This window comes from Artibeus jamaicensis, unplaced genomic scaffold (genome assembly GCF_021234435.1).
Source record: "Artibeus jamaicensis isolate MK-2021 breed Jamaican fruit bat unplaced genomic scaffold, CSHL_Jam_final scaffold_916, whole genome shotgun sequence".
In the NCBI taxonomy this organism is placed as follows: domain Eukaryota; kingdom Metazoa; phylum Chordata; class Mammalia; order Chiroptera; family Phyllostomidae; genus Artibeus; species Artibeus jamaicensis.
In genome coordinates, this window is record NW_026522059.1 from 63,966,227 (window position 1) to 64,110,405 (window position 144,179).

Consider the following 144,179-nt stretch of genomic DNA (forward strand, 5'->3'; position numbering starts at 1 on the left):
AAAAAACAGTTTATATCAAATTGTATGTTCATTAAAAATTGAAAAGTAAAAGTAAAAAAATGAATAGAAGTTATTTTGGTAAAAAAATAACATGATCAAAAATACGCGATCAAAATATTCATTTTGATGAATAGAGATTGAGGATTCGGGCTCTGCAGATCAACTTCCTAGCTTTATCGGGGATGTCTGCATATGTGCTTAATGTGAAAATAGTTTACATTTCTTAAGTTACACATAACCATTCAAGAGGTGGTTATGATCAGGAAAAATGTCAAGACAATAAAAATTTTGTGCATATGTATATTATTGTATTTGACTTTTAAAATATTTTTATTTATTTATTTTTATAGATAGGGGAGAGGAGAGAGAAACATCGATGTGTGAGAAATACCACTTGCATGCCCTGATACTTGGCTTTTAATATTTAGTTAATTTGGTGGAAAAAATAATATTAATGGTGGTGATATTCCTACTAGGTGGCATATTCATTCATAGACAAACGTTAGTTTCCAGCTCTGCTCCTGTCTAATTACATAAACTTGATGAAATTACCACACAGGTAAGCTTCAGTTGCCTTACCTACAAAATGAAGATGTAAATGTAAATGTGGAACAAAACATAAAGTATTAGGTATTTGAAAAGACACTCATATATATTCTTATTAATAACATCATTTTATTTGATTGCAATAATTGATTAATAGCAGTATATATTACTTGATATGTAATGTGTGTTATTAGATATCACAGAGAAGGCACACCTGTTCTTATCAACTATTTGAGAAAGATAGTTAAAACTAATATCAGAGAAAAGAAAAATAATTATATTATTTGGATGGAATTGTATTTACACAATTTTGTGCTTGGTTGAAGTGGCGAGCACACATGTCAACCTATGGAAAGTGGTAGAGCTTTATCTAATTGGTGAATGCCTTACTAATTTAAAATGGTTCATTAGAAAAACTTTTGTAAATTATTTGCAAGAATAACAGGATTGCTAAGGCATAAACTTAATAAACTAACAAAAACAACTTGATAAGAATATTAACGAGATGCTCATTCGAGAATTCTCTAGTGACTTGTCTATGGGAGTTTTAGAAGACTTAAGTGAGTTTCCTCACATTGTTGTTTTGTCTTTACCTGTCAGGAGGCACATGCAGGATATTAAGAAAACATGATAGCATGAGTAATTTTTATTTTAGTTCACATTAAAACTAAATTATTCAAAAAGCATGATAAAAACCTGTACCAATTAGGAAGACCATTTCTGTATTCAGACTAGAATTATTTCAACCATGTTTGACTTGGCTTGGCTGATGTAATTTTTTTGAATATTAGCACATGATTTCAAAACACTTGTAAACCTGGCAATGAATTTGCCAAAGTGAATGCCATTGCATTAAAATTTTATTATATATATATATATATATATATATATATATATATATATATATCAATCTCAAACCTGTACTCTCTTTCTGTAACTTTGCTAAACCTTCCAATGCATCAATGAATTGGATGCATTATCTTCTTCCTTATCAAGTAGAGAAGAAAAATGAAGAATCAAAAATTATAATATGAATGCTTCAACATCCTAGGAGACAGTGTGTGCATTGTCTAACAATTTGTCTATTAAAAGCAATTTCCCTGTTAAGAACTTTAGGAAAAAGAACTGGATAAAACCTGAGATATCATTCACCATAAGCCATTGAACCTTACACCTGCTTTACTGCTGCAAAACACTAAGTCATCTGGACACTCTTCTTAAGTCTAGATTTCACCCTTACAATTTTTGGGGATGTAACAGTACAGATGTCACAACCAATTCACTGGAATGTACATGGCATGTGAAATGGTTCTGCTGTTATGGGCTGAGTTTTTGTTAATAGGATAAACTAAGATGGTGCAGTTCATTAGTGTCCACATTTTAAAAAATAAACTTAATTTGAAATATAGCATACTTACAGAAGAGTGCATGAATAATACAGAGAGCTAGGTGTATCATTATCAAGCAAACTCCAATTTAACCATCTCCCTGGCCAACGTAGACTATCATCATGTCAGAAACTACTACCATAACCTTTTGTGGTCATTACTTTCATTTATCTTCTTAGAGGTGACAATATTCTTCTAAAACTACCTGCTTTTTTTTGTTCAATATCAGGTTTGTGAGATTTATTATTATTGTTGTGTATAGCAGTACATTAGTTGCATTTTCCAAATTAATTTCCATTGCTATTGAATAATTCATTGTATTAATATATTACAAAATATTATTCATTCTCCTGTTGTTATTTGATGTGTCCAGTTTTGGCTTATTATGAAAAACAGCCATCTGAATATTATTGTATATGAAATTTAAAGGATACACACATGCATTTTTTCTTGGATATATGTTCAAACATGGAATTTCCCTTTGTAGAATTTATTCATGTCCATGTAGGCAATAACATTATATTTGGCTTGTGTTCCACAGTTTACATGTTGCTTTTTGATAAACACAAGGTCTATCTCTTTAAATTAAATATTTTGCTAAATTAATAGACAATTTTTTCAATATTTTATTTATTTACTTTTAGAGGGGGGGAAGGGAGGGATAAAGACAGGATAGGAATATCAATGTGTAGTTGCCTCTTGCGCACCCCCTACTGGGGATCTGGCCTGCAACCCAGGCATGTTCTCTGACCATGAATCGAGCCAGTGACCCTTTGGTTCACAGGCCAGCACTCAGCCCACTGAGCCACACAAGCCAGGGCAAGTCTTTCATTATTTATCTTATTCTGGAAATGGAATCTAAATATTTGTCAAAATATTTGCCAATTCTTATGTGCTTTCTTAAAGCAATGTGCTTTCTTGATTTTAACCTTTGAAGCATAGTAGGCTTCATGGTACAGAGAAAGGAAAATAATTTAAAAATGGTTAAAATGGTCAATTTTGCTATATTTTACCATAATAAAAAAAGCCCCTGAAGTAACAGAAAAAAATCTTTGTAAAGCTGAATTGGATTCTTCCTTAGTATTTGTTACAGCATATTTGTAGTTCAGGCTGAGTTAGAATAACATACATGCCATTTTAGAAATGAAAGAATTGTTCCTTCATAGGTTTAAGAATATATAAGGAAATATGGCAGTGGCACTTCATAAAGGGTAACCACACTGGACATCTTTATCTAGTGTGACATTCTTTAGTTCAGTGTCAATGCATCTTCTTTTCTGGAACACTTCCATTTCATGGGTCTTTTGTTTTCATTTGAAAAAGACTAGGTAGACTTACTAGTTAGAGCAATCCTGAAAGAAGTTTAAAATTTGTTTTGCATTTGTTGTATTCCATTCTTGTTCTTTTAGGGGTCTTTTGCACACAGATACTTTTTCCATTTTTTTCCTACTTCTTAGAAATCCAAGGGTTCTTTGTGTGTAGCATAGCTTGCTCCAGAAACACTGGTACCCACTTCCTGGTTTTCTGGCTGTGGATCTGCACAATGCTTCAACCCCCAGTAACACATTTCTCCATTGTACATCATAGCCAGCAAAGGATGTCACTGAATATTTCTTCACTCAATAACTTAGCTTTGTCTAGGTCTTAGAAAGAAACTCCTTCATTTAACTGGGTAGGACACCAATAATTTAGCATCTGTAGCAAATAACTGATTACATTAACAAGGTACTCTAAGCAAACGAGATTTTCTCATGAGCACTCTCTCCTTTTGGTCAGAGGATGATAATAAATATAAAACAGGGCTCTTCTTCACCAAGAGAGATATTCCAGGAACTCATCCCCAAGCAAATCACAGCATTTGGGGTTCATATTATTTACTTTAACTAAAATTTCTGGCTCTGAAAGAAAAGTGATCAGCTCTTTTACTTTCTGCAAAGAGTCTTCAGTGAAATCTTCATCTACCAGGCTTGTTCCCCTCAAAGTATGTCATGTCCAAAATAGCCTGTTTGTAAAGTTTGAGAAAGTTTGATGGATTTGAGCAATCTTTGTCTTCTCCACACAAGAGTTTCAATTTTTCTAGAGTTGCAAAGGCCCGAATTAAAAAGTGGTCATAAACCAAAAAATAAGTCAGCTTCCGGGCATTCTGTGGGTCTTGAAGAACGTGCTCCATCTTTGCTGGCTGCCTTGCTGAGCTGCTGTATGTAGGCCTGGGCCAGGTCTCCAAGTTTCTCTGCTCATCTCACCACACTGGAGCCTGCAGCCTCTGTGGCCACAACAGGAGGGCATGCCCCTAAGAGACAATTTTTTTAAAGAGCATGTTCAGCTTTATAGAAAATTTAAGTGGAAAGCGCACAGAGTTCCCATTCGTGATCTAATTTAATATTATCCAACTTAGCAACTTTCTTTCATATTTAATATTTTAATACAATGTACAGTGATGTATTATAGAATTATATACCTGAGAGCTATATAATTTTAATAACAAATGTCATCCCAATAATTTTTTAAAATTATATTATTGTTGTTCAATTACAGTTATCTGTATTTGCTCCTCCACCCAAGCCCACCTCTCTCCCTTGCTTCTACCCTCCCCCATGGTTTTGTCCATATGTCCTTTATAGTAGAAAACCCTTCTTCTCATTGTCCTTTCACGCCTCCCCTCTGACTACTGTTAGATTGTTCTTTATTTCAACGACTCTGGTTACATTTCATTTGCTTTTTTCTTTTGTTGATTATGTCCCAGTTAAAAGTGAGATTATATGGCACTTGTCCCTCACTGCCTGGCTTATTTCACTTAGAATAGTGCTCTCCAGTAAATTTTTTTAAATGTTGCTTACTTCCAAATCAAGAAATATTTGTCTCTAATTTAGAATATGTTCACATATTTTAACTGGAGCACTTTTGTTTTAAATCTAGATAAAAAATCCACATATAATATTTAGAGCTATATATTTCATATTCATCTGTAAGGTGACTATTACCATCAGGCAAGTATCTATATAACAAAAATATGTATATATATATGTATATATATATATATAACATACCAAATACATACCGTATGTATGTAATTATTGAAAGTAAAATATTTTTTGAGTGATAATGTATCAAAGTACTTTAGAAATTATTCAAAAACAGGGAGGATGAACTAGATTGTAACACATTTCAACTGTATTTATAATGTTTTATATGTTAAGCTTGATGGTACCTGCACCAGTGACTTTTTATTTGTCTTTATATTTTTTAACATCCTAAGCATTTACTAATAATTCAAGCACATCGGGATAAATGTGTCATAAAAGCACATTAAATTCTGAATTGATTTGGTCTATTTTCTAGAGTCATATATTACATTCTGTCTGAGATGCAGAGCACATCTGGTCAATCAATCTTTTCGGTAGCTAAGCAAATTTTATTATGCCCCAGAACTTGGAGAGTGAAGGGTTCTATATCACTAATTTGGGGGTACTTATGCTATCAATTTTGTTTAATTTATGTTACATCTTTCATTGTCACATAAATAAATTCCTACCAACAATTCTGATCATTTAAGGTCAAGACAGAAGGCTTTAAGGTCAGTAAATTTAACAGAAATAGTCTATGTAACACTTTTGCTATGTAATCTCAGACACGCTACAGAACAAACAATGGGCGAGAGTCTCTGGCTGTCCCATGTGGATAAAGGCTAATACATGCACTACCCAAGAATACAAGAGTATGTTACCTAGAATGGTTGTTTATAAACATCAGTGTCCCTATCAATTTCAACTTCAAATATTTCACATTATATTGATTTAAACAGTTAAGAAAATAAATGTGTTATTCAGTAAAATGTATAACATTTTATTTTATTATTATAAACATCTCTAGGAGAAAATCAGAATAAGCACTTTTATAGGTTAGCTTAGCTCATCTTTTTAGCACTGCTACAAAATAGATGTTTTTATTTACTTTTTATAGCAGAGGAAACTAATTTTCAAAGAACACTTTAATAAATTGAGTTTACATAGACTGTAAATGCAGAGGTATTAATAGAACTGTTTATTTTTCCTTATAAAATTATAACATACAGAACACAGTACAGAAATCCCAAAACTATGAGTGTGGATATCAATGTTTCACAAATTTAACTTAAAGTCTACTTTAATAAAAATGAAAATAAAAATAAATATAAATTTTTTTTCACATTTTTTTATTGTTCAAATACAGTTGTCTCCACCCCCCCCCACAACTTCTCACCATTCCAGCATCCCCACTTCCCACCCTTGATCCTACCCCATTTGGTTTTGTCCATGTGTCCTCCATATATGTTCCTGAAAACCCTTCGCATTCTCCCCGTTATCCCCTCCAACCTCCCCTATGTCAATTTGTTCTTAATTTCATTGTCTCTGGTTATATGTCACTTTCTTGTTTGATTTGTTGATTAGGTTCCACTTATATGTGAGATCATATGGCAAAAAAAGAAAAAAAGAAAGAAGTAGATTTTGCTTAAAATGCATAAATATTTTTAAATATATTTTATTGATTAAGCTATTACAGTTGTCCCATTTCCCCCCCTTCATTCCCCTCCACCCTGCACAACCTCTCGCATCCACATTCCCTCCCTTTAGTTCATGTCAATGTGTCATAAATTCTTTAGCTTCTACAGTTCCCATACTATTCTTGCCTTTCTCCAGTCTATTTTCTACCTACCATCTATGCTACTTATTCTCTGTACCTTTCCCCCCTCTCTCCTCCTCTCACTCCCCTGTTGATAATCCTCCATGTGATCTCCAGTTCTGTGGTTCTCTTCCTGTTCTAGTTGTTTGCTTAGTTTGTTTCTGTTTTTGTTTTAGGTGTGGTTGTTAATAATTGTGAGTTTGCTGTCATTTTACTATACATATTTTTTTCTTCTTTTTCTTAGGTAAGTCCCTTTAACATTTCATGTAATAAGGGCTTGGTGATGCTGAACTCCTTTAATTTGTCCTTATCTGAGAAGCACTTTATCTGCCCTTCCATTCTAAATGAAAGCTTTGCTGGGTAGAACAATCTTGGATGTAGGTCCTTGCCTTTCATGACTTGGAATACTTCTTTCCAGACCCTTCTTGCCTGTAAGGTCTCTTTTGAGAAATCAGCTGACAGTCTGATGGGAGCTCCTTTGTTGGTGACTGTCTCCTTATCCTTTGCTGCTTCTAGGATTCTCTCCTTCATTTTAATCTTGGGTAATGTCATTATGATGTGCCTTGGTGTGCTCCTCCTTGGGTTCAACTTCTTTGGGACTCTCTGAGCTTCCTGGACTTCCTGGAAGTCTATTTCCTTTTCCAGATTGGGGAAGTTCTTCTTTATTATTTGTTCAAATAACTTTTCCACTCGTTGTTCTTCTTCTCCTTCTGGTACCCCTATAATTCAGATGTTGGGACATTGAAAGATGTCCTGGAGGTTCCTAAGCCTCCCCCCATTTTCTTGAATTCTTGTTTCTTCATTGTTTTCTGTTTGGCTGTTTCTTTATTCTTTCTAGTTCATTGCGTTGATTTGAGTCCCATCTTTTTTTCCCACCCCTATTTGGTTTCCTGTACATTTTCCTTTATTTCACTTAGCATAGGCTTTATATTTTCATCTAATCTGTGACCAAATGCAACCAATTCTGTGAGCATCCTGATTACCACTAGTGCTTTGAACTGTGCTTCTGAACAGTTGGCTATCTCTTCATTGCTTAGTGGTATTTGCTCTGGAGCTTTGATCTGTTCTTCTGTTTGGGCCTTTTTTTTTTTTGGTCTTGTCCCACCTGCTATGTATGAGGGGCAGAGCCTTAGGTGTTCACCAGTGCAGGGCAACCCAGTTTCTGGGTTGTGATGCTATGTGGGGGAGGGGGGTCCAAGAGGAAACAATGATGCTTGCTCTGCTCTCTGTCAGATTTCAGTCTCTTCTGCCACTTTCCCCAAGCAAACTGGGCCTTTCTGGTGCTGATTCCTGGGTGGGTGGGCTTGTGTAGATTCTAGGACCCTGTGGGTCTCTCCAAGGAACTCTCCTATGAGGCTGAAAGTCTCTCAGCATCTCAACCCCCACAGGTGTTTTCAATTGGTGTTTTGAGGCTTTATTTTCCTGCCCTGGGACCCTGGGTTGCATGGTCTGTCTTACTCCTTATTTTCCCTGGTTTATCTGTGGGCAAATGTGGGACTGCCCAGTCAGCCAGCCACCTAGCGAGTCATGCCCTGCTTCACAATTGCCACCTCACTGGGTCTGTCCATTGCCACCCTGAGCCTGGGGTCTGCCAGCCATGGCCTGCGCACCCAGGGTTGGCCCGCTGTGGTGTTGTGTGCCTGGGGTTTGTCAGCTGCTGCCTTGCACACCAGGTGTCACTGCTTTTTTTTTTGCTGCGACCCCTCTCGCCTGGCCACCAACTCTACTCCTCCTACCAGTCTGGATGAATGTGTCTATTTTAACTGTGGTTGTTGGACTTCCATACAGTTTAATTTTCTGTCAGTTCTGGTTGTTATTTAGTTTCTAAATTGTTGTTGTCTTTCTTTTGGTTGTGCAAGTAGGCACAGTGTGTCTACCTATGCCTCCATCTTGGCTGGAAGTCCTCTAGGATCTAAATCTTTTTTGTGAACTGTCAAAAGGGTATACTCTTCACCTACTGCTAAGTGTATACGCTAGTGATTTCTATTATTTTGGAATTAATGACTTTTGTATTATTGATATTTATATAAATAGAATCATGCAATCCACATTATTTAGTGCCTTTTTGTTCAGAAAAATGTCTATGGTATTCATTCATGTGGTATGTATCAGCAGCCTAATAATTTTTGTTGCTCTGTTTAGTTTTATGGATAAGATGAAAGTTCTATTTTTTGATAGGCATTTCTATTGAATACATTTTGGTTTTATGAATAATGCTATAATAAGCATTTTGTAAATGTTTCTGGTAATTGTAAGTATGAACATCTTGGGGACATTCAATGAGGAGGGGAAATTTTTGTGTCATGGGGTATACTATGATCAGTTTGTGTAAATAATAAAAATAAGTTCCAAAATGATTGTTTTTATTTATTATTCCTCCAGCCATTATAAAATTTGCTTCACAACCTTGTTTAGTTTACAAGATTGTTTAGTTAAAACAGTCTGGTGAACTTTGACATTCTTTTTTGTTTTAGTCTTTTTGGTGATATTTCTTTATGTTTTCATTTTGAATTTTATTAATAACTAAAGAAATTGAGAACATTTTTGAATGTTTTATTGTTAACTGACAGTTTGAGTTTTGCTTTTGTTTCTGTTTTTATTAGTGTTTCAGACTTTCTGTTTAATTTGTAGTCCTTTATATCTTGGATATTAGGGCTTAAATAAGTGCAGTAGGAATTAGACACATACACACATATATATATATATTGGGGATTTATATGTTATATAATATGTATTGTAAATATGTTATGCATATATAATATATAAAACCACATATTATAAAACATATTATTAAATTATAATAAATGTAGAATTATATAAATAACTTTATATATATTATATATTCTCTTCTCCCGAGCTATGGCTTACTTTATCACTGTCTTAATATTGTCCTCTTGTTACCGAACAAGAGGTCTTGGGGGGGCAATATTTGGCCCACCTAGGGATGCCAAAAACTGCCAGAGAACAGGGGCCCCTCCCCAGGACATAATACTAAAATCTACTGGGCTCTTCTGTCCACTGCCAATTGGAAAGACATCTCTCAATGTCAGAGATTTGTGAAAAGGAAACAAAATGTTTATTTAATGCTATTCAGGCCTAATGCCACCACTAAAATATCAAAGTCCTTTAGGGTATACACCTACACCCACACAGTTCCCACTTCTCCCACTGTCCCAACGCCGGGTACTGTAAATCAGGAAAAGAGCACACGTCCCTTTTTCAGGCCGCTGGCGTCATCAGCTGTGTCACCATGCAGGATCTCTAGTTAATCCAAAGTTATGTGGCACCTTCTCATGGTCCACTGGCAAGAGTTCTTTGTACCCAGTTCCAGTCAAAGTCTCTCTCGCTTTCCAGGCCACGCAGCCAAAGGGAGCATCCCAAAGCCAAGTGGGCCTCTTCTACCAAAGCTGCAGGAGTTTGCACTCCACCAAAAGCATGTGGCTTTCTTCTTCACCTGGCTGCAGGGATCTCCATTCTGGCAAAGCTGCATGGTTTTCCCTTTCACCTGGGAAAGAGGGGGTCCGCACTCTGCCAAAACCACGTGGCTCCCTCTTTCACTTCACCAAGAGGGGAGTCCTCACTCTGCTGAAACTGCGTGGCTCTCCCCTCACGTGGGCAGTTATCCCCTCATGTCCCAGAGCCAGTCTTTTTCCAAGCTCTCACATAGGCGCTCTCCCTAGTTACATCCTGGGTAGAAGCCACTCCCTTCTCCCTGGCTCAAAACTTGGCCACAGCTATTTAACATATCTATGAAACCAGTTAAAGGTTATAGATATGTTAAATAATCATTCCAGAGGTTAGCTGCAAAACTGTTGCTATGCAAAAACAGCTCTCAATGGCCCTGGCTCTATTTGTCTCTTCCCCCTGGGGGGGGGGGGCAGAGTGAGGACATCTTATATGTCTCTCCAATATTCCTATACACTTTGAATTCTGGACACCATTCCAAATCTTTTTGGGGGGCTCCCCTCTTGGCTGCACCCTGTATCACTCTGATGAAAAAAAATTAATTCTAAAAATGTCCAATTTATTGGTCATTTCTTTTATGATTAGTCCAAGTTATAACTTGTTTAAGAATGTTTTGCTTATACTAAGATCACAAAACTATTTTTCTGAATTTATTGTAAACATTGTTTTTATATGTTTTGAATTGCATCATTTAGGATTTGCCAGTAGAATTTAGGGCCAGATTGCTAGTGTACTCTCAGACAGGAGAGCTTGACTTTACTAAGCAAAGTCCATTTCTTCAAGAGTTTAGCTCCTTCCAGCTGGTTGCCTAATTATATAGTCACAACAATGTAGATAACAAAGAAAAAGAATTTGGGAAAGACTACAAAATGAGCACAAAGGACAAGAATATGAGGAGACAAGACCTGGGGCTGGTAATATACATAATTTACTTATTAACCCTAATTATTTCCTTTTTCCCCCCAAATATAATATGAAAGAAATTTAAAAATTTATTATCTTCTAAGATATTCAAAAAACCATTCAATCACAGTATCAGTCTCAAAGATCTGACTCCCATATCATGGGTCCCTTTGAAAGTTACTTTTCTTAATCTGGATACCTATAAAGTTAAAAGATAAATTATCTGTTTTCCACACAACTAATGTGCAGTGGTTTTATGATTTAACTCCTCAAGACACTACCATTCACAAAGGTCAAGGATTGCAAGTGTATAGCATTATTCTGCAGCAGTTCTGAAAGTCAGCTGTCTTAAATTTTCCAGGTACCATTACTGTGGGGTTGGGATATTTCTTTATTTAAGCTTTATTCCTGCCCTTGAGAGGGCCACCCAGCCCATTGCTCTTCATGGTCTTTGAGTGGGCTCTCTGAGAATCATTCCTGTTCTGTCACAAAGAACTGACTGTTTCAAGGGTGTATTCATAGTCAAAACTTATCAAATTGTATATAAAAGTATGTCCAGTACATTGTATATCCATTATATGTCAATAAAGGTAATCACTAAGGGGTTGGAAAAAAAATAAGTGAACTATCACAATACGTAATTGAAGCGGACATCGGCCCACAGTGTCCAAGTCATTATGGATGAAATGAGACATTCACACAGACTACTGAGTCCAGCGGAGGAAAAGGGCAGGCATGGCTTTTCTCTCAAAGGGAGCAAAAGCTGAGGACCCCTGCCCTGACCAGCCTTTATTGTTTTTCTTGGCACATTACATGATGGTCCTCATTTACTATGCACAAGTTGCTTTCGGTGGTTATCTTTAACAGAAAACAAAGAAGCCAAAGCTGCTAATCACATCAAAGAAAAGGGATATTTGCAAATGAAAAGGGCAAAAGTGGTGAGGTGAAAGAGGGAGCCATGTGGTTTTGGCAGGGTGCGGACCCCCTCTTTCCCAGGTGAAAGGGAAAAAACCCACGCAGCTTTGCCAGAATGGAGATCCCTGCAGCCAGGTGAAGAAGACAGCCACATGCTTTTGGTGGAGTGCAGACTCCTGCAGCTTTGGTAGAAGAGGCCCACGCGGCTTTGGGGTGCCCCCTTTGGCCGCGGGGCCTGAAAAGCAACAGAGACTTTGACTGGAACTGGGTACAAAGGACTCTTGCCAGTGGACCATGAGAGGGTACCACAGTACTTTGGATTAACTCGAGATCCTGCACAGTGACACAGCTGACGGTGCCAGCAGCCTGCAATACAGACGTGTGCTCTTTTCCTGATTTACGGTACCCGGAGTTGGGACAGTGGGAGAAGGGAGCGCTGTGTGGGTGTAGGTGTATACCCTAAAGGACTTTGATATTTTAGTGGTGGCATTAGGCCTGAATAGCATTAAATAAACATTTTGTTTCCTTTTCACAAATCTCTGGCATTAAGAGTCTTTGGCCAATTACACTGGTCCTAGGAAGTTTTAACATAGATTTTAGGAAGTTACTTTACAGTAAATGTTTGCCACTAGGGGCTGGGTCCATGCTATGCAGAATAGTCTTTTACACATAATAACATGTATGAATCATGGAAACATAATGAAGTCTGTAAAGATGGAAATCCACATATCTCTGGGCCCTTTGTATATTCTCCTTGGAGAAGTGTCTGTTCAAGTCATTTGCCGATTTTTCAATCAGCATCTACCAATGGGTTGTTCACCTACCCAGAGTGTAGTTATGTGAGGTCTTTATGTATTTTGGAGATCAAACCCTTGTCTTAGGTATCATTGGCAAATATGTTTTCCCATACGGTTGGTTCTCTTTTCATTTTAATCCTGTTTTCTTTAGCCATGCAGAAGTTTTTATTTTAATGAAGTCACATTTGTTTATACTTTCCTTTACGTTCCTTGCTCTAGGGGACATTTCAGTGAAAATATAGCTGCATGGAATATGTGAGATTTTTCTGCCTATCTTCTCCTCTAGGACTTTTATAGTGTCACAACTTACAATTAAAACTTTTATCTATCTTGAATTTATTTTTGTGCATGGTGTAAGTTAGCGATTGAGTTTTATTTTTTGCATGTAGCTGTCCAGATCTCCCAAAACTATTTGTTGAAGAGGCTATTTTTCCTCCATTTTATGCTTCTGCCCCTTTTTCTACTGCTGGGAATATACCCTAAGAACCCTGAAATACCAATTCAAAAGAACCTGTGCACCCCAATGTTTATAGCAGCACAATTTATAATAGCCAAGTGCTGAAGGCAACCTAAGTGCCCATCAGTAAATGAATCAACAAACTATGGTACATTTACATGATGAAATACTATGCAGCAGGAAAAAAAAAAGAGGGAGCTCCTACCCTTTGCAAAAACATGGAAGGATCTGGATAGCATTATGCTAAGTGAAATAATCCAGGCAGTGAAAAATATATACCATTTGATCCCACTTACAAATGAAACCTAATTAACAAAACAAATAAGCAAGCAAAATATAACCAGAGACAGTGAAATTAAGAGCAAACTGAAAGTAACCAGAGGGGAGGTGGGATGGAATAATGGGGGAAGGAGGAAACATTTTTAAGGACATCTATAAAGGACACATGGACAAAACCAAAGGGGGAGTAGGATTAAGGGTGGAAAGTGGGGCTGGCTGGGGTGGTGGGAATTGTGGGGAAAAATGGATTCAATTGTACTTGAAGAACAGTAAAAAAATAAAATAAAAAGATGGAAGTCCCCAAACTTTACCTATAGCATACACAATTATAGTAAAGTTCAAAAAAAGCAAGAAAACTAAGTGTATTCAAATATCATTCAAAAGATAATACATGAAAATAAAATTTACATGTAAATTAGTGATATAGAACAGATTGTAATAATTACTATTCAGCAACAGGTTGTTCTTAGACTTTAAGAAGGTAAGAGGAGGATGCTGGGAAGATGGCGACAGAGTAGGATGGAGCGGATTCTAGCTCCTGTACTCGTGGGGTGAAAATCCTGGCAGATCTATAGAGAAACAGCACAATAAACCATCAGTTAGCCAGCATTTATGAAATTAAAAGACCGGAGATTGTGACGGACGCTGAAACACCAGACAGCGGCATAGTCAGCTACAGGAGCTGGGACTTTCTCAGCTCCTGTGCCACCGCCATAGGCCATAGAGACGGGGTTGGGGGCCGGGGAGTCAGCTATGGGAGTCGGGACATTCTCGGCCCCTGTGACGGACCTGGGCGCCAGAGGAGTCAGCTACGGAGCTGGGACATTCTTGGCCCTGTGATGCTGCCATAGTGATGGGACTGGGCGCCAGGAAGTCAGCTACAGGAGCCGGGACACTGGAGGCCCCTGTGCGGCCGCCATAGAGATGGGCCTGGGCGCTGGGGAGTCAGCTACGGAAGCCAGACACTCCAAGCTCCTGGGACGGACTTGGGCGCCAGAGTAGTCAGATACAGGAGCCAGGACATTCTTGGCCCCTGTGCCACTTCCATGACAAAGGGACTGGACGCCGGGGAGTCAGGTACAGGAGCCGGACACTCAGCAGTGGTGGGCGACCAGCGCAGGGACCAGAGGGAGGACCAGTGTGAGAGGAAGTGGAGTAGAAGAACATCAAGTTACCTGAAGGAGTCTGTACCACTGAAACTCACAGGTATCATATCACAGAAGTTCACACCATATACCCAGGGAGTCAGAACAGATCAATTTTAGAAGCAGAGACTAACAAGAAGAGTCTCAAACAATGGGAAGACAAAGAAACAATCCCCAAATGAAAGAAAAAACAGAAAAATTCAGAAAGAATGTTAGATGAAATAGAGGCTAATCAACTATCAGATAGGGAATTCAAAGCACTGGTTATTACAAAGTTTAAAGAGCTCACAATGAGCTATCAGAAACTACAGGGGAGCTACAATGAAATCACTGCAAACTACATCAACATGAAAAAGGAAATGGAAACTATCAGCAAGGGACAAGAGGAAATGAAGAATACAATTTCCGAATTGAAGAACATGTTAGAAAGTTTCAAAAGTAGGATAGATGAGGTGGTGGATTAGATTAGTGAGTTGGAGGACAAAGTACAAAGCATCTCACAGAAAGAGCAAGAAAATGAAAAGAGGATCAGAAAGAATGAAAAGGGACTAAGAGAAATGCAAGACAATATGAAATGTAATAATATCCGAATAATAGGAATTACCAGAAGGAGAAGAACAAGAACAAGGGATAGAAAACCTATTTGAAAGAGTAATGAGAGAAAATGTTTCTAATTTGATGAGAGAAAAAGTCACACGAATCTAGGAATCACAGAGAGTCCCAATCAACAGGAACCCAAGGAGGCCCACTTCAAGATACATCATCATCAAAATGGCAAAATTCCAAGACAAAGAGAGAATCTTAAAGGCAGCAAGGGAGAAAAAAGAAGTAACATACAAGGGAGCCCCAATAAGGTTAGCTACTGACTTCTCAATGGAAACACTCCAAGCAAGAAGAGAATGGCAAGAAATAGTCCAAGAACCAGAACCCTACATAAGGGTTCAGAACCCTTAATAAGAACCAGAGGCCTACAACCAAGGCTACTTTACCCAGCAAGGCTCTCAATCAAGATAGAAGGCCAAATAAAGAGCTTCCAAGACAAAAGAAGTCTAAAAGAATACACCTCCACCAAACCAGCTCTACAAGAAATACTAAAAGGACTGCTTTAAGGGAAGGAAGGATAAGAGACAGACAGAGAGGAACACAGGTACAAAAATGGCAATGAATAAGTACCTATCAATAATAACCTTAAATGTAAATGGATTAAATGCTCCAATCAAAAGACACAGAATAGCTGAATGGAAAAGAAAGCATGACCCACATATATGCTGCCTACAATAGACCTACCTGAGGACAAAACACCATCACAGACTAAAAGTGAAAGGCTTGAAATAAATTTTCCAAGCAAATGGACAAGAAAAAAAAGCTGGGGTAGCAATTCTCATATCAGACAAAATAGACTTCAAAAAGAGGGCCATAAAGAGAGACCCAGAAGGTCACTTCATTATACTCAAGGGAAGAATCCACCAAGAAGACATTAACATTGTAAACATATATGCACCAAACATAGGGGCACCAAAATATATCAAGAAAATTTTAGAGGACTTCAAGAAAGATATTCACAGCAACACAATTATAGTAGGGGATTTTAACACCCCACTATAAAAAATGGACAGATCTTCCAAACAAAATATCAACAAAGATATTGTGGCATTAAACAACACCCTTGATGAAATGGACTTAACTGATATATAGAGAGCCCTTCATCCCAAAGAAGCTAAATACACATTCTTTTCAAATGCACATGGAACATTCCCAAAGATAGACCACATGATAGGACACAAAATGAGCCTCAAAAAATTCCAGAAAATTGAAATCATACCAAACATCTTCTCTGACCACAAGGGACTGAAATTGGAAAACAATCCCAAAGAAAAAAACCCAAAGCACCCAAAATCATGGAGACTGAATGGTATGCTATTAAACAACGAATGGGCCAAGAATGAAATTAGGGAAGAAATCAAAAAGTTTCTGGAAACAAATGAAAATGATCTCACAACAACGCAAAACTTATGGGACACAGCGAAGGCAGTCCTGAGACAAAAGTTTATAGCAATACAGGCCTACCTAAAGAAGCTAGAAACATTTCAAACAAACAACCTAACCCTATGCCTGCAAGAACTCGAGGAACAACAACAAAGGCAACCCAGAGCAAGCAGAAGGAAGGAAATAACCAAGATTAGAGCAGAATTAAATGACATAGAAACTAGAAGCACAATTCTAAGGATCAATGAATCCAGGAGTTGGTTCTTTGAAAAGATAAACAAAATAGACAAGCCTTTAAGTAGGCTCATCAAGAAAAGAGGGGAGAGGACACAAATAAACACAATCAGAAACAAAATAGGAGAGATTACAACTGACACGACAGAAATAGAAAGGATTGTAAGGAATTACTATGAAGAACTGTACGCCGAGAAATTTAAAAACCTAGGGGAAATGGACACATTTCTAGAAAAATACAATTTTCCAAAACTCAATGAAAAAAAGCAGAAAATCTAAACATACCGATAACAGCAAAAGAAATTGAAGCAGTAATCAAAAAACTCCCATCACACAAAAGCCCTGAGCCAGATGGTTTCACAGGAGAATTCTACAAAGCATTTAAGGAAGAGCTAACCCCTATTCTCCACAGACTATTTCAAAAAAATTCAGAAGAATGGAAAACTCCCAAATTCTTTTTATGAAGCCAGGATCATCCTAAATCCAAAACCAGATAGAGACACAACAAGGAAAGAAAATTTCAGGCCAATATCACTGATGAACATAGATGCTAAAAACCTCACCAAAATATGGTCAAATCGCATCCAACAATATATCGAAAAGATCATGCACCATGACCAAGTGGGATTCATCCCGGGAATGCAAGGATGGTTCAACATTCACTAATCAGTAAATGTAATACATCACATAAACAAAAGCAAAGACAAAAACCACATGATCATATCAATAGACATGGAAAAAGGTTTTTAATAAGGTACAGCACCCATTTATGATAAAAAACACTCAGCAAAGTGGGAATAGAGGGAGCATTCCTCAATGCAATAAAGGCCATATATGAGAGACCTGCAGCCATCATCATACTCAATGGGCAAAATCTAAAAGCTTTTCCACTACAATCAGGAACAAGACAAGTATGTCCACTTTCACCAGTTCTATTCAATGTAGTACTGGAAGTTTTGGTCACAGCGATCAGGCAGAAAAAGGAAATAAAAGGCATCCAAATAGGAAAGGAGGAAGCAAAACTGTCACTGTTTGCAGATGACATGATAGTGTACATGGAAAATCCTATAGACTCTACCCAAAAACTGCTCGAACTAATTAATGAATTTGGCAAAGCAGCTGGTTACAAAGTCAATATCTAGAAATCAAAGGCATTTTTGTATACCAACAATGAATCAGCAGAAGCAGAAATCAAGGAAAAAATCCCATTCGATATAGCAAAAAGAAAAATAAAATATCTGGGAATAAACCTAACTAAGGAGGTAAAAGGCCTGTATGCAGAAAACTACACAGCCCTGAAGAAAGAAATCAAGGAAGACATAAACAAATGGAAACATATACCATGTTCATGGATTGGAAGAATTAACATCATCAAAATGTCCATACTACCCAAAGCAATATACAGATTCAATGCAATACCTATTAAAATACCAATGGCATATTTCACAGACATAGAACAAACACTTCAAAAATTTATATGGAACCATAAACGACCCAGAATAGCAGCTGCTCTTTTGAGAAAGAAGAACAAAGTATGAGGGATCACAATACCTGATATCAAACTGTATTACAAGGCCACTGTAATCCAAACAGCCTGGTACTGGCATAAAAACAGGCACATAGATCAATGGATCAGAACAGAGAGCCTAGAAATAAACCCAACTCTCTACAGTCAATTAATATTTGACAAAGGGGGCAGTAACATAAAATGGAGTAAAGATAGCCTCTTCAACAAATAGTGTTGAGAGAACTGGACAGCTATGTGCAAAAAAATGAAACTTGAGCACCAACTTACACCATACACCAAAATAAATGCAAGGTGGATAAAAGACTTAAATGTAAGCTGTGGCACCATTAAAGTCCTAGAGGAGAACATTGGCAAGAAAATCTCAGATATTTCACGCAGCAACATTTTTACTGATATATCCCCTAGAGCAAGGAATATAAAGGAAAGAATAAACAAATGGGATCTCATCAAATTAAAAATGTTCTGCATGGCTACAGAAAACAGTACTAAATTAGAAAGACAACCAACTGTATGAGAAAACATATTTGCCAATGATACCTCAGACAAAGGTTTAATCTCTAAAATATACAAAGAACTTACATGACTCCACTCTAAGAAGACAATCAACCCAATTAAAAAATGGGAAAAGGACTTGAACAGACACTTTTTCAAGACGGACATTCAGAACATCCAGAGACACATGAAGAGATGCTCAATGTCGCTAGCTATCAGAGAGATGGAAATTAAAACCACAATGAGATACACTTTACACCGGTCATGATGGTTATCATAAACAACGCAACAAACAACAAATGTTGGAGAGGGTGTGGGGAAAAGGGCATTCTAGTTCACTGTTGGTGGGAATGCAGACTGGTACAACCATTATGGAAAACAGTATGGAATTTTCTCAGAAAAATAAAAATTGACCTGCCTTTTGACCCAGCAATTCCACTGCTAAGATTATATCCTAAGAATCCTAAAACATCAATATCAAAGAACCTATGCACCACAATGTTCATAGCAGCACAATTTACAATAGCCAAGAGTTGGAAGCAACCTAGGTGCCCATCAGTAAATGAATGGATCTAAAGATTGTGGTACATATACACAATGGAATTCTATGCAGCAGAGAGAAAGAAGGAGCTACTACCTTTTGCAACAACATGGATGGAATTGGAAAGCATTATGCTGAGTGAAATAAGCCTGATGTTGAAAGACAAATACCATATGATCTCACCTTTAACAGGAAGCTAAACAGCAAAGCAAACAAGCAAGCAGAAAAAAAACCAATGACACTGAAATGGAGAACAAGGGGACAGTGACCAGAGGGGATAGGGAAGGGAATTTAAGGGGGAAAAAGGGGAGGGATTTGGAGGAACAAGTATGAGGGACACAGGGATGAGGACTAGGGGGGGAGGAAATGGGAGGGAGGCGGGGACCTCGGGGCAGGGGAGGGTGGGGATGGGAGAAATAGACAAAAAACTGTACTTGAAAAATAACTAAATAAAATTTAAAGAAATTAAAAAAAATTAAGAGACGTGCCTCAAATCACTAATAATGATGGTGATAGTGGTATACCATGATGGATAAAGCAAATTCCTGAGAGGTGGAATATTATTGAAAGTTGGATTTCAACATAGCTTACCAAATGCAATTTTATTTGTTTATCTATATTGAGGATATATAGATCTTAAACATATCACCTTTTAAACTTTAAAAGTTCTTGTTGATTTGAAGTCATTAAATTTGCTTTCAGGCAAATATCTATAATCTACATATTTTTTATTGTTAGTGTTCCTTGTGCTATCTCACTGAAACACCTTGGATATAATGTATATTAAAGATATCATAAGAATAGATCATTAAGAACTATTAATAATCTTTTCATCACTTAGTAGTGCAAAACAGTGAATTAATCTGTTTAGATTAATATAAAATGCTACCATTATGACAATGTTTTCTTTATTTTTAACATGAAGATAGAATCACTCTGCTAAATATTTTAACTTCAGTTTTAGGTATTTGAATAAGAAACACTTTTATATGGTATACATCAGGATAGAAATATCTGGTGTTTATGCATTTTGTGCTAAATCACATGACTACTTACTTTCCATGGGTCAGGGAAAAAACTGATTAATCACCCATTTTTGTTAGCTTACTGTTCAGCTAAGGGATGTTCTTTTGAGTTTTTTTTTTTTAATTTATTTATCTTTAGAGGGGAAGGGAAGGAGAGAGGGAGAGAAACAACGGTTCTTTTGAGTTTTAACTCAGTCTTTTTGTATATTTTTATGGCCTTTGTAGTCTTAACTGAAAGGATATTTATTTCCACTTTTAAAAAAACTTCCTCAGATATTCTTACTTTTAGGTGCTTCTAGAATTTTGGCTTCAAGACAAATTTAAAAATATCACTGGATAGGCCCATAAAATTTTTTCTAGTGTTTTTGATGGTTTAGATATGGACGAATTTGAAGAGATATACTTCTATTGCTCCACTGCTGTTTCCCCATATTCTAAAAATATCTTTAACATGCTTATAGGCTGTAGCTTGGGTGAATAATATAGGTATTTGACCAGTTCAACTAAAATTTTCTGTCATTTTAGTAAAAGAAAATAATGCAGAGCAATAGGTTAATTAAATTAACAATTACCACCAGCTGAGGGAATTAAGTCTGAACTTTTGATATTTAAATTACTTTCAGGCTCTTTCAATTGTTTGCTTTTTGAGTATAATATTTTTAAAAATTGAAGATGCCTTTATAACAATCACTTCCTAATGTCCCAGAGGAATTAATATACTTTATAAATGGTGATATGTATTATCTGTGAAGAAAAGAAATTCATACCTACTTTATACATCTGTGTTTTTACAGAATACAGTATAGTGATTAAACAATATTTCATGATCTGGTAATTTTCATCCATATTTATAAGTAAGCTTATGGCACTGTAAATTATCTATGACTATGTTTGACACATGAGAATAAAACATCATCTCACCAGTTCTCTAAAGACATTGTATACTATACTTATATATCTGTGAATCATTCTGTGAATGCAGAATAATGGTCTGTTATGTTTAATATTTTTTGTTAAAATTATTTTTTCATAGTTCAAGAAATGCGTTTTGACCCATGCATTCTATGTACTGATTTATCCACTCCATATCTAATGAATCTGCAATGGTTTTAAGTGGGTTCTGATGATGGCAGTGGACATCTGAAAGTATCTTGTAATACCTATATTTTTAAAAAATCCCCAGTACAGAAGAGTTTAAATTGTCCAAACCAGAAAGGAATTATTTTTCTAACAAGTGGACTTATGTTCTGTCCGTTATTTCCTCCAGTATTTTATAGACTCTTTGGAGTAATCAGATCAATTCTGCCCAATCCCAGGCAATTAACTTTTCAGCTCCAGTTCACCTGGCTATCTTGATATCCCATCTTCTTTTTAGATGCTGGAACTTGAATTTCATCCAGCCTAGGTGGGTCTTTGAACTCAGTGTGGTATTGTTATGTGAACTGGATTTTTATCTCATTTAAAATTGCTCACTGACACAAACAATGGAGCAAGGCAAAGGGTTCCTCAGCAGGAAGTCCAGTATTTACTGTAGAGTAAATGATCACTTTTTAAAGTCACTCAGTCACTCTTTGTTTTCTAAGAAAATAATTTGTATTGTTTAATCCAAGGATTTTTCTTTAAAATATGCTATCTTTCTTACTAAAACATTTCAAAGGACTAAATGTTTGTGTTCTTCAAAATAAAGAAATTAAATCTGAACTCTCCATATAATGGTATTTGAAGGTGGAACCTATAGGGGGTTATTAGGTCTTGGGGGTGAAGCTTTCATGAATGGGTTTAGTGACTTCATAAAGGGACTTGGAGAGCTCCATAGCCCCTTTTATCATGTTAAGGGCTTCCATAGCCCCTCACAATAAAAAAATGGTCCTTTATGAAACTGGAGGATTTTACCAGACACCAAGTCTCCAGTGCCTTGCTTTAGAACTTTGCAGCTTCTAGAACTATGAGAAATAATTTTCTTCTGTTTATAAAGCTAATCAAACTGTGGTATTTTGTTATAGCAGCTGAAGTAATCTAAGACAAATAGATTATTGACAGGCTTAGAAAATTAAAACTAATATTCCTCAAGAATATTGTGTAATTGCTTTATGGCCCTTGTACAATTTAATGATATCTCTCTTTTTATAATATGACACAGAGAAGTAGAAAGAGGGTAAAATCAGTGTTCATCATCTGTTTCTCTGCATGCAGATTGAAACTGCTCCCCACAGTTATTCTGTTATCATTTTTCTCAGAGACAATAAGCTCCTGAGTGAGGGGGTTGCGGGGAGGCTATTCCAAGAGAAAATCTATCTTCTAGAGATAAGTACATTGAGAGCTCCAGCTGTTGATATTTTACCATAAACTCAGAAGTACAGTTATTATTCCCATCTTTGCTAAAAGGCAAACACTAAGAGAAGGCCATACAGTAAATAATGTATAGATTATGTAATGACTGCTTGTGTCTCCCATTAATATGGGATATTAGTAAGTAGTAATATTGAAAGGGACATGTTTACATATGAAGTAATGGTGAATAAAATGAAACTAGATTTAAATACACTGGTGTTTTATGTTTGTAAAAAATTCATGGTTTCTAATATGCATATTAAAAATAATCTTCATTAAATTTTTAAAACCAGCTTCTTAGTGCTTTTAGTATGCTTAAATTCTCTAGGTAAGGGCATTAACATTGTCAATAGAAATCAATATTGGAAGTGCTTTTAGATCATCTATTGAAAAAGAGCTAAAAAGTTAGTCATATAAATTAAAAAAAATTCTGATGTATATACACAGCATTTAAATACACATACTCCTTGCATACAATTTAATCAGATTCATGTATTTATAATTTTGTTCATCAAGATTTCAGCTTAGCAACAAGCCAACATTATAATTTAATATATACTAAACATGCAATATATAGTCCATAAAACGCTACGAATCTCTATAATATGATCTCAGAATGCATATATTTAAATTAATATGTTATATGTTAATTTGAATTTATTAAAATAGAAAAATCCTATCAAGACAGCATTTTATGAATATTTAATTCCATTCTAATTTTGGACTCCTGAATTTTACAAGAATCTTCATCTCAGGAAATCAAATGCAATTATCTACATTGTCAGAAGTATACACTGGTTGAGTCAGTGTTACCATTAGAGTCATCTTACTTCAAACTTATTATTTTTTCTCATGCACCAGTAGGTCAGTTTTATTTCTGGCAAGTGAGAGAAAATATCAATTGAATGGGGAAATTACCTAAAAATAATAGATTTTATATCTTTATTTCATAATGGTTTTTGCTCTTTATCAATACATTTTTTTCTTTTAACAATATGTTCAGTGCCTTTACTGTGCAAAGCATGTGTGTTCAGTAGTGGGCCAAGCAAAGATAATTGAGTGAGGTGCTTCCCACAAGGGATTTTTCAATCTCAGAAGAGCGGCCCATGCTATTGAGCAGCTGCCATTACTGGTCTCCCATAGCCACTGTGAAAAGGAAGTAGGAATCCATTGTGAGTGATGCCAGAGAAAAATGACTGATGATAAGTCAAGATGTGAACTGAAAGTGTAATTAATATCCTGGTAATTTTCAATCAATGTCTATTTTTATCAGTAAAATTTAAGCATGCATTTACCCAGTCCAGATACCTGTAATCTGTATAATAAAATATAAGCAGCACCCAGGGAATTTTCACTATACTAAGTGGTGATCAGTTTTTCTGACCTGCACTGGAGGTGTATTTTCTCAAGTTTTATAGTAGCTGCTTCTTTAATATAATATTAGGTTCAATGATTATTATTGTGCTTATGATTTATTTTCAGACATAATTTAACCCCACATTATCTTATTTTTCCCATCTCTCTGCTACTTTGTCATTAGAATTCAATTTGTCATCAGTTCTTTTAAAATAAAACAGCATTACTTATACAATTGTCCATAACTCTCATATCTTCTATACAGTTTTAAGATGATTACCTCAAGAAATCTCTCAAATATTCATTTTACCATTTCTTTGATTATGATTTTAAATCTGTCAAATATACTCTGAAATTAGCTCTCAAATTTTAATTAAACTGAGATTAAACTCATACAAACTTAAAAACCCCTATGATGGAGGAAATTGTTTTTTCTTTCTTTTTATTTTAACTTAGAAGCAATAATCAACATATGCAAATTATTGTTTGTTTAATAGAGTTCAATTATTGCTCAAAGTATAACATCACTTGTAGAACATATATTCCACAGGTATTTCTACATGCTTTTCAAGAAGAAAATTCATTTATTTTGTAAATGATGTAAATATTGTAAAAACAATATTGTAAAAACAATATTGTTTATAAATATGCTGGCAGAGTATAGTGTATCTTATTAAATTACTAAATATAGTTATGGATGATATAATTACATTGAAGCTATAAGCACAAATTTTAATTAGATACCGTTTCATTTAGAGAGAGAATATATAGTTATGGTGAGGTACAAAATGTTTTTTTATTATTTTGTTGCTAAACAAATTAATAAGACTTTTCTGAAAGTAAGGCTAGGTATTTATCTTTTTGATATCTTTATTTCTTCAGCTATCTTTATACATAATTAAAATATATTAAGTTTCAAAGACTTGTAATTAGTATGTTTATTGGTCAGGGTACCAGCTGAAAACAGACAACAAGTTACAATTAGGATAATTGAAGGGGGGTTTAAAGAAAGAACTAAATATAAAATAGGCAAGATGTAAGGGACCTGCATGGGACAGCCAGGACCATCAGGCTAGTAGGAGTGATTATCAGCCCTACCCCTCTTTCATGAGCTGGAGAGGGAGCACTTCTGAGACCTCCAAAGGAAATTTCCTGAACAGAAGTCTGTCTTGCACAGAGAAGACCCATCCTTGTGCACTCTTGGTGGAACTGTAAACTAATATAGCCTCTAAAGAAAAATAGTATGAAGTTTCCTCAAAAAAATTAAAAATAGTACTGCCTTATAAACCAGCAAGTCCATTTAAGGGTATTTTTCTGAAGAAAACAAAAAAACTAATTTGACAAGATATATGCACCCTTATGTTCTTGGCAGCATTATTTATAATAGTTAAAATATGGAAGTAACCTAGATGTTTATCAATACATGAATGGATAAAGAAGATGTACAGCTGTACAATGGGATAGTACTCAGCCATAAAGAAAAGAATGAAATCTTGCCATTTGCAACTATGTAGATAGACCTAGAGCAGGGGTGTCAAACTCATTTTCTCCAGGGGACACATCAGCCTTATGGTTGCCTTCGAAGAGCCGAATGTAGTTTTAGGCCTGTATAAATGTAACTACTCCTTAACAGTTAAATGGGAGCTCGAAGCTGCTGCCAGGTAGAAACCAGGTGCTGGGCTGGATAAAACAAGGAGGAGGGCCGGATTCAGCCCACAAGCCTTGTGTTTGCTACCTGAGACCTAGAGGGTATTACGTTCAGTGAAGTAAGTCAGACAGAGAAAGACAAATGTCATATGATGTCACTTATAAATGGATTCTAAAATACAAAATAAATGAAAAAATAAAATTAAACAGATCAACCTCATATTTACAGAGAACAAACTGATGGTTGACAGAAGGGAGGTGGTTGGAGGGCTGAGTAAAAAAGGGGAAGAGGATTAATAAGTAAAACTTCCAGCTACAAAATAAGTCATGACAGAGGAGATGGTGGCGAAGTAGGTGGGAGCTGAGCCCATTTGCTCATGCTCCAACTGGGACACTTAGCTGATCTTCTGAAAAACAAAGGGAACAGTCAACAGAATGTTAGCCAATATGAAGTTTGCAAGCCATTGTGCAGAGAACACTTCAAAATGGGTTGTAAGGAGGATTTATAGATGCATGGGGAAAGGCCCCAGGTATGGCACCAGAAACTGTGGCTGTTGCAGGAACATCAGAGGAGAGTCCGGGTTAGGGATAGTAGCCGAGTGGCTCCCTCCCCTACTAGGGTGGGAAATCCACAGACCTGTGCCAGGAGAAATAGGATTTAAAGATACACAGAGCTGGTGGCATACCCTAGCTGGGGCAGTGTGGTCTGTGGCTGAGACAGTGCCGGAAAGGAAAATAAGATTCTGCCTGCACATGGAGCTGGGGAAAGAGGAGGGCCAGACTGGCTGGAACAGACTTGGACTCTTGACTTGCTAGAGAGTTGGGGTGTGTGGAAAGCCAGGCAGTGACTCAGGGCTGCAGCACAAGCACCCAGGGACAATTTTTTCAAAAGGGCAGGACCCTGTGCATACCTAACTGCCTGGCCAACAAGGAGGGAGGTTATGGGGCATGATCGGCACCCAACAAGTACACCAGGGCAATTTGATTAAAGGGGTGCAAAGTGATTTGGTTTCTTGGCACCAGCCCTACCCAGCATTGCAGAGTGTAGAGTGCAGGCCACAGTGTGCTGAGAGAGCAGTGAGCAGGGAATTGTGGACCTGAGATTAAGTGAGGCCAGACTGTGCCCCCTATATTGGCAGAACCTCTAAGAAAGGAAGTTTGAACCCAGGCACCCAACACATGCAGGAGCAGGGGAGATCTGAAAAACTGTCTGGGCAGGCTTAACAACATGCACAGGGCTGTTTTGCAATAGTAAGACTAACACCTAAAAGGGCCCATTTTGAACTCCCCACAAAGTACACCGAGTCCTAGGGCCCTGTTTCACTGAGACCATCAAAAAAGGAAGTTAAGAAAGGGTACAAAAAGGGGGATTCAGGATGCTGCCCAGACTAGGTTCACATACAAAGATGCCGACAACAACTAGCAGGAGAGAACTGAGCCTCTTACACAGATTGCTCCCAAACCCCATGAAACAGACAAACATTTAAGCAGAAACTATGCATTACTGGAAATAAAATGGGACAGAATAAGACAGGAGGTGCAGGAGTGGGAGAACACACCCAAAATTTCCCCCAAAGACTGAACAGTACCTCCCAAGGGAGACACAGAGACCTCCCCGTCTAAATCATGACAGAATCTCCCTTTAGAGGCAGGGGAATGAGATACAGGAGGTTTGGCTAGAAGTTGGATGACTCACCCGGAGACCTCGAGATGATAAAAAGCCAGAGAAGGATCCGGGAATAAGTCAGAGGTGAACACAAACAGCTGAGATGAATTTCACCTTGCTCTTCATCAAAACTTGTATATTTTTCTCTTTCTTTGATTTTTGCTTCCTTTCATACAGCATTTTAATATTTCTTCTTTCATTTCAGTTGTATTCCAACTAACTCACAATGCTTGATCTTTTTTTTTCAGATTATATATTATTTTCATATTATTGTTATACCATATCTCACACAGCACCCTTTCCTGGTCTTACTCCATTTGCCATCTTCCTGACTTTTCTAACTGTTGTTGTAAACTTTATTTTCTCTCATACCACACCATGTCTCTATTCCTTACTATTACTATTTCTCCTCCATCTAACCTCACATAAGTGCTCTTCTTTCTTAAGTCAACTCATATTTCCCCCTGTAATAGTCCTATTTCCATTCCACCTATAAATTGTAGCAATTTGCATGAAATACAACAATTATTGCTGTACTTTTCCAACAGAACTCCAATTTGTTCACTATTTGTACTTTAAATCCCACAGGATACTCTCTCCCTGTCTTACTCCATTTTACTTTCTCCTGGCCCATCATCAGTTGAGTGAGGAATTTTATTTTATTTTTATTTTTATTGTTGTTCAAGTATAGTTGTCTCCACTTTGCCCCACCACTCTCTTCCACCCCACCGCCCCCCATCTTCCACCCTCGATCCTGCCCATCTTTGGCTTTGTCCAAGGGTGCTTTATCCATGTTCATTGATGACCCATTCCCTTCTTTCCCCTTTTGTCCCCCTCCCTGTTCCCCTCTGGTTACTGTCAGTTTGTCCTTTATTTTCATGTCCCTGATTCTAGTTTGCTCACTTGTTAGTTTTGTTGTTTAGGTTCCTGTTAATGGTGAGATCATATGATATTTGTCTTTCACTGTCTGGATTATTTCACTTAGCATAATGCTCTCCAGTTCCATCCATACTGCCATGAAGACTAGGAGCTCCTTCTTTCTTTCGCTGCATAGAATTCTATTATGTAGATGTACCACAATTTTTTGATTCACTCATCTACTGATGGGCATTAGGCTGTTTCCAAATATTTGCTATTGCAAATGATACTTCTATGAACTTAGGGGTGCATAAATTATTTGAATTTGTGTTTTGGAATTCTTGGAGTATATTACCAGGAGTGGAATCACTGGGTCAAAAGACAGTTTTATTTATTTTTTTTTCAGGAAATTCCATATTGTTTTTCACAGTGGTTGGTTGCACCAGTCTGCATTCCCACTAATGGGACACTAGGTTTCCCTTTTATCCACATTCTTACCAGCACTTATTGTCTGTTGATTTATCAATGACAGCCATTCTGTCAGGTGTAAGGTGATACATCCTTGTGGTTTTAATTTGTGCCTCTATGAACATCTTTCCATATGTATTTAGGCAATCTGAATGTCCTACTTGAAGGGATGTCTATTCAGGTCCTTGCCTGCTTTTAGTAGTATTATTTTTCTTCATGGTTGAGTTGTTTAAGTTCTTTATATATTTTGGAGATTAAACTTTTGTCCAATGTACCATTGGCAAATATGTTCTGCCATACAGTCAGCTCCTTTTATATTCTGATGATCATTTCTTTAGCTGTACAGAAACTTTTTAGTGGAAGCATATACTGTGTTCATGGATTGGGAGAATTAACATCACTAAAATGTAAATACTATCTAAAGCAATCTATAGATTTAACACAATTCCTATTAAAATATCAGTGGCATATTTCAGAGATCTAGAGAAATATTCTAATAGCTTATATGGACCCTGATTACCTTCAGCAATCTTGAGAAAGAAGAACAAATTTGGAGTGATCACAATACCTGATATTAAACTATGCTACAAGGCCACTGTACCAAAACAGTCTGATACTTTCATAAAAACAAACACATACATCACTGGAAAAAATAGACCAGAAATAAACCCATATCTTTATGGTCAATTAATATTTGACAAAGGAGATACGAGCATATAATAGAGTACAGACAGTCTCTTCAATAAATGGTGCTGGGAGAACTGGGCTGGTACATGCAAAAAAAAAAAATGAAACTAGAACACCAATTTACACCATATACCAGAATAATCTCAAAACAGAATACTTAAATTATGAGTCATGATACGATAAAATTTCTAGAGGAGAACATAAGCAGTAAAATTTCAGATATTTTGCATAGCAATATTTTTGCCAATTTATCTTCTAGGGTAAGGGAAATGAAGGAAAAAATAAACAAATGAGACTGCAAATTAAACTACACAATACTTTTTGGGCTGATGCTATAAATTTCAATTATTACTTCATAGTCATGTTAAAATGGTAACTTGGATATGCTTTTTGAGATAAAATTAAACTTAAATCAAGAATAATCAATGTTTCCTAGTGGATATAATCTATTCTTTAAACCTATATTCACAAAGAGTAAGCATTTTGTCAATGTTACAAGCAAATGAAGCTTTTAAAATTAATTTAATCTGAAACACAATTTAAATAATCCTAATAATTAATAATTAATTATTTTATTTGGGGATGTAAAAATTATTAAAAATAATTGCACCAGATATTATGAGTTAATAATCAGAACTGCATATTGGCAGAAAAGTGTCAAGAGTAAATATACTTAAAAAAATCCCTGGAAGTCAGTGAGATTTATCTTAAATCTGATTTTGGTTTGTGGTCTGGAGAAGAACACATCCTGTATAAACTCCTTGATAAAAAATTTTTTTCACCTTCAATATCATCATAATATCAATACAGCATCTTCCACACGAGGTAAAACAGGAAATGAGAGCACTCCTAAATTATTTTGAATGCTTAAAGGGAAGGTATTTTATTAACTTGAGAGCTTTCCTTCAGGCTTGCACATGCAACTCATAATGTGAAAATGGTTTATTTTCAGATTTATTACATCTCTTTTAAAATGTTATATTCTTAAAATAAAACATAAGAACAAAGTGTCTTCTTAAAAAAGTATAACTACCAATATGTATAGTATAATAGCAGGACAGAAATTCTTCCAGCATAACATTTATGACTGATAATAATACCAAGCAATTCCAAAGTAAACAAAGAACACAGTATTACAATAAATGTAGCACCATGTAAATTATTTGTTAACATAATAATTCATCTTATATGTAAGTGACTTTCTTTAATTTCAGTGAGGTCATTGAATATAAAATTTCTTTTAGGTTTGAAGATACCATGGTCAGTGATGATTAATGAATGATTAGCTATAATAACTCTGTTTCAGAATTGAGGCAAAAGAATAGTAATCTGCACATAATTATGCGTTTCTTTTTTATTTTCAGTTTTCAACTCATTCACATAAACTTGCAAGAACATTTAGACTTCTGAAATTTACCTAATATTATCATTGCTGACCACCCACATTGCTCCTTTTACTTACTAAAGGAGAACTTGAACTGTACCTTTATTTTTTAAACATATATGGACACTTCTAAATGTCAGTGAGAGAGTTAACTGAAAAAGAATAATTTCAGCTATTTTATATGAAACTCAAAGCTTTAAATTACTTTAATTTTAATAATGCAAGATCTTGAGAAATGACCTATTTCAATGACAGTCAAAAAGTATGTTTCATTACATGCATACATTTTTAGTTTTAAAAAATGCTGCAAAGGTGATAATAGAATTAACAATGACCGAATATGTGTGCGATTTCTGTATAACTTTTACCATCACTCACATATAGCTTTTATATCTTCCATGTATATATATATGTAATCTTTCATAAATATTCTCCTTGAACATCTGAATATAGCAATTTTATGCAGTACAAATGCTCAATTATTTTAAATCTCTAACTTCTTACATATACATAAAAAGTTTTAATGCTTTTTCCAGTTTTATTTTAGTAATGCTTAAAATTATGTGATGAGATGTCTTTATGACAAAGCAATATGAATAGCAACAACTGCAAAAGTATTACCACAATTTTTCTTTTAAAAAATTTTAATTGTTCAAGTACAGTTTTCTGTCTTTTACTCCCATCCCAGCCCACCCCCTCAGTGCTCCCCACCTCCTTCCCATTTCCACCCTCCCTTAGTTGTTGTCCATGTGTCCTTTATACTACTTCTTGTAAATCCTTCCCCTTTTCCCCTAAAATTCCCTCCCCTCTCCCCTCTGGTTGCTGTCCCCTTGTTCTCTATTTCAGTGTCTTTGGTTATATTTTGCTTGCTTGTTTGCTTGCTTGTTTCACTTCCTGTTAAAGGTGAGATCCTATGGTATTTGTCTTTCAACACCTGGCTTATCTCACTCAGCATAATGCTTTCCAGTTCCATCCATGATGTTGCAAAGGGTAGGAGCTTCTTCTTTCTTTCTGCTGCATAGAATTTCATTGTGTATATGTACACAATATATATGTGTACATATATGTGTTTTTGATCCATTCATTTACTGATGGGCACCTAGGTTGCTTCCAACTCTTGGCTGCTATGAACATTGGGGTGTACAGATTCTTTTGGATTGGTGTTTTAGGGTTCTTAGGATATAATCCTAGCAGTGGAATTGTTAGGTCAAACAAAAGGCAGGTCCATTTTTATTTTTCTGAGAAATTCTATACTGTTTTCCATAGTGGTTGTACCAGTCTGCAATCCCACCACATTTTTTCATTGCATATAACTCATGGTTCTTTTTGATTTATTGATTTAGGGAGAGAAAATAAGGGAGGGAGAAAAAGGTGAAAAGAGGAAAGAGAAAGAAAAACATCAATTTGTTGTTCCACTTATTTTGCATTCATTGTTTAATTCTTATATGTGCCCTTACCAGAGATTGAACCCACAACCTTGGCATAGCAGGACAACACACTAACCAACTGAGCTACCCACTCTGGATTATTTTGAAGGAAAACATAATTTTAAATATATTTTTTAAAAAGATTCCAAGGTATGTGCTAAGTGAATTACTATCCAAAAATCTTTATTGTTTGACATTGTAGATAACTTGAAAACATTTCATATATTTTGCAATTCAATTACTAAAAGGCTTTGGAAATTAAATGAAGACATTGAAATACATGCATTAATTTCACAATAATTTATAATTTTTTATGCTATGGTATATATTTGTTCAACTACAATATGGAATCAATTTAAGTACTGATAATTAATTAATATTTTACATTTTTTCCAGTATGTCAAATGTTTAACTGTTGGAATATTATGGTGGAAATTCCCTACATCACAATAAAGGATTAGGAATCAGATTGTCTCACAGCTAAATCTGGGTAACAAATAACTGATTAAGGAATGATAATACCTTTGAAGCTGGGTTGATGTAAAGATCCAGTAAAATACTATATATGTAATTTTCTAAAATGATAGTGCACATGTGTGTATTATATTTATGCTGAATATTTTAAAATGTTAATTTTTATTTTCTGAAGTTTTGATGCTTCATAACTATTAATTTTCTAATGGTGTAGAAAATAAGAGTTACTTTCTCATAGCCATTTCTTTTTCTTTTGCAGTGACATCCCTGAAATTTACCTGACCCCAAAAATGTCCAGAATAATAAATAAATTACTCTCTTTAAGCAAGTTGTGACTATATGACTACATGTGGTCAATGAGATGTAAACAGAATTGGCACAATTGCTGGGTGTATAAGTGGGAGGAGTTGTCTTCTCACTACCTTTTTCTGCCTGGTTGGAATGTAGTTGTAATGGCCAGAACTACTGCAGTCAAATTGAAAACTATTGTTGAAATCATATTGTAATGAATACAAAGCAATAAAGCAAGGTTTTTCTTCAAAGTAATGTTAAAAATATCTGGTGAAACTGACTGCTTATGGTAATATAGATACTATCAAAGTAAAGCTTTATCCTCTTCCGGTGGCATTTTGGGCACTCGTGGTTAGCTATGGCCAGCTTTCCACCAGTCTATTGCTGTAAAGAGAAAGTGTCTGTCAATAAGCTTTATTTAGGTACATATATCATCTAGGTAGATTTGTTTTCATTCACTCTCAAACATATGTGGTGTTTCAGTCAATTTTGGCTGTTAAACAGGATTCCATACTGGGTGATTTGAACAGCATGCATTTATATCTCACAGACCTAATAGCTGAGAAATCTAAGTTCAAAGATCCAGAAGAGTCAGTGTCTGGTGAGGCATGCTTTTTGATTTTGAGATTATTGTCTTATTGTACTCTCTTGTGGCAGAGAACAGAACAAGAAATCAAACTCTCCTTTTATAAGAACACTAATCCCTTCATGACCACTTCACCCAAATCATTGCAATCCTGAAGTCAAAAGTACTTTAAGGCAGACCTAACATCAGAAACTATATTTCCCTAGAATATTTCTGAAAACATTGCTTAAGGATGTATCTAAGCAAAATTAGCTTGAAAATAAGAGTGACATAAACATCAACTATTTCTCAATTCAAAATTTCATGTCATCTGAAATTCTGTTTGCTATATGAATTATGCTACTAATTATTAGATTATTAATTATTAGATTTGTTCCAAGGGAAGTAGTAGTAGTAGACATTTTTCAAGTACCTGATCGTATGTGTGATTGTATCAGTACAAGAATAGCATATATTTTACACAGAAAACACATTTGAATGTTAGAAATTGTTCTTGCATCAATTTGGGTTTGGTTAAGAAAGTAGAACCACTATGAATAGTATGAAATTGGTATTTATTAGAGAGTTTAGAATTCTGAATTGATTAAAAAGTGCTATGGAAGACTTTTGATGTTGTACCTGGTTAAAGGCCTGAAGTTGCTGTGGAAAGGTAAGCTAGTAATCATGAGGAAAAACCTGATTGAAGCAGGAGATCTAGAGGCAGAGTGGGATTTATGACAGTAAAGTGGAAGCTGTGTATTTCACTCACCACATCCAACATCAGTGGATGCCTGCAGAAGAAGACTTATTTTTCCTCCACTACATACCAACCTATCCCAAGATATCACTGAATGAAGCAATCCAATACAATCTGGAGGAATTTGACCTGGCTGTTTCTCATTGTCCCAAGATAAGATCAGAGTCAACAGGGTGAACTTCAATAGTCTCTGGTGCCCTTCATTGACTTGCAGAGTAAAATGGCTGTAACATCACTCTAACTTTTAATTTTCATATGACATGAGACCATACAGGAAAAGAGATTTGCAGGACAGTAAAACTTATCTAAGTTGAAGCAGCACACAAAACAAAGCTTTAGACTCTTAAAAGACATGGCATGAAGCTCAATGAATTTCAACAAATTTAGACCAATGGAGGAAATGAAGCAGGTATTATAACAGTTGTAATATAAAATAGATTGTAATACACCACAACTTATCAGAATCTTCTATCCTTAGTGTCTTATGGCCTTAAAGATAATCTGCTTTTTGAGTTCTGAGATGAGAATGATTGTTTTTACAGACTGAATTTCTTTATATCCCGTGTTTTCACTATAGCCCTGTGGACATCTCTTCACCAAGACCCTCACCTTTGTGTGCCCAAGGGAACAGCCACAACTAAATCTGGAGAAGGGTAGGTTCTAATCTCTGACTGATATTTGACTGGGACAATGCTGTTGAGAAATTTGCTTTAATATATGTGCATCACTCTCTGATTCCTAGAAGTAACTACAAGCTCATCCATATAGGATAAGGCCAAGGACAAAGACTTCACAGTGAACCTTCATGGTAGGAAATTCCTGCTGATTGAAAGGAGTATAAAAAGCTTTTGTGCCCTGGCTGGTGTAGCTCAGTGGATTGAGCGCGGACCTGCGAACCAGACAATCGCGGTTCGATTCCCAGCCAGGACACATGCCTGGGTTGCAGACCAGTTCCCTGCAGGCCAGTTCCCAGCAGAGGACGCACAAAAAGGCAACCATACATTGATGTTTCTCTCTCTCTCTCTCTCCTTCCCTTCCCCTCTAAAGATAAATAAATAAAATATTTTTTAAAAAAAAGCTTTTGTTTTTTCTGAAGTTGCTTCCAGTCAAGTCCATTGTGTCTCAGCCTTGAAATCAAGAAGTGTGGGAGTCAAATTTCTTATTGCCAACAATCAAATGATTTTGGAAATTTAGAAGATTAACTACCAAAAATGAACTATTCTTAATAGCATTTAAGCAACTTTTCACTCCTGTAAAACCATTATAAATTTGTTTATCTATAACCTGAAGTTTAAAATTGTTCTTTTCCTAGGCAGATACAAATGGCATTTGGTAACTGGTTTATTGAACAGTTTGGACTCAGTAGAGCACTAACATGAAAAATCAGTTAGCATATTCTAAGTGGCTATTAAGTGTCAACCTGCATAGGAGACAACATGAGTTCTATGAAAATGAATCAGGCATGACCTCAGCCCCAAAGAACTTAGGTTAGTAGAGGAAATATGGCATGAGTTGAAGCAATTCTAATATAATGTAGATCATGATATGTCACAAGACTACTAGAATTGCTCATCTAGGCTATCATATGGCTTTAAACTTTGTCAGCTTCATTCAGAGTTCTGAAGAGAGGAGTGTTGTTAAAGATGGGACTTATTAAACTCTTTCAAATGTGAATTTGTGGATAATTCTATCACATAAATAACACACACACATTTTTTAAAAGTAGACTACTTTCGGGTGGCAACACTAACAGTGATATTGTGCCTTAACCAGTGTAGTTCAGTTGGTTGGACATCCTTACACAAAATGAAAGATGGCTGGTTCAATTCCTGGTCAGGGTATATGCCTAGATTGCAGGTTTAGTCCCTGATGATGGTGCCTACAAGAGACAAGAGATCAATGTTTCTCTCTCACATTGATATTTCTTTCTTACTCCTTCCCTTCCTCTCTCTTTAAAAATAAATAAATAAAAGGAGTGACATCATAAAAGTTGTGGTAGGAATGTGGGCAAATACTAGTTTTTATAGCTAAGTAAAATAACAGTTCAATTATTGATAGTATTTGTTGGCAAAATTATCTGAATAGACAATTTAATTTGATTTTTTGTCAAATAAATTCAAGCATATTACATTGAACATCCAATTAATAATGGTATTGTATATTGTCAGTGTCTCTAATCATTGTCCAGTGATTTGGACAATGATATTTAATGGGTGAAATGTTCAAAAGAGAGGCTTTTTATGAGCCCTGGCCTTCCCTGTTTTTCCAGGGTGCTCCACCAAGGGAGGGGGTATTTGGTTTGGAGATAGTTCAGGGAACTAATATATTGGCTCTATTTAAACCTCATAGGGACCTCATTTTTATTTTAGGCCTACATAAGGTACAACGAAGACTGTAATCTCTTTGACAAATCATCACACCAACAGGTGTATATACATACCACTGAGACTCGCACAATTACAGAGGTATTATGGAGAGAATGAAAGGTATAGTTTGTTGCCTGGCTATTCAAAGTGTTTTGACTGTTTGTGATTTAGAAGCAACCAAGTTGGCACCAAGCATTTAGAATAATGTTTTGACCAACCAATTTTAGCCTGCTCATTGGCTATATAATTGGAAGAACAGCTATCAATTCTGTGTCTGGCATTTAAAACATAGATGCGTATTATGTTTTCTACTTACCCAAATGTACATAGCAAAAAAATACACCCCAAAATAAGATATTGTTACATAGATTACCTACTCCCTGCTTGACATATTTTAATATTTATTGAAGAATAAGAGAAAATATCTTTAACAACTATTTCATTAAGAGGAAGAAAGAAACAGCTATTCTATGAAACAGAAATTATTTGAAGCAGAAACTAGAGACATAATAGCATTAATAAACAGAAATGAAGCATCAGAAAAACATGCTATTGTTATCATTTTTATTAGAAAAATAAAAAAATTAAAGATTCATGTAGGCCATTAAAGACTAATCTCTCTTATCTCTTCTCACAATTGCTGTTTTCTGTGTGAAAAGACTAAAAAAATAAATGCAAAAGAGCAGTTTGCTAGGTGGAAAAAATTAAATTGATACATTCTAAGAACTTAAGAGACAGATGAATGTATTGCATTATTTAAATCTTTTGACTAATTTGTTCTGAACTCAATGTTTCTTTGTTACCATCTACAGTTTTCCCAGCATTTTCCCCTGGGAGAATGTTGTTTTATTAATGAAATGTAATTTCCATATAAACTCAGACACTGAACATATCTTCAATAATGGCCTTATACAAAGCAGTCACTGAAAACTCCTCTGGTGAAAATATTGCTTCATGGAATATCTGAGATTTTCCTGCCTATGTTCACCTCTAGGACTTTTATGGTGTCACAATTTATATTTAAGTCTTTTATCTACCTTAAGTTTGCTTTTGTGTACTGTACAAGTTGGTGGTAATTTTTTTTTTTTTTGCATGTAGCTGTCCGGATCTTGAACACCATTTGTTGAAGAGGCTATTTTTACTCCAATTTATGCTTCTTCTCACTTCGTTGAATATTAATTGACCACTGAGACTTGGAATTACTTCTGGGCTCTCTAATCTGTTCCATTGATTTATGTGTCTGTTCTTATGCAGGTACCAGGCTGTCTTGATTACAGTGGCCTTGCAATACAGTTTGATATCAGGTACTGTGATCCCATCTACTTTGCTCTTCTTTTTTCAAAATTGCTGCAGCTAATCGAGGTCATTTATGGTCCCATATAAATTTTTGAAACGTTTGTTCTATATCTGTGAAACATATCATTGGTACTTTAATAGGGATGACATTGAGTCTATAAATTGCTTTGGGTAATATGGACATTGTGATAATGTTAATTATTCCAAATCATGAACATGACACATGCTTCCATTAGTTTGTGTCTTCCTTAATTTCTTTCTTCAGTGTTGTGTAGTCTCAGTATAGGTCTTTTATTTCCTTGGTTAGGATTATTCCCAGGTACTTTATTTTTCTTGTTGCTATATAAAATGGGATTTCCCCCCCGATTTCTGTTTCTGATATTTCATTGTTGTATAGAAATGCCTTTGATTTCTGAATATTAATTTTGTATCCTGCTGTTCTGCCAAATTCATTGATTAGGTTGAGTGGTTTTTTTGGTGGAGTCTACAGGATTTTCTATGCAAACTATCATATCATCTGCAAACAGTGACAGTTTTACTTTCTCCTTCCCAATTTGGATGCCTTTTATTTCTTTTTCTTGTCTGGTTGCTGTGGCTAGGACTTTCAACACTATATTAAAGAGGAGTGGTGAAAATGGGCATCCTTGTCTTGTTCCTGATCTTAGTGGGAAAGCTTTTAGTTTTTGTCCATTGAGTATGATATTGGCTGTAGGTGTCTCACATATGACCTTTATTATGTAGAGGAACGCTCCCTCTCTTCCCATTTTGCTGAGTGTTTTTTATCATAAACAGGTGTTTTACTTTACCTAATGCTTTTTCTGCATCTATTGATATAATCATGTGATTTTTGTCTTTCCTTTTGTTTATGTGATGTATTATGTTTATTAATTAGTGAATATTTTGCCATCCTTGCATCTTTTGGATGAATCCCACTTGATGATGGTGTATGATCTTTTTAATGTATTCCTTGATGTGGCTTGCCAATATTTTGTTGAGGATTTTAGCATCTATATTCATCAGCAATATTGGCTTGTAGTTTTCTTTCTTTGTTGTGTCTTTATATGGTTTTGGGATTAGAATGATGCTGGGTTCATAAAAAGAGTTTGGATTCTGTACAACTGCAAGCACCCTTGTAGGTGCTAGGTGAGATGCCATCTGATTCATAAATTACTTAATAAAGCCAATTAGATTTTCAAATATACTAGGTTGAACTTTGTATTTCTAGTAGTATAAAATTAACACTCCTTGCCTTCTCATCATCAGTTATGCCAAACCTACAGTATTATTTACATTTTAAAACAAGAGCTTAGAAGATGGCAATGAGATAGGTGAGAGCAGGGCCCACTTCCCCCTGCACATGGGTGAAATACCTAGCCAATTTTCTGAGGAGCAGAGTGAACAGCCAACAGTACCCCAGTATATATGAAGATTGGAGACCAAAAATTGTAGAAGGCATTGAAAAATCAGACAGTAAGAAGAACGCTTTGGAACAATACATTTCTGGGTCCAGTGTGGGGACCAGGGTAGCTGTAACCCCAGGTCCAGCACCTGCGGGGTCTGCCACAGGGCTCTTGGGAAAGAGCCAGGTCAATGGCTCCCTCCCCTGCTAAATAGGATTTGAGCAGCACTGAGAGAGATCAGGTTGCTTGATGTGGCAAGGAGGGAAATAAGGACAAACTGGTAAACACACAGGGGATGGGTGCACCCACAGAGACAGTGGATGCTAGCTGGGGAGACTTGGGTGATGACAGACCCTGACCCAGTCAGTCCCTGGTCTGGTTGGAGAGGTGGGCTGTGAGAGAGTCCAGGCCCTTGTATGGAGCAGAGGGCTTGGGCAGGAGAAATTTTTCAAAAAGAAAAAGTGAAAAAAGAGATTCTCAGAGGATGTTTGGGGAATTCTTCTGCAGAAACAACTCTGGTCTCTGTGCTCTTAAGACTGCTCAACTGTGTAGCACTCCCCTGGTGATACAGAAGACCCTGTACTCACACCTAAAATCCCGGAGAGAGTGTGTACGCAAACCTTTGGGACCAGTGGCCACCAGACAGTGCATAAATTCCCACAGGCCCAAGACAGAGCAATGCTTCTGACCCCAGTGCCCAGAGGCACCCCACACTCAACCCCTGTGCCCGGGGGGAAGTGGCAGAGGAGGCACACACTTGCATCCACAGTGTCAGCCACAGTGACACCCCTGCCCTGCAGGGTGGACTGGCTCTCTAAGAGGAAGGCAGATGTGCCCCCACAGAGGAAAACTGCAGGTCTCAGACAGTCAGCAATTGACAGAAAGACTTAACTCAGTGAGGAGGCTGAACTAACCTAAAGGGGTGCTGAGAGTCCATAGCATCTAGGAGAGCAAAGAGCAAGAGGGTGGTGTGTGAGTTGCCCCTAATTGGTGCACCTGAAGGACAGTGCAACTGGTGGACTGAAGGCCTAGGCTGGGTGCAGAAGGAAACTGGGGGGCCTAGCAGTGAAATGGGGACTGGGTTGGAGGCTGGGTGAGTGCCACTCAGAAAGGGAGAGAAGCGAAACCAATTTCCCTCAGACTGCTGCAGCCAAGCTGGCTTGGCTGGTTTGAAGACAGCAGGAGGCTTTTTTTTTAAGTAATTTTTTTCTTTTAACTTCTTCTTTCTTTCTTTCCTTTTTTATCTCTTCTTTCTTCCTTCTTCTTATTTTTTTCCACCACAAGCGAGACAATAAAATCTGAAACTGTGAAAAGACTAGAGTTGGCCCCAAAGAGAGGTCATCCCAACAGCTGAGACAATGAGACAAATTCATTTTGCTATTCCAGAGAAATTGCAAGTTATTGTTTATTTGTATTATTATTTTTTCATTATTCTTACCTCTTTCATTTTATTAGTATTTTTGTATTTCTCTTTTTTTTTCTGTTTAGCCTTCCTTGCTTGGCTGGTTAAATTGCAATATTTGACTGGTTTCCCTTGTTCTCCCTTTCATGGTGTATTTTTAATTTACCATCTTTCACTTCACCTATGTTCTATTAGCAAACTACTCTAGGTCCTATACTTCCTATTCTTGTTATCCAGATCACATACATTATGCCATATGATTGTTGCTCCATTATTAGTATCAATAATTGCTATTATATATAATTGTAAATACTACAAGCACCCCTCCCAGATCTTAGTCCACTTCACTGTTTACTGAACAGGAAACAGTGAAGCACCTGTGGTTTGTTGCTGTGGTTAGCTTTATTGTCTTACACACTACATATATTTTTTATTTTTTATTATCACTCTACCTCATAATCTGACCTCCCACAACCTCACTATTTTCTAGATCCAACTCACAATCCTCTCCACCTGCAACAAGAGCCTTATCTACTTTCCACCCTTTCTAAAAAATGGCTGTTTGGATGAAATATCATGGTTAACACTGTACATATCCAAAGGATCTTCTATCTCTTCTCTATGGGTTGGTACTTTAAATATCATAGAATGCACTCCTGCTGTCTTAAACCATTTTGCCTCCCCTCTCCAACTGGTAACAAATGAAGAGTAGATGGAAGCTGTTAACATCAGGATACCTGGTAGAAGAAGAAACCCACCAACAAAGGAACTGCCAACAGATAAGAACAGAAGAAGGTGAAGGAGGGAGTGGGAGCCACACTAACTCAACTCAGGACCTATCAGGAAATACAACTAAATGTTGGAGAAATTACTCAGAACAAACAACTGAACAAGAGCAAGAGAGAAGCCTCAACCACGTACACATTGAAGAATCACCTTCAACATGAGCTGCCCACACCTGCACAACAGAACGCAAGAGATGCTGGGCAAAGGGACCATCAGTAAACCAGCTGGAGGGAAGAACCCACCAAAGAAAGACCCAACAACAATAAAAATCATTATGCTGAGTGAAATAGGCCAGGTGTTGAAAGACAAATACCATATGATATCACCTTTAACAGGAAGCTAAACAACAAAACAAACAAGCAAGCAGCATAAAAACAAAGACACTGAAATAGGGAACAGGGGGACAGTGACCAGAGGGGAGAGGGAAGGGAATTTAAGGGAAAAAAGGGGAGGAATTTGGAGGAACAAACAGGAAGTACACAGGGACGAGAATTAAGGGAAGTGGAAATGGGAGGGAGGTGGGGAGCACAGGGCGGGGGAGGGCTGGGATGGGAGAAATAAAGAAAAAACTGTACTTGAAAAATAACTAAATAAATTTTTAAAAATAAAAATAAAACCCCAAAGACATACAGAGATCCAACATAAACAGAAGCCCAAGACCAGTGAGCTGGGGAGCTCAAGATTGCACCACTGAATCTCACAGCACTTATAACATAGAAGTTCACACTATAAACCTAGGGAGCTAGAACAAATAAATTTAAGAAGGAGAGTCTAACGAGAAGAGTCTTATAGACAATGGAAAGACAAAGGAACATCCCCAAATGAAAGAAAAGGAGGAAGCCTCAAAAAGAATGCTAAATGAAATAGAGGCAACTCACCTATCAGATATTGAGTTCAAAGCAGTGGTTATAAGGAAGCTTAATGAACCCACAGAGAATTACCAGAAACTATAGGGAAACTATAATCAACTCACTGCAAACTACATCACAATTAAAAAGGAAATGGAAACTATCAACAAGGGTCAAGAGGAAGTGAAGAATACAATTTGTAAACTAAAGAACACAGTAGAAGGAATCAAAAGCAGGATCAAGGAAGCAGAAGATCGGATCAGTGAGTTGGAGGACAAAGTAGAAAAGAACACCCAGAAAGAACAAGAAAAGGAAAAGAGGCTCAGAAAGAATGGAGAGGGGTTAAGGAAAATACAGGGCAACCTGAATCATAATAATATCCAAATAATAGGGATACAAGAAGAAGAAGAAGAAGAAGAAGAAGAAGAAGAAGAAGAAGAAGAAGAAGAAGAGCAAGTGATAGAAAACCTATTTGAAAAAGTAATGATGAAAAACTTCTCTAATTTGATGAGAGTCAAACAAATCCAGGAAACACAGAGAGTCCCAATCAAGAGGAACCCAAAGAGGCCCATTTCAAGACATATCATCATTAAAATGGCAAAATTCCCAGACAGAGAGAATATTAAAGGCAGCATGGGAAAAAATAGGAAATAACATAAAAGGGAGCTGCAGTAAGACTAGCAGCTGACTCCTCAATGGAAATGCTCCAAACCAGAAGAGAATGACAAGAAATATTCCAAGTAATGAGAACCAGAGGGCTGAAACCAAGGCTACTTTATCCAGCAACATTCTCAATTAAAATGGAAGGCCAAACAATAAGCTTCCTGGACAAAAGAAGCCTCAAAGAATATACCTCCTCTAAACCAGCTCTGGAAAAGATGCTAAAGGGTCTGCTTTAAGAACAAGAAGAAAAATAGTGAAAGAGAGAGGAACACAGGTATGAATAAAAGGCAACAAAAACTACTTATCAATAATAACCTTAAATATAAATGAATTAAATGCCCCAATCAAAAGACACAGAATAGCGAAGAGGATAAGAAAACATGACCCACATATATGCTGCCTGAAAGAGACCCACCTCAGAACAAAACACCTATATAGACTGAAAGTGAAGGGTTCAAAAAATATTCCAAGCAAATGGACAAGAAAAAAAAAGCCAGGGTAACAATACTCATAAAAAGAGATCCATGAGATCACTTCATAATACTCAAGGAAGGAATGCATCAAGAAGACGTACACATTGTAAATATACATGCTTCCAACATAGAAGCACCCAAATACATACAGAATATTTTGGAGTACTTCAAGAAAGATATTGACAGCCACACAATTATAGCAGGAGCTTTTAAAACCCCACTGTCCAAAATGGAATGATCTTTCAAACAAAATATCCGCAAAGATATTGTGGCATTGAACATTGACCTAGATCAAATGGACTTAACAAAATATTGGTAAACTGCATCCAGCAATATGTTAAAAAGATCATACACCATGATCAAGTGGGATTCATTGCAGGGATGCAAGGATGGTAAAATATTCACAAATCAATAAACATAATACTCCACATAAACAAAACAAAAGATAATAATCACATGATAATATCAATAGGTGCAGAAAAAGCATTTGATAACATACAGCACCCATTTATGATAAAAAACACTTAGCAAAGTGGGAATAGAGGGAGCATTTTTCAACATAACAAAGTCCGTATATAAGAGACATACAGCCAACATCACCATCAACAACATGTCTTGCCATGCCCAAGACATGGGCAAAAGCTTGGAGGTTTCCCACTAAGATACCTTGTCTCAATACCGAGACAAGGATGCCAGCTTTCACCACTCCTATTCAACATAGTACTGGAGGTCCTAGCCACAGCAATCACACAAGAAAAAGAAATAAAAGGCATCCAAACAGGAAAGGAGGAAATAAAATTGTCATTGTTTGCAGCTGACATGAGTGTACATAGAAAAATCTTATTGACTCCACCCCAAAACTGCTCAAACTAATAGATGAATTTGGGAAAACAGCAGAATACAAAATCAATATTCAGAAATCAAAGGCATTTTTGTACACCAACAGTGAAATATCAGAAACAGAAATCAGGGGGGATCCCATTTCATATAGCACCAAGAAAAATAAAGTACCTAGAAATAATCCTAATTAAGGAAGTAAAAGACCTATGCTGAGAAAACTACACAACACTGAAGAAAGAAATTAAGGAAGACACAAACTAATGGAAGCATGTACCATGTTCATGGATTGGAAGAATTAACATCATCAATATGGCCATACTACCCAAAGCAATTTAGATTCAATGTATTCCCTACTAAAGTACCAATGACATATTTCACAGATATAGAACAAACATTTCAGAAACTTTTATGAAGCCATAAACAACCCTGAAAAGCCGCAGCAATTTTGAGAAAGAACAAAGCAGGAGGGATCACAATACGTGATATCAAACTGTATTACAGGGCCATTGTAATCAAAACAGCCTGGTACTTGCATAAAAACAGGCATATAGACCAATGGAACAAAACAGATAGCCCAGAAATAAACCCACGTTTCTATGGTCAATTAATATTTGACAAAGTGGGAAGAAGCATAAAATGGAGTAAAAATAGCTTCTTCAACAAATGGTTTTGGGAGATCTGGACAGCTACATTAAAAAAAAAAGAAACTTGACCACCAACTTACACCATACTAAAAAATAAATTCAAGGTGCATAAAAAGCTTAAATATAAGTTATGACACCATAATACTCCCAGAAGAAAATATAGGCAGGAAAGTCTTAGACATTCCAAGCAGTAACATCTTTATTGACATGTCCTCTGAAGCCAGGGACATAAAGGAAAAAATAAACAAATGGTACCTCATCAAATAAAAAAAACCTTCTGCATGGCTAAAGAAAACAGCATTAAAATGAAAAGAGAATCAACTATATAGAAAAACCTATTTGCCAATGATATCTGGGACAAAGGTTTGACCTCCAAAGTATATAAAGAACTCACACGACTCCACTCTAAGAAGACAAGCAATCCAATGAAAAAATGGGCAAAGGACTTGAACAGATACACCTCCAAGGAGGACATATAGAGGGTCTAGAGACATATGAAAAGATACTCAACATCACCAGTAATCAGACAGGTGCAAATTAAAACCACAAAGAGATACCACTTCACACCAGTCAGAATGGCCATTATAAGCAAATCAACAAACAAGTGCTGGCTAAGATGTACAGAAAAAGGAACCCTAGTACATTCTTGGTGGGAATGCAGACTGGTGCAGCCACTGTGAAAAACAATATGGAATTTCCTCAGAAAACTAAAAAGGAAACTGCCTTTTGACCCAGCAATTCCACTGCTGGGATTATACCCTTATAACCGATCCAAAAGAACCTATGAACCCCAATGTTCATAGCAGCACAATTTGCAATAGCCAAGTGCTGGAAGCACCCTAGGTACCCATCAGTAAATGAATGTATCAAAAAACTATGGTACATTTACACAATGGAATTCTACACAGGAGAGAGAAAGAAGGAGCTCCTACTGTTTGTGACAGCATGGACGGAACTGGAGAGCATTATACTAAGTGAAATATGCCAGGTGGTGAGGAACAAATACCATATGATCTCACGTTTAACTAGAACATAATTAGCAAAAGAAAAAAAGCAAAGAAAATATAACCAGAGTCATTGAAATTAAGAACAATATAACAACAGTCAGAGGAGAAGGGGGCACAGATTGGAGAAGGATTTACAGGTACACATGGACAAAACCAAAGCCGAGGGTGGAAGCAATGGAGGTAGGTGGGTTTGGCTGGGGTATGGGAGTAGTAGTGGGGAGAAAATGCAGACAACTATAATTGAACAACTGTAATGAAAAGAGTTTGGGAGTCTTCTATCTTCTTGAATTTTTTGGAATTATCTGTGAAGGACAAGGGACATAAAGGAAAGAATAAAGAAATGGAATCTCATCAAAATAGCTTCTGCACAGCTAAATAAAACAACATTAGAAAGAAAAAGAGAACCAATAGTATGGAAAAATATATTTGCAAATGATACCTGAGAGAAGGGTTTGATCTCCAAAATATATAAAGAACTCACAAGACTCCATCCCAGGAAAACAAAACAACCTAATTTAAAAAATGGGCAAAGGACTTGAACAGACACTTCTCCAAGAAAGATATACAGAAGGCTCAGAGACACATGAAAAGATGCTCAGCATCACTAGCTATCAGAGAGATGCAGATTAAAACCTTGGTGGGATACTCCTTCACATCATTGAGAATGGCCATCATAAGCAAATCAACAAACAAGTGTTGGAGAGGTTGTGTTGAAAAGAGAACCTTAGTGTACTTTTGGTGGGAATGGACACTGGTGCAGCCACTGTGGAGAATAGTATGGAATTTCCTCAGGAAACTAAAAAGGGAACTGCCTTTTGACCCAGCAATTCTGCTGCTGGGATTAACCCTTATAATCCTGAAACACCAATCCAAAAGAATCTGTGCACTCCAATGTTCATAGCAGCACAATATACAATAGCCACAGGCTGGAAGCAACCTTAATGCCCATCAGTAAATGAATGGATAAAAAAAGTAAGGTATGTTTACACAATTGAATACTACATAGCTGAGAGAAAGAAGGAGCTTTTACACTTTGCAACAGCATGGATGGAACCAAGGAGTGTTATGTGAAGTAAAATAAGTCGGGTGGTGAAAGAAATATTATATGATCTCATGTATAAGTTGAACCTAATCGACAAAGCAAACAAGCAAGCCAAAGATAACCAGAGACATTGAACTAAGGAACACACTGTCAGCAACTAGCAGGGAGGTAGGAGTGTACAATGGGGGAAAAAAGAGGAAGGGTGTTCAGGAACATCTATAAAGGATAAATGGACAAAATGAAAGGGAGTAAGTTCAAATGTGGGAAGTGAGGATCGTTGGTGTGGTGGAGAGTTTTGGAGGTAAAATTGAGACAACTGTACTTGAGCAACAATTAAAAAAAAGAAAAAAGAAAACTCCTCTGGAACGGCAGAACCCTGAATGATAGCACAAACATACTTCTCACTCTGGAATCAGCCACCCACATGTATGAACCTTTCACATCATATTTTTTTCCTCAATGGGTGCACCTATTCATTGAATAATAAAGGCCCATAAAGATATTTGGATAGAGAGAAAAATTTCTGAGAGTGAATAGCAGAGAGGGAAAATGATTTATTAAATCAGAGTGTGATGCGAGTTTGACTAAAACAGGGTCAGCACACCCTTGGTCACCAGCCAGATCCAGTCTGTTGTCTGTTTCTGTATGAATTGAAAGATGTGGGTTTTATATTTCCAAAAAAATATTGAAAAAAAGCAGTGTTTTATGACATATGAAAAATATAAGAAATTCAAATTTCACTCTTTTTTATGTTGAATCTTCTAATTCATGAACATCAAATTTTACTCTTAATAAATGCATTTTTATTTTTTATAGCCACAGTTATTTCTACTTGGATTGTTTAAGTCTGTTCTTACACTATGACATTGAGTTGAGTGGTCACAGTATACAGTCCACATGGACAGAAAAGCCTGAAATATGTACAGTGGCCTTTTACCAAAAAACTTTTGCTGACCCTTGGACTAGACCAACATAAAAGAGCATAGAATTAATTTAGTGTGGTGAAATGAGCAGAGTGCATAAAAATTACTTCTAACCCAATATCACCTGAATATTTTTCAAGGGACACCAGGAAAACTGACCTGGGCATTCTAAATTCTATGGCCCTCAATTTTAGATGGTCTGCATTGATAACCATAGGTAGACATTGTATTACATTGCACCTGGCCCTGAACTCCTTACAAACTGCTGTTTTTTGCCTGTAACCCAGAAATACAAGTGCAAGCTGTCAACTAGGGTTGCAAAATGAAAAATTTCCCACCTTTCCAATAAAAAACACAATTTTGGTAGAGTAAATGTCCTTGCAAAGTCCCAACACACTTTCCCACCATATTTCTTAAGAAAACCTCTCTGTACATAATAGATAAACAGTAAAACAGGACTGTGATGAAGATACCTTCACTAATGGTTCTTTAGGTGAAGCAAAAATTAAAATACAACAAAAATTCCCCCAAACATTGTCTTTGCCATCTTTATCCCTTCTTCCATCTCATATGTTTAAATTAACAATAAAGTAAAAAATGCTACAAAAATATTTGTTTTTTTAAAGATTTTATTTATTTTTTTAGAGAGAGGGGAAGGGAGGGAGAAAGAGAGAGAGGGAAACATCAGTGTGTGGTTGCCTCTCACGTGGCCCCCACTGGGGACCTGGCCTGCAACCTAGGCATGTGCCTTGACTGGGAATCCAACTGGTGATACTTTGGTTCACAGCCTGACCTCAATCTACTGAGCTATACCAGCCAGGGCAAAAGATTTCAGTTTTGAATATTAATTAAAAATACCCCTGTATGAACACAACACTATGTTCATTACCTCACAAATTCTGAAGGCCTATTCTTTTCAAAAATAAAATATTATCTTTGATTTAGTCACTACCCTTACAAGTTTTTTTTTCTCTGCTAATTTTTGAGGGCTAATTACCATTCTGTAAACAGAGAATTTGCATACTATCTATATGAGACAATATATTTTTCTGAGATATAATATTCTAAATATAATTATTATATAAGCTTAAATTTTTTTCTATTATACACATAGGAATATATACCTAAACACAGCAGCATCAAGTCATGAAATAGGGAGATGAAGTGAGCTCCAGGTGTCCATAACAGAGGCTGAGTTTGATTTGTCTGATCATATCAGCAAACAGAACAAGAAGCACTGTGCAGTGTGGAGGGTACCAGTGGGCCAGGATAGCATTTCTGCTGTCTAGAAGCACACACAGCTTAGTGGGGAGAAGACAAATTAAGCAAATACAGAATGTTTTCTGGGAAACAAGTTTTTCTAACATTTCTGTTGTTCATTTTCCATTTAATAAGATGAAGAAGACACCTCAGTGTCTTTGTTTTTATTTTGCTTGCTTATTTGTTTTGTTGTTTAGCTTCCTGTTAAAGGTGAGATAATATGGTATTTGTCTTTCAACACCTGGCTGATTTCACTCAGCATAATGCTTTCCAGTTCCATCCATGCTGTTGCAAAGAGTAGGAGCTCCTTCTTTCTTTCTGCTGCATAGAATTCCATTGTGTAAATGTACCATAGTTTTTTGATTCATTCATTTACTGACGGGCACCTGGGTTGCTTCCAGCTCTTGACTATGATAATTGTGCTGCTATGAACATTGGGGTGCCTAGGTTCTTTTGGATTGGTGTTTTAGGGTTCTTAGGATATAATCCCAGCAGTGGAACTGCTGAATGCCTTTTATTTCTTTTTCTTGTCTGACTGCTGTGGCTAGAACTTCCAGTACTAGAATAGTAGTGGTGAAAGTGAGCATCCTTGTCTTGGTCCTGATTTTAGTGGGAAACCTCCAAGTTTTTGCCCATTGGGGATGATGTTGGCTGTGTGTCTCTCATAAATGACTTTTATTATGTTAAGGAATGCTCCCTTTATTCCCATTTTGCTGAATGTTTTTTATCATAAATGGGTGCTGTACCTCATCAAACGCTTTTTCTGCATCTATTGATATTATCATGTGATTTTTTCTTTTATTTTGTTTATGTGGAGTATTATGTTTATTGTTTTATGAATATTGTACCTTTCTTGCATCTCTGGGATGAATCCCACTTGGTCATGGTGTATAATGTTTTTAACATATTGCTGGATGTGGTTTGCCAATTATTTTGTTGAGGATTTTAGCATCTATGTTCATCAGCGATATTGGCCTGAAGTTTTCTTTCTTTGTTATGTCTTCATGTGGTTTTTGGATCAGGATGATGCTGCATTCATAAAAAGAGTTTGGGAGTCTTCTATTCTTTTGGATTTTTTGGAATAGTCTGTGAAGAATAGGGTCCTTAAATGCTTTGTAGAATTCTTCTGTGAAACCATCTGGTCCAGGGCTTTTGTGCGTTGGAAGCTTTTGATTAGTGTTTCAATTTTGTCAGCTGTTATTGGTCTGTTCAGACTTTCAACTCCTTCTTCATTGAGTCTTGGGACATTATATTTTTCTAGAAATTTGTTCGCCTAGGTTTTCAAATTTCTTGGCATATAGTTTTTCATAATAATTTTTTTTACAAACCTTTGTATTTCTATAGTATCAGTTTTAATCTCCTCTTTAATTTCTGATTGTGTTTATTTGGGTTTTCTCTTTTTTTTCTTGATGAGTCTGATTAAAGGCTTGTTGATTTTGTTTATCTTTTCAAAGAACCAGCTCCTGAATTCATTGATTCTTAGAATTGTGCTTTTAATCTCTATTTCATTTAATTCTGCTTCGATCTTGGTTATTTCTTTTCCTCTACTTGCTCTGGGCTGTCTTTGCGCTGTTCCTCAAGTTCTTGCAGGCGTAGCGTTAGGTTGTTTATTTGCTTCTATCTTTTTTAGGTAGGCCTGTATTGCTATGAACTTCCCTCTCAGGACTGCCTTTGCTGTGTTTCATAAGTTTTGGGTTGTCATGAGTTCATTTTTATTTGTTTCCAGAAACTTTTTAATTTTTTTTCTAATTTCATAATTGACACATTAATTGTTTAATAGCATGCTATTCAATCTCCATGATTTTGAGTGTTTTGGGTTTTTTTTTCCCTTGTAGTTGGTTTCCAGTTTCAGTCCCTTGTGGTCAGAGAAAATGCTTGGTATGATTTCAATATTCTTGAATTTGTTGAGGCGTGTTTTGTGTCCTATCATGTTGTCTATCTTCAAAAATGGTCCATGTGCATTTGAAAAGAATGTGTATTTAGCTTCTTTGGGATGAAGGGCTCTCTATATATCAGTTAAGTCCATTTCATCAAGGGTGTTGTTTAATGCCGCAATATCTTTGTTGATATTTTGTTTGGAAGATGTGTTCATTTTTGATAGTGGGGTGTTAAAATCCCCTACTATAATTGTGTTGCTGTCAATATCTTTCTTGCAGTCCTCTAAGATTTTCTTCTTATATTTGGGTGCTCCTATATTGGGCGCATATATATTTACAATGTTAATGTCTTCTTGGTGGATTCTTCCCTTGAGTATAATGAAGTGACCTTCTGGGTCTCTCTTTATGGCCCTTTTTTTGAAGTCTACTTTGTCTGATATGAGTATTGCTAATCTTGCCTTTTTCTCCTGTCCATTTGCTTGGAAAATTTGTTTCGATCCCTTCACTTTCAGTCTGTTTAGGTCTTTTGTCTTGAGGTGGGTCTCTAGTAGGCAGCATATGTGTTGGTCATGATTTCTTATCTATTCAGGTTTTCTATGTATTTTTATTAGAGCGTTTAATCTGTTTATGTTTAAGGTTATTATTGATAAGTACTTATTCATTGCCATTTTTCATACCTGTGTTTCACTGTTTGTCTTTTTTCTCTCTTTCTTTAAAGCAGTCCCTTTAGCATTTCTTGCAGAGCTGGTTTGGTGGAAGAATTCTTTTAGACTTCTTTTGTCATGAAAGCTCTTTATTTGTTCTTCTCTCTTGAGAGCATTGCTGTGTACAGTAGCCTTGGTTGAGGGCCTCTGGTTCTCATTACTTGGAATATTTCTTTCCATTCTCTTCTGGCTTGGAGCGTTTCCATTGAGAAGTCAGTTGCTAAACTTATTGGGGCTCCCATATATCTTACTTCTCGTTCCTCCCTTGCTGCTTTTAAGATTCTCTTTTTTGTCCTGGAATTTTGCCATTTTAATTATAATTTGTCTTGAAGTGGGCCTTTTTGGGTATTGATTGGGACTTTCTGTGTTTCTTGGATTTGTGTGACTTTTTAATCTCATCAAATTAGGGATGCTTTTCATCATATGTTTCAAATAGGTTTTCTATCCCTTGCTCTTCTTCTTCTCCTTCTGGTATCCCTATTATATGGATATTATTACATTTCATATTTTCCTGCATTTCCTTTAATTCCTCTTCATTCTTTTGGAGCCTCTTTTCATTTTCTTGTTCTTTCTGGGCATTTTTTTCTACCTTGTCCTCCAGCTCACTGATCCAATCTTCTGCTTCACTGAGCCTGCTTTTGATTCCTTTCACTGGGTTCTTCAGTTCATAAATTGTATTCTTCATTACCTCTTGGCCTGTGTTGATATTTTTTATTTCCTTTTTATATTCATATAATTTTCAGTGAGTTCATTGTAGTTTTCCTGTAGTTTCTGGTAATTCTCTGTGGGATCATTGAGCTTCCTGATATCCATTTCTTTGAACTCAATATTTGATAGTTGACTTCCCTCTATTTTATTTAGCATTGTTTCTGAGGCGTCCTTCTTTTCTTTTATTTGGGGATTGTTTCTTTGTCTTCCCATTGTTTGTTAGAATCTTCTTGCTAGCCTCTGCTTCTTAAATTTATTTGTTCTTACTCCCTGGGTTTATGGTGTGATCTTCCATGGAAAAGACCTGTGAGATTCATTGGTGTAGACTTCTTAATCTCCCAAGCTCTCTGTTTTTAGGCTTTTGTTTATGTTGGCTCTCTGTATGTCTTTGGGTTTTGATTGCTCTTGGGTGTTTCTTTGGTGGGTCCTTCCCTCCAGCTGGTTACCTGACAATCACTCCATCCACCAGGTCTTGTATTCTGTTGTGCAGGTGTTGTACAGTTGTTTTGAAGCTGATTCTTCTGTGTATACAAGGTTTTGAGGCTTCTCTCTCATTCTTATTCAGTTTTTTATTCTGGGTAGTTACTACCCTATTTAGTTGTATTTCCAGATCAGTCCTGGATTGAGGTTAGGGTGGCTTCCACTCCCTTCTTCACCTTCTTCTGTTGTCATCTGTCGATGGTTCCTTTTCTGGTGTGTTTTCTCTTCCAGCAGGTATACTTTTATTTACCAGCTTGCAAGTTCTCTCGAATAGAACTTGAAAATTGTAATTTGTGTTACTGTCTCTGTTGTTGGGATGGCCCCTGTTTGAGTCTAACTCTGGTCTTTTCTCCACTCCAGGAATTATTGTCTCACTTTATCTCCAGGACTGCTGAAGAATGTAGAAAGCCAAAGCCAATATCTCCAAGTCATAAAAGCAGAATAGCAATGACTGCTTCCAGTTGCACCTGTGGCCGGCTGAGCCTCCACATAGACCACAGCCAGCCCACCGCCCATCTGCTCCCTTCTCAATGGCAAATATTTTTGAAGGTTTTTTTTTTCTCTCTCTCTCTAGCACACACACCAACACACACAAAGGCACAAAGAGAGAACTAGGAAAATTGTAACACTCAAAACTTTGCATAATTAATAAGCCATTTGTTCAAATTTAGTGAAGTAAAAATTTTATACATTTACTGGCACTATATATTTCTTCATTTTTTATTTGTTCACATATAAGCATGGCTAATTTTGGTTACATGTGTTTAAAAATTTTTGAAACCCATGTAAATCTAGAAAAACTGGTAGTCTTAAAATCTTTGTGATAAATTATATATTTTATAATGCTCTATTTTGTTAATATTACAACTCCTATAATTCCTTTAATAACCTTCACACCTTGTTTACTTTAGAATATTTTTTTACTTCCAATACATAATAGTACTGTATAACTAAAACAAAGGGGCTATTTCCTAAGAATGTGATTTGACAGTATTTCTATTTTTAGTAAAGATTATCCATATACTAGCAAAGTGAAATATTTAATTAAGGTCTTTTTAGGATAACTTTATTAAATCCTTAAAAAAAAAAGCTTCATGAATTTAAATTTACATGCCTTAATCTAACATTCTATAAAGGTTTTATTTTGTTATGTGCACAATAAAAATATATTTTACTAACATATCAGAGAACTTGGTGACTTATTACCAACTTTTATGTCAGTAATTTCTACTATGCAATTATAGTTAAAAATAGACATCTCTATATAGAAATAATAATTTATCTATAATTTTATTGGAGACACAGCAATTCTACATAGTCATATGCTGCTTCACAACAGGGATACATTCTGAGAAATGTGTCATGTGATTTTTCAGTCATGTGAGCATCAGAGAGCGTAGTTATATACAAACCTAGATACTATAGCCTACTATGCACCTAGGCTGTGGTGTATGCCACTGGATAGGCAGTCTGTTGACTGAAACATCATTATGAGTCATTCCTGTAATTGTCAAAACTATTGTCTTTCTTTGTGCAATATGAATATATAAACATAAATAATATAATGTAAAGGTATCAAACATGTAATTGGGCCTTAAAAATAAAACATCACAAAGGCAGTGAGCATTTTGTTGGTTTATTCTGTTTTATTCTTATCAATCAGTTTCCTTTATCACTCTGATGTAATAAGAAGAAAATTCCAGATAGAAAATTGACTGTAAAAATTCTGTTTTACGTTTCATGATTAGTATTTCTCATTTGGTAATTTTTTATAATTTACAGTAGATATGTGAAAGAGGTATAACCATTATGTTTTGTAACCCTTCTCTAAGTACTGTTTTGCTTTATTAAGTTTAGGCAAAATGTTCTAATTTTGAAATCTTTTTAAAAGTGTGTTACTCTATGGGAAAATACCATTAAAATATCAAATAAAATCTATACAGGTCATTACCTGAGAAGAGGAAAGTCTACATTTGTGAAGGATTTCAAAAAAGTAATTGTAGAACTTATGTATTAGTTCTAATTTTCTTTAGGATTGAGCTCTGAAGCCTTGACCCAAAACAGACAGGTCATTAATACCAAGGAGGTTTTTTTTTCTGAGGAGGGTCACCTTGATGCCCTGACTCAATGATCTTAGAAGATGAGAGAATGGCAAAACCAGGAAGAGAGAGATAAGTGAGGCAAGACTGAAAGTCATTTAAAGGTCAAACAAAGAAGATAAATTTAGTTACATTATCTTTTGAAAAGTGTCTTCTCATGCATAAATGCCAACACTTGAAAGTCATTACCAGGAACAATGGACGGGAAAAACTTTTTTCTAACCCTCTATGAGTGAGAAGTTTCTGTGATATAGAGTGAATTGAAATGCTAAAACTCAAGAGTGTGCAGCTGGGGAATTATTTGTTTCAACGTTCCTAAGTAATGCTTGATTAATTATCATATTTGAGAAATATGCATTTTTGGTAGCTATAGGTACATTTGGGTAGGAAATAATATCTTAACCACTTTTAGCTTCCATGAGCCTTATATTCACACATGAGAAAATCAATAGCCATTAGGTGCTGCCTCCTACTTCTCTAAGAGTCTTTTAGATCAGAGGTGGGACCATTATTGGAAAAGGAGGTAAAAAGAGTCTTTTTTTTATGGACTTACCAAAGTGGCTATAGTTTAGGAGTAGGCAATGATAATCCAGAGACCTTATCCCAGCCCTCAGCCATCATGAGTGAGAATCATCCACAGTTAAGCAGGATGTCAGCATAATTCTCATATGCTGATCTTGTGATCTGGGTGAATTAATGAAGGGAACAGTGGCAGCCATTTGCTGTGGTGGTAGTGTGTGTGTGGCAGGGGCAGGGTGTAGTGCAGGGTTGGAGAACACATTGATGAGGAGAAATAAGGACCAGCTTCATACAGATTTGAAGTGTCCTGTATAGATTCCACAGCTAGCTCTGGTTTTTGAAAGGTAACTAATAAAAATAGATTTCTCTGTGGTTAATTTAAATGGGATATTGAATTTTCCAAAACCTTAAATTCAGAAGTCTCATAAATCAATATCTTCTTGATGGTCTAATTAGCAAAGTGTTTTGTCAACTCAGGTTAAAATTAAGAATGGAATGTATTTATTGACTTTTCCTCTTTTATATAGAAATAATACCTTATTCAGACCACTCATTTTCTCTTCACTCTTAAAGAGATTTTTACCTAACTTGTGTTAATTTTTTCAATATTTTTTTCCAATTTTTATTTAAAATGTATAATAATTTTAGACTTACAAAAATGTGCCCACTCCCAAAATTTATCAGAATTAGAAAATTGCCATTGATTTAATATTGTTAACTAAACTACAGACTTACTCAAATTTCATCGATATTTCCACTTGTTCATTTTCTCTTCCAGGATTCTATCAATGATCTTATATTGCATTATGTCATTTAGTCTCCTTAGTCTCCTTGAACATGAACCAGCTGTTCAGTCTTTCTTTGCTTTTTATGACTCTGGTACATTAAACATGCATTGATTGAAGAGTCTGATCAGTTGGTTGACTGATTCAGAGCAGCCTTGGGCATGAGTGTAAAGTTCAATTCATCCTGCTGTTGGTTCAAAGGAAACCTTTCTAATACATGTTAAAGCAGTCCTAAGCAAGAGTTCTGCTTTTCAGAGCTTTGTGGACAACCAGGATTATAATAACATGGTAAGCAATTATCCATCAATAATATAATGAAATAGCATCAGAAAATTGGCTGATCAATTTTGCTTTGCTCATTTCTGTGGTGAATAGTCTTATAATCTATCTTCTAACAGAGGTAGGTAAATTGGGCTCTAAGACCAGGTTACATTACTATTCATAATGGAAATATTCTGTACTGAGCAAGTATTGCCAGATGCCTTTCTACTCCCTTGAGATAGTATTAAATCATATTTTGGTGCCTAAACAGGGATTTCACATTTGCTCTAGGAATTTTTTTCCTGTACATGTATATTTGAGAGCATTCTTCCACAAAAAGATCCCATATTAATTGTATCTATGTGGGTGGTTTCCTCCAAAACAAGAGATAGACTTGTATGTGCAGGTACATTTAAATACTGCTAAACTCTTCTGTAGAGTTTTCAGAAACCATAATAAGGAAACCAATAAACTTTGTCTTTCAATTATTACACAACTACCTAGATAATTGTGCTATTAGTTTGATGCTCTCTTGCATGGCTGTATATCTTTAGATAATGAGATAAAAGTGGTGTTTATATTAGTTAATGTAATAGAAGTATCTTTTTACATTTAATAAATATAAATGGGAACTCCAAGTGCCAACAACATGATTATTATAACCTGACAGGAGTCAAGAAGTTGCAAAAATAGTTCTCCTAGCTCTCAGAATATGTTAGGATGTCATTCTGGGAAATGCCCAGCCCCGATGACTAAATTTCTTCTATTTCTCACTAAGCAAATTTCTGGGTGAAAACCTTAACTGCTTCTAGCTGTTTTCATTTTATTTCATACTCACAGGTTGAATGAAAGATTGAAATCAAACTATACTACAAGGCCATAGTAATCAAGACATCATAGTACTAGCATTAAAATAGACACAGAGATCAACGGAACAAAATAGCTCAGAAATAAACACACACAATTATGGTCAGTTGATATTTGGCAAAGGAGGCAAGATATAAAATGGGCCTAAGATAATCTATTCAATAAGTGGTGTTTAGAAAATTGGACAGATGTGCTAAAAATGAAACTTGACCTCCTTACACATACACAACAATAAAATCAAAATAAATTAAAGCCTTAAGTGTTAGATTCAAAACCATAAAAATCCTAGAGGAAAACATAAGCAGTAAAATCTCAGGTACTTCTACTAGCAATATTTTATTCTGATATATCTTCTTGGGCAAGGAAACAAAAGAAAAATTAAATAGAACTACATGAAATTAAAATATTTTGCACTCACAGACACTATGAACAAAATGAAAAGACAAGCCATTGAATGGCAGGACATATTCACCAATGATACATCTGATAAAAGGCTATTATCCAAAATTTATAAAGAAGTTATAAAACTCAACACCAAAAAACAAAACAAAACAAAACCCAAAGAATCCAATTAAGAATGGTCAAAGGATCTGAACAGAAACATCTCTAAAGAAGACATACAGTTGGCCAATAGGCATATGAAAAAATGCTCAAAGTCACTAATCATGGGAGAAATACAAATTCAAACCACAATAAGATATCATCTGACACCCGTCAGAATGGCTATCATCACTAGCAAGAATGTGGAGAAAAGAGAACCATCATGTACTGTTGGTAGAAATGTGGATTGGTACAGCCACTGTGAAAAGCAGTATGGAGTTACTTCAAAAAAGATTAAAATTAAAACTGACTTCAACCCAATGATTCCACTTCTGGGAATATATCCAAAGAAACCCCGAACACTAATTCTAAAGAATACATGCATCTTATTATCATCATAGCATTATTTACAATAGCCTAGATCTGGAAACAGCCCAAGTGTTCACTAGTAGATTAGAGGATAAAAAAAGCTGTGGAATATTTACACAATAGAATACTGCTCAGCTGTTAAAAAAGGAAGGAAATCTATATTTTATTGACAGCATAGACGAACCTGGAAAGTATGCTAAGTTAAAATAAGACAGAGAAAGACAAATACAATATGATTTCACTTTTATGTGGAATATAATGAACAAAATAAACTAAAAAAAAATGAAAACAGACTCATAGATACAAAGAACAGACTGAAATCTAATTGAAAACTGAATCCCAACATTCCAAATTTGTCTCAGCTGTGCCCCTAGGTTAATCATAAAAAATAGTGGGAACTTGGGCCCTAGAGACTCTTGTGATACAAAAATTTGCATTCTTTTCCAAATCAGAAATAACACTTATGCCAAGAGGTTATTAATGTTTTCCTTTATTGAATACATAAATGAAGTCTCATAACAAAAAAGGAAATGAAAAAAGATTATTATTGTAAGAAAGAGTGCTTCAATGAACAGATGTGAAAAATTAAAACCACAGAATATATGTCTTCTGTTTCAGAATGTAAACAGAAATATATCTTTATAGTTCAACAGAAAAAATAATTTAAATAGTAAGATAGTCATTTATATCACACAAGAGCATAACTAAATATGCCTTAAATTTTAAGCTTCCCACAGTGCCCTAATAGAAATCCACAGTTGCTAAGGTGTAATCTGTAACAGTCACTGACCAACTGATCTTATAATGGTAAGCTATCAGAATTCAATTTGGCTCTTGTAAAGCCTGTAATTTAAACAGAACACTGCTGGGATTTTCATAAATTGAAGTTACACAGTGCCAGATGAATCTACTGTTATTATTTATACATTCAGTTTTGGATTATTCTAATTTTTAAAACAACTTTTTTATTAGATTTGTTTCTATCACCCTACAGTCAGAAACATTTTTAGTGGAACTTTGTAAAGATAACCTGTTTAATAAAAAAGCCACATATTAAAGTTCTCTAATATCAGAACAGATTGCTAAAGGAATTCATTGGTGGTATTTGAATATCTTGATTTCCATTTATGGAGAAATTTACATGCCAAATTGTTCCTAAAATCAAAGATTTGCTCTTATATAAAATCTTTTACATTTATACTTATTCTACTTAGTTAAAAATACATTTTTAGAAACCTAAAAGTTTATAGTAAAATGGGTAGAGTTATAAATAGATAATAATTGGCAGAAGAAATGTTAATGAACAGGTGAAAACAGTCAAATTTATAGCAACTAGTAACATAAAACAAATGCAAATTATAATGTAGTATCATTATTGTGTGTCAACTCACTAAATATTTAATAGCATATCATTCAGTATTAATAAAGTTAGGCAAGTATTTTTACCCATACCAGAAACCATGACTGTAAGCTCATTATATTTGCACTGGTTTTACCTATTATATCTGTGTCTAACCCTAATGAAATTGTCAGAAACATACATACAAATATTTTTCCAAAATGTTATAAAGACTTGAGCAATAACAACAATGCTAGGTAAAATTTAATGAACAGTTGTTGAATATCAAGTCCTTTTCTTAAAGCTTTTTATATATTAACTCACTAATTATCACTATGATTCTATAAAAATGTATACTAGCATTATAGTTTACTTATGAGAAAACTGAGGACCAGAAGCTCTAAGTAATCTGCCCAGAGTTTCACAGTTCTTCAGTCATGTCTCCAGACAACATAGCATCCAGGCAGCTCTTGTTCCAGAGATATATGTGGTGTTACCTCCACATTATTTTGAGGTATAGTAATAAGAAATGGCCAGAATGCTTCATAATCATTGAGTTCTCTGTATAAATAAGACTATGTACATGTGGAAAAATGATATGTATCAATTAAAACTTCTTAAAATTTCAAGAGAGCTACTATTTTATGAAACAATAGAAGTCTACAAAACATCTAAATGTTTCCAATTATTTACAAACATATGCATATATGGTACAGCAAGAAATTTACCTTACCTTCAGCAATTATAATTTATACTTAAGAAGGAACACTCTTTGTTCGGGATGGTACCTTGATGATTTCGCTAAGTGTAGATTTTGGTAAACTGATGTTATTAAACAGCAAGAGATGAAGAAGGTGATAGGTAGAATGTTCTATATAGAGCATTACACATCTTTTTCATTAAAATAAATCTATGTATCTGGGTAGTCATAGACAGGGTAGTGGAAGAGTGATATCAAGGGAAGGGAAAAAAGACAAGAGAAGAAAAAAAGGAGTAGGATGCTTGAAAAAGGAGAAATAGAAAGAGGAACAAAAGGCAAGGGCTGATTAACACCTCAAGAGGTTACAATATTATTAACCATTTTCAAGAAAAAATAATCTAATTTTTTATTTTCATTTTTTTGTATTGTTGCTGTAGTTACTCTCTTCTATTTCTTGTGAAACTCAAGTAAAAATCTAAATACATTTAACTCCTGGAGTTTTGGGTTTTTTAACAAAAAATAAAATTGTTGAATATTTCCTTCACACAAAATGAAGTGTAAAGTTTATTCATTATGATGAGTCAAGGCATTCATATATAAAATAATTAAGCAAGACCAGTAATAAATAATGTATTGAGCAACTGTGTAAGACTATAAAAATAGGACTAGTCTCTGTCCATATATCACATTAAACAAAATAGATAAAAGTATTTAAACCAGATTGCTGGAAGATATGTTAATAATCTTATATTTTAGAACATAAACTCTGTGATATAGAGTATATTCACCTCAGAAAGACTTTGGTACACCTAACAGTGAAATGCCATCATACTTCTTATCACCTCAAAGTACATGGAGTAGCTATGTAATTACAGACCTGAGATGGGTTCTTTTCCTCATTAAACTTTGTTTTAATGGGTCTCAAAATTCTGTAATAGATTTGGTCAAGTTCTTTCCATGAAAAAGTACTGATTTTAAAAACTAATAACTTAAAAAAAACTGCCATATGTACAAAAATAACCCAAATGGTCCACAATCCATTTCCTTCTGAATGTTTTACAACTCATTGTAATTATTACCCAGTCCTTAACTATTAAACTTCAATGACCAATGAGACAGATATTTTTTGTACAAGTTACATTATTTTTCTATTTTTTTAAAGATTTTATTTATTTACTTTCAGAGAGTGGGGAAAGGGGATAAAGAGAGGGAGGGAAACATCAATGTGTGGTTGCCTCTTGCACACCCCATACTTGGAGCCTGGCCTGCAACCCAGGCATGTGCCCTAAGTTGGAATTGAACTGGCGACCCTTTGGTTCTCAGCCTGTGCTCAATCCACTGAGCTACACCAGCCAGGGGTCTATTTTTAAAAAATTACTTTATTGTTCAATTACAGTTGTCTGCATTTTCTCCCCACCACTCCCCCCCCGCCCGGCCCCAGCCAAACCTACCTCCCTCCCTTGCTTCCATCCTCCTCCTTGGTTTTGTCCATGTGTCCTTTATAAAGGTTCCTAAAAACCCTTCTCCCCACTGTCACCTTCCTCCTCCCCTCTGGCTATTGTTAGATTGTTATTCATTTCAATGTCTCTGGCTATATGTTTTTTGCTTTTTTCTCTTGTTTGTGTTCCAGTTAAAGGTGAGATCATATGGTATTTGTCCCTCACTTCCTGGCTTATTTCACTGAGCATAATGCTCTCCAGTTCCATCCATGCTGTCACAAAAGGTAGGAGCTCCTCCTTTCCCTCCCCTGTGTATAATTCCATTGTGTAAATGTACCAGTTTTTTGATCCATTCATTTGCTGATGGGCATTTAGGTTGCTTTAAGCACTTGGCTATTGAAGTTGTGCTGCTATGATCATTAGGGTGCATAGATTCTTCTGAGTTTGTGTTTCAGGTCTCTTAGGGTATAATTCCATCAGTGGAATCACTGGTTCAAAAGGCAGTTCCATTTTTAGTTTTCTGAGGAAATTACACAATTTTCCACAGTGGAGGCACCAGTCTATATTCCCACTAACAGTGCACTACGGTTCCTTTTTCTCCACACCCTCTCCAACACTTGTTTGTTGATTTGTTTCTGATGGCCATTCTCCCCAGTGTGAGGTCATTTTATTTATTTAGTTAGTTTTACTTTTTTATTGTTTTACAAGTACAGTTTTCTGCCATTTCCCACTCACCCCTTCCTCCACCCAAGCCCTTTGTGCCTCCCTCCCTCATACCCAACCCCACTTGTTGTTGTCCTTATGTCCTTTATAATTGTTCCTATAAACCTTTCATCCTTTTCCCCCTTTATCCTCTCACCTCCCCCATCTGATCATTATCAGCCTGTTCTCAATTTTAGTGTCTTTGGCTGTACTTTGCTTGCTTGTCCATTTTGTTGATTAAGTTCTTGTAAATGGTGAGATCATATGGTATTTGTCTTTCATCATCTCTCTGATGGCTAGTGATGCTGAGCATCTTGTCATATGCCTCTTGGCCCTCTGTATGTCGTCCTTGGAGAAGTGTCTGTTCAAGTCTTTTGCCCATTTTTTAATTGGATTTTTTGTCTTCCCGGAGTGGAGTCATGTGAGTTCTTTATATATTTTGGAGATCAAACCCTTGTCTAAAATATCATTGGCAAATACATTTTCCAATGTAGTTGATTCTCTTTCCATTTTAATGCTGTTTTCTTTAGCCACACAGAAGCTTTTTAATTTGATGAGGTACCATTTGTTTATTCTTTCCTTTATGTCCTCTGCTTTAGGGGACATACCAGTGAAGATGTTGCTGAGTGGAATGTCTGAGATTTTTCTGCTGATGTTTTCCTCTAGGAGTTTTGTGGTGTTACAACTTATATTTAAGTGTTTTATACACCTTGAATTTATTTTTGTGCATGGTAAAAGTTGATCGAGTTTCCTTTTTTTACATGTAGCTGTCCAGCTCTCCCAACACCATTTGCTGAAGAGGATATTTTTGCTCCAGTTTATGCTTTGTCCCCCTTTGTCAAATATTAATTGACCATATGTTGGGAACCACCCTGCCTGGTTTCAAGAGCTGAAACCCGCCATGCCTAAGGCTGAGTAAGCGACCTTCAGACCATAAGCCACTAAGGAGACAAAGCTTATCTCCCTGGTAGGAGCACCACTTCTGCTCCTTTTTCCATAACTGGCCTCTAATGCTTGATCAGTTAGCCAATGATGGGAAAGATTTCCCCAAGTGGGGAATTACCTAAGATAGGCATGATCACGTGGAGGCCCCAGGGAAGGACTTGGGGGGCTATGGAATAAGGGGGTGATGGCCCCTCACCCCCTGGCTTTGACAAAGCCTGAGTCCTCAGTCTGTCTGTGAGAAGTCTCTGAGAATTCCTTGGTTATCTGCCTCCTCTGCCTGACTTAAGCCTGAAAGCAATGACAGAGTGTGGTGCAGCCTTGTGCTGTGAATGGCAGGCTCCCTGGGTAATTAGGCCTGAGAAAGAATATGTGAAATCCTGTGAAACCTGTTTTGCTAAGAATGCTTTTAGTTAAATGATAAAAGCCCAAGCAGAAAAAGAGTTTATGTTCCCAAAGTTCTGTAGCCTTTTAGCTGACAGACCCTGATTTAGAAGAAGTCTTAATGGTTCACTATCTACTGTTTACTGCCTGACAATGATTAATAAGTTGTACCTGAACTCCTGTGCAAAAGAAAAACCAATAAAAGCCTGTCTAGGCAAGGGTCAGTGTGCTCTTCCCTTGAGAGAGTTGCTGAGGCTGCTCTGAGCCTCTCTTTCCTTGAGAGGGTGGCCAGGCTAGTCTGAGGCTCTCCTCCTTGAGGGAGTAGCCATGCTGTCCCTTTTCCTCCATAGGACTTGGTAGTCCATATGAATTTGTCTCATGTCTCATCCACTATGCCATGGGCACTGCTAGTCAGTGCATACGTCAACCATAGAAACTTGGGTTTATTTCTGGTCTCTCTCTCTCTGTTCTGTTCCATTGGTCTATGTGCCTATTTTTATGCAAGTACCAGGCTGTTTTGATTACAATGGCCCTGCAATACAGTTTGATATCAGGTATTATGATCCCTCCTGCTTTGTTCATTCTCAGAATTGCTGCAGCTTTTCAGGGTTGTTTATGGCTCCATAAATATTTCTGAAATGTTTGTTCTATATCTGTGAAATATGTCATTGGTACTTTAATAGGAATTGCATTGAATGTATAAATTGCTTTGGGTAGTACAACTATTTTGATGATGTTAATTCTTCCAATCCATGAACATGGTACAAGTTTCCAGTTGTTTGTGTCTTCCTTAATTTCTTTCTTCTGTGTTGTATAGCTTTTTGAGTACAGGTTTTTTACATCCTTGGTAAGTTATATTCCTAGGTACTTTATTTTTCTTGTTGCTATAGCAAATGGGATTTTTTCCTGATTTCTGCTTCTGATGTTTCATATTTGGTATACAAAAATTCCTTTGATTTCTTAATATTGACTTTGTATCCCCACCGTTTTGCCAAATTTATTTATTAGGTTGAGCAGTTTTTTTGCAGAGTCAATGAGATTTTCTATGTACACTATCATGTCAGCTGCAAACAATGACAGTTTTACTTCCTCCTTTCCAATTTGGATGCCTTTTATTTCTTTTTCTTGTGTGATTGCTGTGGCTAGGACTTCCAGTACTATGTTGAATAGGAGTGGTGAAAGCCGGCATCCTAGTCTCAGTACTGATCTTAGTGGGAAACCTCCAAGCTTTTCCCCATTGAGGATGATGCTGGCTGTATGTCTCTCATAGATCGCCTTTATTATGTTAAGGAATGCTCCCTTTATTCCCCATTGTTGAGTGATTTTATCATAAATGGGTGCTGTGCCTTATCAAATGCTTTTTCTGCATCTATTGATATTATCATGTGATTTTTTTCTTTTGCTTTGTTTATGTGGTGTATTATGTTTATTGATTTGTAAATATTGCACCTTCCTTGCATCCCCAGGATGAATCCCACTTGATCATAGTGTATGATGTTTTTAACATATTGCTGGATGTGGTTTGCCAATTATTTTGTTGAGGATTTTAGCATCTATGTTCATCATCAATACTGGCCTGAATTTTTCTTTCTTTGTTATGTTTTTATGTGGTTTTGGAATTAGGATGATAGTGGCTTCATAAAAAGAGTTTGGTAGTCTTCCTCTTCTGGAATTTTTTGGAATAATCTGTGGAGGATGAGTATTAGCTCTCCCTTAAATGCTTTGTAAAGTGCTCCTGTGAAACCATCTGGCCCAGGGCTTTTGTGTGTTGGAAGCTTTTGATTACTGTTTCAATTTTGTCAGCTGTTTTTGGTCTGTTCAGGCTTTTGGCTCCTTCTTCATTGAATTTGAGACATTATATTTTTCTAGAAACTGTCCATTTCACCTAGGTTTTAAAATTTCTTGGCATATAGTTCTTCATAGTAATTTTTTACAATCCTTTGTATTTCTATAGTATTAGTTGTAATCTCTCCTCTTTGATTTCTGATTGTGTTTATTTCGGTCCTCTCTCTTTTTTTTTTTTTCTTAATGAGTCTGATTAAAGGCTTGTTGATTTCATTTATCTTTTCAAATAACCAGCTCCTGGATTCATTGATTTTTAGAATTGTGCTTTTAATTTCTATGTCATTTAATTCTGCTCTGATCATTATTTCCTTCTTTCTACTTGCTCTTGGTTTTCTTTGCTGTTGTTCCTCAAGTTCTTGTAGGCATAGGGTTAGGTTGTTTGTTTGAAATGTTTCTTTCTTTTTTAGGTAGCTCTGTATCACTATGAACTTTCCTCTTAGGACTGCCTTCACTGTGTCCCATAAGTTTTGGGTTGTTATGAGCTCATTTTCATTTGTTTCCAGAAACTTTTTGATTTCTTCCCTAATCTCATTCTTGACCAATTTATTATTTAATAGCATGCTTTTCAATCTCCATTATTTTGAGTGTTTTGAGGTTTTTTCCTTGTGATGGTTTTTAGTTTCAGTCCCTTGTGGTCAGAGAAAATACCTGACATGATTTCAATTTTGTTGAATTTGTTGAGGTTTGTTTTGTGTCCTGTCATGTGATCTATCTTTGAAAATGTTCCAAAAGAATATTTTGCTCTTTGTGATGAAAGCCCCTCTCTCTATATATCTATCCATATCTATATCATCTATCTATATCTATATCTATATCTATATCTATATCTATATCTATATCTATATCTATATCATCATCTCTCTCTCTCTCTCTCTCTCTCTCTCTCTCTCTCTATATATATATATATATATATATATATATATATATATATAATCAGTTAAGTCCATTTCATCTGGGGCATTGTTCATTGCCTCATTATCTTTTTTGATATTTTGTTTGGAAGATCTGTCCATTTTTGACAGTCTAGTGTTAACATCCCCTGGTATAATTTGTGTTGCTGTCAATATCTTTCTTGAAGTCCTCCAAGATTTTCTTTATGTATTTGGGTGTTCCTATTTTTGGTGCATTTGTGTTATAATATTTATATATTTTTTATGGATTCTTCCCTTGAGTATTATGAAGTGACCTTTGGGGTCTTTTGTATGGCCCTCTTTTTGAAGTCTATTTCATTTGATATTAGTAGAGACAAATATTTCTGAGACTGTTCTTCCACCACTGATTAAATTTGGGGTGGCAGGTGTTGGGGATAATATTTGTTTCACCTTTCAAGTTTTCTGGGTGGAGTTGGGGATTTTGCCAGCTCCATCTACCTTTCTTATATACTGCTTTTATGACACCAACAACAATTGTCTGTTTCCTGTCATGAGCAGCAAACTGGCCTAGAGGAGGATAGTCAGAGTTGTTGCAGCACACATGGGCTTCCCAGGAACCATATCAACAATGGCAATATCAACAGATTTCAGAAACTTTATGCCATCTTCCAGCATTTTCCTAGAATAACAATCAGTCTCCTCAACTCAGCAAATCTGCAAGCTATATGAGCTGTGTGACAATCGACAAAGGGTGCATATCCAGCACCGATTTGGCCTGAAAGGTTTAGGATAATCACCTGAGCTGTAGAAACAGCTGCTTCCATTAGTGGGTCATTTTTGCTGTCACCAACCACATTGTCACAGTGAAAATCCCTGACAGACATGTTCTTGACATTGAAGCCCACATTGTCACCAGGAGGAGCTTCACTCAAAGCTTCATGGTGTATCAACAGATGTTACTTTAGTTGACTAGAGCAATAGTGATTATCATGCCTGGACTGAGAATGCCAGTTTCCACTTGACCCACAGGGACAGTACCAATACCACCTATTTTGTAGACATCCTGAAGAGGCAGATGCAGGTGCTTGTCAGTTGGATAAGTTGGTGTCAGGATGAATCCAAAGTTTCAAACAGCAAGGTTCAACTGGCATTTCCATCTTTACAAGTGACTTTCTATCCCTTGAACCAAGGCGTGTTAGTACTTGGTTCCAACATGTTGCCATTCTAATGACTTGGCACTGAGATCTGTTTCATCTACCTGGGGAGAGAAAATTCACTTTTGTTTCAAAAAAGGAGCTCCAAACCAAATCATGAGGATTCACTAGGAATCGCAGGTGTCCATTTTTTCCTGAGGTCCTTTCCATGTGGGTGACTCTATAAAGAGTTCTGCACTTTGCAAAGCAATAGTGGTTGCTTAGCTGTCATTCTGAGTTACATGAGTAGGCATAGATGCACAGATAGCAATGAATAACATCTTGATGTTCAAGGAAGACTTGGGTTGGGGGATATAGGATTGTAACTATACAAAAAGAATATGAATAGATGTAGAAAAAAAGAAGGGCCTCTGAAGTATGTCTGATTGTGCTAGATTTTGGATTGGAATTTACAATGAATCTATCCTTGGAAAGTTATTTGACTTTCATCTTTAGTGTCATTATTTGAAAAGCAGAAATAATTTTCTTTTCTTTTTTTAAAAAGAAATAGTTCAAGTATAGTTGTGTCCATTTTCACACCAGCACACCACTCCACCATATCTATCCCACCTCCCGCCCTTGAATCTACCTACTTTAGCTTTGCCCATATATTCATTATACATGTTCCTCGATGACCCTTCCCCTATAATTCCCTATTATCCTACTTCCCCATCCTCTCTGGTTACTTTCGGTTTGTTCCTATGTAAGTGTCTCTGGTTATATTCGGTTTGCTTCTTTGTTTTGTTGACTAAGTTCTCCTTATAGGTGAGATCATTCACTTATCATAATGCTTTCCAGTTCCACTCATGCTGTTGCAAAGGCTAGAAGCTTCTTCTTCATTTATGTTGTGTAGTGTATTCCACTTTAAAAATGTACCACAGTTTTTTTATCCACACATTTATTGATGGGCAGTTAGATTGTTCCAGCACTTGGCTATTGTAAATTGTGCTGCTATGATCATTGGGGTGCATAGATTGTTTTGAATTGGTGTTTCAAGATCCTTAGGGCATAATCCCAGCAATGGGATTGCTGGATCAAAAGGCAGTTCCACTTTTAGTTTTCTGAGGAAATTTCAAACAGTTTTCCACAATGGCTGTACTAGTCTGCATTCCCACCAACAGTGCACTAGGGTCCCCTTTTTTCTACAACCTCCCCAATTGTTTGCTGATTTGTTTATGGTGGCCATTCCCACCAGTTTGAAGTGGTATCTCATTGTGGTTTTAATTTGCATCTCCCTGATGGATGTTGATGATGAGCATCCTCTCATACATCTCTGGGCCTTTGTATTTCCTCCTCGAAGAAGTGTCTGTTCCAGTCTTTTGTCCCTGTTTTAATTCGATTGTTTGTCTTCCTGGAGTGGAGTCATGTGAGTTCTTGATATATTTTGGAGATCAAACCCTTATCTGAGACATTACTGACAAATATATTTTCCCATAGAATTAGTTCCCTTTCCCTTTTGCTGATGTTTTCTTTAGCTGTGCAGAAGCTTTTGATTTTGATGAAGTCCTGTTTGTTTATTCTTTCTTTTATGTACTTTGCTCTATGGGACATATCAGTAAAAATATTGCTGCATGGGATACCTGCCATTTTCCTGCCTATGTTCACCTCTAAGAGTTTTATGGTGTCACTTATATTTAAGCCTTTTATCCACCTTAATATTTTGTATGAGTATGGTATATGTTGATGGTAGTTTCATTATTTTGCATGTAGCTGTCCGGATCTCCCAACAGCATTTGTTAGAGGCCATTTTTATTCCATTTTATTCTTCTTCCCCCTTTATCAAATATTAATTGACCATAGAGAGTTGGATTTGTTTCTGAGCTCTGTATTCTGTTTCGCTGGTGTATGTGTCTGTTCTTATGCCAGTACCATAGCGTTTTAATTATAGTGGCCTTATAAGGTAGTTTGATATCAGATATTGCTATCCCTCCTACTTTGTTCTTCTTTCTCAAAGTTGCCGGGGCTATTTGGGGTTATTTATGGTTCCATATAAATTTTTGAAATGTTTGTTTTATACCTGTAAAATGAGTCATTGGTATTTTAATAGGGATTGTGTTGAATCTGTAAATTGCTTTTTCGTAGTATGGACATTTTGATGATGTTGATTCTTCCAATCTATGAATATGGTATACCCTTCCATTACATTGTGTCTTCCTCAATTTCTTTCTTCAGTGTTTTCTAGTTTTCTGAGTATAGGTCTTTTACGTCCTTGGTAAGTTATATTCCTAGGTACTTTATTTTTCTTGTTGCTATATCAAACGGAATTTTTTTCTGATTTCTGCTTCTGATGTTTCATTGTTGGTGTACAAAAATGCCTTTGATTTCTGAGTATTGACTTTGTATCCCACTTTTTCCCAAATTCATTTATCAGGTTGACTAGTTTCTGGGGGAGTCTATAAGGTTTTGTATGTATACTAGCATATCATCTGCAAAGAGCAACCATTTTACTTCCTCCTTTCTAATTTGGTTGCCTTTTTTTCTTTCTTGCCTAATCATTGTGGCTATATTGAATAGAAATAAAAGGCATCCAAATAGGAAAGGAGGAAGCAAAACTGTCACTGTTTGCAGATGACATAATAGTGTACATGGAAAATCCTATAGACTCTACCCAAAAACTGCTCAAACTAATTAATGAGTTTGGCAAAACAGCTGGTTACAAAGTCAATATCCAGAAATCAAAGGCATTTTTGTATACCAACAATGAAACAGCAGAAGCAGAAATCAAGGGAAAAATCCCATTCGATATAGAAAAAGAAAAATAAAATATCTGGGAATAAACCTAACCAAGGAGGTAAAATAACTGTATGCAGAAAACTACACAGCCCTGAAGAAAGAAATCAAGGAAGACACAAACAAATGGAAACATATACCGTGTTCATGGATTGGAAGAATTAACATCATCAAAATGTCCATACTACCCAAAGCAATATACACATTCAATGCAATACCTATTAAAGTACCAATGACATATTTCACAGACATAGAACAAACACTTCAAAAATTTATATGGAACCATAAATGACCCAGAATAGCAGCTGCACTTTTGAGAAAGAAGAACAAAGTAGAGGGGATCACAATACCTGATATCAAACTGTATTACAAGGCCACTGTAATCAAAAAAGCCTGGTACTGGCATAAAAACAGGCACATAGACCAATGGAACAGAACAGAGAGCACAGAAATTAACCCAACTCTCTACAGTCAATTAATATTTGACAAAGGGGGCAGTAACATAAAATGGAGTAAAGATAGCCTCTTTAACAAATGGTGCTGGGAGAACTGGACAGCTATGTGCAAAAAAATGAAACTTGAGCACCAACTTACACCATATACCAAAATAAATTCAAGATAGATAAAAGACTTAAATATAAGCTGTGACACCATTAAAGTCCTAGAGGAGAACATTGGCAAGAAAATCTCAGATATTTCACACAGCAACATTTTTACTGATATGTCCCCTAGAGCAAGGAATATAAAGGAAAGAATAAACAAATGGGATCTCATCAAAATAAAAAGCTTCTGCATGGCTAAAGAAAACAGTATTAAATTAAAAAGACAACCAACTGTATGGGAAAACATATTTGCCAATGATACCTCAGACAAAGGTTTAATCTCCAAAATATACAAAGAATTACATGACTCCACTCTAAGAAGACACCCGACCCAATTAAAAAATGGGAAAAGGACTTGAACAAACCCTTCTCCAAGGAGGACATACAGAATATCCAGAGACACATGAAGAGATGCTCAATATCGTTAGCTATCAGAGAGATGCAAATTAAAACCACAATGAGATACCACTTTACACCAGTCAGGATGGCTATCATAAACAAAGCAACAAACAATAAATGTTGCAGAGGTTGTGGGGAAAAGGGGTCCTTAGTTCACTGTTGGTGAGATTGCAGACTGGTACAACCATTATGGAAAACAGTATGTAATTTTCTCCGAAAAATAAAAATTGACCTGCTTTTTGACCCAGCAATTCCACTGCTGGGATTATATCCTAAGAATCCTAAAACATCAATATCAAAGAACCTATGCACCACAGTTCATAGCAGCACAATTTATAATAGCCAAGAGTTGGAAGCAACCTAGGTGCCCATCAGTAAATGAATGGATCCAAAAATTGTGGTACATATACACAATGGAATTCTATGCAGCAAAGAGAAAGAAGGAGATACTACCTTTTGCAACAACATGGATGGAACTGGAAAGCATTATGCTGAGTCAAATAGGCCAGGTGCTGAAAGACAAATACCATATGATGTCACCTTTAACAGGAAGCTAAACAAGAAAACAAACAAGCAAGCAAAAAAAAAAAAAAGATACTGAAATAGAGAACAAGGGGACAGTGACCAGAGGGGAGAGGAAAGGGAATTTAAGGGGGAAAAAGGGGGAGGGATTTGGAGGAACAAATAGGAAGGACACAGGGATGAGAACTAAGGGGGGTGGAAATGGGAGGGAGGTGGGGAGCAAGGGGTCGGGGAGGCTGGGATGGGAGAAATAGACAAAAAAACTGTACTTGAGCCCTGGCTGGTGTAGCTCAGTGGATTGAGCGCAGGCCTGCGAACCACAGGATCACGGTTCGATTCCCAGTCAGGGCACATGCCCGGGTTTCAGGCCGGTTTCCTGCAGGCCAGTTCCCAGCAGGGGACACACAAAAGGCAACCATACATTGATGATTCTCTCCCTCTCTCCTTTCCCCCTTCCCCTCTAAAGATAAATAAATAAAATCTTTAAAAAAAAAGAACTGTACTTGAAAAATAACTAAATAAAATAAAAAAATAAAAGAAATGGCAAACGTAGACATCCTTGTCTTGTTCCTGATCTAGTGGGAAATCTTTCAGTTTTTTCCCCTTAAATATGATGTTGGCTGTAGGTTTCTCAAATATGGCCTTTATTATATTGAGGAATGCTGCCTCTAATCCCACTTTCCTGAGTGTTTCTATCATAAATAGGTGCTGTACCTTATCTAATGCTTTTTCTACCTCTCGATATGATTATGTGATTTTGTCTTTCATTTTGTTTATGTCATGTATTATGTTTATTGATTTTCTAGTATTGTACCACCCTTATATCCTTTGGATGAATCCCACTTGATCTTGGCGTGTGATCTTTTTAATGTGTTGCTGGATAAAGTTTGCTAATATTTTCTTAAGGATTTTATCATCTTTGTTCATCAATGATATTGGCTTGTAGTTTTTCTTTCTTGTGTCTTTATCTGGTTTTGAAATTAGGATGATGTTGACTTTGTAAAAAGAGTTTGGGAATTTTCTCTCTTCTTAGGTTTTTTAGAATAGTTAGAGAAGTATAGGGGTTGGCTCTCCCTTAAATTAAAAAAAAAACTCATGTGAACCCATCTGGCCCAGTGGTTTGTTTTTTTTTTTGCTGTGATTTTTGTGATTACAAGCAGAAATAATTTTAATTTCTCAGGGCTTTTTTTGGTAAAGTGTCTGCCTTCACCACAGAATAACAATGATGACTACTATTTTTCCCAGATTATATGACAATTTTTTAAATAGTGTCCATATATAGAGTTTGTATTCCAGAATAAAGTAGAGATGATTGTATCTCATAAAAAGGAGCTGCCAACACCACTGAAATTTTCTAGTGGTTCAGAGCAGAGTTTCTGCAAGTAGCAAGAGTATCTATTTTTGCTGAACTATGGCTTTCTGACGATTGGAGAGTATGAATAAGTAATGTGGAAAATTGTGATGTTTAATTTTTAATAAATGTATTGGGGTGACTATGGTTGATAAAATTAGATATATTTCTAGTTTACAATTTTATGATACCTTACTTTGTATATTTTATTATGTGCCTGCCACTAAAACTCAAACCTTCATTCATATATTTGGCTCCCTTGAGCTTTTACTACATCTACCCCCATTCCTTTCAGCAATCACCATACTGTTATCTGTGCCAATGAGTTTTTGTTTGTTTTTTTTATTCACTTATTGCTTTCAGTTTTATATCCCACATATGAGTGAAATCATATGGTTCTTGACTTTTTTCTTTCTTACGTGTTTTGCTTAGTATGATATTCTCAAGTCTATCTGGTTGTTGAGGCACACTTGCTTATTTCCATGTCTTGGCCAGTGAATAATGCTATAATGAGTATGAAGATATATATATCTTTGTGAACAAATGTTTTCAAGTTTTCAAGGTAGATACCCAGAAGAGCGGTTGCTGAGTCATTTGGTAATTCTATTGTTAATTTTTTGATGATAGCTAATTTTAATCTATCTATCTACCTATCATATATTTCTGTCTCTCCATCTATATATGTTTTAATTGATTTTGTTTTTCTGGTGAATTCAGACAAAATTATGAGAGGAAATGGTGGGTTCAGCCCTGGAACTTTATTATCTCTACAAGTTAAAAATTTTAAACAGTTGAAGTTACATTCCATAATTGAATACTATCATAGTCACTATTTTCTCATTGTCTTTTCCTAGAATATGGTGGTATAGAATAACTTTATATTAGGTCTGGCAAGACTGAGATAATTATCTGTAACCTATTCTTTCCTGAATGAAAACAGTTGACTGAATAAGGTTATAGATTTCTGGAATTTACATATATTAGTTCTTATTTTCCCTGATTTGTGAGCCCTAATGTCATTGGCAAAACTAAAACATGGCAGACCTTGACTTTAAAAACATTAAAATGTGCTTTTCAGGGTCACTATTTATCAACTTACTTGCTGATTTATCTTGGCTTGGCTAAAAGTTATATTTAACTTCTGATGCACATATCTAAGGCAATTGAAGTTTATGGTATTTTTATAAGTCACCTCTAACACAATTAAAACCAAGTCAATTATACATACATTTTGTACTACAGGTAATAAAGACAAACAAAGATGTTCCATTTGCTACATATATAAGCTGTTTTTTAAGTTCAAATATTATATGTGTACACCTGGCAGGGCTGTCCAACCTGCAGCCTATGGGCTACGTGAGCCCCAGGATGGCTATGAATATGGCCCAACACAAAGTTGCAAATTTACTTAAAACCTTTTGTGCTCATCAACATTCATTATTGTTTGTGTATTTAATGTATGGCCCAAGACAACTGTTCTTCCAGTGTGGCCCAGAGATGCCAAAAGTTTGGACACCCCTGATAGAGATTTCATTACATTCAGGCATGGATTAAGGAACTGTCCAAAATCTAGAATAAGTATGAAGAAAGCCATTTAATTTCATTATTATTGGCCTTTCACTTCTTGCATAAAACTTATCTCTCCATTTAATCTGTGTATATATTAATCTTGAGAGAAACATATTTCAAGAAGGAAACAAAACTATCATGTCTATTCTTATAAAATTAAATTACCACAACAATGATTATCCTTTGAAACAGTTCTGAGACTAAAGTAAGTCATTAGATGAGTGTGATATTTTCAGAAACCTGACCAGTACTTCTGCCCCTTTCTGCAAGTAGAACTGTTGCTTTGAAAATTCATTCACTCCTCTCTTAGTTTTCTAAAAGCACCTCAAAAATTTTTAAACTGTTGCTTTCGTACAACACCTACTGAAGAAGTGATACCGAGGATTTCCTTTTCTATTGCACTCTTATTCTTGGACAGTATTTCTTTAACTTTTTTCCATTCAGTAGTTCACAGTATCCTTCATGATGATTTTCTATAATTGCTAAAATGTTTAAGTGTCTCTATGTTCACTTAGGACAGAAATCTGTCACATTTTATTTTGGAGTTTGGCCTGATTTTATTGTATACTAAAGTTCAGAGACCTTTCCATTGAATAAATTTGGTGTCTGATTATATTGAAATACTCACAGCAAGGATACATATTGTGTCCAGAAAAGAACTTTAATAACAGCGACAGAAATATAGAGGTGAATGAAATAAAAAAGTTAATAGGATTAATAGTGCTCTGAAGGCAAGTCAAGTATTGTTCAATGTACCCTTTTCTTCAGAATACCATTTTGCCTTTATTTCAGCATAAGTTAAAATGATCTTAGTACAAAGATCCTAACATGCTGATAGTTTTAAGTAAGAGTAAGTGCGAAGTTATTATTTTGTTCCATTTACCAAAAACAAACACAGTAATAGTAATGAGAAAACAATTTCCTTGGGAGGTTTGAATTTAAAATAGGTTGGTGATAATATAAAGAAATATTAGCATTTTCTGCCAGGATTCTTAAAATAATATTGCTATACTTTATCATTTGAACATAATTATGGAGTTTTTAGCAAGAAAAATTAAATTGATTGATTGTAATATAAGAATGTTTAATTTAAAACTGTTGAGAAATTTTTGGTCTTTAAATTGATTATTCCTAATTAAATATTGGTATTCATTACTAATTCTTTTCACATAATTCAATTACATTTACCTCAAATTAAAATAATTTTTAGTTATTGTATCTTCAACATAGACATTACTGTTATTATAAAATAGGATTCCTTTATGAATTGGAATGAATGCTGCTATCATATTATGGCTGAATAACCCTCACATCGTTATTTCTAACTCATATTAAACCATTTATTGCCTGGTTTCAATTATCTTAATGTTTTTAGAACTCCAGTTGCAAGAGTAATAATTCACAGGAGAAATCATAGAAAATGTAAATGAACTTGGCTTTTTTTTTCTGAGTTTTTCAAAAAGCCCTTCGTGTTTCTGAAGACATTTTAATACCTGTCTTATGGCCTATATCTTCAGAGAATCTGACAAAAACCTCTCTTGTTAACCCATGAAAATACAGAGGAGATCAAATGCTTAAATAAATAAAAACATCAATAGTTTTATGCCAAGCTCAATGCCATCTATAGAAACAGTTTAAATTTGTCCATGTCATGCTCAAGACATACAAGGCCTATACTGAGCATTGTAAACTGTTACCTTCCTCAGGCATGATGTTACTTTTATCTCGCATGAAACATGAAGACCCTTTTATTGGGCAACCAAGTCAGACCAAAATCTCGTATTGAACAGTGCTCCTTTATTCATGTCAACAATTGGTGATTTGAACTTTGGGATAGGATTTTACAATTCCTATTGTCATCATATCTAATATCTAAATAATATCTAAATATTGTGTATATTTATCTGTACCTTTCTAGTATATTGGGTCTTGTGGCTCTTTAATATATTTTCTATTTAGTATTTTTGTTTGGAATAATTCCATTGGTTCAGTTCAATATCTTTTAGAAAAAGCTGGTTCCTTCTTATGAAACAATTGGCCAGATAAAGAATTATATAGAGAGAAGGGAGGGGCATCCTTCTAGAGGCTGTGGGGAAGAATCAATTCCATACCTCTCTCCTAGCTTGTAATAGCTGCCAGCAATCCTTGGAATCAGTTGGCTTATAGACATTATTCCTCCAATATCCGCTTCCATCTTTATGTAACCTTTGCCCCTCCATGTGCCTCTGTGTCTCAAATCCCCACTCCCTTTTTTTTTAAACACAGACACCAGGTTAAAGGACTGGGGATAATTTTGTGCAGGTGATCCTTCACCTCTGTGGCCTGCACATGGCCTGGGCCCCTCATCCTGGGCATACCTCTCTGACCTCTGCCCTATGTCTGCATTTCTGTCCATGGGTCATTGTTCCTGATCATTTTCAGCATGGGATGCAATTGGTTTAGACTTTTATGTGAGAAAGATCAAAAGACCTAAATTGAACACATCTAAGTTGCCAACCTTATGAAATATCTGTCAAAAAAATCTCATGTTGTTATGAGTTTCCACCAAAAGCAACACAATTCCATTCAGTCAGTTCAATGCTGAGTCACTGTGTTTAATATACTCACCATGGTTTATGGCTGGCATTGACAAAACAGGGTGTATGCAGAAAGATTAATTAGTGACTCTGAAGAGGGCAGAATAATGCAAAGAATTAAGGGTTGTAGCTCAGAAAAAAGAATACACACCAGAATATATAATTTTTTAACTTGAAGCACTTACAAGGATTTGGAGTGAGAGGTAAAGATTTTCTATGCAAGGACAGAGAGAGAACTAATTGTTTTATTTAGTATTGCCAGTATCAATGACCATACATTTATAATTATAAATTTATCACTGTTATTGCATTTCAGAAATCAGGGTGGGCTTAGCTATTTTCTTTTTGTGGATCTGGAAGAGAATCCATGCCCAGGCAATTTGGGCTTATTGTCAGGGTTCCCTTCCATGTAGTTTGGGACTGTAGTCCTTCTCTCCTGGCTGCCTTTTAACTGGAGACTGTCCTGAGCTTCTTGAGGCCTCCTGCACCCCTGGGCCTGTTTCCCGCGTCCTCAAAGCCAGCAAAGGCAGGTTGAGTCACTCTCATGGTTCAAATCTTCCTGACCTTTACCTCTACCTTATGTCTTTTACCCACAACTGCTGAAAATTTTCTGGTTTTAAAGCCTCATGTTAAGCTCTTGGACCTACCCTGATAATTCATGATAATCTGCCCAGAGTTAAGAGTAAAATCCTTAACTCTGTTCACATCTGCAAAGACCTTTTCATATGTAACCAAATATATTTAAAGGCTCTGAGATTTAGAAAGTGGATATTTTTACAGGGTCACTTTGTTGCCATAACCATAAATATGAGTTTCAGAAAAGCAGGTTTTGGTTCAATAAAACCAAAAGCTTTCAATAAAAATATTTTGTCAGTGGGATTTTAGTCTTTAAAAAGGTACTCTCCTTATCATATGTTTTCAAGAATAAGCTGAATGTTTATTTTTTAGGACTTAGAGAGAGAACTCTCCTATATGCTGGTCCATTGCAAGGCTTTTAGTTCAATTCTACAATATATACAATTAAGCATAGTAAATCCCTTTAACTAATTATGACATTTCCTCACTCTTTTAATAATTTCAAAATCTGTCCACATCTTTAAGAGTGTATGTTTTCTGCAGTGTTCCTTGCATTTATTTTCCTGCCTTTGCTACACTTATTTAAGAAATTAGTAGTGTTATTCTTCTAATCATAGGCCTGGGTTCAAAGGCAGGTGGGATTCCAAGTTCGCCCAGTCCGATTCACCTCCATACTGAAACTCACCTTAAACGTAAATTAGTCTTTTCCAACATGAAAAAAAGAGGGGAGACTTACAAATTTGCCATTAGTTTAACTTTTATTTCAGCTTTCAAACATTTCACCTCTATTTTATCTAAGCATTGTCTTGCATTATATGGTTGCAGAATAATAAACAGAGAAGAATAATTATATGTGCAAAAAACCCAGACTTATAGTTCTATCACAAACTATTTATAATATTACACCTTATTTCTTAAAATAATGCTGAAAGAAATCTCTAGAAGATGAACTCCTACCTATTCTTTGTCAATTCACAAGTTTAAAAAAATACATTATTGACTGACCATAATTATTCTGGGAAAGAAAGTGATAACCTTTAAAATGTCAAGCTGTTTAAACTTTTCAAATTTAAAAGAACATACTATTCATGAGGGACTGTCAAGAATATTTAACTAATTAGAGCTCTCCTGGAACATGCTGGTGAGAGGTTGACAAGCTCAGAGTCAGAGCAAGGCAGCTTAGAACCTTGTAGCAATTATCTATAGAAGTCCTGTACTGGTTTTCTAAATGTCATGCCTGCAGGAGGAATGGGAAGAGATGCCTTCATAAGATACAGGGTGCCTCTATGTGGGGACTCCAGACTGTGACTGCTATTCATAAGTGGTGTCAGACTAATAGGTTATATCACCAAATTAGAATTATGAAAATTTTAGAAATTTTGCAGTGGACTTTCAAATTGCTTTTATATCAAAATACCAAGACTCCTTGCCTAACATGTAAATTGTTTGGTGCTGAATCAAATCTAGGTTCATTTTGTTTTCCATTTTGGAAGGATTTGCATGTTGGACAAGTCAATGAATAGCTGAACTAAAATGAACACCAACTGGGATTTCAAGACTCCATCTCCATGGCACATAATGAAGCTGAAATAAAAAAGGAAACAAAACATATTCCCTGTCAGTCAGCTGTCAGAGTATTTATTTGTTTCTCTAAGCAGAGTGCTCAGATAATAGCAGAAGAACAGTTTTTCACTTGTAATGTTGTTTCATAAATGATATGGGTGAACTAGGATATTTTCATTTATTATTCAGATAATTCCAAAATAAAGTTCTTTCATGATTCTAATGAAGTCAGAAAACCTTTTCTTCAAACTGTCCTATTAATAGCAGAAGGTAAATGAAGCTAAACTATATATGAAAAAGTAAAGTAAATGAATAAAATAAAATTGAAAGAAATAAAAGATCCTGTGTGGTCTTCTGTACTTGTATTTCTAGACCAGTGATGTCTGATGTAAATGAAAGCAGACTGGTATTGATTGACCTAAAAGATCTTTATATCATTTATTTTAACTGGCTTCCAAGCTGGTAATGGTGTCAATGAGAACACATGATTCTTGTCATTGATGAATGAAAAAGCAGGAGGACTGAAGTTCACCAGGCCTTAGAGGTAATTTCCATAACGTAGACAACCAAAGTGAATTACTCTGTCATCACACTTAGAACTCTCTCTTTGTTGGGAAAATACTTATAGTTTGAGGGTCTAGCAGTATATACAGGAAAGCATATGAGGCAACCCATTTTTCGTAGTAGAGATATTTTCTTCTTAAATTACAGTCAGGTGTTTTGTAGCAGGTCATTAACACTCTCAGGATGCCCTCTTGAAGGAGGCAAAGATCTTTATGTCTATTTGCAGATGCAGGTCCTGGATTCTGTTGCCATTTCACTTGGCATTTAGCTCTCAAACTGTATGTCTAATATTCTTTCTTCTTCTTCTCAGTATATTTAAGACTCCCAAAATATGCTTGTTTTGATTTAAATTCCTGTCCTCATTAAATGTGAATTTTGTTGTTAAAGTCACTTATCTTTTCTCCATTTCTTAACATAATGATGTTTTTATTTGTCTCTTTCATTGCTTCTCTCTATCAATATACAACATTTGTGTTTGATTACACCTGCCTGTCTTCTAAATTTTGTCCTAATTTTATTTTTAATTCACAAGGAGAATATGGTTCACTTCTTTACATTACAGTATCATATACCTAATGTACATTAATTCTTAATAGAAACGTATTCCTGGAGACCTCTCTTAGGAATGTTCCAGAGGAATTTGCTAATGTCTACATGAATATTATTGGAGCTTTAAAGAATAATTATAGAATACATAAGTTATACCTTTAGCTTTATGCCAAATTAATAACAAGTTTCATACTCCATAAACCTTAAGAATTTAATTGCCAGTTCAGAGTTTTCCAAAGTTCTGTTTGATTTCTGGAAAAGATACAGAGAGTGTTAAATGTGGCTGCCACTCAGCTTTTCCCATAAGTGACTGGAATGAGCAGAGTTTAAATTAACATTCATTTAACCTAGGTCAACCTCAATGTATAGTAACATGCGTAAAAAAAAACTAGTCTTGGTTTAAGTCATTAAAATTGGGAATGTTTGTTACCCCAACATATGTTAGTCTGTGTTTATAGTAAATATATTAGAAATAGGTTAATGGTAATATAACTATGAAGTGAAAGAGCTTGTATTTGAACTGTTTTTAATATCAGAGTCTGTGCTGATAATCCTACATCATATAGCCCCTCTGTAAATATGGTAACTACAGTACAGGATAGATCTATAAATAATGAGAAGATATTCTATAGTTAATTAATTGCGCCCATTATTACAGGTGTTGTTGTCAAAGCATGTATTAAGCATACTTAATAAGTATTTTTGTGAAATTTAATGATAAATCTCATGAAAGAATGTATTAAAAACACAAAGAAGCTCAAGAATAAGTTTGTAGACTAGATATGTATATTCCATTAAAATAAAAAAATAATGCTTCAATGTCTAATTTTCTTAAGTACCAGCTCAGTTCCATCTCTGTTTCATGGACACATACTAACCGTCATACTTCAAGTTTCTATATTGTACTGTAGAATTGACATGCATCTACAATGCTGGCACTCTGAAGAGTGCTTCCACCAGGTTTCTTCTCAAATCACAGAAGAATTTAAAAGCATATTAAAAGATGCAGAAGTAGGTGACCAGTTTAGTAAAGGAAGATGAAAAGATAAAATGAAAAGTATCTGAGCTGGCAAATTAGACTAACAAAACTTAAAGGAAACAACAACTTTGATTTTGCAAAGTTTAAATATTTCAAAGTGATGGAGAGAGATTTTGTAAGTGTTTTAAAAGTTGTTGCTGACTCTCTTTTCTAAAAAATTTACCTTTTTTCAGTAACAAATTATAGAATACAGGAAAAACAGAAGGTGTCATTTACCAACAACAGAGATAGCTGATATATTCTGTATAGTCAGAAAAATTAGCTGGAGACACATTAATGTGAAATGTCTTTAAATGAAATGCTCAACAAGAGTCTTAGGATTCAATATTTTTGAATCTTACTAAGTAATACTTTGTATTTAGCAGCAATTTTATACTTGCTTTTTCAAATACTTTAGATGCAAAAAATAATTATTATCTCTATTCTAGAGATGTGAAAGAACTACAGCTACATTAGCACATACTTTAAAAATTATGCAGACATAAATATAAATTGAAATAAAACTAAAAAATGCATATTTTAATTCTGAACCTAAAAGACAATTTCAATTCAACTTGTACATTTCCTTGATCATGATAAACAATCATACACCATAAAAGAAGTTTTCAAACACAGTAAATTACCTATTTTAATTCAAGGCATATTTTATTTTGTTTATTCAGTTGTATTACTTTTCAAAATTTAAAATAAATGCTCTATGACCATTCTTAAAAAATATATTTAATTGTGAACTTTATTGAGGATTATTTTTATTAATTAGCCATTTCAACCAAGCCAATTTTCAGATGTCTTATAGACAAAAAAAAGAATAATTAAAATATTTTTCTATTTATTATTACTTAGAACTCTACAATTATTGTATTAAATGCTATGGAAATTGTCTTTGTTCTTTTGTGCTGTTATAATGGATCCCCCAATACCTAAAAGTGCATGTACATGAAGGCCGATATATAATGACATCAATTACATTAATCAGAGTAGTTTAGCCACTCTATTATTTTGGCTTTAAACATGTGTGCCACGAATAAATGTTTACTAGGCTGAATGTTCAAAGTGATAGTTTAAGAAGATAATAGTGTTGTAATTTAAAATTTTCAGAGTGGTTGGAAGATGGTGGCAAGGTAGGTGGGAGCTTAACCCACTTGCTTAGTGCACCCAACTGGGACACCTAGACAATCTTCTGAAGAACAGAGTGAACAGGCAATGGAATCCCAGCTTATATGAAGTTTGGAAGTCAAAGATTGCAGAGGACACTAAAAAACTGACAGTAAGAAAATTTTGTAGGTTGACAGCAAAGTTACCTGGCCTTGCACCTGGAACCATGGCCCAGCAGCTTCAGTCCCGGTCTCTGCTGTGATGGGAGCTTTGGAAGAGAGCTGAATCAGGGATTCTAACTTCACAGGTCCCTGCTCTCCCAGACAAGAAAAACCAGTCCTGCCTAGGAGAGATCTGGATGCTTGGGGGATAAAGATGCAGTGGGAGACACACTGTATCTCCAGCTTGGACTGTGGTCACTGTCTCAATAGTACCAGAGAAATTGAAGAGCAGGAGAATCCTGGAAATGGGAGAAGAGTTGGGCCATGATTGACCATGATCCAGAGAGTCTCAGGACTGGTCAGAGAGTTGGGCTGTGTGAAAAGCCTGGTGCTTGTTAAAAACAAACAAAAAAAAGTGAGCCATAATGGTGCAAGGACTTCTCTCTCAGTAGCCAGGCCAGAGAATAAGGAGGAAGAAGCGTACAGGTTTCTCCTAACCAGTGCACCACATGGGTGCCACTACGTGGTGGATTAAAGACACCGGCCTGGCACAGGTTTGAGCCATGCAGTGCTCAGAAGGATTAGGCTGGAGGCTGGGCAAATCTGAATATTGTAGCCCAGACCTAGGCCCCATCATTGAAAAACCACAGAAAAGGGAAAAAGCAAAGAGTAGTCCCACTCTGCCTACAGCAGACAAGGAAGAACAGGACTGGCTAGGCAGTTTAAAGTCAGCATCATGCTTCTTTTCCCCCCAAGTGTGAGACAGTGAGACCTGGAGCTGTCAAAGGACCAAAGAACCAAAAACAGAAAGGGAGACATTAAAAGGCTAATGTCAACTGGGAAACTGAAACAAATTTCACTTTGCTGTTCTACAGAACTTTTATTTTTATTATTGTTTTTATTACTTTTACTTCTGTTTTATCATTTCTTTATTTTTATATTTTATTTCTCTTCTCTTTGTTTAGTTTTCTTCATTTTGTTTGTTTAATTTCATTGTTTTTTGTCATCCTTTTCACATTGTATTTTAATTTTTTTCCTCTCATTTCAATTGTATTCCAATAACACACTACTCTTGGTCTTTTACTTTCTATTCTTTTTACTCAAATTATATATTTCTTGTCATATTATTGGTGTTTTTGTATTATTCTAAGTAATCATTGTTCCATATTATTGTAAACCCTGCACAGTAGCCCTTCCTGGTCTTGGCCCATTTCACTCTCTTCCTGAGCTTTTATTACTGAGCTTTATTCTCTCACACACTATGCCTAGTTTCTATCCTTTACTGTCACTGTATTTCACCATCTAAATGTATACAAGCATTCTATATTCTGGGTTCAGTTCACATTCTTTCTCCCATCTAATAAGAGTTTTATCTCTTTTTCACCTTTTATAAAAAGTAGCTAATTGGGTGAAATATCAGTTATCACTGTACTTCTCCAAGGATCTCCTTTCTGTTATCTACTTGTTGATACTTTAAATCCAATGGAAGACTCACCTTCTGTCTTGTTCTATTTTACCTTCACCCTGCCACATGATCACATACAAGAGAAGGTGGGAATTGTGAATACCAGTAAACCCTCTGGAGGAGAAACCCACTCACGGAGGAACCACCAACAGGTAAAACCCAAGTGCAACTAGAAAGCCTACAAGAAATGGAAGAAAGGGAAACCCTAGAGCATCCAGACAAGGAGATCCAAGAGACCATACCACTGAATCCCATAGAACTCCTCCTACTATAGAAGTTCACCCTACAAAGACAGCTAGCAAAGCAGAGCATCAGGAATTGCAGAAACAAACAAACAAAAAAGAAGAGTTTCCTAAAATGGGGAGACAAAAAAGAGCTTGCAATCAAAAGGAAAGGAAGAGTCCTTTTAGCTCAAAAGAGCTAAATGAAATGGAGACAAGCAAACTATCAGATATAGAATTCAAAAGAATGGTTATAAGGATACTCAAGGAACTCACATACAATTACAAGGAATTGAGTGACAACTACAGGAGTATGAAAAAGGAAATAGAAACTAAAAACAAGAACCAGGAAGAAATGAAGAATACAATTCCTGAAATAAAAAACACATAAACGGAATTACAAGCAAGCAGGGTAAAGGAGAGGACCATATTACTGAGCTGGAAGACAAGATATAAAGAAACATACAAATAGAGCAGCTGCATGAAAAAATATAATGACAGATTAAGGGAACTGCAAGATAATATGAAACACAATAATATTCAACTAATAGGAATACTAGAAGGACCAGGAAAGGAGCATGGGATAGAAACCCTCTTTGAAAAAATAGTGAGAGAAAACTTCCCAAATCTGAAGAAGAGGAAAGCCACTTCAGTCCAGGAAGCACAGAGGGTCCCAATCAAGATGAAAGGACCTCTCCATCTTGAATGTCCCAAAGAAGCTTACTCTAAGACATATCACAATTAAAATGACTGGCTTTAAGACAAAGAGAGAATTTGAAAAGCAGTAAGGGAGAAATAAGAAGTAACATAGAAGGGAGCTCCGATGAGGCTAACAGCTGATTTCTCAACAGACACACTATAGACTAGGAGAGAATGGCAAAAATTACTCCAAGTAATGAAAAGCAAGGGCCTGCCACCAAACTACTCTACCCAGTGAAGCTCTCAATTAAAATGGAAGGACAAATAATGAGTTTCTCAGAAAAAATAAGCCTGAAAGAATATACCTCCACCAACCTAGCACTACAAGATATGCTAAAGAAATTGCTATAAGAAGAGGGGAAAAAAAGGGTGAGAAAGAGAGGAACACAGGTACAAAGAGGGTAAAATGGCAATGAATAAGCACCCATCAATAAGATCCTTAAATGTTAATGGATTAAGTGCTCCAATCGAAAGACATAGAAAAGCTGAATGAAGAAGAAAACATGATCCACACATATGCTGCCCACAAGAGACCCACCTTAGAACAAAAGACCTACGTAGATTAAAAGTAAAGTGTTGGAAAAAATATATATGCAAATGGTCAGGAAAAATGTGGCTGTAGCAATACTTGTATCAAACAAAATAGACTTCAAAGTAAAAGCCATAAAAAGAGATACAGAAAGGCACTTCATAATACTAAATGGGACAATCCATCAAAAAGACATTAACATTGTAAGCACACATGTACCAACATAAGAGCACCCAAATATGTAAATAAAATCTTGAAGGACTTCAAGAAGCATATAAACAGCAATACATATATACTAGGGAATTTTAAAACCCCACTCTCAAAAAAAGGATAGATCTTCCAAACAAAATAACAGGATACTGTGGCATTGAACGGTGTCCTAGACCAAATGGTCTTAACTCTCTCTCTCTCTCTCTCTCTCTCTCTCTATATATATATATATATATATATATATATATATATATACCTTTCATCCCAAAGAAACAAAATACACATTCTTTTCAAATGCACATGGAATATTTTCAAAGATAGACCACATGATAGACACAAAAGAAGCCTCCACAATTTCAAGAAAATTTAAATTATATCAAGAATTTTCTTATACCACAAGGGCCTGAAATGAGAAAGGATATTTCAACATCAAGGATAAAATCAACCTCAAAAATATTCACATTCACAGAAATTGAATAGCATTCTATTAAACAATGAATGGGTTAAGAATGAGATAAAAGAAGAAATAAAAGGGTTTCTGAAAACAAATGGAAATGACCCTACAAGATTCCAAATCCTAAGGGGCAGAGAGAAGGCAGTCCTGAGAGAGAAGTTTATAGTGATACTGGCCTACCTAACAAAGATAGAAACATTTCAAATAAATAACGTAATCCTACACCTACAAGAATGGGAGGAAAAACAACAAACAAAGCCCGGAACAAGTACAAGGAAGGAAATAACCAAGATCAGAGCAGAATTAAATGACATAGAGAGTAAAAGAACAATTCAAAGGAACAATAATCCAGGAGCTGGTTCTTTGAAAAGATAAACAAAATCGACAATCCATTAAGCAGACAGACACATTAAGAAAAAAAGAGAGATTACCCAAATAAACAATAAAAATGAAGGAAGGAAGATGACAACTGATACCACAGAAATACAATGGATTGTGAAAAATTACTATGAACAACTATATGCCAAGAAATTTGAAAGCAAGGGTGAAATGGACAAATTTTTAGAAAAAAATGATATCCCAAAACTGCATGAAGAAGAAGTAGAAAGCCTAAATGGACCAATAACAGCTGATGACATCAAGTAGTAATCAAAAAACTCCTGACACACAAAAGCCCAGGTTTGATTGTCTTTACAAAGGAATTTTATAAAACATTAAGGAAGAGCTAACCCTTATCTTTCTCAGACTCTTCAAAAAAATCCAAGAAGGCAGAAGACTCCCAAACTTTTTTACAAAGCCAGCATCATCTTAATTTCAAACCCAGTAAAGAAACAGTAAAGAAAGAAAACTACAGGCCAATATCATTGATGAACGTAGACACTAAAGTCCTCAACAAAACATTGGCCAACCATATCCAGCAATGTATTAAAAAGATCATACACCATGATCAAGTAGGATTCATCCAAAGAATGCAAGGATGGTACAACATTCATTAATCAATAAACATAATATAGGAAAGACAAAAATCACGTGATCTTGTCAATAGATGTGGAAAAAGCATTTGATAAGGTACAGCACCCATTTATAATAGAAACACTCAGTGAAATGGGAGTACAGGCAGCATTCCTCAGCATAATAAAGGCCATATATGTGAAACCTGTAGCCAACATCATACTCTAAGGACAAAACAAGAAAGCTTTCCCACTATGATCAGGAACAAGACAAGGATGTCCACTTTCACTACTTCCATTCAATATAGTATTGGAAATCCTAGCCACAGCAGCCAGGCAAGAAAGACAAATAGAAGGCATCAAAATTGGAGAGGAGGAAGTAAAACAGTCACTGTTTGCAGATTATATAGCAGTATAATAGAAAACCCTATATAGATTCCATTAAAAAAAACCTATTCGACCTAATATGTGAATTTGGCAAAACAGCAGGATACAAAGTCAATATTTAGAAATCAAAGACATTTTTACATACCAGTAATGAAAGATCAGAATTAGAGATCAGGGAAAAATTACTATAGCAACAAGAAAAATAAAGTACCTAGGAATGAACTTTACCAAGGAAGTGAAAGACCTGTAGTCAGAAAACTACACAACACTGAAGAAAAAAATAAAGAAGACACAAATAAATGGAAGTATATACCATGTCCATGGATTGGAAGAATTAATATCATCAAAATGTCCATACTACCCAAAAGCAATTTATAGATTCAACACAATCCCTATTAAAATACCAGGGACATATTTCACAGACATAGAACAAACATTTCAAAAATATATATGGAACCATAAATAACCCCGAATAGCCCCGGCAATTTTGAGAAAGAAGAACAAAGTAGGAGGGATAACAATATCTGATATCAAACTATATTATGTGGCCACTGTAATAAAAAAAGTATGGCACTTCCCTGGCTGATGTATGTGAACCAAAGCATTGCCAGTTCAATTCCCAGTTAGGGCACATGCCTGGGTTGCAGGCCAGGTCTCCAGTAGGGGTTGCATGAGAGACAACCACACATTGATGTTTCTTTCCCTATCTTTCTCTTTCCCTTCCACTCTGTTTAAAAAATAAGTAAATGAAATAATTTTAAAAATAGTTTAAACAAAACAGTATGGTACTGGCATAAGAACAGATACACAGACCATTTGAACAGAATAGAGAACCCAGGAATAAACCCAAGACTCTGTGGTCGATTAATATTTAATAAAGGGGGAAGAAGCATATAATGGAATTAAATTAGCCACTTCAGCAAATGGTGTTGGGATATCTGGACAGCTACGTGCAAAAAAAGAAAAGAAAAAGAAACTCCATCTACAACTTAAACCATACACAAAAAGAAATTCAAGGTGGATAAAAGAAATTCAAGGTGGATAATTCAAGGTGGATAAATAAAAGTTGTGACACCATAAAAGTCCTAAAGATGAACATAGGCAGGAAAATCTCACATATTCCTGGCAGCAGCATTTTCACCAATATGTCCCCTAAAGCAAGGGACATAAAGGAAAGAATAAACAAATGGATCTCATCAAAATAAAAAGCTTCTTTATGGTTAAAGAAAGCAACATTAAAACAAAAAGAGAACCAACTGTATGGGAAAACATATTTGCAAATGATACCTGCGAAAAGGGTTTGATCTCCAAAGTATATAAAAAAATTCAAATGACTACACTCCAGGAAGACAAACAACCCAACTAAAACATGGATGGACTTGAACAGGCACTTCTCCAATGAGGACAGGACATACAGAGAGCCTGGAGACATTTGAAAAGATGCTCAGCATCATTAGCTATCAGAAAGATGCAAATTAAAACCACAGTGAGATAACACTTCCCACCAGTCAGAATGGGTGTTATAAATTAACAAACAACAAGTGTTGGAGAGGTTATGGAAGAAAGAGAAACCTAGTGCGCTGTTGTTGGGAATGAGGACTGGTACAGCTACTGTGGAAAACAGTATGGAATTTCTTCAGAAAACTAAAAATGGAATATTTTTTTGACCCAGCAATCCCACTGCTGAAATTATACCCTAAGGATCCTGAAACACCAAATCAAAAATACCTATGCACCCCAATGTTCATAGCAGCACAATTTACAATAGCCAAGTGCTGGAAGCAACCTAAGTACCCATCAGTAAATGTGTGGATCAAAACACTGTGGTACATTTACACAACAGAATACCATACGGCAGAAAGAAAGAAGGAGCTCCTAGTTTTCAGGACAGCATGGATGTAACTGGAGAGCATTAGGCAGAGTGAAATAAGCCAGGCTATGAGGGACAAATATCATGGTCTCAACTTTAACTGGAACACAATCAACAAAACAAACAAGCAAGCCAAATACAACCAGAGACATTGAAATAGTGAACAAATTGGCAGTAACCAGAGAGGAGGGGTGAGAAGAATAGTAGGGAATAAAATGGGAAGGGTAACCAAGGAAAATGTATAAAGGATATATGGACAAAGCCAAGGAAGATATGATTGAGGATGGGAGGTAGGAATGTGTCAGGAGGAGTGGATGTGGTGGGGCGAAAATGGAGACAACTGAACTTGAACAATAAAAAAATAAATAAATTAATTAATTAAATTAAAATAAAATTTTATTACTTGTAGTTGATATGAGTTATATATAGAAAGTCATAAAAACTCAACCAATAAAACTGTTAGAACTAATTAATAAATTTAATAATTTTGCCATCTATAAAATAAATGTACAGAAATGAGATTACTTTCTATATACTAATAAAATATCTGAAAAGAACTAAAGAAAACATCCCTTTTGCAAGAATATCATAAACAATAAACAGGAAATAATTATCTAAAGAAATAAGATCTGTACAGTGAGAATAGCAAGAATTTGATGAAAGGAATTGAAGAGGGCAGAAACAAATAGAAATGCATCCAATGATCACAGATCAGAAGTATATGCTAAAATTTCCATTCTACCCAAATCCATTTATAGATTCAATATAATCCATATCAAAATTCTAATGTCACTTTCCAGAGATAGAAAAAAATCCTAAGATTTGTAGGAAAGCAGAAAAGATCTCAAAAAGATAAATAATCTTTAGAATGAAAGTGAGAGGCATCATACTTCTTAATTTCAAAGTATTCTAAACAGCTCTAGTAAATAAGAATAGAGTAAAAGAGAAATATAGATCAATAGAACAAAATAGAGAGTGAAGGGGGGGAAAATCCACACTTGCACTTAATAATATTTGACAATGGAGCCAAGAGCACTCATTGGGGAAAACTGGATAGTGACAACTGAACTTCTATCTCACATTACTCACAGAAATTAACTAAAAAATTAAGGACTTAAATATAAGACCTTTCCTGTGAAACTCAGAAATAATAGTAGGGAAAAAGTTCCTTACAAAATACAATTGGTGTTGGCAATTTTATTTTGGATGTGGCACCAAAAGCACAAGCAGCAAAAGCAAAATCAACAATTGGGACTACATTAAATGAAAAAGCCTCTGCACAGCAAAAGAATCAACAAAATGAAAGGATACCCTACAGAATGGGAGAAAATATTTGTAAACCATATATCTGATATATTCAAATACACAAAGAACTCATATAACTTGATAACAAAGTTACAAACAATTCAATACAAAAATGGACCGAAGAACTAAATACTTTCCCAAAAAGACATCTACATGGTCAACGGGAGTGTCAAAACATGCTCAACACTATTAGGCATTGAGGAAATGCAAATAAAAACCACATGAGATATTGGATTGGCCAACAAAGTCTGTATGTCTTTTTTTCTGTAAAATAAAACACATTTTTCATTTTCTCCAATAATTTTATTGATTTGGATACTTGAGTATGTCAGCTATCTCCCTCATGGAACAAGGGGCATTGTTCTCAAATAATGTCTCAATTTGATCAGTATCTACTTCAACTGGTCTGCTCAACCACAGAGCATCAAGCAAGAAATCTATAGCACAAGACTTCACAAATCACTCAGTCAGAACACCTCCATACACTGCACAAATTTTTTATGTGTGTTTGTGTGTATTTTAGTTGCTTTTTATCTTTCTTGAAATAGTAAAGCATAATATGCCAAAAATGTGTATTTTCTTCCATCATCAATATTAAACAATTATACAAAATTTATCAATTTTGATAAATTTTTTTAACTTCACACTAATGTGACAGCTGTCACAATACAATCTAGTAAAATTGCTTTGAATGAAGTAAAAGACAACTAAGTGCTACTACAGGCATCTTATGAAAAAAAGACAAAGACATAACAAATGCTGTCAAGGGTGTAGAGTAAAGGGAACTCTTGAGAGCTGTTTGTGGTGGTGTAAATTGGTTCAGTTACTATGGGAAAACATACAGAAATTCCTCCAAAAAATAGAACTACCATAAGATCCAGCATCCAATTGCTGAGTATATATCCAGAGGATAAGAAAACAGGATATAGAAGAGATATTTGTACCACATGTACTACTAATATGTTTAATTGTAAATTTTCTTTCTCTGTAAAGAGCTGTAGAAGGTAATAAGAGCACAAATTTGCTGTTACAGAATAGTCATGGGAATGTCAAGTATGGCATAGAGAATATAGTAGCCAAAAAACATATATGCATGACACCTGGATGTGGACCACCCTGTGGGGATTGCCTGAGGATGTTGGGGGAATGGGTGGAGGAGGAAAAAAGGGGGAAAATTTGGGCAACTATAATCACATAAACAATAAAACATAATTTAAGAAGAAATATAAAAAAGAAGGAAGCAGCTCTGCTATTTAGTAAGCTAAATAATTTTAACCAAATCTTCTGAAGTGCTTGGGGATGAAAAAATGATTGCCAGAAAACTCTTCACATTTGATAATAACACAGAAACCTGAAAGGATAAGAATGTTTTTCAGTACTGAATAATCCTACTTATTTAATAAAAAAAGTAAAATTGAAATGAAAAACTTATAAAGGTAAATTTTCCTTCTAAAACAATTTCATTAAATTTAGTTATTATTGGAGGTTTGTTCCAGGAGATTTTAAAAATTAGCTAAACTATATTATTTCATTTCAGAAATTAAACTAAGAAACATCCCAATAATGTTTGTAATTAAATCACAGCTTGAGTAATACTTCCTCAGTTTAATACTTTGCTAGAATAAATGTATACTAGAAGTGAAGAAAAATTAAATGTAGATGACTCAACACTTTTATATTATTGATGTTGTAGCTTTTTAAGATATAACCCATCATCAATGTTCCTCCAGACTTCACGCCTTTTCACAGAAAATGAGCTGGTCATCAGGCAGAGTTTATGTTACTGAAGCAACATGAATTATTATTATTTTATGTGAGGAAAAAGTAACACAAATGGAAATAGCTGTCAGTCATAATTCAATTCATTATTGTTTAATATAACAGACAGAGGTAGAATCTTATGAAATTTTAAGTCTGCTACAAATAGAAGCACAATCTTGGACATTTTTCTTGGTTCCTGACAGCACTAACATGAGCTAACAGGAGACCCTGAGATCAGCATGGGATTCTGTAAATCAGCCAATTTTGCCTGTTCAGTATGGTCACATGTGTGTGGGCAGTGATGTCAGAAGAGGCTTCCTATTTCCTACAATCCAAGCAGAATAATTACTATACAGTGTAGAATAACTTTTAAAACTTTTAAGATAATATTATAGATTTTTTTACAAGACAAATTTAATAACCAGTCCGAAAGAATATCCAGTTTTTTAGTAGCCTTGGTCTGACTTGGTCAACAAAGTAAAAAAGTTACTTGATTGCATAATTTAATATTTTCCCAAGTGAAACAATGGATTTCAACTCTTACCAAGGAAAAGTGAGCAAATCTGTAAAATCAGTACACTTTTCCACTTTTTAAATTCCAATCCTAAAGAACAAGCTACTAAAGTACACTTTTAGATTTTACACTTCTATTTAAAATCTGCTCTTTATTTTTATTTGCTTTTAATAATTAAAAAAATAGTATTATGGCATGTAACATAAGACCCTTGTGCATTTTTCCAGGTTTATGCAAACATTATCATTCTTAACTCCAGTGTGTGAATTTTAGCTACCATAGTTTTTGCACATCATACTTCTTCAAAGTCTCTTCATTAACTCCTGTCCCTCCTCATCTTTTGAAGTTCTGTGACTTTTTTTTCAGTCTCTAATTTTCAGAATTTCAAGTCAAGTATCATTTACTTCATGGGCATTCTCCATAAACTCCTTCTACTATTCATGATTATTATTTGTTTTCTTACTTCTACATTTTCCACAACTGTTGTCATTTTAAATTAAATATATAGCATGATTCTTTGATTAAAGTTGATATCATTATAATCTGAACTTCTTAAGGCCAAATATTCTGTTTTGACTTATGTCTTTATTGAATACTTAACATGTAATAAATGTTAATATTTGTTGAAGTGAAGGGTTTTGCTAGTCCATTGGCCACAGATAAGCAATAAATAATTTTTCCACAGCTACATCATTGGTAAACACAAATATTGCCACTAACCACTAGGCAACCTATATGACATACAAAAATACAATTATTTGCAATAAATTTGGTCCTAACTTTCATTCAGTTCATGATTAATGTGTAAACTTATTTAGTTTTATAAATGCAGGGCTCTCTCACCACTAAAACTCCTCTACATTCATGTGCCACATAATGACTTTTCAATCAAAGATGGACCACATGTGCAATAGCGGTTCCATAAGATTATACCCCTGAAAACCCCTCCCTCTTTCCCCCTGCCATTTTCCCCTTCTCACCTTCTCTGGCCACTGTGATTTTGTTCTTACTTTCAATATCTTTGGTTATATTTTGCTTGCTATTTTGTTTTGTTGATTAGGTTCCATTTAAAGGGTTTTTACAAACGTGTCCTATTAAGGACACATGGACAAAACCAAGTGAGGGGGTAGGATCAGGGGAGGGAGGTGGGAGTGGCTGGATAAGAGGGGAGCAGTGGGGAGAAAATGCAGACAACTGTACTTGAACAACAACAAAAAAGATAAATAAAATAAATAACACTGAATGTCAACTGTAATTTAAACATGAAATATAAAATAAATTGTAACATTAACTTCATTTAATTAAAAACATTTACAGTAAGTAGAGATGTATGCAGCAGTAAATAAAAAATATTATAATGGATTATAAGTTCCACACCTCCTAGTGGTGTCATGACCATCATTAATTGTGCTTTATCTACTTAGAAGAAAATCTATGATAAAAAGAAATAAACCAGATAAACAACCATGGACATATTTCTGAAAAGGGTAACATCTCCTCAAGAAGAGCCTCAGACAGGTCTTTCAGGAGGTGTTCCAGAGGAAGGCATTGCTGTCATAGGAGATGACAGCTCCATGTGTCATTTCCCCTGACAACCTTCCAGTGAGACAAGATGTGGAGGAGGAAGACAGTGATATTGATGATCCTGACCCTGGGTAGGCTTAGGCTAATATATGCCTAGTTTTTAACAAAAAAAGCTTAAAAAGTAAAAAAAAAATTATGTAGAAGAAAATATAGAGAGAATGCTGGGAAGATGGCGACGGAGTAGGACAGAGCTGATTCTAGCTCCTGTACTCATGGGTGAAAATCCTGGCATATCTATAGAGAAACAGCACAATAAAACATCGGTTACCCAGCATTTATGAAATTAAAAGACCAGAGATTGTGACCGAGGCTGAAACACCAGACAGTGGCAGAGTCAGCTACTGGAGCTGGGACACGAGCGGCCCCTGTGCTGCCACCATAGCAACAGGCCTGGGAGCCAGAGAGTCAGGTATGGGAGCCAGACACTCCAAGCCCCTGTGACAGTCCTGGGCGACGGAGGAGTCAGGTACCGGAGCTGGGACACTCCAAACCCCGGAGAAAGTCCAGGGAGGCAGAGGAGTCAGCTTCCAAGCCGGGACATTCTCAGACCCTGTGCTGCTGCCATAGCGACGGGTCTGGGCACCGGGAGTCAGCTACTGGAGTCAACACTCCAAATCCCTGTGATGGGCCTGGGTGCCAGAGGAGTTAGCTACGGGAGCTGGGACGTTCTTGGACCCTGTGCCGCTGCCCTGGTAATGGGCCTGGGAGCTGGAGGAGTCGGCTACTAGAGCCGGGACATTCAGCAGTGGTATGTGACCAGCGCAGGGACCAGCTCAAGGACCAGCGTGAGAGTAGGTGGAGATGGAGAACATCAAGAAACTTGAAGGAGTCTGCACCACTAAACATCACAGGTATCATACCACAGAAGTTCACACCATAAACCCAGGGTGTCAGAACAGATCAATTTTAGAAGCTGAGACTAACAAGAAGAGTCTCAAACAATGGGAAGACAAAGCAACAATCCCCAAATGAAAGAAAAGAAGGAAGCCTCAGAAAGAATGTTGGATGAAATAGAGGCAAGTCAACTATCAGATATTGAATTCAAAGCACTGGTTATCAGGAAGTTAAAAGAACTCACAATGAGCTACCAGAAACTACAGGGGAGTTATAATGAACTCATACAAACTATATCAAAATGAAAAAGGTAATAGAAACTATAAGCAAGAGACAAGAAGAAATGGAGATTACAATTTCCCAAATGAAGAACACAGTAGAAAGTATAAAAAGTGGAGTAGATGACACAGATCAGATTAGTGAGTTGGAGGACAAAGTAGAAAACATCTCACAGAAAGAGCAAAAAAAGGAAAAGAGGCTCAAAAAGTATGAAGAGGGAATAAGAGAACTGCAAGACAATATGAAACATGATAATATCCAAATAGTAGGAATACCAGAAGGAGAAGAAGAACAAGGCATAGAAAACCTATTTGAAATAGTAATGAGAGAAATTTTCCCTAATTTGATGAGAGAAAAAGTCACACAAATCCAGGAATCACAGAGTCCCAATCAAGAGGAACCCAAGGAGGCCCACTTCAAGACACATCATCATCAAAATGGCAAAATTCAAAGACAAAGAGAGAATCTTACAGGTAGCAAGGGAGAAAAAAGAAGTAACATACCAGGGAGCCCCAATAAGGTTAGCTACTGACTTCTCCATGGAAACACTCCAAGCAAGAAGAGAATGGCAAGAAATATTCCAAGTAATGAGAACCAGAGGCCTACAACCAAGGCTACTTTACCCAGCAAGGCTCTCAATCAAGATAGAAGGCCAATAAAGAGCTTCCAAGATGAAAGAAGTATAAAAAATACACCTCCACCAAAACAGTTCTTCAAGAAATACTAAAAGGACTGCTTTAAGGAAAGGAAGGAAAAGAGAGAGACAATGAGAAGCACAGGTACAAAAATAGCAGTGAATGAGTACCTGTCAATAATAACCTTAAAGGTAAATGAATTAAATGTTCCAATCAAAAAACACAGAATAGTTCAATGGATAAGAAAGCATGACCCACACATATGCTGCCTACAAGAGACCCACCTCAGGACAAAAGACCATTACATATTAAAAGTGAAAGGTTGGAAACAAATTTTCCAAGCAAACAGACAAGAAAAAAAAAAGCCAGGGTAGCAATTCTCATATCAGACAAAATAGACTTCAAAAAAAAAAAAGGGCCATAAAGAGAGACCCAGAAGGTCACTTCATAATACTCAAGGGAAGAATCCACCAAGAAGACATTAACATCATAAATATATATCTACCTAACATAGGAGCACCAAAATATATCAAGAAAATCTTAGAGGACTTCAAGAAAGATATTCACAGCAACACAATTATAGTAGGGGATTTTAACACCCCACTATAAAAAATGGACAGATCTTCCAAACAAATTATCAACAAAGATATTGTGGCATTAAACAACACCCTAGATGAAATGGTGTTAACTGATATATATATAGAGCCCTTCATTCCCAAAGAAGCTAAATACACATTCTTTTCAAATGCACATGGAACATTCCCAAAGATAGACCACATGATAGGACACAAAACAAGCCTCAAAAAATTCAAGAAAATTGAAATCATACCTAGCATTTTCTCTGACCACAAAAGACTGAAATTGGAAGCCAATCCCAAAGGAAAAAAACCAAAGCACCCAAAATCATGGAGACTGAATGGTATGCTATTAAACAACAAATGGGTCAAGAAGAAAATTGGGGAAGAAATATAAAGTTTCTGGAAACAAATGAAAACAAACTTACAACAACCCTAAACTTGTGGGACACAGCAAAGGCAGTCCTGAGAGGGAAGTTTATAGCAATACAGGCCTACCTAAAGAAGATAGAAACATTTCAAACAAAGAACCTAACCCTACGCCTGCAAGAACTGGAGGAATAACAACAAAGACAGCCCAGAGCAAGCAGAAGGAATGAAATAACCAAGATTAGAGCAGAATTAAATGACATAGAAACTAACAGCATAATTCTAAGGATCAATGAATTCAGGAGTCGGTTCTTTGAGAAGATAAACAAAATAGACAAGCCTTTAAGTAGGTTCATCAAGAAAAGAAGAGAGAGGACCCAAATAAACAATCAGAAATGAAAGAGGAGAGATTGCAACTGATACCACAGAAATAAAAGGGATTGTAAGAAATTATTATGAAAAAGTTTATGCCAAGAAATTTGAAAACCTAGGGGAAATGGACACATTTCTAGAAAAATATAATCTTCCAAAACTCAATGAAAAAGAAGCAGAAAAACTGAACAGACCAATAACAGCAAAAGAAATTGAAGCAGTAATCAAAAAGCTTTCATCACACAAAATCCCTGGACCAGATGGGTTCACAGGAGAATTCTACAAAGCATTTAAGGAAGGGCCAAGCCCTATTCTTCACAGACTATTCAAAAAATCCAAAAGGATGTAAGACTCCAAAATTCTTTTTATGAAGCCGACATCATCCTAATTCCTAAACCAGATAGAGACACAACAAAGAAAGAAAATTTCAGGCCAATATTGCTGTTTAACATAGAAGCTAAAATCCTCAACAAAGTATTGGGAAATCACATCCAACGATACATTAAAAAGATCATACACCATGACTAAACGTGATTCATCCCAGGGATGCAAGGATGGTTCAATATTCGCAAATTGGTAAATGTAATACATCATATATAAAAAAAGCAAAGACAAAAACCACATGATCATATCAATAGACTGGGAAAAAGCTTTTAATAAGGTACAACACCCATTTATGATAAAAACACTCAGCAAAGTGGGAATGGAGGAAGCATTCCTCAATATATTAAAGGCCATATATAAGAGACCTACAGCCAACATCATACGCAACGGGCAAAAACTAAAATCTTTTCCACTAAAATCAGAAAGAAGACAAGGATGTCCACTCTCACCACTTCTATTCAATATTGTATTGGAAGTATTAGCCACCGTGATCAGACAAGAAAAGGAAATAAAAGGCATTTAAATTGGAAAGGAAGAAACTAAACCGTCACTGTTTGCAGATGACATAATAGTGTACATGGAAACTCCTATAGACTCTATTCAAAAACTGCTCAAACTAATTAATGAATTAGGCAAAACAGTGGGTTACAAAGTCAATATCCAGAAATCAAAGGCATTTCTGTATACCAGCAATGAATCAGCAGAAGCAGAAATCAAGAAAAAAATCCCATTTGATATAGCAAAAAGAAAAATAAAATATCTAGGAATAAACCTAACCAAGGAGGTAAAAGACCTGTATGCAGAAAACTACACAGCCCTGAAGAAAGAAATCAAGGAAGACACAAACAAATGGAAACATATACAGTGTTCATGGATTGAAAGAATTAACATCATCAAAATGTCCATACTACCCAAAGCAATATACAGATTCAATGCAATACCCATTACAGTACCAATGGCATATTTCACAGACATAAAACAAACACTTCAAAATTTTATGTGGAATCATAAATGACTCTGAAGATCAGTTGCAATTTGAGAAAGAAGAAAAAGTAGGAGGGATCACAATACCTGATATCAAACTGTATTATAAGGCCGCTGTAATCAAAAGAGCCTGGTGCTGGCATAAAAACAGCACATGGACCAATGGAACAGAACAGAGAGCCCAGAAACAAACCCAACTCTCTACATTTAATTAATATTGGACAAAGGGGCCAGTAACATAAAATGGAATAAAGATAGCCTCTTCAACAAATGGTGTTGGGAGAACTGTGCAGCTATGTGCAAAAAAGTGAAACTTAAGCATCAACTTACATCATACACCAAAATAAATTCAAGGTGGATAGAAGACTTAAATATGTTGAAACCATTCATGTCCTAGAGGAGAACATTGGCAGGAAAATCTCAGGTATTTCATGCAGCAACATTTTTACTAACATGTCCCCTAGAGCCAAAAATATAAAGGAAAAAATAAACAAATGGAATCTCATCAAAATAAAAAGCTTCTGTGTGGCTAAAGAAAATGGTATTAAATTAAAAAGACAACTAACTTTATGGAAAAACATATTTGCTGATGATACCTCAGACAAAGGTTTAATCTCCAAAATATACAAAGAACTCACATGACTCCACTCTAAGAAGACAACTAACCCAATTTAAAAATGGGCAAAGGACTTGAACAGACACTTCTCCAAGGAGGACATAGAGAGGATCCAGGGACACATGAAAAGATCCTCAATATCGCTAGCCAACAGAGAGATGCAAATTAAAACCACAATGAGATACCAATTTACACGGGTCAGGATGGCTAACATAAACAAAGCAACAAACAACAAATTTTGGAGAGGACGTGGGGAAAAGGGTCCCTAGTTCACTGTTGTTGGGATTGTGGACTGGTACAACCATTATGGAAAACAGTATGGAATTTTCTCAGGAAACTAAAAATGGATCTGTCTCTTGACCCAGCAATTCCACTGCTAGGATTATATCCTAAGAACACTAAAACAGCAATCTCAAAGAACCTATGCACCCCAATGTTCATAGTAGCACATTTTACAATAGCCAAGAGTTGGAAGCAACCTAGGTGTCAGTCAGTAAATGAATGGATCAAAAAATTGTGGTACATATACACAGTGGAATTCTATGCAGCAGAGAGAAAGAAGGAGCTACTACCCTTTGCAACAGCATGGATGGAACTGGAAAGAATTATGGTGAGTGAAATAGGCCAGGTGTTGAAAGACAAATACCATATGATCTCACGTTTAACAGGAAGCTAAACAACAAAACAAACAAGCAACCAAAATAAAAACAAAGGCACTGAAATAGAGAACAGGGGGACAGCAACCAGAGGGGCGAGGGGAGGGAATTTAAGGGGGAAAAATGAGAGGGATCTAGAGGAACAAGTATAAGGGACACAAGGACGAGAACTAAGGGGGGTGGAGATGGGAGGGAGGTGGGGAGCACAGGGTGGGGTGGGCTGGGGTGGGAGAAATAGACAGAATACTGTACTTGAAAAATAAAGGAAAAAATGAAAAAAAAAGAAAAGGTAACTAATTAAATAAGGAAATTAAAAAATAAATTGTTTACCCAAGTACACAGTGTTTATAAAGTCTACATCAGTGTACAGTGTATGCTCACTTATCACTCACTCCTGATTCACCCATAGAAACTTCAAGTCTTTCAGGCTTCATTCATGGTAGTGCTCTAAATCCAGGTACAGTTTTTTTTAATGTATTTTTATTTTAACTTTTATTTGTTTAGATACACTGGGACTTAACCATGTGCTACAGTGGTATGGTATTCAGGACAGTAACATGCTATACAGGTTTGTAGCCCAGGACTAGTAGAGGACACCATATAGTCTAGATGTGTAGTAGGTTATACCATCTAGGTTTGTGTAAGCACATTCTGTGATATACAGACAAGGACATGATTGTTTGACAACAAATCTCTCAGAATGTGTCCCCATTGTTAATATGTGAATGTTTTTTACCTGAGGTGACAGGTGCTTAGCAATGTCCCTTTGTCACACCTTTCACTGATCCTACCCCTGGCTTGGGTGTCATATTTGCCATGTAATACACTATTTATTTTATTTCATTAAAATAATTTTACATCTGTACATTTTAGTATAAAAATAAATTAGTAATTCCAGCTAAAATGGCATCATAAATATACAAACTGATTCCCTCTTTTCCTATAGACAAAAAAATGTTTAGTACATTAATTTATTTAAATCAGTTGTTTAGGCACTGTAGGGAGATGGACAAATATAAAGAGTAGATTGAGCTCCCTTTTCCAGTGACTCCTCTGAAGGTGGTGAGGGCAAGGAGGAAAAGGGCAGGCTACTACTTGACAGTTGCTGATTTGAGTTGTGGTTATGTGTTGGGTAGAGGTAATTCAGGACAATAAGCTTAACAGGCTTCAGAGGAACATGAGGTCTATTTTGAAGTAGTGATGAGAAAATGATATTCACATGATTATGAAGAAAAATGATTCTTTTTGCCTAAAAATATTTTAATGTGAATTCTTGATTTTTGCAGTTAGAGATATTTAAAAGGAATATGGAAACTAAAACTATGATTACATTATATTAGAATAAATTAGATGTGTTAAATTAATTTAGTTAAATCATTTTCCTCTTTGTTTTATAGTCTATCAACTTTCACATGAGTTTAGAAATTATAATAAGTACAATAATTAAATATTCTATATTTTACATAATAAAAACCCTACTTAAATTTTATGATATTCAAGCTGGCATTTCTAGCATAGTAATTTCCTTTTAACAGGCAGAATGATTATTGTCAGAAACATTTTATTTTGTAGAAAATGAGAAATTATAAGTGAAATTATTTTTCTTATTTCCAAATTAAATCCCTATAAGCTTAAAATTGTCTCCTGGGCCAATAACTGTATTTGGAAAATTACAGTTTGGAACCCAATATCTAGTGTGCTTGAATTTAGATTCACTTTATTATCAAAAAGTTTTTTCTTTTGACAGGTAAAATTGTTTTATTTATTGAAATTATTTAGAGCAAAATATATTATTTCAACTATCAAACTTTATCTCATGTAATAATTGAATAATTTATGTGATTGACATAATAGGTATAGATATAGATATAGAGGATAAATAAAAATTATATAATTATACATACAAAGAGGAATTATGTTATAGAAATTACATCACACAATTATGTGGAACCAGAAGTCACATAATCTGCTGTCTGCAAGATGGAGACCCAAGAAACCTGTGGTATTTGAGTCCAGTTTAGCTCCAAACTCCCAAAGCCTGGAGCACAGATGTCTGGGGCAAGAGAAAATGAATGTCCTAGCTCAAACAAAGAGAGCGAGGTTATAGTTCCTGCATATTTTGTTCTATTCAGGCCCTCGGGCACTGGATGATGCCTACCCACATTAGTGGCTGATCATCTATTCAGTCTACAGAGTCAAATGTAAATCTCTTCCAGAAACACCTTCACAGATACAGAAAAATGATGTTTTACCAACTACCTGGTAAACTTGACACATAAAATTTGTCTTTATATTTTGGTACCAGGAAAATGAAATATATGAGATAAGAAATATTTGTTAATATCCTCCCTAGATTCTTCAATTTTTCATCATATTTCTTCATGGGTATGTAGGCTTGTGTTTCAACCTAATTTGAAACTCATTCAGTTCTCACATGGCTTCTTCTTTTCCTCACACCAAACCTTACTGGATACAAAGAATGTTTTTTAAAGATTTTATTTACTCATCTTTAGAGGGGAAGGAGAGAGGGAGAGAAACATCAATGTATGGTTGCCTTTCGTGCACCCCCTGCTGGAAACTGGCCTGCAGGGAACCGACCTGCAACCCAGGCATGTGCCCTGACTGGGAATTGAACCTTGATCCTCTCGTTGGCAGGACTGTGTTCAATCCACTGAGCTACACCAGCCAGGCGGATACAAAAAATTTTTTATCAGTCATTTATTCTTTAATATATGTCCTCTTTCTTCCTCTTCCTCATTTTCTAGAAGATGATTTATATACAATGTTCTAAAATAATCCAAATGGTTTTTGTTGCTTGGCTATTAACCTGATTGGCAGTAGCATAACTCTAATTTTAAGTTTCTCTATGAACAACTTACTCTTGGATTAAAATTTAAAAATTATTTGTCTCAGTGAGCTGAGACTTGTGGATTTACCCACATATGGTTGTATATTTTGCTGGAATCTTAGCACCAATCTCTGCTATATGGTGTGTGTGGAAATCTTTGTGTACATTTATAAATTAGAACTAATAATTCCTTCATTTCACACTCAGGCATCTCTTAAGCTTATGCTCTCCTTTCCTTTTTTTTTAAATGTGTTTATTGATTTGAGAGAAAGAGAGAGAGAGAAGAAGAAGAAGAAGAAGAAGAAGAAGAAGAAGAAGAAGAAGGAGGAGGAGGAGGAGGAGGAGGAGGAGGAGAAGGAGGAGGAGAAGGAGGAGGAGAAGGAGAAGGAGAAGGAGAAGGAGAAGGAGAAGAAGGAGAAGAAGGAGAAGAAGAAGAAGAAGAAGGAGAAGAAGAAACATCAATGTGAGAAAGAACATCAATCGTTAGCCTCCCCTACCCACCCTGACCAGGGGATTGAACCTGGAACCTAGGTATGTGCCCTGACTTGAAATCAACCCTGCAACCTTTTTGATGTACAAGATGATGCTCCAATCAACTGAAACACCCAGGCTATGTCTTTTTTTTAATAGACATTTTTTAGAGTAGTTTTAGGTTTCCAGCAAAATTGAGCAGAAGGTACAGAGAATCTGTATCTCACCCCCCCAACACAAGTAAACAGGTTCTCCATTACTGACAACTCTCTAAAGTGGTACATTTGTTACAAATGATGAACCTACAATGACACATCATTACCTCTTAAAGTCCATAATTTACATTAGATTTCACTCCTAGTGACATATTTTCTATGAGTTTGGACAAATGTATAATGAAATATATTCAACATTATAGTATCATGTAGAGTAGTTTTACTGCCCTAAAAATCCTCAGTGCTTTGCCTGTTCATCCCTCTCTCCTAACATTTGGCAACCACTGACCTTATTATTGTCTGCATAGTATTGCCTTTGGAATCAGAGAGTAGTGGTATATAGAATTAATTTTTTTGGATCTCACATTTTTCTTGCATACTATCCTAATAATAATAAACATACACTTAAATAACAATCACATGAGAAAATATACAATAAAATTATTATTGTATTTTCTGTTTTCAGTAATAGACCCTTCAGTCTTTAGAAAAAACAAATGTTTTTTTCTGTTTTAACCTTCCTAGGAATGCATTAAGTAAACCTTAAATGGACACAAGTATGTCCATCTGGACAACAAGAAAAGCAATTTTTTAAATAAGACAATAATTGGTATAAGGTTATTAACATTTATCAGATATTTATAAAGCACACACTGATGTGAGTTTCTGTGAAAGCTGATGAAAGTTAGTTTTTGTTCTTTATTGGGTATTTTTTCTTTGCCTTTTTATTAGGTAACAATGTTTAAAGTTCTTTACTCTTTTAAAAAATTAACCTTACTTTCAGCTCTTGAACTGCAGAAAGTATGTCTATTCTCAAGTTTGACATACACTTAAAAATAAATGCAATCTTTCTTAAACTGGGAAATAGATTGGTTATTCATTGAATGTTTTACTAAACTTGACATTTTCTTTTTTTTCTTTTTTTTTTTAATTTTATTTAGTTATTTTTCAAGTACAGTTTTTTGTCTATTTTTCCCATCCCAGCCTCCCCTGCCCCTTGCTCCCCACCTCCCTCCCATTTCCTCCCCCCCCTTAGTTCTCGTCCCTGTGTCCTTCCTATTTGTTCCTCCAAATCCCTCCCCCTTTTTCCCCTTAACTTCCCTTCCTTCTCCCCTCTGGTCACTAGCAGCTATCACAAACATTTATTTCCACTAAACATTTAAGAATAAAATTATTGAAATATGAGACTTTAATAAATGTGATATATAGTCAGTAAAAGAAACAAAACAGAGGTAAAATATAAGTCAGGGAGATTGGGTTCTTTTGCTGAGTCTAAGACAACGGTTGTGAAATCTTGACAAAGTCACTTAACATCTCAAATCTGGATGGTTTACCTAATAAATAAAAATTGTTACTAGATAGTCTCTATGGTGACTTCTACTGCTGAAACTCTAAATGTAAGTTTTCACTTGTTTTCTCAAGTTGTCTTCCAGCAGACACAGTAAAAGTATCCTAGATTTAACTTTTAAAATGATCCAAATATTAGGTACCCAATGAATTATTATATTATACAAGACCGCACTTAATAGAAGAGATTTGCATGTAATACATTTAGTTATCTGCCAGTTTCAGCTATTTTTAGTCTGAATTTCAAATTTTGTATACCTGACAAATTTTCTGAATAAGTGTGGGCAGAGGTAGTTTGTGTCACATAAAATAATTACCTTACTTTAAGTATTCATTACATAATAATGGTAAAGATTTTATTAAATGTAAATATATCAAAAGAAATAGCTAAGTCATAGATAATATCAGGAAACACTTTTCAGAAGTAATAAGCTAAATCTTCAAAAATTATTAGGATTTAAAGAGGGCATCTAGAGGACTTCCGCCAAGATGGAGGCGTAGGTGGAAATACTATGCTTCCTCGCACAACCAAATCTAAAGACAATAAAGTTTTAACAATAAACATAATCAAACCACAGAAAATTGAACAATATGGAGTCCGAAAATAACAAACCGCTCAGCTAAACTGGTGAGGCCAGCAGCTGAGCGGGTTGGCCAAAAATGATTCCCCCAACCTGGGCGGCACGCAGGCAGCCGAGGACGTGGATCCCAGGTGCGGGGGTAGCTACGGGTGGACCCAGGGAAGGCACAGCACGGCTGGCTGTCTGCAGTCATGCATTTGCATGCAGATAAAACAGTGAAGAGACGAGCATTGAGACAGACCTCGCAGGCCCTGGCACAGGGTGGCGGGCTCATACATTTGTGCTCAGATAAACAGATAGGGGCAAGTGGTGAGGACCGCCATTGCTCCCTGTCTGACCCCACCCCCACATACAGCTTAGCAAAACAGCCACCTGGGTAGCCATGCCCTGGTGAACACCTAAGGTGCCTCTCCTCAAACGTTACAGGTGCAAACAGATCAAAACATGGCTCAAGAACAACTCAGAGCCCCAGAGCCCATAACTCTAAGCGAACAAGAAATTGCCAACCGATCAGAGGCACAATTCAAAACACTGGTGATCAGGATGCTCACAGAACTGGTTGATTTTAGCCACAAATTAAAGGAACATATGAAGGCTAAACTAATTGAAATGAAGGTAAATGGACAGGAAACTAATAGTGATGGAAAGGAAAGTGGGGCTCAAATCAAGGGAGTGGACCAGAAGGAGGATAAAAATGACCAAACAGAAAAATATGAAGAAACAAGAATTCAAAAAAAAATTAGGAGAGGCTTAGGAACCTCCAGGACATCTTTAAACACTCCAATCCTAATTATAGGAGTACCAGAAGGGGAAGAGGAACAACCACGAGTGGAAACCTTATTTGAACAAATAATAAAGGAGGACTTCCCCAATCTGGCAAAGACAGTAGACTTCCAGGAAATCCAGCAAGCTCAGAGAGTCCTAAACAAGTTGGACCCAAGAAGGAACACACCAAGGCACGTCATAATTACAATAGCCAAGATTAAAATGGAGAGAATCCTAGAAGCAGCAAGAGATAAGAGGACAGTCACCTACAAAGGAGTTCCCATCAGACTGTCAGCAGATTTCTCAAAAGAGACCTTACAGGCAAGAAGGGGCTGGAAAGTAGTATTCCAAGTCATGAAAACCAAAGACCTACATCCAAGATTGCTCTATCCAGCAAAGCTTTCATTTAGAATGCAAGGATAGATAAAGTGCTTCTCAGATAAGATCAAATTCAAGGAGTTCATTATCACCAAGCCCTTATTATATGAAATGTTAAAGGGACTTACCTAAGAAAAAGAAGATAAAAAAGATGAACAGTGAAAGGACAGCAAATGCACAGTTATTAACAACCACACCTAAAACAAAAGCAAACTAAAAGGACAGCTAGATCAGGAGTGAACCATAGAAATGAAGATCACGTGGAGGGTTAGCAACAGGGGAATGGGAGAAGGAGAAGGGGGAAAAGGTACAGAAAATAAGTAGCATAGACAGCAGATAGAAAATAGGGGGAGGGTAAGAATAGTAGGGGAAATATAGAATCTAAAGAACTTGAGACACGTGTTCATGAACTAAAGGGGGGAAATGGTGGGGGAGAGGAGTGCAGGGTGGAGGGGAATGAAGGGGGGAAATAGAACAAATATAATGGCATAATCAATAAAATAAAATATATATTAAAAAAGAGAGCATCTAAAGCAGAAGGATCAAAATTTGCAAAGATATAGTAAAAAATCAAATAAAATAATACTATTATCAAAATAACTTTAAAATCCATGTGTTTTGCCAACATACTAAATAAAAAATATTTATTTACTAACATGCTAAATAAAATAATATTTATTTATGGGAAAGGTAAACATTGAATTAGAGTAGAACTTCTGGTTAGGCATGTAAAATACAATGTTAGATGACCAACTGATTTGGGAAGTCTAGGAGTCTAAAATGGTTATGTTTTAATGTAATAATTTGCTATTTTGAATATATGTTTTATATTTGTACCAATTCTGCATAGAAATATTCGTTTAGTAACATCTTTAAATTAATCTTAAACATCATACTTGATTTACTATCAATACTGTTCTTACTGGCTTGAGTTTATGGCTTGTACATTTAATCAATAACCTAATCAGTGTCAACCCCAGTATTTATCAATTTAACCTCATTTTGACAAAAAAAAAGTACCACCTACTCTGCTGCCAGGAAAATGATTTAATCTCAGTTATATCCTGTTTTTCTTTTAATTACTTTCTCACTCTAGATAGATGCCTGTCACCTAGCTGGGTAAATTTCCCTAAGCCTATTCCTTCAGGCCACAACATTTTAACAACTTCTTTGCATCATCATAGTATAATGATGCTTATTACTCAAGCATATATTCATTCATATTCATTTGGCCTCCTTATCCATGAAATCAGATTTCATTATTTTTTGTAACTTAAGCCTATCAGTGACTTCCCATCACACTTAGAATAGTAGTCCTTTTTTTCCTGGGCTCATATTCTGGCAGGATCTGGACACTAAGTACCCTTATTCCTTTGCCACAGTCCTTCTGGCTTCCATGTAATTCTTCCAATGCATTGCAGTCCAGAAGCTTTTCAGTTCATACTCTCTCTGCCTGGATGCCCTTTTTTTCAGATACAGAAATACTCCATTCTGTTTCACTTTATTACACTTCACAGGTAATAAGTGTTTTACAAATTGAAGGTTTGTGGCAACCCTACATTGAGCAAGTCTAATCTGTGCCATTTTTCCAACAATATTTGCTTATTTCATGTCTCTGTATCACATTTTGGTAATTCTCAACATTTCAAACTTTTTTATTGCTTGTTATGATGATCTGTAATCATTTATCTTTGATGTTACTATTGTAATTCTTTTAGGGTGCCACAAAGCATTCCAATATTAGATGGCAAAAAATCAATAAATGTATGAGTTTTGACTGCCTTGCTGACTGGCTCTTCCCATTTCCCACCCTCTCCTCAAGCCTGCCAATTTCTGAGACACAACAATGTTGAAATTAGTCTATTTAGTAATTCTACAATGACCTCTAAATGTTCAAGTAAAAGGAAGAATTGTACTTCTCATTTTAAGTCATAAGTTATAAATGAGTAAGCTTAGTGAGGAAGATATGTTGAAAGGCAAGGTAAGTTCAAAGCTAGGCCTCATGTGACAAACCAACAGTTAGCTATGTTGTAAATGCAAAGGAAAAATTCTTGAAGGAAATTAAAAGTTCCACTCCATGAGCACACCATTGATAAGAAAGTGAAACAGCCTTATTGCTGATCTGGAGAAAGTTTAGTGGTCTGGATAAAATAAAACAACTACAACCTTCCCTTAAACCAAAATTTAATCCAGAGCAAGGCCTTAACTTTTCAATGATATGAAGTTTGAGTGAGGAAAGGAAGCTGCAGAAGGAAAGTTTTAAGCTAGCAGAGTTTGGTTCACAAGGTTTAAGGAATGAAGTCCTCTCTTTAGCATTGAAGTACAAGGTGAAGCAGCAAGTGTTGAAGCAAAAACTGTTGAAAGTTATTCAGAAGATATAGCTCAGGCAATTAATGAATTCAAAATAGTCACAGGCATGTGAAGTATAGCATATAAAATATAGTAAAAATGTTACAGTAACTATATATGGTATCAGGTGAGTAATGAAAACATCAGGGGGAGATACTTTGTAAAGAACATGATTGTCTAACCACTATGCTATACACTTGAAACTAATACAAATAATATTGAATACAAAGTAAGGGGTGTACCATTAGGAAAGATAATTAATAAAGATTTTCAACTGGATAACAAATTTTTAGTGCTGATAAAACAGCCTTATACTGGAAAAATATACCATCTAGTGCTTCCATATCTAGAAAGAAGTCAATGCCTGGTTTCAGAGCTTAAAAGTGTAGATGGAAACAGAGAAGGGAAATGAGGTTGGGTGGTGGGGAGGGGTGGGGGAAAAAGGCAGAAAACTGTACTTGAACAACAGTAAAATTCGAAAGTATTTAATAAAAATGTGTATACATAATAGAAAAAAGTTTGTTTTAAACAGTTGAGTTTTTGAAGAACAAATGCATTTTTAAATGTATTTTATTGATTACATTATTACAGCTGCCCATTTTTTCTCCCTTTTACTCCCCTCCACCCTTTGCCCCCTCTGTCTAGCATTCTCCCATGTTTTTATAAGTTTTTTTAAATAAATTTTGGATATTAAGCCCTTGGGGAAAAAAAGGACAGATTAACGCTCTCATTAGGGGTTAATGTAACAGTGACTTTAACTCAAAACCAGTGCTTATTTACTATTCTGAAAATCTTAGGGCTCTAAAAATTTGGCTAAATCAACTCTGCCTGTCTCTGTATATGAGACAACAAAGCCTGGATGACAGCCCATCTGTTTACAACATGGTTTACTGAATATTTTAAGCCTGCTGTCGAGACCTGTTACTCAGAAAAATAATATATTATTTTCAATATATAATTTCTCATTAACAATATACCTGGTTACCCCAATATCTCTGATGGAGATGTGCAATGAGATTAATGCTGTTTTCTTGCCTGCTAACACAGCACCCATCCTGCAGCCCATGGATCAAGGAGTAATTTAAAATTTCAAGTCTTATTATTTAAGAAATACAGTAAGACTATAGCTGCCATAGATAGTGATTCTTCTAGTGGTTCTGGGTAAAATCAACAGAAAACCTTCTGGAAAGAATCCACCATGCTGAATTCTATTAATAACACTCATTATACATGAGAAAATGCCAAAATATCAACATTAATAAGACGTTGGAAGTTGATCCAACCATCATGGGTGACTTTGAGGGGTTTAAGACTTCAGTGGAGAAAGTAAATTGTTGATGTGGTAGAAATGACAACAGAACTAGTTAACAGAACTAGTGACTGAATTAGTGACTGGACTGATTCCAGTAACACAACTAGAATTAGAAGTGGAGCTGGCTAATGAAACTGAATTGCTGCACCCTCATGATAAAACTTTAATGGATGAAGAGTTGCTTCATATGGGTGATCAAAGAAAGGGATTTCTTGAGTTAGAGTCTACTCCCAGTGATAATGCTGTGAAGATTGTTGAAATGACAACAAAGGACTTAGAATACAAGGGAACCTTGGTTCTCAAACTTAATTCATTGTAGAACACTCTTCAAGAAGCAATTTGTTTGTAAAATAGGAAGATGATAGTGACATAGGTGGGAACTTAGCCAAGTTGCTCATGCACCCAACTAGGACACCTAGCAGATCTTATAGGAACAGAGTAAAAAAACAACAGAATCCCAACTGATATTAAGTTTCTAAGATAAAGTGTACAGGGGGTGCTTAAAAAGATGGCATTAAGGAGATTTTGTAGGCCAATGGGAAGGTCCCTGGGACTTGTGTCAGAGACCACAGCTGCTGCTGGAGTATTGGAGGAGAGTTGGGTGAGTGACAGTAACCTAGAGGCTCCCTCCCTACCCAGAAAATCCCAGACCTGTGCCAGGAGAGACATGGATGCATAAAGTCCCTGGGGGGATAAAAAGGCAGTAATTGACACACAGCTGGCAGTGTATACCAGCTGGTGCAGCAGTTGCTGGCTGGGACACTATCAGAAAAATTGGGGAGCCCAGTAACACCTGGAGCTGGGAGAAGAGATGGGCTAGGATTGGCCATGACCCAGATAGATTCTGGACTGGTCAGAGAGTTGGAATGTGTGGAAAGCTGGGTACTTGTTAGAAATAACCAGCAGCAACCAAGAGGAATTCATTCAATAAAAACCCTCAGTTCCTGTGAAAAAAACCTCTCCACCACAGTGGCAGGGCCAATGAAGAGGCAGGTTGGGGCATGATTTGCTACCTCTCAGTGCTACTCATGGACTGATCACAGAGCTGCAAAATAAGGTGGATTATCAGCACTGGCTTGGTGCAAATGTGCACAATGGACAGTACTGGCTACACAGTGCTCTGGGGGCATGGGCTGTAAACTGGACACCTCTGATTTTTGTAGCCCAGACTGAACCCGCATCCTTGCAGAACCGCAGGAAGGGAAAAAATGGAGCTCAACTCCCCTCTGCCTGAAAGATCCCTGAAGACCTGCAAAATCAGCTTGGCAGGTTTAAAATAAGCAGATGGCATTTCTTTTCTTTTCTTTTTATTTTTCAATAGTAAGAAATGAGACCTGAAGCTGTGAGAAAACACAAGACTGCTCCAGAAAGAAGTCAGAAATTGAATACCAACTGCTAAGAAATTTCAGTTTGCTATCCTTCAGAACTTGCATTTTTTGTTCTCTTTTTCCATTTATTTAGTTTCTTTGTTTTGTTTTTGTAATCTCTCTTTCATATTGCATTTTAACATTTCATCTTTTTTTAAAGATTTTATTTATTTATCTTTAGAGGAGAAGAAAAGGAGAGAGTGAAAGATATATCAATGTATGGTTGCCTCTCATGTGTCCCCCGCTGGGAACTGGCCTGCAACCCAGGCATGTGCCCTGACAGAATCAAAGCACAATTCCTTGGTTCACAGGCCTGCACTCAATCCACTGAGCTATACCATCCAGGGCTAACTTTCCATCTTTCATTTTACTCATATTCCAAATAACACACTACTCTTGGTGTATTAATTTTTATTCTTTTTATTAAGATTATATATTTCTTATCATTCTCTTGTTATTTCAAATCCTACACAGCACCCTTCTCTGTTCTTAATCCATTTCACCATCTTCTTGAGTTTTCTCATGTTGTGGTTAACTTTATTTTTTCTCACACTATGTCAAGTTTCTATCCCTTTCTCTATTTTTCCTCTATCTAACCTCCCACAAACACTCTTGTTTCTTAAGTCAGCTATTTTGTCCCTTTCTAATATGAGTTTTTTTTCTTTTCACTATTTATAAACAGTGGGTAGTTGGGTGAAATATCATGGTTATTGTTCTAGTTCTCTAAAGGATTTCCCATTTGTTCACTACTTGTTTGTAGTTTAAATACCATAGAATACTGTCCCCTTGTCTTACTCCATTTCTCCTTCTCCTTTGCCCTGATCAGTTTCAGAATTTTATTTCACTGTTCTCCCCTCTCTCAACCTGGGATTTACTCCTTGCTCTTATTAGGTTGCTTCCATCATCCCCTACGAATATTTTTTTATTGTACACATTTTATATTCACTTTTCATTTTTCAACAATACTCTTATTCCTGCTCCATCTATATTAAAGTTCATTCAGCTGTCATTGCTATTGACCCTCCAACGATTTTTTGGTGTTTCTTCTTTTTTTTTTTTTTTTTTTGCAATTTTGTTCCCGTTAGCCCAGTACATTTTCAACTTTACTTCAAACCTCATAGTACATTCTATCTTCTTCTTACTCCATTGTTCCCATCATCCTTTTTTGTTTTACTTACATTGTCAATTTTGTTCTCTCTCTTTCTTCACCTTGGTTCTATTCCAACTCTTATTAATTCTCATTCCTCTTACAACACAATACTTCCCCCTCTTCTAGTCATCTCATATTCCCATTATCATATCTGATAGTATCTGTATTCCCTCTTTACCTTTATGAATCTCAGTTTGATTGCTGTTAAGACTGCTGATGTGGTGGGGGTTCTTTCTGCTGGCATAGGTTTTATTGTTTTGTAATACTACTTTGTTAAGAAACACCTGCATGATAGCATATGAGAGAAGGTGGGAGTTATTTACTTGGTTTCTTTTTTTTTCTGTATTTTCAAAAATTTATTTGATTATGGTTCAAGTACAGTTTTCTGTCTTTTACTGCCATCCCAGCCTATCCCCCAGTGCTCCCCACCTCCCTCCTATTACCCCCTGCCACCTTAGTTTTTGTCCATGTATCCTTTATACTAATTCCTATGAATCCTTCCCCTTTTCCCCTGAAATTCTCTCCCCTCTCCTCTCTGGTCTCTATCAGCCTGTTCTGTATTTCAGTGTCTTTGGTTATATTTTGCTTGCTTGTTTGTTTTGTTGTTTAGGTTCTTATTAAAGAGGTCATATTGACCTCTCAAATAAAATATGAAATCATATCGTATTTGTCTTTCACCGCCTGGCTTATTTCACTCAGCATAATGCTTTCCAATTCCATCCATGCTGTTGCAAAGGGTAGGAGCTCCTTCTTTCTTTCTGCTGAGTAGAAATCCATTGTGTAAATGTACCATAGCTTTTTGATCCATTCATTTACTGATGGGCACCTAGGTTGCTTCCAACTCTTGGCTATTGTAAATTGTGCTGCTATGAACATTGATGTGCATAGATTCTTTTGGATTTGGTGTTTTAGGGTTCTTAGGATATACTTCTAACAGTGGAATTGCTTGGGCAAGAGGCAATATTCATTGTTAGTTTTCTGAGAAAATTCCATACTATTTTCCATAATGGTTGTACCAGTCTGCAATCCCAACAACAGTGAACTAGGGTCCCCTTTTCCCCACAATCTCTCCAGCATTTGTTGTTGGTTGCTTTGTTTATGATGGCCATCCCAACTGGTGTAAAGTGGTATCTCATTGTGGTTTTAATTTGCACCTATCTGATAGCTAGCAATATTGAGCATCTTTTCATGTGTCTCTGGATCCTTTCTATGTCCTCCTTGGAGAAGTGTCTGTTCAAGTCCTTTGCCCATTTTTTAAATTGGGTTGCTTCTCTTATTAGAGTGGAGTCATGTGAGTTCTTTGTATATTTTGGAGATTAAACCTTTGTCTGAGGTATCATTGGCAAATATGTTTTCCCAAACAGTTGGTTCTCTTTTTATCTTAATACTGTTTTCTTTAGGCATGAGGAAGCTTTTTATTTTGATGAGATCCCATTTGTTTATTCTTTCCTTTATGTCCCTTGTTCTAGGGAACATATCAGTAAAAAAGTTGCTGCATGAAATATCTGATATTTTTTCTGCCGATGTTCTCCTCTAGGATTTTAATGGTGTCACAGCTTATATTTAAGTCTTTTATCCACCCTGAATTTATTTTGGTGTATGGTGTAAGTCAGTGCTCAAGTTTAATTTTTTTGGACATAGCTGTTCAGTTCTCCCAACACCATTTGTTGAAGAGGCTATTTTTACTCCATTTTGTGTTACTGCCCCCTTTATGGAATATTAATTGACTGTAAAGAGTTGGGTTTATTTCTGGGCTCTCTGTTCTGTTCCATTAGTCTATGTGCTTGTTTTTATGCCAGTACCAGGATGCTTTTATTGCAGTAGCCTTGTAATACAGTTTGGTATCAGGTATTTTGATTCTTCCTGCTTTGTACTTCTTTCTCAAAATTGTAGCTGTTATTCGTGGTTGTTTATGGTTCCACATAAATTTTTGAAGTGTTTGTTCTATGTCTGTGAAGTATGTCATTGGTACTTTAATAGGTATTGCATTGTTTTATAAATTGCTTTGGGTAGTATGGACATTTTGATGATGTTAATTCTTCCAATACATGAATGTGGTATACGTTTCTATTTGTTTTTGTCTTTCTTGATTTCTTTCTTCAGTGTTGTGTAGTTTTCTGTAAATAGGTCTTTTACCTCCTTGATTAGGTTTATTCCCAGGTATTTTATTTTATTTTTTGTTATATCAAACGGGATATTTTTTTCTTGATTTCTGCTTCTGCTGTTTCAGTTTTAGTATACAAAAATGCCTTTGATTTCTGGATATTGACTTTGCATCATTCTGTTTTTCCAAATTCATTTATTACATCAAGCAGTTTTTAGGTAGAGTCTATTTTCCATGTACACTATCATGTCATCTGCAAACAATCACAGTTTTGTTTCCTCCTTTCCGATTTGGATGCCTTTTATTTCCTTTTCTTGTCTGATTGCTGTGGCTAAAACTTCCAATACTATATTCAACAGAGGTGGTGAAAGTGGACAACCTTGTCTTGTTTCTGTTCTTAGTGGAAAAGATTTTAGTTTTTGCCCGTTGAGTATGATGTTGGCTGTAGGTCTTTCATAGGCCTTTATTATATTGAGGAATGCTCCCTCCATTCTCACTTTGCTGAGTGTTTTTATCATAAATGGGTGTTTCAAAAAATCTAAAATGATAGAAGACTCCCAAGCTTTTTTTCATGAAGCCAGTATCATCTTAATTCCAAAACCAGATAAAGACACAACAAAGAAAGAAAATTTCAGGCCAATATCACTGATGAACAGAGACGCTAAAATCCTCAACAAAATATTGGCGAATCACATCCAATAATACATTAAAAAGATCATACACCATGACCAAGCTGGATTCATCCCAGGGATTCAAGGATGGTTCAATATTCACAAATCAGCAAATGCAACGCATCACATAAACAAAAGCAAAGACAAAAATCACATGATCATATCAACAGAGGTGGAAAAAGCTTTTGATAAAGTACAAGGTGGGAGTTATTAATACTAGCAAACCCGCTGGAAGGGGGAATCCAGAAACAAAGAAGCCACCAATGGGGAAAGAGCAATTACAACAAGAGAGCCCACACAAACAGGAGAAAGGGAAACACTAGAAAATCCAAACGAGGAGGTAAAAGAGTCAATACCACTGACTCCCAATCCCCTACCACAGACATTCCCCCTATGAGACAGCTGGCAAAGCAGAGCACCTGGAATCACAAAAACAAACAAAAAGATGCATCTGAAATGGGAAGACAAAGAAAGAACCCACAATCAAAAGAATGGAAATTTCACTAGTAAAAAAGATAAATGAAATGGAGGCAAGCAAACTATGAGATATAGAATTCAAAAGAATGGTTATACAGATTCTCAAGGTTCTCACAGATAGCTGCAGGAACTGAGTGGGAACCACAACAGTATGAAAAAGCAAACCAAAACTATAAACAAGAACCAGAAATAAATGAGTAAAATATCTGAAATAAAAGAAAACACTGAAATAAAATTTTCAAATAAACAACATAACCCTACATCTGCAAGAACTGGGAGGAACAACAACAAACAAAGCCCAGAATGAGTAGAAGGAAGGAAATAACCAAGATCAAAGCAGAATTAAATGATATAGAAACTAAAAAAAAACAATTCAAAGGATCAATGAATCCAGGAGCTGTTTCTCTGAAGAGATAAACAAAATTGACAAGCCTTTAAACAGACTCATCAAGATGAAGAAAGAGACAACCCAAATAAACACAATCAGAAATGAAAGAGAAGAGATTACAACTGCTACCATAGATATACAAAGGATTGTAAGAAATTACTATGAAGTAATGTATGCCAAGAAATTTGAAAACCTAGGTGAAATGGACAAATTTCTAGAAAATATAATCTTCCAAAACTGAATGGAGAAGCAAAAAGCCTGAACAGAACAATAGGAATTGGAGAAATCAAAGTTGTACTATTAAAACTTTCAACACACAAAAGGCCTAGACCAGCCAGTTTCAAAGGAGAATTTTATAAAATATTTAAGATAGAGCTAACACCTATGCTTCTCAGACTCTTCCAAAAATTCCAAAAAAAAGGGAAGACTCCCAAACTCTTATTTTGAAGCTATCATACCACTAATCTCCAAATCCCCAGATGAAGACACAACAAAGAAAGAAAACTACAGGCAAATATTGCTAATAAATATAGATGCTAAAATCCTCAAAAAATATTGGCAAACTGCATCCAGCAATACATTAAAAAGGTCATACACCATGATCAAGTGGTATTCATCCAAAAGATGCAAGGGTGATATAATATTCATAAATCAGTAAACAGAATACATCCCACAAGCAAAAAGAAAGGCAAAAATCACATGATCATATCAATAGATGTGGAAAAAGCATTAGTTAAGATACCCACTTATAATAAAAACATTTTATTGCCCATTTATGATAAAAAACACTCAACAGAGTTGGAGTAGAGTGAGCATGTTTCATCATAATAAAAGTCGTGTATAAGAAACCTACAGCCTACATCATACTCAACAGGCAAAAACTAAAAACTTTCCCACTAAGATCAGAAAAAAGACAAGAATGTCTGTTTTTATCACTTCTGTTTGACACGGTATTGGAAGTCCTAGCCATAGCAATCAGACAAGAAGAAGAAATAAAAGGCATCCAAAATGGAAAGGAGGAAGCAAAATTGTCATTGTTTGCAGATTATATGAGAGTGTACATAGAAAACTCTGTAGACTCCACCAGAAAACTACTCAACCTAATAAGTGAATTTGGTAAAACAGTGGATTACAAGGTCAATATTCAGAAATTGAAGTCATTTTTACACACAAACAACAAAGTGCACCAAACAGAAAATAGGAAAGAAATCCTACTTGCTGTAGCATCAAGAAAATAAAGTACCTAGGAATAAAGTTAACCTAGGAGGTAAAAGTCCCTTACTCAGAAAACTACAGAACACTGAAGAAATAAACTGAGGAAGACACAAATAATTGGAAGAATATACTATATTGATGGTTGGAAGAATTTATATCAAAATGTCCATACTACCTAAAGCAATTTATAGATTCATCAAGATCTCTATTAAAATTTCAATGACATATTTATTTCACAAATATAGCACAAACATTTCAAAAACTTATATGCAGCCATAAATGATCTTGAATAGTTGCACCAATTTGAGAAATAAGAACAGAAGAGGAATCACAATACCTGATGTCAAACTATATACAATCCATTGTAATGAAAACATACTGGTGCTGGCATAATAATGAACACACAGATCAATGGAAGAGGATATAGTCCAAGAATAAACTCATGCCTCTATGGTCTATTAATATTTGATGAAAAGGGCAGGATCATAAAATGGAGTTATAATAGCTTCTTTAACAAATGGTATAGGGAGATCTGGACATTTACGTGCAAAAAATGAAACTTGACCACCAACATACACCATACACGAAATAAACTCAAGATGGGTAAAAGACTTAAATGTAAGTCATGATACCATAAAAATCCTAGAGGAGAACATAGGCAGAAAAATCTTAGATATTCCACATAACAATATTTTCACCAATATATCCCCTAGAACAAGGGACATAAAGGAAAGAATAAACAAATGGGTTCTCAACAAAATTAAAAGCTTCAGCATGACTAAAGAAAAGACCAGCAAAATTAAAAGGGAACCAACCATATTGTGAAATATGTTCACCAATGGTACTTTGGACAAGGGTTTGATCTTCAGAATATATAAAGAACTCACATGACAACACACCAGAAAGACAAACTATCCAATGAAATAATGGGAAATGGTCTGGAGTAGACGCTTTTTGAAGGAGGACATACAGAGGGCCCAGAGAGATTTAAAAAGATGCTCAGCATCAGTAGCCATCAGTAAGATGCAAATTGAAATCGCAGTAAGATACCACTTCACATTGGTCAGAATGGTCATCATAAACAAATTGACAAACAACTGGTGCTGCTGAGATTATGGAGAAATGGAACCATAGTTCACTGTTGATGGGAATGCATACTGATATAGCCACTGTGGAATACAGTATGGGATTTCCTCAGAAAACTAAAAATGGAACTACCTCTTGACTCAGCAGTTCCACTGCTGGGATTATACCCTAAGAATCCTGAAACCCCAATGTTCATAGCAGCACAATCCACAATAGCCATGTGCTGGAAGCAACCTAAGTGCCCATCAGTGTATTACTCAATGAAAAACCAATGGTACATTTACACAATGGAATACTCTGCAGCAGAAAGAAAGAAGCAGCTTCTACCATTTGCAACAGAATGTGTGGAACTGGAGAGAATTGTGCTAAATGTAATAAGCCTGGTGGTGAAATACAAATGTCATATGATTTTACTATAAGTTGAACTTAACAAAACAAACAAGCAAGCAAGATAGAACTAGAGACATTAAAATAAACAACAAACTGATAGTAACCAGAGGGGAGAGAGGAGGGGGATAACAGAGCAAAAAAAGAGAAGGGTTTTCAAGGAACATGTATAAAGGACCCATGGACAAAGCCAAAAGGGGTATGATTGAGGGTGGACTGTGGTGGTGGGTATGGTGTGGGAGAATGGTGGTGAGGAAATGGAGTCAAATGTACCTGAACAATTTTAGAAAAAACAAAGAAATGAACAGAACAAAAGTGATTTGTTTGAAAAACTGAATAATTATTTCAAATTAGAAACAAATTGAATCAATCTGTTCCAGACTCTCAAATAATTCTCTGTTTTATCCTCCTTATATATAGTACATATTCAATGTACTGTTTAATCTATAAATAAGTGCTTTAAAAACAAAAATGACATGAAATATAAATAAAAATTTAACTGAAAGGGACTGAAATGTACAGTAAAAATACATATTTACATATACACTAGAATTTACCTTTAATATTGAGTGGTATTGATGACAAAATTTGGAAAGGGGGGATGGAGGGATGAAGGGATGTTATTGTTCGGAAGGAGAGTCCTCTTTTATAAAAATGTCAGATAGCTGTTCTTCTGTGTTTCTCTATTGTCTCTTTGCTCCACTAGAAATTGCTTCAGGCTCACTGGGCCTCTTTCTCACTAGAAACCTATCCAATGTTGTTTCTTTTTCCCTGCATTTTAACACTTGCTTGAAGCGAAACACTGCATTATTAGAGAAAAAGTTCATTAATGACAAGGTTTGCTTTGTTTTTGTCTGGGTGTTATTTCTCAATAAAACCTTCTATTTTTTGTTTGGGTTTCCCAAGCATTTCCTTGATTAGTTAACTACTCCCTTTGCTACTCCTTCTCTAAAGAGAGCTTCTCAGCTGCCATCTCTTTCTGCTTTCTCTGAAGATCTTGGAGCACCACCAATTCCCCCCCATCATGATTATCCACACCGAAGCCCATGGACTTGCCCAGAGACACAATATCCTCCACAATAGACACAGGCTCATCCTCAATGCCCTCAAAGTTTCTTTCAACAAGAGATTCAGGCCTCAATTTCTTCCAGGCTGATTGCATGGTCCTGAAGGACATTTCCCCCCATGCTTTGTTTATGAGCCTTAAGCAGTGAGGACATTAAAATATTCCTTCCAAAACTCCTTGAGGATTAAACTAGTTTTCAATGTTACCTCAAAACACCTCTGAAACAGTGTCTTTGTTTACAGTTTCTTAAAATTAGAAATGACTTGCTGGTCATGGTCTGGATTAGAAGAGTTGTGTTAGGTAGCAAGAACCTAACAGTAAGGAAGCAGTACTCCACTACCAGCTCAGCCTCCAAACCTAGCAGTTAGGCAGGAGCACTGTCCATTATAAGAAGTGCCCCAAACCCTAACCTTCATAGCTCAGTAGGTTGGGTGTCATCCTGCAAGGCAAAAGGTCACTGGTTTGGTCCCCAGTCAGGGCACATATGAGAGGCAACCAATGATTCTCATATCTTGTTTCTCTTCCTCTATTTTCCTCTTCCTTCCCCTCTCTCTAAAAATAAATAAAGTCTTAAAAAAGGAGTGCCCTGAATAGCAATTATTTTTCCCACAGGATTTCTTTACCGGTTCCCAACAGCTACTTGGGACAAACACTTCATGAATCCCCTCAATAAAAAATTGTCTGGTTCCCCAAGTGTTGGGAATTACCCTGCCTGGTTTCAGGAGCTGTAAACCCCCCATGGGTAAGGCTGAGTGAGTGACTTTGGGACCATAAATCACTAAGGAGACAAAGCTTATCTCCCTGGCAGGAGGGCTACTTCTGTTCCTTTTTTCATAACTGGCCCCTAATGCTTGCTCAATTGGCCAATGAAGGGTAAGTTCCCCAAGGAGGGAATAACCTAAGATAGACATGATCATGTGGAGGCCCCAGGGAAGGACTTGGTGGGCTCTAGGGAAAAGGGGTGATGGACTGTTGCCCCTTGGTTTTGACGAAGCCTGTCTCTTGAGTCTGCAAGAAGTCTCCGAAAATTCCTTGGCTATCTGCCTCCTCTGCCTGACTTAAGCCTGAAACAATGACAGAAGGGAGTGCAGCCCTGTGCTGGAAAGGGTGGGCTCCCCAGGTGATCAGGCCTGAGAAAGGATATATAATATCCTGTGAAGCCTGCTTTGCTAAGAATGCTCTTAGTTAAATAATGAAGACCCAAGCAGAAAGTGAGTTTGTTTCCCAAAGTTTTATAGCCTTTTAGCTATTGGGGACCGGTTTGTCTTGGCCTGGCAATTGTGACTCAGCTCTGTATGGAAAACCTACAGATGTGAAGTGGGCAGAAGCCAGATCTTCAAACGGAGTTTTCCCATGGGGATCAGGCCTAGAAAATACTTACAGACTGTTATGGCTTGCTCTTGCTAAAACTCCCTCACCCTGGTCTAAAGCAACAAATGTACATTGTTTATCCTCAAGGTAACTTCCAAAGCCTGTGTGAGCTCTCCCAAGGACAGAGCTAATGAGCTCATTGCCATCCCCCTTTGCATGTTATTTTTATTTCCTCGATTGTACCTAGAATGTATACAATAATGTTCTATGTGATAGATAATAAATTTTTCTATGATATAAGACCCCAGGAAAACAATAAAAGCCTGTCTAGGCAAGGGTCGGGGTGCTCCCCTCTTGAGGGAGTGGCTGAGGCACCATAAGCATTCTCCCCTTGAGAGAGTTAGTCATGCCTGTTCCCTTTTCCACACAGGATTGTTGTTGCCTGGGCATTGATTTTTGTGGTCAACCACAACAGGCAGACTCTGCTGGACAGGGTCTGCAACATTTAGCTGATAGACCCTGACTCAGAAGAAGCCCTAATAGTTCTTTGTATGCCATCCACTGTTTAATCCTTACTGCCTGATAATGATTAATGAGCTGTACTTATATTCCTGTAAAAATTAAACCCAATAAAAGCCTGTCTAGGCAAGGGTCAGCACACTCTCCCCTTGAGGAAGTAGCCGTGCCAGCCCTTTTCCTCCACAGGACTAGGTAGTCCATGTGAATTTGTCTCATGTCTCATCCATGATGCCACAGGCACTGTGGGCCGGTGTCCACATCGCCCAAGCTTTGCTATTAGCCCTCTACATTATACAAAACTTATTTTCTTGACATTATTTTTCTTGAAAACTTGCAGTTCTCAGAATAGTAGAGGGATAGAGACTTTAATTTAAAGTCCTGACTTGTATTTCCACACAACAGTAACAATGATACCAGCCTGTCTTTCATTGGTTTGTGTCCTGGAAATAATTTTTCTTTCTGTGTGATGTAAGTCCTCTTTGGCATTTTCTTTCAGGAAAGGTTTGTCTCATCACAGTTGAATGTTTGTTGGGGGAACAAATCCCTCAGCCTCTACATATTCTTGAAATTCTATCACAAAATGATCAGGAGCTGCTTTTTAGGACTGGCAGCCTCCCCATGCCTCACTACACTACGTTTGCCACTTCTTTTCTTAAATTATGGAACCACCCCCTACTGGCCTAGAAGGAATCACTTTTAGTACTCACTCTGGGGTAGTCTTTCCACAGGTCAATAGGCAGCATCTTTGCTTTTTCATATATCATTGCCTCTGAAAAGCTATCACTGGCTAATGGCTTTTCATTTCTCCAAATCAACAATTTTTCTGCCTCTTTAATTGCCTGTGATCTTGTTTTGTAAACACTTTAACACCCTTAGCATTAGCAGGACTAATTCTTTAAACTTTTAAAAAGATTTTATTTATTTAGTTTTAGAGAGAGTGGGTGGGAGGGAGAGAAACATCAACGTGAGAGAGAAATATTGTTCGGTTGCCTCTTTTAACTGCCCCAACCTGGGAACCAACCTGCAACCCAGGCATGTGCCCTGACTGAAAATTGAACCAGCAATCTTTCTCTTTGCAGGGTGACAACCCAAGCAACTGATCCACATCAGGATCAGACCCCAACATCAGGATTCTTAATGGTCTCTTTATGTTTTAAAACTATGCAAATCAATTCATCTCACCATGCCATTCTCATTCTCAGTAGCCAGATCAGACACACAAAAACTCTACCACTTCTTTTTAAAGCTTTATGGTTGGCCTCACAACTTTCCTTTTTACTTTGCTGTTGTTGTAACAGGGCACTGCCAAGAGAGGCCCCAAATAGGAATTTGGAATGGGATCCAGAACTCCAGGTATCCAGGAAATATTAGAAAAATATATAGGATGTCCTCCTCGCTCCCTGCTACAGGTTTGAATTGAGGGAAGGGACACATGGAGAAGGAACATGCAGAGCTGTTTTGTACAGCAACAGCTTTGCAGCTAACCTCTGGCACGATTATTTAACATATCTATAGCCTTTAACTAGTTTCATAGATATGTTAAATAGCTGTGGCTATCCTTTGAGCCAGGGGGATGGAAGTGACTTTCACCCAGCAAGATGTAACTGGAGGCAGCTCCCCCTGGTTACAGCACCCGTGTGAGAGCTTGGAGAGGATTGGCTCCACACCATGGGGCCACACCTGCCCAGACTCACTACGGCAGCCTAGTAAACCTGGAGGGATAGGTAAGGCTGGCAGATGTAACTGATTGTAGGAGGAGTCGGAAATGGGGGTGCAGAGGAAGGTTGGCATGGGTATTTAAACCCAGACTCAGCAGCCATGCAAAGGGAGAACCACACAGCTTTGGCAAAGTGGGGATCCCTGCAGGTTTGGCAGAGTGGGGAACGCTGCAGCTTTGGCGAGAGTGAGGACCACATAGCTCTGGGGTACTCCCTTTTGCCATGTAGCTTAGAAAGCAGGAGAGACATTGCCTAGAAGAAAAGGGGTGTAAGGACTCTTTCTGGTAGGCCATGAGAAGGTGCCACATGACTTTGGATTAACTGGAGATGCTGGTGGCAACACAGCTGATGGTGCCGGGAGCCTGAATCAGGATTTCTACTTCTTTTTCTGAGATATGATACCCCAGATTAGGAAAGAGGGAGAAGGAAGGCTTGTGTGCGTCTGTGGGCATCCTAAAGGACTTTAATATTTTAATGAAGATGATAAGTCACTACTTTAAGTCTGTATAGCTTTAAATAAACATTTCCTTTCCTTTTCACAAATCTCTGGCATTGAGAGACGTCTTTCCTCTGGTGGGCACAGGGAACCTAGTGGGGGTTCCTTTTGGAAATAGTATATCGTACCCAACCTTGGCCCTATTCTGTAACACTATCACTAACCTTCTTATGACCCATGGTGTTGTTCTGTATATATTTAATAATAATAAGTATTGGGAACTGCCCTGCCTGGTTTCACAAGCTGTAACCTGCCATGGCTAAGGCTGAGTAAGAAACCTTGGAACCATAAGCCACTAAGTAGACAAAGCTTATCTTCCTGGCAGGGGCACTACTTCTGCCCCTTTTACTTCACCCTGCTTGGCCCTGAGTGGATGACTGATTAGACAAAGATGGGTAAGATTTCTCAAGGGAAGGACAACCTAAGATAGCATAGTTGTGATGGAGTTATTAGGGAAGGACTTAGGAGGCTATAGTAGAAGGGGTTGGTGGACCCTCACCTCTTTGCTTTGACATAGCCTGAGACTTCATTCTGTCTATTAGAAGTCTCCTAATCTTTTGACTGCCTTACTTCCCTGTCTGATTTAAGCCTTAACCAATGCCAAAGGGTGGTGCATCCCTGGGCAGGAACAGGCAGTTTTCTGGGGCAATCAGGCCCAGGAAAGAGTGCATAAAATCCTGTGAAATCTTTGCTAAGAATGCCCTCAACTTTCTGATTATGGTCCAAGCATAAAATGAATTTGTTTTCCAAAGTTTTATGGCCCTTTAGCTATCTGACCCTGACTCAGAGTAAGCCCTGATAGTTCTTTGAATGTCATCTGTTGTTTGATCATTACTGCCTGACTATGATTGATGAGCATTATCTGTATTCCTGTGCAGATTGAACCCAATAAAAGCCCATTGAGGACCAAGCTCAAAGCCCTTCTCCTTTGAGTGATTGTTCACATTTCCTCTCCAAAGCAGATCATGTCTTGGTAGACTTATTCTCATCTGCGGCAGATGGAGGGGCTCTGTGGGTGGAACTCCCTCACAAGTAAGCAGCAACAAAAGCAAAAAAAAGAAGAAGAAGAAGAAAATATTCACAGCACAATTTTTTGAGATTTTCACAACACAAGATTTAGTGGTAAACTGAATTATACTCATGCATCCTCTCCTTTGTTGTATGAGAGACACGTGACTGATCATACAGGTATCAGCATGAAGGAATTGTCAGGTCAAGAACCAAAGTTTTGTTTGATAAGCAAGACATTTTTTACATGCACAATTTGTTTGAGAACTAAATTGTTTGAGATGGAAGATAAATAAGAACACAAGTATGACCATATTACATAAACTTAGTTGATGAAACAGCAGCAGCTTTGACGGGACTAACTCAAATTTTGAAAGGAAAAAGAATTCATAGATATGGACAACAGTGCAATGATTGCTGGGGGAGAGTGGTGTAAGAAAACTAAATGCTAATGGAAAAATGAAGATTATAAAATTTAAAATAAAATGTGGTAGGTATTTTCTAAGCTGTGAAGGGCATCCAACCAAAATCTAATATTAAATAATTTTAAAGAAAATACATAGCTTTGTGTCCTGTACACTAAAATGTAAAAAGAAGAAGAAGAAGAAGAAGAAGAAGAAGAAGAAGAAGAAGAAGAAGAAGAAGAAGAAGAAGAAGAAGAAGAAGAAGAAGAAGGAAAGACGTTCTACTGAGGGTAAAATGCTATCAAACAGCCTCACAAGCTAAAGAGAAATCACCAATAAAAGCAAGAGTCAATTGATGTGGCAAACATCACTGTTGTCTTATCTACAACCTTCAGTAACCACTACCCTGATCTGTCAAGAGCCTTATCAACAAGGCAGTACCCTTCACCAGCAAAAAGATTATGATTTACTGAAGGCTCAGATGATGGTCAGCAATTTTTAGCAATAAAATATTTTAATTAAGGTATATGCATTATTTTTCTAGACATAATTTTAATGCATACCTAATAGACTATAGTACAGTATAAACATAACTTTTATATGCACTAGATAACTAAAAATTTGTGTGACTAGCTTTATTGTGATATTTACTTTATTGCTGTTGTCCGAAATCAAACACATCATATCTTTGAAGTACGCCTGAATATAATTTTTCAACATTACCTGGAAAAGTCTTACTACTCTATATTTTAAATATTACATAACACTACTGAGATCTACTTGCTCATCATAAATCAAGAGTTGAGTCACACAAAATTTATTAAATGATTGAGGGTTATTATGTTACATTCTTAAGATAACTCTTCAAACTTTGGAAAATCAATCCACTTGAAATAGTAATAATTGTAGGTTTGATTTTTGAAATTTCAGGTACTGGTTTGCATCATGTGTCCAAAGACTCCTTGATTTCAAGCATTCAGAGAATATGTAAGATAATGAAAGAAACCATGGTGATGGAGTTGCATTCCACTTTTTTAAATCCCTCCATGTATTCTGAAGTGTCAAATGCTTTGCTGTACTTCAGAAGGAAACTCACTAAAGCAAGATTCCTCTTACACCCAGAGTTTCTTAAATCATAATTGACCAAAGAGTTTCACCTATTATCTGTGCACAATATGTAGCTTTTGTCCTTTTTTGGGGGGAAATACCATTAAATAAGCAAATTTTCCCATCAGGAGTATGAAATGAATGCAAATATGGTTCCCTGCTACTTTTGTGGCTTTGCTATTATATTTTAAGACATTCTTATTTAAATTTCATTAGAAATGTATTATTCCATGGGATAAAATATATTTCACACAATAGAAACAGGTAAATTTTGGAGCAGTATAATGAAAACATATAACTAATTCAATGAATATATTAAATCCAAATATTTTAAACTTATGGGAGTCTCTGTTCAGAGGGAAAGATGAGAAAAAGTATTACAGGAAAAACAAAAATGAGTTTGCCAATTCAAAGATCATATATAAAAAATGAGGTTCACAATCTAATGAAGGAGACAGTTCAGCTGGTAGAGATGAGAGGAGTCCATCCAGGTCTATTCATCTGTCTGCAGTTGAGAAAACGGTTCAGTCTGTCTGCAGTTGAGAGAATGCTTAGTGAACCAGCTGGCTTTGCATGACAGTCATGAACCTCACAACTGCTTCTGTCCAACCACAGATGGCTTCTTGATAAATGAGGATGGGTTCTGACAAACTGCAGAGACTGAATAAAAAATATAAATAAAAAATTATGTAAAATTAGTGGTAGTGAAATTTCTAAATTAAAGCATTTGAAAGTTCTCACCTAACCCAACACTGACTAAGGGCTCAAGTGTTTCAGTGAAGCTTTCTTCATTCCCTATCAGTTCAAAATAGTGTTGGAATTTTTTTGTTGTCATTTGTTTGTTTTTTGCTTAATCCCTCCACATTTTTCACCCCATCCCCCAAATGCCCCTCTTCTGATAGTTGTGAGTCTGTCCTCTAGAGAGAAAGGAGAGTGAGGGAGGCTTAAGAGAGTAGATGGTGGATAAATGGTGATGGAAGGAGACTTGACTTGGGATGGTAAACACACAATATACTGATGATGCATCATATATAGTTGTACACCTGAAACCTAAATAATTTTATTGAATAATGTCAACCCTATTAATTTAATATAATATAATGTTGAAGGATGATTGTCCAAAAGTCTCTCATATTTTTTGTCCTCCACACCTGTAAGGCCTTCTGAAGAAGATATTTACTCCTTTTTACTCTAGACAATCTTTTTAAAATTTTATTTTTAAGCATCTTATTTAATTATTGTTCAAGCACAATCTTTTAAAGCATGTTTGTATAGTAAAGAGTCTTGAAATATAAAAATAATATCTTTTTCAAAGAAGACATATTTCTTTGCAGTTTTTTAGGGATTACTGTTCTCCTAGAACAAAGGCAAGTGCTATCATCTACAGTCACAAAGATAAAGCATCCCTTCAAAAAAAAAGATGTATGTCCATTCCAAAAGATTCTAGTGATCTAAGAAAAGAGTTCTTTTCCTATAAAGCAACTAATTGCGCATGCAGATATCAATACTTTTTTTTCACATAACTGTGCAAAATGGCCCCCGGGAACCAGAACAAAAATGCTGGCTACAGCTATTGCTGTGAGCAGTATACTATCCTTTGTGTATGACTCAGGAGTCTCATGCCTTCATGCAGCATCTATGAAATCTTGACATGTTAGTTGACTCTGGTTACATTATGTTGGCTTTGAAAACTAATATATAGCATGTTTTTAGCTTCATTAACACATCTTGTCATTGGCTGGATATCATCTGGGGTGATAGGAATAACTGGGCTGCTAGCCTGGCTTTGTGCACACTATAGCTAAGAGGGTTCAAGAGGGAGAAGTGTGCAGAGCATCTTTAAGTAAGGGCTCAAAAGTAGTACCCATTAACTTTACCCACACTGTACTGGCCAGAATGAGGGGAGGGAAAGAGACAGCCCTAAGGAGAAAAGATGTATAACCGCACTTTAAAGGATGCAGACATTTTTGCAGACTCTCTTTCACACATGCATTATCTTATTTAATTGTCCAATTAACTTTTGAAGTTTGTGTTATTATCTCTTTTTTACAACTGAGTAAATGAAGGCTTGGAAGAATTAGTAGCTTGTGTAAGGCCACAGTGTCAGGAAGTGTATGACCTGAATTCTAGTGCAGGTCTGTCTGAATGCCGAGGTTCCCCACCTATATCACCTATTGCTCCATGCACTTCAGGATAAGTCTGCTTCAAATGAATTTTCATTTGACCTTTGACACTGTATCTACTGAGAAAAATAGGTAAAACTATAGAGACTTCTGCTCCTTCCCATGAGATCCATTCATCATTACTTTCCTATTTCTTTAAAGTTAGTTAATCTTTCACAGCTATATTTCGTTCACTGCTAAAACAAACAAAAAAAATTAGTTAGGGTTTAGGAGTGCCAAAAGGAAGAGGAAAGGCATGTATGACACCTCATAAATCTCAACATAAAAGTTCAAAGCTATTGTTAAAAATTGTCGTATTTTAGCCACAGAATTCTCAAGGTCATTCCTTTAGAATTCAGTCTAAAGCTCTTTGGTAATGTCCTATATTCTTCCAAAGATCATCACATTTTCTTCTAATTTTGAAAGATATAAATGTATTTTATTCTCAAGTTTTATATTTGTTGTAGTGATTATAATAAAAGTAAACATTCTTTTCCCAAGGTGGTGCTTTCCTTTCTCAGCATTTTCTTAGATTAAATTCACCACAGCCCCACACCAGGAATCATAAAGGAACCAAGGGATGCAAGTTTCCTGGATTGTTGATGTGATGCATTCTATGTCTTACTGTTTATGAATATAATTGAAATCACGTGAAAATGCAAGTAGAAGAAAATTACAACTTAGAAGTAGAGCCTCTGCTTCCTGTAAAAGACTAATGAGTATAAAGGGAAGGGCTGAGCATGAGAATCTAATTATGGTGTAAAAATAAGATGTAAATCATCTCCATACACATCACACATATACCATTCACACACCAGGCACATATACACAGGATGAATACATGAATTGGCAGATAGTGTCCTAGGAGAAATAGAGAGATTAAGTTGTAATCAGTCTTATGAAAGAGCAGAGAACAAATTTGGAAAACTACACAGACAGTAAAGTATAACACATATAAAATGGGTGACAAAATCATGAGCACTATAAAAAATTGTAAATCACAGGCAGTATTAAACTCTTTCTCTGCTGGAATGTTCTAAATTTCTTTTTAAAAAAATTGTTCCTCAAGTACAGTTGTGTCAATTTTCACTCCACCATGCCTCCCCATCCCACCCATCCCCACTTTCCACCCTTGAACCTACTCCCTTTAGTTTCCTCCATGTGTCCTCTATACATGTTCTTGATGGCCTTCCCCTATTTTCCACATTATCTCTTTCCCAACACCCCTAATTTTCCCATTGATTTAATAAAGCAAGTCATTTCTAAAATTCCCTTACCGGTGTAAACTTAGTCCATGTTGACTGAAGGTGAAGTCTCATACTATGGTTGGAAAAAATGACTTTAAAAAATGAATACGCTGTTAAAACATGGATTGACAATATTTCTCACTTTTTATTACAAAATGACATTGACAACATTCAAAATACTGGTAGTTTATTTTGCTTAGCTGATGATGTTCCTATACCTTCTATTGATTAATTTCTAAGATTGGTTTTCCTCCAGTGTCAATCTTTCCTCAATCATTAAGAATAACTTAGTTTATTGTTTTGGAATAGCTTTAATTCTTTTAAATTTATCAGGTTTTTCAAACTCACCTACTTATTTTCTCTGATTAAATATTTAATTGTTTTTTAAAGATTTTATTTATTTATCTTTAGAGGGAAAGGGAAGGATAGAGGGAGACAAACATCAATGTACAGTTGCCTCTCACGTGTCCCCCACTGGGAACTGGCTTGCAACCCAGGCATGTGCCCTGACTGGGAATCCAATTGCGATCATGTGGTTCGCAGGCCCCTGCTCAATCCACTGAGCTACACCAGCCAGGGCCAAATATTTAATTATTTAACTTTAAATATTGGGAGGGCAAGTTATAGCTTTTTATAACTCTGAGCAATGAATTCAAGACCTACATAAAATTCTGATCATTTTCTTTTAGTCACTTAAATAGATGTTTAGCACTTGCTTCATCATGCACTGTTCTAAGCCAAGGGGTACAACAAAGTCCTCACATAAAAAATACTATAGATTGATGTATTCTGTAATTATTTATGTTATTTTATCCAACAAATTATTTTTTCAAATATGCTATATTCAGGGTACTGTCCTAGCACTTTTGATATAAAAAGGTATAAGATATGGTTCACATTCAGATGGGGACAAATGTTAAGGGATCTACTTGGGAAGCTAGATAAAATGTAGGTACTATGGTGTTATGATAGAGTATATATGGTATAGAGGTATTTACCAAATGCAACATAGAATTTTTGAGAAGACCAATTTATGTGTGTTTGTGGTGTGCATCTCTGTGTGTAATGGATTGGGGTAGCTGAGGTAGCTCAGTCCCCCTAACCAATCCCCATAGCTGTTATCATGATGTCTGTGTATGTATGAGTATGTCTCTATTTTACTTGTTAGTTCAGTTTATCCATTAGATTCTACATATGAGTGAAATCATATGGTATTTCTCTCTTTCTGACTGGCTTATTTCACAGCATAATGTCTCCAGGTCCATCCATACTGTCTCAAAGGGTAAAATTTTCTTCTTTTTTATAGCTGAGTAATATTCCATTGCATAAATGTTCCATAGTTGTTTTATCCACTCATCTGTTGATGGACACTTGGGCTGCTTCCATATCTTGGTGATTATAAACAATGCTGCAGTGAACATAGGGGTGCTTATGTTATTTCAAATCAGTGTTTTTGGTTTCTTCAGAAATATTCCCAGAAGTGGGATTACTGGGTCAAAAAAGTAGGTCAATTTTAATTTTTTGAGATATCTCCATAGTGTTTTCCACCGTGGTTACATGATTCTGCATTCCCACCAACAGTGCAAAAGTGCCAACAGAAAGTTTTTAAATTATAAACATAGAAAGGATGAGAGAGATACAAAATTACCATTAGAATGCCACAATAACAGTCATCTTAGGCAAGGCCCAGTGATGAATGCTGAAGCTGGTGGGTGGGACTAAATTTAAATAGTAAGGAGATATTTGCATAGCCTCAAAGGCTCTTTTTCTGCTGTTGCCAAATACAGGTCCACATTTTTTTTTATCTACTTTCCTCTAGGAGGTGTAGCTTAAGTCTTTCCCTTTAAGTGTTGCTTCTACAAATATTTACTTTTACAAATAATGTGTAGAAAGGGAAAAATAGTAATTTCACAATAGAGAAGCCTAACAGGCACCACTATAATTAAATAATAAAAGTTAAAATCAGTGGTAATAAGTTATTTTAATACCATATATTCTTTGATACTGTATAATGAGAAGGGCACTATACCTCTTACATTCTTCCCAAAATTTATAACTCCAGTTATGCAAAAACCAAGTTGATAAACATTCTACAAAACACCTGACCAATATCCTTCAAAAGTGTCAAATGAATGAGAAACAATGAAGAACTGAGTGAAAAACTGTCACAGATCCGAGGAAACTAAGGAGCCACAATAACAATGCAGCATGGGTTCCTGGACTGGATCCTTGAAGAGAAAAAGAACATGCATGAAGAGACTAGGGATATCTGGTAAGTTTGTTGATGGTAATTAATTAATTGATGGTAATGTACCAGTGTTAGCTTTTTCATTTTGATAAATGCATCATGCTTGTATAAAGTTTATTATTAATGGAAGCTTATTGAAGGATATATAGAAACTATGTTACATTTGTAACATTTTTGAAGATTTAAATTATTCAAAAATTTAAAAAGGAATAAAAAGTAACTATGTTTAGCAAAATAAGCATATATTAAATAAGAATATAAAAATAATAGCTTTAACATGATCCATGAGAGAAAAATGTAAGTTGTACTTTATTAAAATTAAAAAAACCCTAAACTTTTACTTTGTGAAAAAAGGGTTACATGAATAAAAGGGCAGCCACAAAATGAGTGAAAAGAATTATAACTCAAATATCTGAAAAATCACTGCTATCCAAAATATGCAGACCTTTTATATCTCAACAATAAGAAAACATATACTGTATGATTTCAAATATATTACATTATGGAAAAGGAAAACTTTAGGAACATTAGATCAGTGGTTGCCAGGGAAAGAGGAAGGAAGGATCAATCAGAGATACATGGAGGTTTTTTAGGGTGATGAAACTATCTCATGTGTTAGTATAGTGAAATCTATATGACATTATGCCATTTGTCAAAACTCACAGAAAGTGCAGCATGAAGAGTGAGCTCCAATGTAAACTATAGACTTCAGTTAATAACCATTTCTTTCTTTCTTTTTTAAGCATGTATTTCTATTTCATCAATTTTAACAAATGCACCACACTAGAACAGGATGTTAATGACAGCGAAAACTGAGGCTAGGGTTTGAGGAAATATATTAGGACTCTGCATTTTCTGGTGAATTCTTCTGTAAACCTACAACTTCTCTAAGAAACAAACAAACAAATAAACAATCATATTTAAACAGGAAGTAGAGTGAGTTAGATGGTGATATTTTGCCTTGCTCTTCTCATGGAATGTGAGAGTGGGAGATTCTGTAAGGAAGACCTCATATTTTGGGCAGCCCTTGGAAATGAGGTGTGGCTATGTTTTAGTGAGTTGTGGAGAGGGGCTTATGGGAAAAAATGAAATTTTACTGGAAATAAAAATTTCAGAAATTGTGTTAGGTAATGTTTTCTTATGCTTTAAAAATTCTTCTTAAAGATGGCAGTAAAAGACAGAATACTGTAGTTGAAAAATAATTTTAAAAATTATAAATAAAACCAAGTAGAATCTTTCATTGAATTTGTATTTGAAAATTGAGAGGGTGTTAAAGAAGGGGACAGGATGGGTCCACACAATAAAGATTGATATCTTACTGGATATCATGTAATTGAAAAACATCTTTTACAATGTTTTCACCCAAGGATTCATATTAACCATTTTAATTAATCCATTGTTCATATTAGTCCAGTTTTTCATGGTTTAAGGTAAAGCTTTTTAAAATATTTTTTATTTGTTTATTTTTAGACAGGGGAAAGGGAGGGAGAAAGAGAGGGCATGAAACACTATTGTGTGACTATTGTGTGTTTGTCTTCCACGTGCCCCCTACTGGGGACATGGTCTGCAATCCAGGCATGTGCCCTGACTGGGAATCTAACCAGCGACCCATTGGTTCCAAGGCCTGCACTCATTCTACTGAGTCATACCAGGCATTACTAAGGTAAAGCTTTTTTCTCTCTACAAAAACCACCATACTCCTGAGCCAGCCGGGCCATCTATAATTACTAGAATCTGCTTTCTTCAGTACCATACTGAGTACTGTATTCTGTTTTCATCACTCCCTAGGCTTAGGGCTGGAGATATTGTGTTGGTAGCTTACAAATGGCACTATAGGGGTAACACGGAAGGAAAATTGACAAATACTACAAATTAGAGTATTATGAGTAGTAGTATTAGTAGTAGTATTTTGGAAAGCTAATTTTTAAGCATATACTAGAATAACAATGCTGATGACTGATATTAAAATGTAATCAATCAAATAACTTGACTTTTAAAAAAATCCTTTAAATGTTGTAACTCCGTGAGCAAGGCAAAGTGAGCTACAAGCAAAGAAGTGTAAAAAGGGACATTACAGGATTATTATATGAACCTCAAATATATTATCATTACTCAGTGGTAGGGCTGAATCAACTCCTTGGATTTAATTAGCTCAAAACTTCCCTCCTCTGCCCAGTGGATGCAGTCAGTAGATTGGTACTAGAGTCAAAATATATTTATGTTTGATACCTGTGGTGACTGTCAGTGACTCATCAGTATAACACTACTGTGTTTTAATAGATTTCCACAGTGTTTTGTGCATGTGTCTCCAGAGTCGAAACTGTACAGAGGACCCACAGATTAGAAAAGATATAAATATCTACCCATAAATGTCTTTGCTTGTCAATTCTACTTCTACTTTTTTGACTGAAAGTGTCCTTGGTTCAATCTTAACTTTTTCCCAAGAGCTACATATCATCTGAAATACTAATTTTCTTTCATTTCTTTCTTTCACAATTATTATAAGTAGTCTATGAATTGTAGTAAGGGCACATTACTACAACAGGAAACATTTCCCTTCTTCTGCAATTAGTAATGAATATGTATCTTAAATGTACTAAAGTGTTTTTAGAGCCTCATTTTGAGGGATTCTTGTCCAGGATCTGAATCTGTCCTCCGTGAACAGTGATTCCTCCAAGTTCTCCGTGGGCTGTGTCACAGGAAGGCAGTGATCTTCCTGCTAAATCAATTTGTGTTCGTAGTGCAGTACAGATTTGGAGCAGCATAATTCAAACTGACTTCTCCAAATAATACTTCCTCTGACAACAGTTTTAAAGTGGCAAGGTGGTTGGGAAAAGCACAGGCGTGAGATATGACATTCCCCAGCAGAATTCAACATACTGCTGTGACACTGATAAACTAGAAGCTAAATTGTAATGTGAGGTAGCAAAGCAGTTCATAGGTGCACCTGCACCAAACATTGCTAAATCTATGGCCAATAGAGAAACCATAGAACTGTAGCCAGAGTAACAGAAAAGCCCAGACTTTGTAGACAGGGAAAGCCCATCATATCAATGATTTATAACTTTAAAGGCTATAAATACACTGTAACTGCCTTTTGTATCAAGAATCTGCAGACTAAAATGTGCACAAGAACCATAGTTTGCAATGATACAATCTCTAAATATGACTCTATGTGATAAACTGTGATGGCCAAGAAAGAACCTGAATCAGTAATTGGCAGTGTTTTTATTCAAAGGGGGTACACAGTAAAACCATCCATGCACATGAGTCAAGGAAAACGGCACCCTTAGTTTTTCATTTGTTCGGGTTGATTTTAAGAAATGTCAACCACCATGTCTTGAAAGTCTGTTGGTAATGTCTTCATTAAAGGAGAAAACAATAAATTTTGGAAACCCTCATAGAATAAAGATAGGCTTATGTTGAGAAAATCTTTCTTGCTTACTTGAATTATCCCCACAATATTTTATCATCCTCAGTTTGGCAGTTCACAGACCAGTTATATCCATTTCTTATTCACATCATAAACTTATTATCTTTTTATTTGGATATAATAATAAAAATTAAAGAATAATAGTAACCATTTTGGACAAGAACAAACATCAAACTTTGTCTTTCACTTTCTGGCACAACCAAAACAAGGATAAGAACAAATTTAGAAATAAAGAACAACCAGAACTTCCAAAGAATCATTTGCAGGGAAGTTCAACAGTTAAAGATTTAAAGAAATATTCATCCAGACATTTAAGAGGGATGGAGACAGGCAGCCACCCCTTTTAAGAAAGGTGGAGGATGCATAGCAAAAGGCAGACCACCTAGGTGATCCCTCATTTGCATGCAGATAGCTGGCTAGAACAATGGGGAAGGGGGACAGACCTTGCAACCCAGGGTTTTAGCACTGGAAACTAAAGACTCAAAACCCCTAGGTGTAAAATTCTGTGGGGTTATGGCAGAGGGAGAAACTCCAGCCTCACAAGAGAGTTTCTTGGATAGGCCCACAGAGTCACAAAAAACCACATCTGCAAATCAGCACTTGAAATGGCACAATTCACTTGTGGGAAGTTAGGGAAGTGATAGAACGTGTGACAAGAGCAGAGAAAGTGGCATTGTTCCCTCTCTGACCATTCCCCCACAGATAGCATCCAACAAAGCAAAAAGGTTGCACAGTCCTGGCAAATACCTAAGGATCCACCCCTTACCATGTACATCAAGTGCACCAAAGAAATATGTCCCAAATGAAAGAACAGATCAAAACTCCAGAAGAAGAGCTAAGCGATGAGGAGATAGATAAACAGACACAGAGTTCAGAACACTGGTACTCAGGATACTCACAGAATTGATTGATCTCAGTTGCAAAATGAAGGAAGAAATAAAGGCTATTCAAAGTGAAATAAAGCAAAATATATAGATAACAAAGAGTAAAGGGAAGGAAATGGGGACTCAAATCAATGATTTGGAATGAAAGGAAGAAATAAGCATCCAGATGGAACAGAATGAAGAAACAAATGCAAAAAAAAATGAGGAGAGACTCAGTAACATCTGGGACAACTCTAAGTGCTACAACATCTGAATTATGGGGGTACTAAAGGAGAAAAGAAAGAGCAAGATATTGAAAACTTATTTGAACAAATAATGATGAACCCCCCCCCCAAATCTGGCAAAAAAATAGATAAACAAGTCCAGGAAGCCCAGAAAATCCCCAAAAAATTGGACCCAAGGAGGAACACTCCAAGGCACAACATAATTAAGTTACACGAGATTAAAGATAAGGAGAGAATCTTAAAAGCAGCAAGAGAAAGTGAGACAGTTACATACAAATGAGTTCCCATAATACTATCAGCTGATTTCTCCTAAGAACCCTATAGGCAAGAAGAGACTGGAAAGAAGTATTTGAGTCCTGAAAGGTACAGACCTGCAACTGAGATTATTCTATCCAGCAAAACTATTATTAAAATCCTTTCCAGATAAGGTGAAGTTAAAGGAGTTCATTATCACTAAGCCCTTATTATATGAAATATTAAAGGGACTTATCTAAAAAAGAGAAGATACAAATTATGAACAATAAAATGACAACAAATTCACAACAATCAACAACTGAACCTAAAAAACAAAAACTAAGCAAATGACTACTAGAACAGGAACAGAATCACAGAAATCGAGATCACATGGAGGGTTATCAGTGGGGAGGCGGAGGGAGAGAAATGAGGGAAAAGGTACAGGAAATAAGAAGCATAATAGATAGGTACAAAATAGACAGAAGGAGGTTAAGAATAGCACAGGAAATGGAGAAGCCAAAGAACTTATATGTACCACCCATGGACATAAACTAAGGTGGGGGGGATGCTGGAGGGTGGAGGGAGGCAGTGCGGGAGAGGGATAAAGCTGAAAAAATTGTGATAACGGTAATAGCATAATTAATAAAGTATACTAAAAAAACAAATATCAACCTTTGTCTCAATTATTTGTTTATGCTTTCCCTTAATGGACCTAGAAAACAAAACCCGATCTTCTTTTTATTTGCATAACAAAAAATATGTCTTCTCCTGGGTACATTAACATTATTTCAAATTTCCATTTCATCTCTTGTAATCATTGTTTACTTTTTCTTAGAGTTAACAAGAAAGGTTTAACAGGATGTGAGTTTGGTACTGAAAAAGTAGTGCATTGCATTGTTCTGAACTCTAAATATTTTATATACACACACAGATATTATGGTGAGTAGTCATGGATAAAAGGACTTATATTCTCAAAAACACGGAGATGAGTTGTCAAAGTTATGATAAGACCAAGGCACTGTGAAGTACCTGAATCTTGACTGACTTTATTTTAAAAAATATATTTTTCCTTTCTGATGACCTCTTTAACTTTACTTATCCAAATATAACTATAACTTATTGATACCATAAAAATGTGTCTTGGTAGTACCCTTTTAAAACATGTTAAAATAATGGATAAAGTAACAAAACAGGCAGTAACTTAAAATTAAGCACAGAACAAAGTAATGTGGTTGTATGAACATAATTGCAAAGTAAAAATAAGACGTAATAATTTATTTTTAAAGCAATATTGCATTAAATAATTAATTTTGTGAAAGAAAAATGCTTTCCTCTGCTTACCCTTCTAAATGATTAAATGTAATATTATCATCATATCACAAGCCTGCTTTTAGAAATATGGTAAAAGCCATTTTTACCACTACACCCTGATAAATAATTTATTGACACCTACAAATATGTGCTGTGCATACTAAATTAGATATTAATATTTCAATATATTTCTGAAGTCGATACAAAAACTGCTTCATTTACTCTAAACAATACTTTGGAAAACAAACATCTGTCAAGGTGACAAATATGTCACTGGAAAATACAAAGGAGAGTTGAAAAATAAGATTTATACCATGCAATACCTTTAATTTAATGATATACGTATCTTTATTTTTACTTGGTACAATTAAAAGAACACTGGATTCAGAATTAAAAGATCTGGGTTTGAATGCCAACTTCAATAACTACTAAGATGTAAAGAATATTAATTTATTGTTTTAATATCTATGTTCTCTTCTTAGAGTAGAATTAAATTGTATTTGTGAATACACATTCACTACACAGGACTTTACTAATATTATTATCATTATTATTCTCAGTGAATTTTTTATTATATAAAGTATAATTTAGTATACTTTGGTGTTTAGTATAATTTGGTGTTTCTAGTTTTCTTGCTTTTGGCAGATGAGTAGAGCCAAGTATACACCACCCCAGTCTTGATATGGATTTCATCAACTCAAATATTCCCTTATTTTATTCTTTTGTAATCAACCCCTAGCCATCCTTCTAGCCCCTGCTAACCACTGTTTTTATTTAATTTATGTCATTTTTAGGTGTCACAAAGACAGAATCAAACACTGTGTAGTATTTTGATTCTGGCTTCTTCCGCTTCACAAAAGACACTCAAGATCCAGCACATTTTTTCATAAAACAGTAGCTTGCTTTGCTTCCTTTTGTTTAAAGGTTGAATGGTATTCCACATCTTCCATAGCATGTGTATACCAGGGTGTATTTATCCATTCATCAGTTCAAGGATATCAGGTTGTTTTCAGTTTTGGGTGATTACAAACAAAAATGCAGTAAACAATGTACAGATTTTATGAAAACCTAAATTTTATTTATTTGGGGTAAATATCTAGAAGTGTAAAATTTTATCTCATACATGCCTAATTTATAAGAAACTACTAAGCTATTCTTCACAATATCTCCACCAGTTTGCATTCCTGAGAGCAGTGTCTGACTATTCCTCTCCAGCACTTGGGATCATCAGGTATTTTTGTGCAGTTTGAAGCAAAAAGAAATGACTATTAATAGGTATTCAGCAGTACCTCATTTTTCTTTAGTCTGTCCTTTATTTATTTGTAGTAGACCGCTCTACCTGATTTTAGGAATTGTATCTCTACCCCTTGTGGCTAAGGGTGAGAGATGACCTTTGAAATGCCAGCCGCAGGAGACAAAGCCTGTCTCTGGCAGCAAATGCTGCCTCAGTTCCTCTCCCTGCCCCCAAAGCTTGGTCGGAAGTCAGTGGCAGGTAAGACCCCTCACAGTGGGGGGCAACCTAAACCAGACTTGATCACTTGGGAGGCCTTCATGGAAGGACTCCACGGGGGAGAGGCTGCAACAAAGAGGGAGCAATGGACTCTTGCCCCCTGGCTTTGTCAAAGCCTGAGTCCCCATGTTTTCTGGGAGAAGTGCTTCCTGGCTCTAATCCTCTTAAGCCTGAATACCTGCTGGGGAGAGGCGCAGCTCCTTGCCTTGCTAGAGCGTGTCCTGGGGGAAAATCTGGAATCACAAAGACTTGCTGATTAACCTGTGAAATCTGCTCTGCTAAGAGTGCTTTCATTCATATGATAAGAGTCTGAGAGGAAATGAGTATGTCTCCCAAAGTTTCTGCAACTTTCTTCCTGACAGACACTCACTCAGACTAAGCCCTAAGATTTCTTTGTAATGTTATCTACTGTTTGATCCTTGTTGCCTTGTATTTCTGTATATTACAACCAATAAAAGGCTATGGAGAAAGAGGCTCGGGGCCTTTTTCTCCTCAGAGAAACTGGCCACAGCCCACTCCTCCTACCCAAACAGAACCAGCATGTCTCAGCCACATTTATTCATTCATGCGTGTCCGTGGCACCGGGGGACTCTTGGAGTAGTCGCCCCCACATTTATTTTTATTTTATTTTTAGAGACGGGAAGGAAGGGAGAAAGAGAGGTAGAAAAACATTAATGTGTGATTGCTTCTTGTGCATTCTTCAATGGGGACCTGGCCTGCAACCCAGGTGTGTGCCCTGATGAGGGATCAAACTGGCAACACTTTGGCTCTCAACCACAACAACTAGCAACCTTAGCACTCAATCCACTGAGCCAAACCAGCTGGGGCCCTTTATTTGTATCTATTATGAATCCATACCTCAGACTCAGTCTCTCTTAACTAGTGCTTAATTGACTAGTCCCCATGTCCTAGCCAATCTTCATAGGATACTCAAACAGAAATCACCCACATGTCTAAAATTTGACTAAATATCCGTGTGCAGTAGAAGTTGCGTATTTGTGCTGCACAGGGTGGCTTTAGTTGCTCATTAAATATTTGTCTTGTTAAAAATTCTTCTGAACATCTGTATTCAGGGGTTTTTTGCAGATCAAGCTACTTCAAAGTACCATGTTCATCTTCAAACACTTTGCTCTTTCTCTTTCTTTTCTCACCTACAATTATCTTCTTCATTGCTTTCTTTTGAGATTCTTTATAAATGCTACATTTTCTTTAACACCTAACCACAATCCATTAAGCATTACTTAACTCCACATGTATACTCATTCTTGTTCCTAATATTAAACATCTACCTTTTTACAGTCAAAAGTTATTAATACCCTCACAAAGTTTATAGGTAGAAGGTATAATGATTATTTAGCTTTAACATTTAAATATGTTGGTTTAACATTGACAATTTTATACGATACTTTTAGAATTTGAGTTTAGAGGTCACATGAAAGGAGATGCATCAGAGAGAGTCATCATTGCTTATTCAGGTTAAATACATTGAGAGACTTCAGTTGCAGAGTTTTCTGTCCTGCTTGTTTTTAAAGCAGCTCTTGTAAAGATTGCAGATTTTTATTTTACTCCTGGGAGTTGAATTAAATAAGCTATTTTTAGTTTTTTTCAATAAGTTTAGTACATAACAGTTTTATGTATTAAATTTAAATGATTGTCTCCTTGCCATAGTGTCTAACACATATGGATGTCCACAACATGTTATCCATATTGTTTGCTTTCATTTAAATTACCCATCTGTGAATTAGAAAATTAGCAAGAAAGTTAAAGAATGCCCCTCATGCTCAAGTTCAAAATATGCATTAATGGCAAATTGGTATTATTCCTACCACATACATGCTCTTTTCCACATAACATTTCATTAGTTGAGCTATCATCAATTTATCTTTACTTTTGGGTTTAATTTTTTCAGTTTCAACACCATTACAATCACATGTGGAATCTAATGGACAAAATAAATTGACATATAAAATAAAGCAGAGAAATGGGCACATGGAACAGACTGACAGACCTCAGAGGGGAATGGAAGAAATTAGCCAAAGATTATATATGCATATGTGCAAAGCCCATGGCTATAGACGACAATGTGGTGAAGGCTGAGGAGGGGGCACAGGAGCTGGGTGGAGGGAAGTAAAGGGGTCAGATTCGGGACATCTGTAATAGTGTCAGCAACAACAAGAAATTAAACCACTAACTCAGATATTTAAAAAAAGACAAATCAGTACAAATATGCCAGCTTTTGTGGTCTTGGGTCTTATCAGATTTTGTGTTGCCAATGAACCACAGGTGTAGAAATAGATCATTGAATTTTCAAGAAAAGTATGAAGGTGGTTGTGCTAAAAGATGTAATTTCCAAGTAATTCTCATATTACTTGCAGTGTGGAAACAGTTACAGTAATCATGCTTTTATTCCTTTCCAAAGTGACATCATATTCTTATGCTTCTTAGATTTTCTTATTTATTTCTCTTGAATCAAAAATATTTCAGTTGTGTTATTGTGTGAATGAAACATAATATGGTAATTTGTTTTTATTAAATTCAACATAGAGAGTGGCTTATGGAACCTAGCAACAAGAAATAAAGAAAAATTAATAAGTTTTTTGTCATTGAATTTTGTGAGCCAAGTGTTCATTGCAGTTCACTCTGGAGAAAACTAATAATGTATTTAATTAGACTGCTTGGTGCTTAAAATAAACTTGAAAGGCATGCTATGGGAAAAGGAAAATATCTAAGACAATATGTACTGTTGAAATAATATTTTAAACCATAGTAAGTAGTTCAATGTGTGGCCATAAATCCCCACAATGTTTAATAGAAACAAAAGTTTTTCAGTGTTAAGCAATATGGATATCTGACATATTAGTTTTGATATTGTGCTCTTAGTATCTGTACAGTTATTTCCTTTACTGTCATATTCAGGTCAAAGAATTTGGTAAATTAAAAGCAAATCATGGTTTTTGATTTGGGAACCCGAACCATTTAATTATTTTTTTAATGTTTTTATTTCCTAACTAATTTCCATGTTTCTAATCTTGACCTAGTCTTGTCTGTTTTCAAGAGCTCCCAGAGTGACTTTTGAAAACTAAATCAGATCATATGACTCCTCAGCTTACAGAGAACTGAAAGGACTTCCTTCACCTGCAGAAAAATCTCCAGACTTGGCCTCAACCTAACCCCAAGCCAGAACCCCCAGATATGAACCTTGCTCACCTTCTTCATCTCTAGTCTAATGATTTTTCACTTGGTTCACTTAATTACCATTCCTGTTGCATTTCATACTTGCATCCTACAGAATTATGTTCTTCTGCTTGATTTTGCTCTTGTTGGAAATTTCTTTTCTCCTATCTTAGCATCTTTATTTCCTAACAAATGGGTTCTAGAACATAAACTCAGA

At 36.0% G+C, this 144,179-nt stretch overlaps 1 pseudogene; it reads right to left on the reverse strand.

Moving 5' to 3' along the window:
* Positions 1 to 3,271: 3,271 nt before the first annotated feature.
* On the reverse strand, positions 3,272 to 112,242 carry LOC119043953 (RAB7A-interacting MON1-CCZ1 complex subunit 1-like; annotated as a pseudogene).
* Positions 112,243 to 144,179: the final 31,937 nt, after the last annotated feature.